The sequence below is a fragment of the Amphiura filiformis genome, chromosome 13, assembly GCF_039555335.1.
Source record: "Amphiura filiformis chromosome 13, Afil_fr2py, whole genome shotgun sequence".
Lineage (NCBI taxonomy): Eukaryota > Metazoa > Echinodermata > Ophiuroidea > Amphilepidida > Amphiuridae > Amphiura > Amphiura filiformis.
The window spans coordinates 39,766,426-39,910,604 of record NC_092640.1 but is presented as its reverse complement, the minus strand read 5'-3'; the positions used below and the strand labels follow the sequence as shown (position 1 = coordinate 39,910,604).

At 37.2% G+C, this 144,179-nt stretch overlaps 7 protein-coding genes across 10 annotated transcripts in view; 5 read left to right on the top strand and 2 right to left on the bottom strand.

Annotated features, from left to right (window-relative positions):
* The window catches only part of LOC140168336 (uncharacterized), a 48,457-nt gene extending 37,349 nt beyond the window's left edge, over positions 1–11,108 (top strand). Inside the window, exons 10-14 of one of the 2 annotated variants that reach the window (XM_072191706.1) lie at positions 432–581; positions 2,355–2,427; positions 4,910–5,148; positions 6,103–6,216; positions 7,652–11,108. In XM_072191706.1, the coding sequence (XP_072047807.1) occupies positions 432–581; positions 2,355–2,427; positions 4,910–5,148; positions 6,103–6,216; positions 7,652–8,476 (1,401 nt within the window). In that variant the 3' untranslated portion in view covers positions 8,477–11,108. The remainder of the gene's footprint in view (positions 1–431; positions 582–2,354; positions 2,428–4,909; positions 5,149–6,102; positions 6,217–7,651) is intronic. The other variant, XM_072191707.1, reaches the window with a different exon arrangement.
* A 13,793-nt stretch (positions 11,109–24,901) lies between these two features.
* Positions 24,902–28,343, top strand: LOC140168335 (toll-like receptor 1). Its single transcript, XM_072191705.1, has one exon. The coding sequence runs from the start codon at positions 25,012–25,014 to the stop codon at positions 27,235–27,237; it is 2,226 nt and encodes a 741-aa protein (XP_072047806.1). The 5' UTR covers positions 24,902–25,011; the 3' UTR covers positions 27,238–28,343.
* Positions 28,344–30,004: 1,661 nt separating this feature from the next.
* On the top strand, positions 30,005–30,982 carry LOC140167653 (toll-like receptor 2). The gene has a single exon (XM_072190950.1). The coding sequence runs from the start codon at positions 30,005–30,007 to the stop codon at positions 30,980–30,982; it is 978 nt and encodes a 325-aa protein (XP_072047051.1).
* Positions 30,983–39,415: 8,433 nt separating this feature from the next.
* LOC140167652 (toll-like receptor 2 type-2) lies at positions 39,416–39,889 on the top strand. The gene has a single exon (XM_072190949.1). It carries the CDS (start codon positions 39,416–39,418, stop codon positions 39,887–39,889), a length of 474 nt encoding a protein of 157 aa, XP_072047050.1.
* A 4,178-nt stretch (positions 39,890–44,067) lies between these two features.
* On the bottom strand, positions 44,068–65,309 carry LOC140168334 (arginine-binding periplasmic protein-like). Of its 2 annotated transcripts, none has more exons than XM_072191704.1 (8): positions 62,673–62,763; positions 60,573–60,678; positions 59,912–59,964; positions 56,593–56,721; positions 53,101–53,303; positions 48,344–48,424; positions 44,934–45,144; positions 44,068–44,744 (listed from the first exon to the last, which is right to left on the bottom strand). In XM_072191704.1, exons 1-8 carry the CDS (start codon positions 62,692–62,694, stop codon positions 44,695–44,697), a joined length of 855 nt encoding a protein of 284 aa, XP_072047805.1. In that variant the 5' UTR covers positions 62,695–62,763; the 3' UTR covers positions 44,068–44,694. The 2 variants fall into 2 exon arrangements, with proteins under 2 accessions (XP_072047805.1, XP_072047804.1); XM_072191703.1 differs by lacking the exon at positions 62,673–62,763 and adding an exon at positions 65,001–65,309 and having other exon boundaries at positions 44,069–44,744.
* Positions 65,310–68,520: 3,211 nt separating this feature from the next.
* LOC140168333 (uncharacterized) lies at positions 68,521–109,648 on the top strand. The gene is made up of 12 exons (XM_072191702.1): positions 68,521–68,675; positions 69,408–69,558; positions 70,909–71,045; positions 72,733–72,868; positions 75,671–75,754; positions 94,228–94,370; positions 95,902–96,008; positions 97,788–97,944; positions 98,872–98,973; positions 101,200–101,361; positions 108,620–108,715; positions 109,356–109,648. The coding sequence occupies exons 1-12, from the start codon at positions 68,532–68,534 to the stop codon at positions 109,536–109,538; spliced, it is 1,602 nt and encodes a 533-aa protein (XP_072047803.1). The 5' UTR covers positions 68,521–68,531; the 3' UTR covers positions 109,539–109,648.
* A 756-nt stretch (positions 109,649–110,404) lies between these two features.
* Positions 110,405–130,464, bottom strand: LOC140168332 (serine/arginine-rich splicing factor 7-like). Of its 2 annotated transcripts, none has more exons than XM_072191700.1 (5): positions 130,371–130,464; positions 119,508–119,752; positions 118,260–118,471; positions 115,168–115,236; positions 110,405–114,562 (listed from the first exon to the last, which is right to left on the bottom strand). In XM_072191700.1, exons 2-5 carry the CDS (start codon positions 119,726–119,728, stop codon positions 114,483–114,485), a joined length of 582 nt encoding a protein of 193 aa, XP_072047801.1. In that variant the 5' UTR covers positions 119,729–119,752; positions 130,371–130,464; the 3' UTR covers positions 110,405–114,482. The 2 variants fall into 2 exon arrangements, with proteins under 2 accessions (XP_072047801.1, XP_072047802.1); XM_072191701.1 differs by having other exon boundaries at positions 130,361–130,404.
* Positions 130,465–144,179: the final 13,715 nt, after the last annotated feature.

Here is a 144,179-nt window from a genome sequence, read left to right as displayed (position 1 = left end):
CTGGATGGTCACCTATGCTAACTATCAAGTTTTTACAGTATGTACAGTCACATGCACACACCCCTACATCTTGCACACACACACACTGCATATTTTAAATGTTTATTATGTTTTGATGAAATTTCTTTTCATTACATGCTTTCATTTCAATTTGTTGTATAATTTCATTGCATAATAATTATATTATCACAAATGACTGCAATTACATTATAATATCATTTCCATTATATAGCAGATTTCATTTTACAACATAATTTCATTCATAAGTTTGCATTTTATTTCATAACTTTTCATTTCATTTCAATAACTTCATTTCATTTCATATTCAATTCTGTTTCAAATCATTTGAAGTCTGAGGAGGTAGTGACTTATTTTCTTTTCTTTGTATTTTGATGCACATTTTAAGTTTTGTTCATAATTTATACGCACAGAAGACCCAATTTGAAACTTCTTCACGCCCGTTATCTGCACCCTCACGCACTCCGACCCCCAGGTCAAGGCCTGGATCAAGATCCAATTCACGGACCAGGTCACGACCTAGGTCACAAACAAGGTCAATCACCAGCACAAACAGTGGAGAGGTAATAATCAATTGAAGTATTGTTTGTTTTCAGTAGCAGAACTAGGTGTGTTAGATTTTAATATAGGAAAGAGTAATGTTTTAATTAAATGAAGTATTTTGGTAGCATAATTATGTAGACGTGTTATACACCACAGAATTAATAAGGAGAACCGGGACTCCCTATACCGCCATGTGCAATAGCACGGCCAGTTATGGGGATAAGATTCGGGTCCTTGTCGATGGTAACACTATAATGCATTGCGTCGCTCCTTAGACCAGTTAGTTTGTCACACCATTATGTGTGTTTAGTATCGCACTAGTAGTTAGTGATGCATTTCGAGCAAAACACTTAATATCCCCAATGCCCATGCGTGTATCAAGATCAAGATGGTTGTTGAGTGCAGGTTCTCTGGTTTTAATTCAGCGGTTAACATAGATAATTAACATAAAAAAGAACTAATGTTTGACAGGCTATTCTAATATTAATTTTAATTTTTTTCTCCAAACGTGATCTAACATGAGTATAAGGCATTTGTTGGGGGTGTATTTGTATTGTCTCAATAACTGATATTGATTTTCCAGGCTGTACCAGCCATGCCTAAAGAATATTCTTTTTACACAGAGTACATGCTTCAGCATTTGCGAATTGGGAGGGGCTTAATACTGTTTGCAGACTATCGGCAGATCTTGTGAGCTGGCAATCAACAGCCCACTGCGTAATTAAGCGCAAGGCATGTGAAAAGGAATCTTATTTCCTTGTTTAAATCTAGCATTTTATATTGGGTTATTCAAATTGAAATACACCCTTATGACAGACATGACCTTAATCTCCCACACAGGGGGTATAAATCTTAAATTAAGTCACCCATTCTGGTAACCCTATTTGAAATTCACACTCCTTATGTGGAAGATTAAGGTCATGTCTTCCATTGGGGGTATATGGAATTCAACTGGAATAGTCCAATGTTCAATTTCCCTTTTACATGAAGTTTTGCTAGCATGTTTTGATTGTTGTGAATCTAACAGGTTTTTTAGCAAGCCTTTTAGTTGGTAGGTAAAGATAAATGCTAACATAGATTTACTAATCATGAAAACTAACAGAATCATGAACCTTATTACCAGTTTTTCAAATAATCCAAAAAGTACTGATACCTTGGAATTAGCTGCACTGGCATAGTGGCGTAGATTTATTTTTGACATGGGGGGGATGAAGTTTGGAAAAAAAATTGAAATATATAGTAAATGCATCACCTTTTTGTGACAGAATAATTTTATGGTACAAATGCACACAAAGCACACACAATTTTTTGGCATATTGAAGCTAAACTGGTAAAATATGGTGCAAAAGTGGAATACATGCGCACAAAGCATGCAAAAATTGACACTTTTTAGGTTAAAATGGCCAAATTTGAGGTTAATTTGGCCAGAAACCCACATTCAAAAGAAACTCAAGAGCGAAACACTCAGATATTTTGTTGTCATGGACACCACTGAAATCAAACATACTGACACTAAGATATTACATACAGTATGCTTGTAATCAAAATGTCATGACTCATCTTTGGCATAGATAAATGGAATATAATATCAGGTCGGATCAGATCCTGCTCCAATTTGGGATTGTCAACCTCGGCCAGGTCCTGTACAGTCCACAAAAAACTCAGGTCAGACAGCCAGACGGGCTGGGTTCCAAAAAAATTTCAAATTTCTTGGTAGGGATCGGGTCTAGTTGGATGTCATTCTTAACTTCAGGAATAAATGTAAGTGTTTTATGTTTATCATGTTGTTACAGGATGCGTTATCTTCAATACCGTTCATGGAAGATCCAAGAATCAAACTACTGCAAGCTATTCATGACAGAAAAGGTAGGGTGATTTTGAATTTTTTATTTTTTTTATTTATAACACTTTATCACTAGTATGTACAATAATTATAATATAACATCAAAATATATTGCACATGAATATTCAAAAGTACATACAAAAAAAAGAGTAAAAATAAGTAGATAAAATTTTGCACCAGTGAAATGCAAGGACTAACAGGTGCAAAGCACCTCTAGGACAGTCCCACCAAAGATCAAAACAATGAGGACACCTCCCGAAAAATTGAGAAGAACAAAAGAAAACCTACACAAGCCTACAATCAGAACACTGGCAACATGTAACCCAAGAGCATGTGTTGTAAGGATCAAAATTCTCCTCTAGTTTGTTCTTATACTACTCAGAGAGCTGGCTCTTAAAAGAGGACATGTTGACAGTGGATCTAATTGTGAGAGGAAGTTGATTCCACAGGGGAATGATACGCTTGAAAAACGACGCCCTGTGAGATTCGGAAATAGCTACATTGGACATACGTAATGTAAAGAGATAAAAAAATTATATACCATTTGCTTGTCAAAACTGCTTGAAGATTTAATTTTAAGATATCAAGAAAATTGTATACACCAACATTAATTTCCACACAAAGCAGGGGTTGTGCGTGAGCATCTGCAGCTCATTGAATCTCTTTTTGTTGATGTGACTATTTTAATGTTGAGAAAGGAGAGTGGGCCCTCCAATATGTGTAAACAGTGTAAATGTAATGGTGATACATGCGGGGAGGCAAAAACACTATGTGAAGCTTCTGTAACTGAATGAGCATCAGACATTGAAAAGACTTATTCATCAGAGAGAACCTGGACTTACTATACTGCCACATATTATAGTGCTGTCAGCTATGGGGAGAAAATTGAGTGTATAAGGGTCCTTGACGGTGTGCAGAGATGAACGAAAACAATTTTGCGTCTCATCTGAAGCGTCTTGGTATCCCATGCAGGTTGCATCAAGTGCATCTCTCAAATGTACATGTACCCATCATCCATGTCGTGATTACATGACAACGATTGCCACAAGCGCAATCTGAGAGAAAATAAATGCCCCAAATTTTTGATCCATGCCTGTATCAAGATGGTGGTCGAGTGCTGGTTCTCCTTCTCTAATTCTATGGATATAATATAATATGTGCCAGTGGTGGGCAAGTGCAACAGATTGTTTGGTCATAGTGAAAAAGAAGAATCTGGTACTATTCCCATTTCAATGGATATGAGATATGGACATTGTCCACATACATGTACATGTATGGATAATCATGTTGAGGATTCTGATGACTCTTGAGCATAGCTTTGAATGATTCAAGAGCAGCAGCATATTGATATGATCCGGTAAGGTGCTCCACAAACGTGGAGCTGCCACTGACAAGGCTATATCTTCTTCTAGGAAAGAGGCACGAAGAAGGAAATGCCATTCGCCTAGTGGGTCTTCATTGCCCCCTATGATGGTCGTTTCACAGTGATGCAGTTATTTATGTCCTGGGGAGAGAGCTCATTCAGAAACTGAAACACATAAAGCAATATACAAATACAACATGTTTTGAGGGGAAGTAGTCAAAACTACTGGTCCCGAGGTGATGGATGATTTGACTACTTCCCGGCGCCAGCGGAGGGAAGTAGTCAAATCATCAACACCGAGGACCAGTAGTTTTGACTACTTCCAAATGAAACATGTTGTATTTGTTTTACTATACCTCATAAATATTTTCACTATCACGGTAAAATCGTAAACAAAAGTCAAAACACACCAGTCAACGTGCCGGCCGGCATGGTAAATAAGTTTAATATTTTGCTTACCTAATTTTATTGGAGGATTTCTGTTCAATTAATATTTAGATTTTGACCTACATTATTTTAATTTTCTTTTTAACTTTCCATAAATAACATTTTGTTTCATAAAAGCGTCTAATTAGCGTGTTATTATCCCTCGGTAATCTCGGCAAAATAACTGCAGCAGACGCCATTTTCACGATAAACGCATCTGCAGAATCGCCGTTGTGTAGCATAACGCTACGTCTGAAGGAACGGTGACGCTGGGTCGAGATACCGTGTGGTAGTAGGGGTGCGGAGTTTTTACTACTTTCCTGTGTGCGCGTAAATGCACAGGCACGAGGAAGTAGTCAAAATACCGTACTCGGACGCTGGCGTTATTAACCAATAAGATGTCTGGATTACCTAATAAATATTTATGAGGTATAGTAACATCTCATACACAATCCTCTCACTGACAGGTAGCCATTAATGAAGTTGGCTCAAGAGAGGAGTAACATGTTCTAATTTTGATTTGAGACATGTCAAACGTGCATATTTATTTTGCAATTTCTGCAAACAATGTAGATCTTTATTTCGTAGAGTACAACTTTTATTTTCTGAGACAATGAAAAGTTTGTTTTAATCTACTGTATTTCCTACTGTTTTATGCTTCAAAAAAGTATCATCATACAATTTTGTTAACCTGATGAATTTGTGTTTCATTTCAGTTCTACAGTCAGCACCATGTGGAGCATTGTCATCCCCATCCCCATCTCCGAGGGTTACCTTTGCCGATCCAGGCAGAAACATTCGTACAGCTCCAGAGAATAGCAGTCGTATGGGTAGGCCTTGGCAGCTACAGGCACCTGACGCTTCACGACCACAAACCAGAGCTGTTGTGTCTGAGAAAGATGTCCTGGAGAGACAGAATATATTGGATAGTTTACAATATGAAATAGAAACACTGGTAAGCTATACTCATATCATACTATAGTATTTTTATATTAGCCTCACACCTCTTGCATATTGAGATAGGTAGGATATATGTGACCCATCACATCGAAACACGGCAGTTGTCGTCAAAAATGAACTTGTTGGTTTCTTTACCAGCCTAAAGGACTGTTTTTAAGCTTTAAAATTACACCTCTTCCATTGATGTTGCATGTAGAATGGTGATTTTATGTGACAAATAGAATTCAAATTCCTTATTATTTTCTTTATTTTTCGGGGCACATTTTCTTCATTATCTTTAAATGTGGGTTTCCGACAACTGCCGTGTTTCGATGTGATGGGTCACATATTTGTGTACATCCATATCAAAACAATGCACTTGTCGGCTGCTACATGTGTCTCATTTCACATAATAGCTAAGAATATTAAATATCAGACTCATCTCGAGTGGAGGTCACTTCAAATCATCCCAAGTGATATGATTTAGGAATACATTCTTTACCAATGTGACCTGGGGATGATTGGAAGTGATCTCCACTTGAGATGAGCTTAGTATTTATTCCTAGCTATTATGTGAAATGAGACACATTGCAGTGGATCTGAAGAGTAAACGTACAAAACTTTAACAAAATTTTTGATCATCAAAACTGAGATTTTGGTATAAAGAAAGCTCAAATTTTTCTCAATACCGCAGTGAAATTTAACGCTCGAGATATTTTTTGTTTAAATGGTGTGAACAAAAACATAGCGATTTGTGGTAACCACACCGGAAGTGTATGTATTATCCTATGGTGCATTGTAATACACATTTTTGCTTCTCAGTCATATCAAAACCATTGGAGCATTCAGCAATAAAACTCAAAATTTGGAAACATTGTTTTAATAGTAGGCCTCAATCTAAGATAGAAAACAGAACATGAAAAATCAGACCATGTCTCTTAATATAAAAACCTGATTTCTTGATTCACAGGAGGAGCGAAGGATGCAAAAACTAAAAGAACAGATTCGCCAACACTTGCCACGATTCAACCTTGATAGCATCAATGCTAATAACAACACTAAAGCTCCTGGTGTTACAACAAAGGTATGTTATTAGTTTTGTATCACTGTCTTATCTTTCATTCCATTGCATGCAATACTTGCGGCATTCTTTCTCAAAACATTACTGAGATCTTGAAGTTGGCATGTTTGTAGTGGATAGCAGAATCCCAGAAAAGATATCTTAACCTTCCCAGAATCCTTTGCAACATGATACTAGACTGGGAGATAAGTGGGGGCCAGGGGCCATTTAGTCCCTGGTTCAATGAAAATAGCCCCTGGGTCCCTGTAAAAACCCGTGAACCAGGGGCAAGTAGACCCTGGTCCGGCGCTAATTATTTCCCAGCCTGATTGAGTGAGGTATCAAAATATACACAACAGATTTTCCCATCCATTGAATAGCTCCTGGTACATTGAAAATAGCCCCTGGTTCCCTGTAAAACCCTGTGAACCAGGGGATATTTTTTTTACAAAGTAGCCCCTGGTCTGGCGCTTCTTATTTCCCAGCCTGCATGACACATCACCTCATTTCATCAAATGGCACTTCTAATTATGTACCTTGTACAGGTACCATTTGTTTTCAAGTTGAGAATAGACGGGCTAAACATGGATCGATAGTCAAGAAATAAACATAGTTTGCAAGATCTGGATGTGCTTTATTCATTGAGTTACTGTTGCACTGGATAGCAAATCAGTCCCGAGAATTGAAATGGAAGCAATGCATTTTGGGAAAATATATGTAAAATATCTTCTCTGTCAAAATCCTAAGTTCATTGTTTTCATGAGTGCATGCATCCTTGATGAACATTGCATCTGTACTTAGGTTGCTTAGGGATGAAATCAAAACTCGACCGGCGGTTGAGTTTTGATTTCATCATTATAAGCAGTACTAGAATGGATTCATACGAGAAATATAATCAACATTTTTACCCACCACCCCCTCCTAGCAAAAGTTAATTAATTAATTGTGTGCTATCGGTTCCCAGTTGTCAACTATTTGTCCCATTTTCAGTCATATTAATGACACTTTACTCTTTGCCTTCCCCATTTTATTCCTGAAAATATCTGTGGGAGGGGGGCGCTATGCCCTGTAGGTTGCCCACCCTTTGTCTTAGATATTACAAGGGTCTTTGATAGCTCAGAAAGAAAATTTATTTTTACTATGGATCAGCTTGCAATAGGCGGGACTAGTGTAACATTGTGGATTGCTTACAGCATACTATACACATGGCTGGGTGAAACACGTACACGAACTGCCCTTTGCGTATTGCGAGACTGATGAACGCTTTTGTGAATTAGATGGGCGTAAGTTGGGACTTTCAATTCTTGCCTATTATGAGCTGATTATAGTGTAGGACACCCAGAGGTACGGATTCAAAATTGTGGTCAAGGAAATGGATGTTTCATTCCTGGACGAACAACTTGTGGAAAATAATAATGTGCCCTCAAAATCTAAAATACTTTTTATCATTTTCTTACAGAAACCAAAGCAAAAACGTGAGCGACAACCGTCACCCGAAGCCATACGCCGTCTATCTAGCTCGAAGTCCAAAGTTGGTCAAGGATCACACAGTAAGAACTGTGATGCACTTGCTCAAGCGGGGACTAAACGTGATGGGGCTGAACGTAAATCAAAGGCCAAGAAGAAATCTGACAAAGGTACAAGCCTAAAGCCACTGTTGCTATTAGAAGGGAGAAGATGCAGTGATGCAACCGATAGTGTCATCCAGGAGGAACCGGCTACCAATTCAGTGGGAACCAAAGATGATTTGAAAGACGAGAAGGGGAATGCAGTAGAAACAGCGAGTACTTTGAGCAGTAGGACTGTTGCGTCAAGTGTCGCTAAATCTTACGATCTTTTACCGCCTACTTATCATGGGCGCCTACGCCATCATCAAATACAACCAACAAAAGATCCGGAGAAGTATAAAAGTGCAAGAGTAGGTGCTGCGGCTGTGTTGTATAATCATTTTAATGTAGGGGATAGAAGTGCCTCCAATCAAAAACAAAATGTGAAACATGAAAACAGAAGAGGTGAAGGTCAAAGCTCGAATCACATTGTCGGTGCCTTTATTGTACCTTCGATCAGGAATAGTGAAGATAATCAGTCGATGTTGAATAAGTCAAATGATATAGCTAAAGTGCATTCCACCAAAGCATCAGAACAGGCACTTAAGGTTAGGGAGGTTCCCAATAGTGCGTCATCCGTAGACGATGAGTTGAGGATTAACGGGATGACTTTAAGTGAGATGGTAAAGAGTACCTCTAACAAAGAGGATGATAGGGATGGTGATCTGTGGAGATAGCGCCACCAGTGTCAAATGTTTTCCATGTTGAAGGTATATCAGGATTCTTGAATTGTAGTATCTTTCAAGATAAAGGCTTTTAGTTATGATATAGTCAGCAACGATGTTGACTAGGGGCAGTTTATGCGTTTACAGCCCACTTTGTTGTAGGGTCGCTATGTCAAAAATAAGGTTTGTTATGTTGACTCTAACCCTTAACCCTTAACCAAGCCCTAACCCTAGCTAACGTTATGTCATGTTCGACATAGCAAATCTTTTTTCCTATGCGACATAGTGAACTATATTTTTGACATAGCGAGCCTTTTGGACATAGTGGACGGACACCTTTAATTCTGGAATTCTGGTCTGGAATTTTCAATGCTTCACACTTTCGTTACAGTTTTGTTCATAGGACATCATCAGTCTTTTGGTTTGTTCCCTAACCAAAATGCAATTGTTTATAGATAAGGGTTCTCTACTGTGACCAGGGGACCAATGTGACATGTGACCATTTGTGATAGGCAATGAGAATCAGTCTCTCAACAAGAGGATGTAGCCATGTTTGGCCCTGAGCAAAATTAGTTTAGACATCTGTAAATATATATAGATGCACATGATTTTTGTAATTTTAAGATATTTTTTATAATCAAATATTTCCGTCCATATATCATAAAAGCATTCCTGTATGATTTTATTTATTATTTATAAATGTTTCATTTTTAAACAAGTGAATGTTATGTAAAATATGATTCATGTATGTAAATATAGTCTATTTATCATAGAGTTTGTACAGATTTTTTTTGGGCTAAGCTTATAAGACATTGTTGCAAAAGTATGAGATGCAACCACATGAGGATTAACTATTTTGTTATTTATACTGTAAAAGTAGAAATTTTCGCGAGGTTTTTATTTTCGCCAATTTCGAGAGTGGACATAAAATCGCGAAAATAAAAACTCGCGAAAATAACCTTTTGCATTAAGTTTCTATTGTATCAATATCAAAACCGCGAAATTTAATTCTCGCGCAATTGACAAAATGTTCAAAATCGCGAAAATATCTTCTCGCGAAAATATTGACTTTTACAGTATGCAGGATGAATTTAAAAAACTAACACGGCCTATGCAGGGAAACATGTGATTTACTAAAATACCAGATTACTCTGCTCTTTTCACATGCATTTTGAAATTGACATTTGCATTAATGATTTAATAATAAGAAGACTAGTCAAATTTCAATCCATTATATATGGACTCAGTTTCTGTATCATAAATCAGCAGTATGCAGTGTCAATTTATAAAACCACAATGTCCACAATTTATTTTTTGATGTTTTTAGGTCGTCCGAAGGAGCAGACCTATGTCATCACGAAGTTGTGCGTGCGTCAGTCAGTCAGTGTGTCCGTCAACAATTATGATTATGAAGGCTTTTTGGTCTCATATGAACAGTTCAAATCCTTTTGTAACCATTATTATGCTTTGAGAATCTTCCGTCCTATACTTTATACACATTTAAAAAAAAAAAAAAAATATCTGGCACCCGCTGGAGTCTTTTAAAAACGCTGGCAAACTGAAATTGGCGACCAATTTTACCCGTTATTATGTTTTAATGAATCCAAATGTGTGAAAATATTGGATCATTAACATAATAATGATAAAATTGGATCATCAGTGTTTTACACCCAATATTTATTGATCATGCTATGAGATTTTAAAACTCATAGCTCGACCCAAAAATATGGACTCAATCGATCCAATTTTCTTATCAAACTTGGGCCAAATCTTTATTATGGGTGCTTTCATGTAATAAAGTTACTATCTCCGTTTCATAACCCTAGGCCACATGTCTGCAAACAGAAAAGCTGCAGCAGGGGGTTAGTCCACTGGTAGCCATGTGTTTAACTTTCCTTACTCCATTCTTTCAATGCCGAATGCCTGGCAAGAAGGCAGTAGGTACCATTTTTAAAGCCTTTGGTATGGCCCGGCCAGGATTCGAACCCTCGACCTCCCGATCGTGAGGCGGACACTCTAACCACTAGGCCACCACGTCGGTCATGTAATGGTGGTGTTCAAGGTCACATAATGTCATTTGAGATCAACTTGTAAATAGGCTGGAAAAACAAAAATCTGGTCTCACATGAATAGTTCACATCCAATTGCATTCATTATTATGTTTTGATGAATCTCATCAAAACTTGAACTCATCAAAACATAATAATGGTTGCAGTAGGATTTATAAACTGTTCATATGAGGCCAATTTTAACCAAAAGTCTTTAATGGTATTTTACAAGTTGGCCTCACATGACCTTTGACCTGAATATATAACCTTAAACACCATCCAAAAAAGTAGCCAGAGTTTCTGACCATGGCCCACATATCCTCAAAAAGTTCAGTATATCAACATCCTATTTTACACTCTTTGGAGAAAAATTAAAAGAAAATGCTGTTCAGATAATGTCAATGTAATCAACAGTGTTTGAAAGAATTTGAAAAAGAGAACACTTTTCATTCATTATTTGTCCCATTAATTCTTACATTAGTAAGAAAAATTCAGAATTACAATAAAACTACTACATGCTTATAATGTATTTCAAATACTTCTGTTTGTTTGCTTGTCCTTTTTCATATTTCATGTATACATATAAAGTAACTTTGAATTCCTTAGTATTACTCAACAATACAAACCTGTTATACTTTCCACTAGGGTTGCACGACTTATAAAGTTGGCTATTATCAACGCTCTGCAGGGTCTATTGTTTCCGATTAGAGCGCTGACATATTGGAAAATGTTGCCAATCAATATTCATGAGAGTGTACATTCAACGTCCAGTTTTGAAATTGGGTGACTTGTGTTTGGCAGGTGTGAAATACATCTGACCGGGCGTTTTAATTACGTGAATCTAATAAAGGCATTGACATCATCGAATGGCTGCCCAGTGCTGTTATGTGTTTAGTTATTATATAGGCCTAATAATTATTATTAAATGTATTCATCATTCCTTTCTTTTCCCTTCTCTGTACTTATTCTTTCCAAGGCTTACACTTTATCACTCCCTCGCTCTCCTTGTCCCCTCTCACCCTCCCTCTCTCATTCCCATCATTTTCCGTATTTCTATTTATCTACTTGTCTTTATTATATCTTTTCATTTCTCCCTTCTTCCAGCCCTCTCTCATTCTCCATATCCCCTCCTCCCCTCTTCCTCTCTCCTCCCCTCCAAAGACTTCTCACAGTGGTGAATCTGCCCCTTCCCAACCCCCTCCCCTCTTTGGGAACACCACTATTTCTATACCAATCTCCTTCTTAAAATAAAATTAAATGGAAATTTCTTAAAAACAACCTTTATAGGCCTATACTTATACTTACATGTATACGTATAGCGATTACCATTATAGTGTAATATAGGTATGTGGAAATGGCAGCCTTCATACATTCTAATGTGTAATCGATCAGCAAGAGCATTCAATTTATTTAAATGAAGCGCCTAAAGCCAGGTGGGTGGTAAAGATGATTGCATCGACAGATAAAGCCTCCTTATAGACTTCAGACCCACACAAGCACACATTTGGGATACGTGGAAACAATGGTACCACTTTACACATGACTGTATTGTGGTCACTTATTGATACTCGCCTGTTGTGTAGAGCGTTAATATGATGCGGATCAGTGACCAATTTAATGGCGGAACCCTTTGTTGAAACAATGGTACCACTTTTATGAATAGCCTGTCGCAACTTCTAATCGGCATCAAACGAACAAAGCATTGTATAATCTATTGCGACTCTATTTCTATTCAAAGCTCTTTGGCTATTATAGTCATAGTCACTATTATATCACTCATACATAAATTCTAGACAGTTCATTGGTTGATTACCATTTGCCATTTTTACTATCACCCTCTCCGTGTGATAGTCTTTACCATCATGTGCTCTGGTGTAGTGCGCCTGCGCCAAGCCGTGCGCTGACTCTTGGGCTCGCCGATTTAGTTATGGGGTGGACCCCAAAATGTGAAATATATCACGGCAAAGCATGGTGTTATGTTGATGAAAAAATGTATTTCCTACCTTAAATAGTATTTTAGTAATATAATTTATGCATGAGTGATATAAAACAAATATTAACTGTCTTAAATTTGTGTAATGGTCGAAATATAATCACTCGGTGAAAGATGTATTGTTCCATTCCACCGCCGTTCCGGCTCGTGGAATGGAACAATCCATCTTTCACCTCGTGATTATATTTCGACCATCACACTCATAGACAGTTAATATTTGTATACTATTAGGTGTGATAATGACTTTCTGCTATGACCGATTTTCGCAATGATTCTTCTAAACTTAGTTTGCATCAATCAACATTCTGTTAAATTTATCCCTATTCCAAAAGCAGTTAAGTTGATTCTCTTTATTCTTGCAAGAGTTTGTGACAATCAATTTTCATGATTTAGATTCACACAAAGTTCCACGACAAAATTGCACCACATGCACCCAGATGACACATCCTCCACATCCCAAAGGCTTAAGTGTGGACAAACTTTTACAATTTGACTTAAAACTGGCACCACATTTTTAATTCAAATTCTTTTTCATTCATATTTTCACCAAATATTTGTTGAAAGATGGTCTTTCAGAATATGCAATTTAATGACTTGAAACAAAATTTTTGGACTACCCTGTACTGGTTATAGCACTGCAGTTATATTATGTTGCATGATATCAACTACTAACTAGCATTGTAGTTATATATATGCTGATAGTGTTGCAAGTATGCCATCTATTGCTGATAGCATTGTAGTTATATATATGCTGATAGTGTTGCAAGTATGCCATCTATTGCTGATAACATTGTAGCTATCTGCTATGTATAGCATTGTAAGGCCAAAAAAAAAAAGAGTATGTCTCGGACACATTTGGCAAAAAAGCTAAGTGCTATGCGATTTTTTATTTTTTTAAGAAAATGGACTATGCGATATTTTTTTTAAATATTTTTTTTAAGTTAAGGCACAATATTTATGTACTTTTTGATATTCAAATACAGAAACATAGTAATATTATACATACACAATGAATAGTTTTGTTTGTCTCTTTTACAATCATGGGGAAATGTGTACAAAAACAACATCCAAACTGCAAAAAAAGACAAATATGAATCGCTGTACGATACTGCAGAATATCAAAAAAATGAACATACGGGCAAAAAAAATAAAAATACGGCCAACGCGAAATTGGATTTCACATAGCAATGCGCGCTGGGTGTCTGAGACATACATTCTTTTTTTCTTGGCCTAATGAGTGTTATACTGCTGATAGCTTTGTAGTTCACATGATAGCATTGCAGTTAGTAATGTGTACTGCTGGAGTGCTGGTGCTGGTAGCATTGTTTACGTGCTATTTATTAGCAGCATTGCAATTAATACTAATAGTGATATGCTTTTGACTGCTGATAGCATTATAGTTAAGTTAGTGCTAACCGATAACACTATACATGTAGTTACACATGCTATCAACAAATAGTATTGAAGTTAGTGCTATCGACTGGTGATAGCATTGTAGTTAGTGTGCTACTGTGCTATCTATTTTGATAGCGTTGAAGTATGACCTATCTACTGATAGCATTGTAGTTTGTATACTATCTAATGCTGATAGCATTGTAGTTTGTATACTATCTAATGCTGATAGCATTGTAATTTGTGTGCTATCTACTGCTAATAGCATTGCAGTAAGTGCTACATACTGCTGATATCATTGTAGTTTGTGTACTATGTCCTGCTGATATCATTGTATATAGTTTACGTGCTATCTACTAAAAGCATTTAAGTTAGTGCTATCTACTGCTGATAGCATATATTGTAATTTACGAGCTATCTACTAATAGTATTGCAGTTAGTATTGCAGTGCTATATAATAATAGCATTACATTGCAGTTAGTGGTATCTACTGCTGATAGCACTATAGTTTACATGCTATTAATTAATAGCATTTAAGTTAGTGCTATCTACTGCTGATAGCATTGTAGTTTGTGTATCTAATGCTTATAGCATTGTAGTTTGTGTGCTATCTTCTGATATCATTGTAGTTTATGTGCTACCTACTAAAGGCATTGAAGTTAGTGATATCTACTGCTAATAGCATTGTATTTTACGTGCTATCTACTAATAGCATTACAGATGGTGCTATCTACAGCTAAAAGCACTGCAGTTTGTGAGCTATCTACTGCAGATAGCATTGTAGTCTACTAATAACATTGCAGTCAGTGATCTCTACTGCTGATAGCATTGCAGTTAGTGCTATCTACTGCTGATAGCACTAGTTTACATGCGATTTACTACTAATACAGGGTGAGTAAAAAAAAGTGCAATTGAGCAAAGAATCAATTTTTATGCAAGAACCAACTCAAACTTTCCCGTTATTGAAAAATTCTATAAATGCCACACTCAATAGTCACCTGTGAAAATATGAAGGGAATAGCGACTACCGTTTAATTTTTATGAGTCCTTTTGCTGGGATATCCAATTTCGTTATTTTTCCACGAGGTACCATGTATTTTGAATGAGAGCACACAATGCACGGTAAAGGCGCCAGCTCTGAAACTGACTTTAACTTAAATAAGGTTGATTTTTGCATTATTTTAATTTTTTTTCTATTCAAACAAACTTTCTAACATTACTTTAAGTCCTTCATACCTCACTCGACTCCAACTCCAGTTTTTTTAAATTCCCAATATGTCCAACTTACTAGATATTTTGTAATTCACTTCACTTCAATTTATGCAAGCATTTCATTTTGACATTTGAAAAACCTGCGCCTACAAATTTGTATGTTTTTGATAGAGAATAAATATCTTTAAAGTTAAAGATTACAACAAATAATGTTTCTTCTCCTTAAGGTGGCTGTGTACTCTCAGACATGCATGTAGTAAAAGTGCAATAACTTTGTAATTATTCGCGCAAAACATATAAAAGTATACATGTTTATGAAGGCAAGACATCAATAAATCTTAATACAAATACAGATTTGGGGTAAAAACAACAATTTTGAAGAAAATCACAAAAAGTGAGTTTTTGGCAATATTTGTTAGGTACATCATAACAAAAAAACACTCTTTCCAAAATATTTTATTTTGTTTTAGCTCAATCTTGAGGCTCCATTCCAAAAACGGTTTTTAATTTTTTTGATATTGGCCTTATTTTTGAGATATTGACCATATAAGGCATCAAAATGAACTTTTAAAATTCAAAAACGCCTATTTGCACAAAATGATGTCCAAAATCGGAAATAGACCAAAATATAAAAAATGAGAAAACCGTTTCTTGAGTCGATCATGCTTTTTACGATGATCATATTTGCTTACCTATAGATGCTGTATTTATTGAGTTATCGTAGTACCTAAATCGTCATTTTACCGAGAAAATGAACATTGAAATAATGGCCGTTGAAGTTTAAAGTGGTCACATTTTGCACTTTCATCGAATCTCACAGGAGAATGCGACAGTTTTCGCTTTTTGAAACTTATATTACGTAAACATCGGGTAAATCCACAGCCCCTTGAGAAGTTTGAGCGAAATCCATTCATAACTTGATATTTAAATCGGGGAAAGAACTTGAAAAACCCACATTTTATCAGCTAAAACGGAGCCATTTGACCACTAGGTTTTTGTGAAATCAGTGCTTCCGTGGTGTTTCCATCAGATGCGCGCGCATGTAGATAAGCGTCGGCAGTATGCGCCGCATATTTATTTGTGCGTTAACAAATTGCGCGACACGCAACGCGATGAGTTGTTGCGCGCTGCGTGTACCTTGCTGGTACAACAAAGATTTTCTTTCCTTTTCAATTTCAAACACGAGTGGAATAGTGAAATAAAATCCTTAAAATATTACAGTTGGAGTTTACAAATCTGGATTTTCATTCCTTGTATTTATAAAAACATAACAAGGTACAAACATATCATAAAAACTCAATTTTGAGAAAGAAACAATGGCTAGAGTACACAGCCGCGTTAAACAAGACCAAGGGCAATAACACTTTGGGTGCTGCATTTTATTTCAATGCCAATGAGATTAAGAAAATGGCAGTTGTTCCAAATCTACCTTACACAGAGTGGGCTGACATTCATATTTTAGATGTCTCTTGGATAAACATTAAAATTGGGTATCGCTTATCAAATGTGTCATAAAAACAAAACGGTAAATGCCAATTCCTTGATTTTTTCACACAAGGTAGTGGATATATATCATATATAAAATGTTTTAAAACCTGAAAAGTTCAACTCGGTTCTTAAAGGAAGTCTCCGGCAATCACAACATTATGCCTTATATGAAAGAAAAATAATTATCACATAGTTTTAATTAAAACAAACTAATAGTGACCATAAAAACGAATAAAAACATCCGACTCTCAACACGCGATATTCAAAATTCCCGGGCACCGAAATTGTCGAGTGCAATGACGTCCCAATAATACAATAAAGGCTGACGACAGTTGAGCACAAACAATTATTACGTCATTGCACTTAAACTATTTCAGTGCGGGAATTTTGAATATCGCGTGTTGAGAGCCAACTGTTTTTATTCGTTTTTATGGTTAATATGAGTTTATTTTAAATAAAACCATATGATTCGTGTGTGATAATTATTTTTCTAACATATAAGGTATAATGTTATGATTGCCAGAGACCCCCTTTAAATAAAAATGGATTGCACTTTTTTGACTCACCCTGTATCATTACAGTTAGTGCTATCTACTATTCACTATTGGATAATTCCATGTGAATATGTCGAACACTAATTATTGAAGAGATTCATAAGGTTTTAAAGTTTCATAATTCCAGGAAAAACTCGTTTTCCACACTTTTGCAGTTTTGAATGGTGAATGCCAATTGACCCTTTGTTGAGTGGTCTAGATCTTCACATGTAGCGAGGATGAACCAAACAACTTCTTGTTTAGTTGTACAGGAGACCGACTATGCCAAAAATGTAATGCGAGTAGCAGGGAATGTCCCTACTGATGGCTTTGTTATAGTTAACATGCTACTAATAACACTGCCGTTTAGTGCTATCTACTGCTGATAACATTGTAGTTAGGCCTACATGCTATTTATACTAATAGTATTGCAGTTTGGGGTATCTACCGTTGATAACATATTTTATAATATATCTGCTGCTGATATCATTGGAAGTTTATATGCTATCTACTGCTGATAGCATTTTAATTTATGTAAAGTATAATGGCAAAGAATTAGAACAGTTCCTACTGTCTGTAAGAGATGATATTCCAGCAGGGCATAATATTCTCAATGCTATTTGTCACGGTAGTAATTTACTAAACAAAGCCGCAAAACTATCGTAGTTTTATCAGAGAATTTCCCGGAGAATTTTATGGATGATGGATGGTGTCATTATCAGCTATACTTTTGTACGAATGAGACTGGTATAATAGGCAATTCACTCGTGTACAGATTGGAAAAATTTCTGATCGTAAAAGATGTTGTTGCTTCGGCAGTTATTATGGGCGTGCTGAAGTGGCCTGAAGATTTCACACCACCAAATAGTATATATGGTTGTGCGCCCTTGAATTTCACTTCTCAGAAAAACCCATTGATTCTGAATTTAAGCATTAAAATGAGCAGAAATTTGCATAATTTTAGCCAAATTTGGATTGGTCATGATTAGTAATATTAATTCCTGCAAGTGTACCACAGATGGGAGAGATCGAATAACTTTTAATGATTTTAAGCAGCCTTTTCTTTACAGAAACACCGGCATGGTTTTGCCTGAAAAATAGGAAATTCCCAGACATCGTAGACTTTGAGAGCCAGTCGTAAAAAATAATGACGGTCAACCTATATTTTTCCCAGCCAGAGGGATCAGACAAGGGCTGATTTCAACCATCAGAGCTGTCGCTTAAAACTGAGTCGCTCCTGTGAAGAAAAAATGATGTTTTCTTAAGACAAATTTAGCACATATCTCTATGGGACTCTGATTTGGTGGTGTGAGATCTGAATGGAGCTGTGTGTGTGAGTCTCAACTTTTGATTGAGCAAGTTAGCCCTGTGCCTAATTCGTGTTTGGATTCACCGAAGAAGTGCATTGACCGAATTTATGTAATTAAAGGCTAAAATTGAAGAGAACTGCAACATTTGCTACTAATATACCAGTGCTAAGGTGAGTTTATGATCCAAAATGTGTGTTTGAGTGAAAGATTCCATTTCGTAGAGTGACTTAGGCCCATGTAATGTAATCATAATATTTTGTAAGCTTACATCATCAATGGCATGCAATGACTCAGTGCCAGATAGAGAATACATTGCAGTATGGTGCTAGGGTACTGGTCGGAACTCATGAAATAGGCGCCTGGATCAGGTAAGCTTACGGTTTGTGTGTTGGTGGGGGGGGGGGTAGGCTAAGCTTATGATTCCACTACTGGTAACCCAGGTAATGTTTACAATCATGATGGTATGCAATGACTCAGTGCCAGATGTAGAAGACATCAGTATATGGTGGCACTTGGGCCAGGGCACTGGTTGGAGCTCATAAAATGTGTCCATGGATCAGGTAAGCTTATGGGGGGGTAGACTTAAGATTTCACTAATAGGCCATATAATTCAACACTTATAATTCAGACAATGTGGTCATGTTCTTCTTTGTTTTTGTGTGTCTATCTGGTTACTTGTCCCTCTTGACTGTAAATTGCTGAAAGCCTAAGTCTTGGTGAATTTTTAACATGGTAATCACAATGCTATCTTCAGTAGATAGCAGATGTCACAGACACAATGATTCTGCTTGAAAAAAATTTTTAACCAGCTTCTTGCTCAAATTATGCTAAAAATAAGTTAATTAGATTAAAATAGTCTGAAATTAAGGATAATCAGAAACTTGTTGCATCATTCAGATTTCACACCACCAAATAGTATATATGGTTGTGCGCCTTGAATTTCACTTCTCAGAAAAACCCATTGATTCTGAATTTAAGCATTAAAATGAGCAGAAATTTGCATAATTTTAGCCAAATTTGGATTGGTCATGATTAGTAATATTAATTCCTGCAAGTGTACCACAGATGGGAGAGATCGAATAACTTTTAATGATTTTAAGCAGCCTTTTCTTTACAGAAACACCGGCATGGTTTTGCCTGAAAATAGGAAATTCCCAGACATCGTAGACTTTGAGGGCCAGTCGAAGAAATAATGACGGTCAACCTATATTTTTCCCAGCCAGAGGGATCAGGCAAGGGCTGATTTCAACCATCATAGCTGTCGCTTAAAACTGAGTCGCTCCTGTGAAGAAAAAATGACGTTTTCTTAAGACAAATTTAGCACATATCTCTATGGGACTCTGATTTGGTGGTGTGAGATCTGAAGATTCCATTGGACAAGAGTTCTGGAAAAAATCTGTTAAAAATGAAAAGCCGACGATCATTGGAAAACTTTGACTTTTTGTATTAAAGATAGAAATTTTTTCTTTCGGGGAAGAAATGTGTGTCAATATACGAAAGGTCAAAATTTTCAAATGATCTTCGGCTTTTCCTCCGAGGTACATACACTTTAGGTACATAGCAGTAGATTTATAAATTTTATTTCGAGGACTGTTTAATATGAAAAATAAAAAATAATATCAATTTTTAACAATTTGCCATAAAATGAATTTTATATTGCCAATTAAAAAAAAAATCAAAATTACTTGATATCAGAAAGACATTCCTCGTACTCATGTCCCACAAAAATATTATGCAAACGTTGCTATCTTATCCCTTAACAACAGAGCAGGAAAATAGTTGCATTATACAGGGCACAATATCTTAGTTATGTATACGATCACTCTAAAGATGGCCATCGCCCAAGATGGTCGAAACTATCTCAGGTCAGTGGATAATTTTAATTTTTAACAAGATGAAATGTATATTATGATATACTCGTAGCTTTAATATTTTCCTTTGATAACATCATGCAGCTAGTATTACCAAAAAGGAAGGAAGTGAAACTTACTGCGCAAGGATAGTCTGGAATATTCCCATACTCTCACGCCATTGCTGTTAAGGCTAGCATTTATACAGAATAACTTGAACAGTTTCTGCACATTGTCGATAAAGCTTTCATAATAATTTGTTTGCTGATCCGCGGGTCACTTAATTTAAAAGGAATGTTACAGAGAATATTCGTGGCTTACTAGAACAGCCAGCCAAGGAAAGAAGAAAGTGGTACAATCGTCGTTACATATTGACTGAGGAAGGTTTCTTCCACTGTTTGACTTTATATTAATACTCATCATTTGTTCACCATGACATATGCACTGATCTGTCTGTTTGTTGTCATTAAGGCTGGTTCAAAGTGAATATTCGAAGGCGAATATTCGGCTTCGAATACGTTTTGGGCGTCAAAATAAGCTAAAATATATGCCGCTTCGAATATAAAACTATGAACCGGAGAAAGATATATTTCTACAATTCATAGCGTTGCCCGACTGTCAACAAGTATTGCCCGTTGACCATGGTAAGCAAAATTTAGAGAATTTCTTTAACGAAGTTAATAAAATCATAATAGGTAAACTCCATTGAACTATTGTAATGATTTAATGTCTGTATAAATGGGTCTAAATAGGAGCAGTGGCGTAACCAGTGGGGGCCGGGGTGCAAGCTGCCCCCCGGACACAAAAGACCTGGAAAAGAGTCAGAAATTGGGAAGGGAAAAGGGGAAAGAGAGAAAAGAGGGAAGAAAAAGAGTGAAGAGAAAGGGGAAAGAAGAGAAAAAGGGAAGGAGAAGAGAAAAAGGAAAGAAAGAGGGAAGAGAAAGGGAAAGAAGAAAAGAAAAAAAGGGAAGAAAAGGGGAAGTGAGAAGAGAAAAGGGAAAGAAAGAGAGAAGAAGATTTATAGGCCTACTACTTTCATTGTGAAATTTGTACTCTGAAACACTAATATTTTCTAATATGCCAAAAACCAGGGGCTTCATGGCGTTCAGCCCCCTTGACCTCCGCCTGGGCTTTGCCCCTGGACCCCACCGACTCCACCCGTTTAACGCTTCGTGGCGAGCGAGCTTTCTCTCGAATATAAATACTAAAACGTTTGATCAGAAATTGGGAAATTGTTCAATCTTGCCACCCCCCGAAGGTCAAGTCTGCTTACGCCCCTGACCTGAATAGGAGTAAAAAAGATTTGCTTTTCGGGGCATTTACGACCTGTCTGTAACAGGCGCGGAGGTTGACCCATACCTTCTTGTAGGTTTCAACTGCAAAGCAAATCAAGAAATGAATGAGTAAATAGATAAATAAATAAATAAATAAATATATAAATAAATAAATAAATAAAAGATAAATAAATGAGTCAATAAATACATAAATAAATAAATAAATAAATAAATAAATATATATATATAAACATATAGGCCTATAAATAAATAAATAAATAAATAAATAAATAAATAAATAAATAAATAAATATATAAATATCATAAGATATGATTGAAACGACGACAAATATGACAGCCCTCACAAGTGTTATATATGAGACCACCCACGGTGACCCACCAAATATATATCTGTCGAGTTCAACAAAATTCAACTCCCACAAATATATTTCCGGTGAATACTTTTTTCATTGGCTGATATCCACTTGAGATCGGTATCATCAAAGTAGTATTGCTCTCATTTCATGATTCATTGAGCAATCAATTTTGGCATTTAATCGAAATACGCGTCAAAAGATAGAAAGTCTCGTTCCGAACTTGTGTAGGCCTACATTACATCTGATTCACAAATTATAGAAATAAACAAGAATTTATTTTAAAAGAACACGCAATGATAGGGTTTGGGTTGTTCTGCATAGTTTATGAAGAGATTCATTGCAAAGCGCTATATATCAATTCCTACATTATTACTTATTTTGCCCTCTTAATTATTAATTATAATTATGAATTTGACTGATAACAACGCATTACATCTTTATTCCGCCCAAAATAACAAAAATGGGTGAACCTCCATGGCAAACGCATTTTTATATCAATAACCAATGATTTACCACCCCGCACCCTCACACATCCTCTGCCAGGGGCAGATGCATATGGGGACCTTGAACTGGGGCCAAACATTATTTATGTAAAACCGGGTGGAGGCATAAATCTGAATTTGGAGTTAGACTTTTTTTCTGCATCAGTCGATTTAAATAGAGCTACGTTAATATGGAAACATTCACTTGTACATTTAAGTTATGTTTGTAAGCCTAAAATATCATATTATTTGCATAAAATATTACTTATCATATAAAAATGGGTACGCTTGTAGTGCACTAATAAGGGGGCACACCACTAAATCAATGCGCCATTTGTGTAACCCCAATGAGTTCCGGTAAAATACAGAAACTAATTGAGGTATTTTGGGCTGGTCTTTAGACTTATTAATTAGAGTGACGAATTATAGCTTAAATAAAAGTGGAAAGCCTATACATAAATTTGAGTCGCCAAAAAAGTCGCATCTTTATAATTATTGATATTGAGAAAATAGGTCCGCTTGAGGGTCTTGAGAGCATGTCAAAAACAGTGAGGGCGCTGTTCGCGGCCTCGTGGCGGAAAACGAGGCGGAAGCACCCCTATACATTGAAACATATGTTAAACTTTCATCGATTTACAATCGACTGGTCATCATAAAAAATTTAAAAAAACCAGCCTAAAAGGCCTCAAAATGAGCAAAGAAAACCGGTGTTTTTACATGTATTTCAATGGGAAGATTATTTAGTGGTGTGCGCCCAAAGCATTTTCTTTCAGTTCGTTATCAGCCATTTTGGAACTATCTAGGCGTATTTGACAACTGGGCAGGTTAAGGGATGGGGTATGAACGTTTGGACAGTAGGTCTATTTATTGTGGGAAATTAGAGCACATCAGACATATCGAATAGGATTCTGAATACGAAGAATGTCCTTCTGATATGAAATAATTTTGAATTTTTGAAATTCGCAATGAAATACACATTTTATGGGAAATGATTAAAAATTGAAATTTTTGATATTTAGCAGTACTCAAATGAAACTTAATAAATCTGATGATTGATACTTATAAGCCTAGTGTATGTAGGTGGGATGCAAAGCCGACAATCAATTGACAATTTTAACCTTTCGTATTGAAGATATGGATTTTTTCCCCAAAACACCAAAAAAAGTTAGGTCTTTTGGGAAAAAATCCATATCTTCAATATGAAAGGGCAAAATTTTCAATTGATCGTCGGCTTTTCCTCCCAGCTACATACACTTTAAGAAAATATCATTAGATTTATAATATTTACTTCGAGGACTGTTAGGCCCCTATATATCAATATGTGAAAAATATCAAATTTTAATAATTTGTCATAAAAATTGTATTATATCGTGAATTTCAAAAAATGAAAATTATTTGATATCAGAAAGACATTCTTCGTATTCATAATGTAATTCGATATGTCTGATGTGCTCTCATGTCCCCCAAAAATACTGTCGAAACGCTCAAAACGCTCAAAACGCTCATTCCAGATCCTTAAATTTTCATTGTGGATTTTTGAAATCATCGTTCGTCGAACGATATTCAGGTGACCTCGAGCTTTTCATATAAATCAATAGTATCTCGCTATCAGTTGCGCGATATTTAATCCGGTTCAACTCGGCGTGTCATCATATTTTATCCGATGCCGTATATATTTTGACGTCACAAAAAGTATTCGAAGCCGAATATTCGCCTTCGAATATGCACTATGAACCGACCCTTACTCTCACGTTGGAATCATCCGGTAAACTCATAATCCCAAAGGGATTATCATGTAAGAGATATGACAGCACCATGCTTGACTGCAAAAACAGAAACCTTACCAGTGTTCCACCGCTAAAAGACCACCGCATCAAGAGTTTAGATTTGAGTTATAATCAACTTGCAAATGTAAATGGGATGACTTTCAATCGTCTCACTTCACTTCATAATTTAGATTTGAGTCACAACAAGATACCCAATATCAGCAATGTTACATTTGCAGGACTGAACAACCTGCAAATTCTATATCTTGGATTTCAACACAATCTCACATTGCATGGAAGCCCATTTCGCGCAACGATATCATTGAAAAAGTTAGATATTGCAAAGAGTGGGTTGTCCATGTTACCGCCATCGGTATTAAGTGGATTACATGAGTTGGAAGAGCTTGATATATCCCGGAATCCAATAAATACTTTACCCGACTCTGTTTTTCAAGGTTTGACTAATTTGACTCGCTTGAATGCAAGCAATGGTGATATAAAATCGCTATCGGTTACTCCGTTTAAAGACCTTATCAGTCTGGAATATTTAGATCTATATGCCAGTCTTCTGGTATCAAGTTTACCAGAGACATTATTTGCGAATCTCATCAGTCTAGAATATTTAAATTTATTTCACAATGGTATAGCAAACTTATTACCACCGAAATGGTTTGAGAATCTCACCAGCCTAGTCATTTAACTCAGGTATCAAGTTTACCAGAGACATTATTTGTGAATCTCACCAGTCTAGAAGTTTTAGATCTATCATGGAATTTCATATCAAGCTTACCAGAGAAATTGTTTGAGAATCTGACACATCTAATGTATTTAGATATTTCCTATAATTCGCTATCATCTACTCCATGTAAAGCACTAAAGGGCCTCCGAATGGTATCAATACTATATATAACATACAATAAATTTGAATATGTCACTTGTTCTATCGCAAATTTGACTAGTCTTAAGGAGTTGCAAGCATCATTTGAGATAAGATACGGTGATTATACTGAATATTGGAATGGGACCAAATGGTCAGAACTAATCACAAAGCTACCAGCTTCAATATCTACTCTGAACCTGCACATAAGTGGCATGAATGTATTTCAACCTGTGATGGTTGGATCATTGAAATCATCTGTGACATTTTTGACAATTTCATACGTGTATTGCATTTCTGATTTTTATATAGCAGTTGAGAATGATGCATTGAGTATTTTTACATACTTGCAAAATTTGAGTATAATTAACAAATGCAGTGGTAAGAAAAAGTCCACACAATTATCCCAATATACCTTTCGAGGCTTATCGCACCTGAAGTCATTGGATCTCAGTGGTATTGGTCTAAATGAATGGCCTTCTTATGCTCTCGGAGAGATTGTAGACTCACTGGAATACTTGAATATAAGCAATAATAACATATCGAAAATTTCACATGATAGGCGGTATAGTGGTTCAGGATTGAAGTCACTGGATGCTTCAGGCAACCCAATTACACTTTTGGACCTTGGAATATTTCCAAATCTGATTAATGTGCATTTGAATAATATTAACATAGATGCGTTTTATATATACATAAACGCCTACAATTTGGCCCTCAAATCTATCCATATTTCAGCTGTAGATATTGCTAACGTTTACTATTGGCTATCGTTGCCATTATGTGCTTCATTCCTTACACTTGAGAAAATTACTTTCAGTAAACTTAAATTCAGTGAATCGGTGCCATTTGTATTCAGTAACTGTTCACTGGCACATCTCAAGTCAATTTCCATATCTAACTCAGAAGGAGTTAAGTTTATTTTTAGGGAAGATATGGACAAGTTTCCTCACCTAGAACAGCTAACATTAACAAACTGTAAATTGTCATCAATTGACCAATTTCTTCTGGAGAGCCATAGTCTACAATATTTCAATCTCAGCGGTGATGATATTAAAACCATTAATGGAAACAACTTTTCTTTGTTAGTAAATCTAAAATATTTGGATCTCAGTCACAATGCAATAGAATTCTTACCTGAAAATCAATTTCATCACTTGTCAAACCTCACCTACCTGAATTTGGCTGGAAACAAAATGGGCAGTTTGAGTGCATTGAAAGGTCTTAATGGGCTACAAACGCTCATTGTATATAGCAATGTATTGGCTACTCTACCTGCCTTCTTGTTGAAAAGGCCACACAACTTGGAGCATCTTGAATTGGGAGACAATTTGTTTTCTTGCACATGTGATATAAAACCGCTACAAGATTGGATACAGACAGATACAACCACATACATAGATCCACAACCTCCATACGTGTGCATGTTTCCTGCAAGCAGAAAGAAATTTTGCATCACAGACTTCAGTTTAGACTGCAGTTTGCATCTTGAATTCTATATTCCCACTAGCTTGTCAGGTCTGCTTGTAATTTGTTTAATAGTTGCTATCATTTATAAATATCGATGGCGTATACATTACAAATTCTGGGTTTTGTATTATCAAAGAAGATACCAGGGATATGTAGACAATGATGATGATGACGATATCATGAATAGTGATGAGGAGGATAATGTTGATATTCGGGAAGCACCAATCATGAGACGCCGATATCACGCTTATGTTGCCTACCACAAAGACAATGAAGCATGGATAAATGATCAACTCATTCCTAACATTGAAGATGGACCTGAACAATTCCGATTGTGCCTTAAAGAAAGAGGTGACATTCCAGCAGGGCATTATATTCTCAATGCAATATGTCACGGCATTAAGCAAAGCCGCAAAACGATTGCAGTTTTATCCGAAAATTTCATGGATGATGGATGGTGTCATTATCAGCTACATTTTGCACGAATGAGAATGGTAATGGACAATGCTGATGTACTTATTCTTGTACAGATTGGAGAAATTCCTGATCGTAAAAAGACGCTGTTGCTTCGTCAGTTGTTATGTTACAAGGAGGTTTTGAATTGGCCTGAAGATCCCATTGGACAAGAATTGTTCTGGAACCAGTTGAAGATGAAACTACGTAAACCAGTAGTAGTTGATCATAGATTTGAAATTTTGTGAACATTTTGTGAGAATACTAGTTTATTCCTATTGCACGCAGAGAATTATATTATTGTTTTCTCTGTATCTATTGTTTTCGAGATAAAGCGAGAATATTTATCTGTCGTTGCAGTCCAAAATCTACGAAAGCAACATATAATCTACCTTTTTTACGCGACAAGTATCTATTAACTGCAGTATACATAATAAAAACATATGTTGTGCGACCTTTTCTAAAAGTAGCTTATTCTTGGCAAAAGAAAGTCACCAGTCACATTCACTACAAACTTAATCATGACTGTATGAGAGCACTACAGAAGGAACCTTTACTTGGATTCCAGAATAGTACCACACACACCGACATCGCCCGGTTAATAATTACATTATACAACCAGAGACACTGAAATGAATACACGGGATCGATACACGTAAATGTGCTATGCACGATTGATATTCAGACGATAAATCTTTGGATACCGGTGTAGAAAATGATGAATATCTCCCGTAAATGATTTCGTTTAAAGAAACCAGATCTGGTTCCTTACACTTGAACATATATGTTCAACAGATATTATCGTCGTTAGTTAGCGTTTTGAGAAACTAGCGTGCGTCTTGAGCTGAAAAAGTGACCAAAATTCAGATTTTAAATAGCGCAGCGTAGACCCTCGTGGAGGTAGTCTCGGGCCAGACTGTATGTGGCTATCACGAACATACAGGATCGACGAGTGTCAGACCGACTGACACAAACTGGCTGTGTAGGAGACTATCGTAGAGGCAGTCTAAAGCAGATAACAATGGCGTATGTATGCTCGCTGACCGTACAGAGGTCAGTCACAGACTAATGTCATTAGCCTTAGTCGGATGTCCTTCAGCCCACTGTGCATTTAAAAACTATTAAACAGGTGGGAACACAATGGCCATGCGTGGCTGTGGATTCAACCTTCCATGGCATTTTCTGCCATGAAAATATCGGGGCGATGACACTGCCACACCTACCCCCTTCCAGTTCCCACTTTACGCCCTTTATATAGTAATAGAAACTGACTCCAACTGTGTGCCACAAATCAGTTTGCCCTACAAAGATATATCCACTGTCTCACCCTATTGCGTTTTTTCTCATATGATGATAGGTGGCGGAAGCACTGTCTCACCCTATTGCGTTTTTTCTCATATGATGATAGGTGGCGGAAGCACTGTCTCACCCTATTGCGTTTTTTCTCATATGATGATAGGTGGCGGAAGCACTGTCTCACCCTATTGCGTTTTTTCTCATATGATGATAGGTGGCGGAAGCACTGTCTCACCCTATTGCGTTTTTTTTTCTCATATGATGATAGGTGGCGGAAGCACTGTCTCACCCTATTGCGTTTTTTCTCATATGATGATAGGTGGCGGAAGCACTGTCTCACCCTATTGCGTTTTTTTCTCATATGATGATAGGTGGCGGAAGCACTGTCTCACCCTATTGCGTTTTTTCTCATATGATGATAGGTGGCGGAAGCACTGTCTCACCCTATTGCGTTTTTTCTCATATGATGATAGGTGGCGGAAGCACTGTCTCACCCTATTGCGTTTTTTCTCATATGATGATAGGTGGCGGAAGCACTGTCTCACCCTATTGCGCTTTTTCTCATATGATGATAGGTGGCAGATGCACTGTCTCACCCTATTGCGTTTTTTCTCATATGATGATAGGTGGCGGAAGCACTGTCTCACCCTATTGCGTTTTTTCTCATATGATGATAGGTGGCGGAAGCACTGTCTCACCCTATTGCGTTTTTTCTCATAAGATGATAGGTGGCGGAAGCAGGTGACGGGGGACACGTGCCTCTCTTAATTTTTCCTTGGGGACGCCCCTGTTTAAAATCCTAGGCCCTAATAGAAGAAAAATTAAGCAATACATTGCCCTGTGCATCTTCCCCGCATCCTCCTTTTAGCCTGAAAAAAGAAACCCGTGTTTTGGGCCAAAAAGGTGAGAATCAGACGTGCAATACATGTTTGGAAAAATATTTGATCGTAAAAAGACGCGGTTGCTTCGTCAGTTGTTATGTTACAAGGAAGTGTTGACGTATATATGTACATGATGTAGGACTGAACAAGATGATTGACAGTGACAGTGAACTTTGTACAGTATTGAGAACGAATTTCCTGGGGAAAAGTGTAACCAAACATATAGTTCTTTCTGTATCAGATTTGTTTCCATTTCACATACGTTCTGTATTACTTTTCGTTCATTCCATTTTTAAAGCAGCGCTGATCATTTTATATTTACTTTAACATTGTTATTTTTTTTTTTTAAATAAATAGAGGAAAGTTATGTTATTCTACTCAAACAATGGATTAAGTGAAAGTAACTAGGCATATTAGCCCTATTGTTTTGTGGGGTTTGTGTGTGTGGGGGGTGGTGGAGTGGGGGAAGCTGGTTCTTGATGCCGGAGGTTTTGGATTTTAATAAGTGTCCCATGTTTTTATATCAAAGTACGTGACTAGCTGCAGAAATGTGTCAGATGTATTACCATTACAATGTATTTACCATAGTCCAAGGGAGAGTATGAAGCTGCTGTTTTTTAGAGAATAAACATCAATTGACCAATTTCTTCTGGAGAGCCATAGTCTACAATATTTAAATCTCAGCGGTAATGATATTAAAACCATTAGTGGAAACAACTTTTCTTTGTTAGTAAATCTAAAATATTTGGATCTCAGTCACAATGCAATAGAATTCTTACCTGAAAATCAATTTCATCACTTGTCAAACCTCACCTACCTGAATTTGGCTGGAAACAAAATGGGCAGTTTGAGTGCATTGAAAGGTCTTAATGGGCTACAAACGCTCATTGTATATAGCAATGTATTGGCTACTCTACCTGCCTTCTTGTTGAAAAGGCCACACAACTTGGAGCATCTTGAATTGGGAGACAATTTGTTTTCTTGCACATGTGATATAAAACCGCTGCAAGATTGGATACAGACAGATACAACCACATACATAGATCCACAACCTCCATACGTGTGCATGTTTCCTGCAAGCAGAAAGAAATTTTGCATCACAGACTTCAGTTTAGACTGCAGTTTGCATCTTGAATTCTATATTCCCACTAGCTTGTCAGGTCTGCTTGTAATTTGTTTAATAGTTGCTATCATTTATAAATATCGATGGCGTATACATTACAAATTCTGGGTTTTGTATTATCAAAGAAGATACCAGGGATATGTAGACAATGATGATGATGACGATATCATGAATAGTGATGAGGAGGATAATGTTGATATTCGGGAAGCACCAATCATGAGACGCCGATATCACGCTTATGTTGCCTACCACAAAGACAATGAAGCATGGATAAATGATCAACTCATTCCTAACATTGAAGATGGACCTGAACAATTCCGATTGTGCCTTAAAGAAAGAGGTGACATTCCAGCAGGGCATTATATTCTCAATGCAATATGTCACGGCATTAAGCAAAGCCGCAAAACGATTGCAGTTTTATCCGAAAATTTCATGGATGATGGATGGTGTCATTATCAGCTACATTTTGCACGAATGAGAATGGTAATGGACAATGCTGATGTACTTATTCTTGTACAGATTGGAGAAATTCCTGATCGTAAAAAGACGCTGTTGCTTCGTCAGTTGTTATGTTACAAGGAGGTTTTGAATTGGCCTGAAGATCCCATTGGACAAGAATTGTTCTGGAACCAGTTGAAGATGAAACTACGTAAACCAGTAGTAGTTGATCATCATAGATTTGAAATTTTGTGAACATTTTGTGAGAATACTAGTTTATTCCTATTGCACGCAGAGAATTATATTATTGTTTTCTCTGTATCTATTGTTTTCGAGATAAAGCGAGAATATTTATCTGTCGTTGCAGTCCAAAATCTACGAAAGCAACATATAATCTACCTTTTTTACGCGACAAGTATCTATTAACTGCAGTATACATAATAAAAACATATGTTGTGCGACCTTTTCTAAAAGTAGCTTATTCTTGGCAAAAGAAAGTCACCAGTCACATTCACTACAAACTTAATCATGACTGTATGAGAGCACTACAGAAGGAACCTTTACTTGGATTCCAGAATAGTACCACACACACCGACATCGCCCGGTTAATAATTACATTATACAACCAGAGACACTGAAATGAATACACGGGATCGATACACGTAAATGTGCTATGCACGATTGATATTCAGACGATAAATCTTTGGATACCGGTGTAGAAAATGATGAATATCTCCCGTAAATGATTTCGTTTAAAGAAACCAGACCTGGTTCCTTACACTTGAACATATATGTTCAACAGATATTATCGTCGTTAGTTAGCGTTTTGAGAAACTAGCGTGCGTCTTGAGCTGAAAAAGTGACCAAAATTCAGATTTTAAATAGCGCAGCGTAGACCCTCGTGGAGGTAGTCTCGGGCCAGACTGTATGTGGCTATCACGAACATACAGGATCGACGAGTGTCAGACCGACTGACACAAACTGGCTGTGTAGGAGACTATCGTAGAGGCAGTCTAAAGCAGATAACAATGGCGTATGTATGCTCGCTGACCGTACAGAGGTCAGTCACAGACTAATGTCATTAGCCTTAGTCGGATGTCCTTCAGCCCACTGTGCATTTAAAAACTATTAAACAGGTGGGAACACAATGGCCATGCGTGGCTGTGGATTCAACCTTCCATGGCATTTTCTGCCATGAAAATATCAGGGCGATGACACTGCCACACCTACCCCTTCCAGTTCCCACTTTACGCCCTTTATATAGTAATAGAAACTGACTCAACTGTGTGCCACAAATCAGTTTGCCCTACAAAGATATATCCACTGTCTCACCCTATTGCGTTTTTTTTCTCATATGATGATAGGTGGCGGAAGCACTGTCTCACCCTATTGCGTTTTTTCTCATATGATGATAGGTGGCGGAAGCACTGTCTCACCCTATTGCGTTTTTTCTCATATGATGATAGGTGGCGGAAGCACTGTCTCACCCTATTGCGTTTTTTCTCATATGATGATAGGTGGCGGAAGCACTGTCTCACCCTATTGCGTTTTTTTTTTCTCATATGATGATAGGTGGCGGAAGCACTGTCTCACCCTATTGCGTTTTTTTCTCATATGATGATAGGTGGCGGAAGCACTGTCTCACCCTATTGCGTTTTTTCTCATATGATGATAGGTGGCGGAAGCACTGTCTCACCCTATTGCGTTTTTTCTCATATGATGATAGGTGGCGGAAGCACTGTCTCACCCTATTGCGTTTTTTTCTCATATGATGATAGGTGGCGGAAGCACTGTCTCACCCTATTGCGTTTTTTTTTCTCATATGATGATAGGTGGCGGAAGCACTGTCTCACCCTATTGCGTTTTTTCTCATATGATGATAGGTGGCGGAAGCACTGTCTCACCCTATTGCGTTTTTTCTCATATGATGATAGGTGGCGGAAGCACTGTCTCACCCTATTGCGTTTTTTCTCATAAGATGATAGGTGGCGGAAGCAGGTGACGGGGGACACGTGCCTCTCTTAATTTTTCCTTGGGGACGCCCCTGTTTAAAATCCTAGGCCCTAATAGAAGAAAAATTAAGCAATACATTGCCCTGTGCATCTTCCCCGCATCCTCCTTTTAGCCTGAAAAAAGAAACCCGTGTTTTGGGCCAAAAAGGTGAGAATCAGACGTGCAATACATGTTTGGAAAAATATTTGATCGTAAAAAGACGCGGTTGCTTCGTCAGTTGTTATGTTACAAGGAAGTGTTGACGTATATATGTACATGATGTAGGACTGAACAAGATGATTGACAGTGACAGTGAACTTTGTACAGTATTGAGAACGAATTTCCTGGGGAAAAAGTGTAACCAAACATATAGTACTTTCTGTATCAGATTTGTTTCATTTTCAAATACATTCTGTATCACTTTTCGTTCATTCCATTTTTAAAGCAGCGCTGATCATTTTATATTTACTTTAACATTGTTTTTTTTTTTTTTAAATAAATAGAGGAAAGTTATGTTATTCTACTCAAACAATGGATTAAGTGAAAGTAACTAGGCATATTAGCCCTATTGTTTTGGGGGTTGTGTGTGTGTGGGGGGTGGTGGAGTGGGGAAGCTGGTTCTTGATGCCGGAGGTTTTGGATTTTAATAAGTGTCCCATGTTTTTATATCAAAGTACGTGACTAGCTGCAGAAATGTGTCAGATGTATTACCATTACAATGTATTTACCATAGTCCAAGGGAGAGTATGAAGCTGCTGTTTTTTAGAGAATAAACGATATGAATTTTAAGTTTTACTATCCCCTATCGGGTAATAGGATAAGCAGGTTATCTACCAGTATCTACTACGAAGAGGGTGGGCGATGAGATGAGTATGTTTGGCGGGCAAATGCAATCCGAACATTTTTCGAGTGGTTACCTCTTTCGAAATCCTGAGTCCGCCTCTGAGTTCTCAACAACCAGCAAATCACAGTTGCGAGTACAGTGTGAATATAATGTGATTTTATTATTTTGTAAATTAAATCTAATACTGGCACTAAAATTTGCGTCCGAAACCATCGGTCTTCATCAGGCATCTGATTGATGATGCTGTGACGTCAGACGGCGAAGAGTGTCTCATGCGTGTGACAGCTGGACCGCATTTCTTGGTAATAGCGGGCTCCTCCGCTTATCCTATATTACCCGATAAAAACCTAAAATTCATATCGTGTATTCTCTAAAAAAAACCAGCAGCTTCATACTCACCCTTGGTCTATGGTAAGAGAGCGGGAGCACGGTGGCCGAGCGGAACGGACTCCGACTCATAATCTGAAGGTTGCGGGTTCGAGTATCGGCGACGCCATCATGTTGTGCCCTTGAGTAAGGCACTTTATCTCGATTACTCCACTCCACCCAGGTGTATAAATGGGTACCGGCATTCTTAAATGCTGGGAAGGTATTAGTCTCGCTGTGGAGGGGAGGAGGTGAAGCGATCCCCATATAGCAATATTACATGGAGGAGTCTGGCCCAATCGCCAATGAAAGAGAGATGGGCAATCCGATCACTGTTTATACAGGATCGTCTCCTTTACCGCTCTCTTTCATGTGGATTCCATGACTCCTGCTGGCCTTTTTTTTAATTGAAGGGGAACGACAGGCAGTGGCGTAACTAGGGTTGGTAGCGCCCGGAGCAAGAAACAAAATTGGCGCCCCTACCCCCACCCCACCCAAGAATATCTTAGACGCGGGCAGTGGCGTAGCTCAGGGGCTAAGGATACATAATGCCCCCCCATTTTTGAAACAATTGCGCGAGGAGCGAGCGAAAATTTTGACTTTCATCTCTTGGAGGGGCGCAGAATCGATGCTGAATACGCGGAGTGCATAAATATTGTATAATTGCACACTCGCGCAGTTTCGTGTACTATGCGGGATGCGCTGTGCATAGGCCTACTCGTCTGCATGATTGATTCATTTTTCTTGAAGGTGGTGCATTTATATTGGTCAAGTTTCCTGACATTTTTAGTATTTTGTTTGTTATTTGCAGAAATTCTTTTTCGTGTATGAAATAGGTTAATGTTGATGCTCGAGTGATTTGACACATCAATCTGCTTGCACTGAATGTTGACAATTGCCCCGCAGGGAAGGGCATTGCGCCAAAATCTCATTGCGTGTGAATGATTGAATCCACCGTCTGTCTCAACCCATTAACTATTTTTTTTAAATCAGCTCATCAGCATGAAAGACATCAGTGGTAAGATTACGTAATAAGTGATGTAGTTATAGTCATTAGAATAAAGTCAGACAAGTAATTTCGGCAGTTAATTTGTTTCATTTTTCTCAAAAGCAGTAATTGACCGATTTTGGCCTAAAACAGCTCTTCGTTATGAGAGACACCTGTGGTTAAATTGCCTATTTATCACAATGCTCACTCTAAGTGGTGTAGCTAGTAAAGATGACCTAGGCAATTATTTTATGATAATGACGAAATGTAGCACCTTGGTCTGGGGCGCGACATTTTAAAAATGAATTTAGAAGAGCAGCAACGACACAACTTGCATTACATTGCCGATGTTAAATCTACATCATATGCAAAATTTGAGGAAAATTAAACGAGTCAATTATATTTTAGGGCCATTTTTCTATAACTGGTCTTTACATGTAGCCCTATGGAGAGAGTGCCCGTTGAGGGCGCTATAACCCCCATTTTAGGAACAAAAATGTGATTAAAAAAAACTGACCCGTGCTAATTTTCTAAAATTTTCAGAGTATGTAGTATGAACATGTAGAAAGTTAGTTTTCCTACCTGCTCTTCTCCGAACAAATAAAAAGCCCTATACCTCAATGATAATGAAACCTAGGTGTTTCTACCTTAAAGTTCCTTAATATACATTATGTACGATATGCCATAACACAATGATTGACGGTGAACTTATACAGATATTAACTTTCTTGCCAATCTCACCAAACGCATTACTTTCGACTTAAATTTTGTTTCATTCAAAGTTGCTTTCCATTCCTACACAGTTTGAACACTTTCTATTTATTGTGCATTTGTTGGTTTATAGTGTCCACCGATCATCACTAATAGCTACTAATAATATCGTGGTAAATTCATTTGAACAAAGCTATGTAAAGAGACAAGTCATACTTTTTACTTTTTACTTTTGATTTTTTATTTGCTGAGAGCAAACATGGTAAATGAGTCAACTATGACGTCCTTCTTGAACTTGACGGTATTACTTGTTTTCGTTGTGGCAACATCATCCAGTAACTTCGCCTACTCAAAGGGCTTACCATGTAAGGTATACAACAGCACTGAGTTAGACTGTAGCAATAGGAATCTTACAGACATTCCGCAACTAAAATATCTCAATGTCAATAGTTTAAATTTGAGTTATAATCAACTTGAAACTGATAATGGGAAGAGTTTCATCCATTTAAATTCGCTTCAGAGTTTAGATTTGAGTTATAATAAACTTGAAACTGTCAATGGTAAGAGTTTCATCCATCTAACTTCACTTCGGACTTTAGATTTGAGTTCTAATCAACTTAATGAGGTGAGTTTCAGTCATCTCACCTCACTCAAGGAATTGGATTTGAGTCACAACGATATACGCAATATCAGCAATGATACATTTAAAAGACTTCGCAGTCTTGAAACTCTAGATCTAAGCAATCAAAATCAACTAACATTGCATGGAAGTCCATTTCTCACTACATCATTGCAAAAACTAGACATTGCTGACAGCGGTTTGTCGATTCTACGATCATCAGTATTTAGTGGATTACATGACTTGAAAGACCTTAATATATCTGGAAATCCAATAAAAATATTCAATGGTTCTTCATTCCAAGGTTTGACTAATCTGACTCACTTGAATGTATCGTGGTGTGCAACTACTGGAAGTATATCACTACCAGCTGATCTGTTCAAAGACCTCATCAGTCTGGAATATTTAGATTTATCCGCCAATAACATAGATTTACCAGAGACATTGTTTGCCAATCTCATCCGTCTGGAATATTTAGACCTTTCCTTCAATTGGGACATAACTTACTTACCAGAGAATTTGTTTGCAAACCTTACCAGTCTGAAATATTTATATCTATTCTACACTTGGAGCGTAACAAGTTTACCAGAGAAATTGTTTGTAAATCTTCAAAGTCTAGAATGTTTAGATTTATCATTTAATTTCATGATATCAAGCTTTCCTGGCATGTTGTTTGTTAATCTTACCCATCTAACATATTTAGACATATCTATTAACGCTCTATCCTCTACTCCATGCAAAGCAATAGACGGCCTCCGAATGGTATCAACACTAAATATGATTGGCAATGGATTTGATTATGTTACTTGTTCTCTAGAGAATATGACTAGTCTTAAGGTGTTAGAAGCATCATTTCATATAGGACATGATGATTATACTGAATATTGGAATGCAACAAAATGGTCAGAACTGATCACAAAGCTACCAGCTTCGCTATCTACTCTGAACCTGCACATACGAAGTAAAAGCGGCTTTCAACCTGTAATGGCTGAATCATTGAACTCATCTGTTTCTTTGTTGACAACTTTAAACATGTATTGCACTGTCTGATTCTCATCTAGTCATTACGGATGATGCATTTAGAATTTTCCCATATCTGACCAATCTGAGTATAGTCAACAGATGTGATTCTTGTACAAAGTCCGCATATCTATCCCGAGATGCTTTTCAAGGTTTATCACACCTTAAGTCACTGAGTCTTGTTGAAATTGGTCTCAGAGAATATCCTTCTCTAGCACTGGCATATTGCTTGACGACTCGCTGGAGCACTTAGATTTCAGCAATAATAACACACTGGATATATTATTGTTTAATGATTGCTATACTGATACAACACCCATAGTGGGTAGGAGAACATGAAAACTAATATGAGATACTGTATTATGATCACATATTAAGTATCATGTGAGAGTATACTCTTGTACTCCAGAAGACAGGATCACATATTAAATGTGCGACACTATGGAATATAAAAAGCAGGATATGGGTATGTTAAAAATTGAAATGAGGTATGGGGCTGGCTGGGGTGGCTACGGGCGTTATCTCAAGGACAATATTGTTCAAGGTTGCGCCGCAGGCTTACAAAGAGACAATATTGTTCAAGGTTGCGCCGCAGGCTTACAAAGAAACAATAGCAATCAAGCTTAAACTTTAAATTAGCACCCGATAGAGGGCAGGGCCTGAAGAATGAGGGAAATTATGGGGTTATCTCAAGGACAATATTGTTCAAGGTTGCGCCGCAGGCTTTACAAAAGACAATATTGTTCAAGGTTGCGCCGCAGGCTTACAAAGAAACAATAGCAATCAAGCTTAAACTTTAAATTAGCACCCGATAGAGGGCAGGGCCTGAAGAATGAGGGAAATTATGGGGTAAATATTTAACGGAATAAACTGCATGATCATATTATTTAGATTTATTCCGTTAAAAATCTTATTTTAACTTATCAAATTACTAGTTTTTATATTCTATGGTGTCAAATATTTAATATGTGATCCTGTCTTCTGGAGTACAAGAGTATACTCTCACATGATACTTAATATATGATCCTAATACAGTATCTCATATTAGTTTTCATGTTCTCCTACCCACTATGGGTGGATACAACTTGTTATGCATTGAAATCCATAGAGTCCTCGTGTAACCCCATCGACCGATTGCTTTTTGGAAATGCTGATTATCTGACGAACGTGCATTTGTCTGATATCACCTCAAATAGTATTGAGATAGACTTTCGGAGCACCAGAATTATTTTGCCCCTGAAGACATCTATTTACATTTCAGCCGATCACGTTATTGGTATTGTAATTGATTCTTCTTTATTACCTTTTACATTCTGTTCCTTTTCCCCTGTAGTTCAGAAAATAACCTTCAGCAAACTGAAATTCACTGGATATATGTCATTTTGGGGTAACTGGTCACATCTCAAATCACTATCCATATCTGACTCTGAAGGAGTCAATGATATTTTTAGAGAAGATATGGACAATTTTTCTCGCCTAGAAAAGCTATCATTAACAAACTGCAAATTAACTTCAATTAAAAACATTCTTCTTGAGAGCCATAGTCTACAATATCTAAATTTGGGAAGGAATAACATTGAGACTATCAAAAGAAATGACTTTTCTTCACTAGTTAACCTCAAGTACCTGGATCTCAGTCATAATAAAATAGACAATTTGAATTCCTTGAAAGGTCTCTATGGGCTGCAAATACTCATTGTATCTAGCAATGTACTAACTACCTTACCTGCCTTTCTGATGCAACACCCATACAATTTACAGCGTGTTGAGTTCGAAGGTAACTTGTTTTCTTGCACATGTGATATAAAACCCTTACAAGATTGGATAGTGACCGATACGAAAACGTATATAGACCCACAGCATCCTTATAGGTGCAAGTCTCCGGCAATCAGAGAGAATCTTGGTATCACAGAATTTAGTTTAGACTGCAGTCTGCATCTTGAAGTCTACATTGTTCCGAGCATTTCAAGTCTGCTTCTTATTTGTTTAATAGTATTTATCATTTATAAATATAGATGGAGCATACACTACAAATTATGGATTTTATTTTATCAGAGAAGATATCAGAGATATGCAGACAATGATAATGATGATGATATCATAAATGATGAGGAGGAGCATAATGTTGATGCCCGGGAAGCACCAATCATGAGACGTCGATATCATGCATATGTTGCCTACCACAGAGACAATGAAGCATGGATAAATGATCAACTCATTCCAAACATTGAAGATGGACCGGAAGATTTCAGATTGTGCCTTAAAGAAAGAGGTGACATTCCAGCAGGGCATTATATTCTCAATGCCATATGTCACGGTATTAAACAAAGCCGCAAAACTATTGCAGTTTTATCAGAAAACTTCATGGATGATGGATGGTGTCATTATCAGCTACATTTTGCACGAATGAGAATGGTAATGGACAATGTTGATGTAATCATTCTTGTACAGATTGGAGAAATTCCTGATCGTAAAAAGACGCTGTTGCTTCGCCAGTTGTTATGTCATAAAGAAGTGTTGAAGTGGCCTGAAGATCCCATTGGGCAACAGTTGTTCTGGAATCAGTTGAAGATGAAACTACGTAAACCAGCAGGAGTTGACCGTAGATTTGAAATATTTTGAAAAATTCGTAATTATAAGGAGCATTCTAATTCATTTCTACGCACCAGCATAACCACTGATAACTAGGAATGAGAATTCTTTCAAAGCGATGAGAATTGGACTATGAGAATTAAACGTCTTCATTTTTGCAGGGTATGTTAGTTTACTAAAGTACATAACAATCGAGTAAAAAAAGAATTTTGAAAAATAATGAGGGCGTCCTCATCAGCAAATATTATAATATAGCTTTAAATGCATGATTATTGCTTCTCCCCCCTCACTATGATACTCATAGGCGACGGAAGCAGGGGACGGGGGACACGTTCCTCTAAATGTTTCCTTGGGGGAAACCCCTTCCCAAAAATCCTAATGGAAGAAACATTGAGCAATAATTGTTATGTGCATCCTCCTTTTTAGCCTGTGTTTTGGGCCAAAGTAGGTCAACAAAATTATCAAATACCAAACTTCACCTTCATTTGTGGCTAAATTCTTAAAATTTACACATTTTCTTTTCCAAATATCCAAGTCAAACTAGCACAAAATACGCTCGGTTCCCCTTTTTAATGCTTCCGCCGCCACTGCCTCCCGATCCCCTGTAGCGATTACATACATGTATGACTGAACAAGATGATTGACAGTGACAGTGAACTTTGTACAGTATTGGGAATGAGTTTCCATGAAAAAAGTGTAACCACGCATATAATACTGTATCAATTTTGTTTCATTCTTTTTTTAAAGCAGCAGTAAACAAAACCGTGTTTGCATTATTAGATTGTTGTTTCAATTGTTAAATTGTTTCAGTAAAAAGATAATAAAATAAAAAAGGAAAGTTTTGTTTTTCTATTCAAACAAAGGAGGTGAAAGTGACTTGACATAATAGCCACCATTGTTCTGTGTCGGGTGTGTGGGGCGTGTTTGTGTTTCGTTCGGTGGCGAGTCGGGGAGGGCGTTTTTGGTTGCCGGAGGTTTTGGATTTTAATAAGATTCCAATACTTTTATATCTGCAGAGAATTGGATTATCACATGTATCATAATTATGCGAAATTAACAGGGACCATTGATCACATCACATTGATCAATGAAAAGTAACATTTTGTCGAAAACAAATAAGAATATACCGTAAAACCCCGTCTACAAGGATATACCCAAGAAACGCCCTCAATAAAATTGGTTGCTTGTTGTATTTGGAGTTTGAGCAAATATATACTGGCACTGGGTGGCTATGCATTCCATCTAAGTATGTTGTAACACCAATCAATTGTATTGACATAATAACGACTGTTTCGTATATCAGGATCGTATAGCTCAATTGATAGAGCGTCAGACTTTGGAACTGAAGACATGCTGAAGAGAGCATGGTCCGGGCACCGGTTCCGTTTTTTCATTCTCGTTTAATTTTAACTTTTGACATGTTCTTTTTATCTTTCTTCAAATCTACCTTTCTACTTTTAATTTTAGGTGCGTTTTTTTTTTTAGTTTTTTTAGTTTTTTTATAGTTTTTTTTAGTAATTTTGTGGTTTTATAGAAACTAGTAAAAGCATTTATTCTAAATAATAGCGAAACCCACGGTTAGACAGATGTGTTGTAACTACTTGTCTGTCCTCGTCTTTGCAATAAAAACCTATGTTGCACCTTTGTGCCATCCCAATTCTTGAGGTAGGGTGCGTTTTTGGCTTAAGCACGATTTTGTTTCTACTTGAAATGAAATCAAAATAAATATTGTTCTGTTGCCACAATTGCAGTTTTTAAATAAAAAAAAATAGATGAGGAATAATAATTATTCCATATTTGAATCTATTGTCCCATCAAGAATAGAGTGTCTTCAAAAACTTCAATCAATTCATCTGACAAAGGAAACTATTCTGGTCATTCAATTTTGTTTCGCTTGCACCTGTTATATCACAGGCGTTGGTAGAGAAGGCACACTTCTCTTGTCTTCACCGAAGTAGTGATGTAAACACTAACATGATTAATTACCATAGCTAGCAATGGACATACACTATTTTTTGTTCCACTTGAACCCATACTATACGCCGTAGAAGTGACGTAATAATCGGATTAACTACCATAGCAATAGATGAATACAATTTTTGAATATACCGCGCTGCACTGCAGCAGGTTGCACTCATCGCCTGTCTTCAATCATATAATAGATTGAATACAATAACACTCTTTTCAAAGAGATTAATCTTACAGGTGCAAGTGATTAGCATTTCTTTGACATCTATGGTTCAATGCATCGGTACCGTATGAACGTTGTAGTGCGGGGCGATATAGCCAAAATTGTATTCATCTATTGCTATGGTAATTAATCCGATTAACTACGTCACTTCTACGGCGTATAGGCTATTCGCTGTCGATGTGACGTAATTAATCGGATTAACTACCATAGCAATTGATGAATACAATTTCGAATATATAGCCCTGCACTTCATCGTTCACGTGGCACCTATGCATTAAACCATAGTTGTCAAAGAAATGCTAATCACTCGCCATGTAAGATTAGTATTTATGAAAAGAGTGGTATTCAATCTATGTTTGGTGACATACGCGGGTGATTAGTGCAATCTGCTTGATGGTAGTTATTGCGATTATTACGTCACTTCGACAGCGAATTGTAGTATAGACGAATCCAACAAGCCAAGTGATGGTCAGAATTTATTCGGCCATTATACGCTGGTGAAGTTGCGTAATTAATCGGATTAATTACCATAGCAATAGGTGAAAACAATTTTGAACATATCGCGCTGCGCTACAAGCAGGTTACACTCATCACCTGTACTGTGTATGTCTGCAATCATAGATTGAATACAATACTGGTCTTTTCAAAGATCTTACAGGTGCAGCATGATATGGTTCAATGAAGAGGTACCGCCTGAACGTATCAGTGTATAACGCGGTATATTCAAAAATTGTTTTCACCTATTGCTATGGTAGTTAATCCGATTATTACGTAACTTCGCCAGCGTATTGAAATAAAACAGGAGGATGTGAGTTCATAAGGGCAATGTCGGGGATAGGTCACAATCGATGTGGAGAGATGAGAGGTCCGACCAACAGCCATAGCGATTCAACTAATTCCAGCGGACGGTCTGTGGCTAGTAAGGAATCGTCTTTGACCACATGCGCAGATCTGTCTCGTCAGGAAGATATTTAATATCCCGAATTTATAATAGGCCTATGCCTACCAGTTCCATCGTATAACCGATCTGCTAGAGAATATTTGTTACCATGTTTAATAAATTCGTATTTATCGTATAATAAAATGTAGCCAAATGTATATTATGTGTCACACGGTTTTCTGCTGAACCACTAGCAGGCTATGTTACCACATCTATGACAATGACAAAGGTGAATTTTGATGATTTTTACGATCGTCCGGATGAGCAAATCACTGAATGGGTCTTTAGTTCCTCCTCTCCTTATCCTGCCAATATTATATGAATCAAAGAAAAATAAAGAAAAAATAAAATTAAACAAGAAAAAAAGACAAAGAAAAGAAACAATAAAAGAAAAACAATAGAATAAATTAAACTAAATATGAAAAAAAAAATGATCACGAAAGGAGCCTTTAGAAAATGCAAGAAAATATAAATGAAAAGTTTGAACAATATTTTGTTTATAAAAGTTTGTGTGACCGTGATGAGGCTCGAACTCACCATCTTCCGATCTAAAGAACCAAAGTCTTATGCCTTGCCAAGTGAGCTATGCTCGTGAGATGCGAAATAAAGATAAAATAATACATTGTATACCTGCTTGTGTCGGTAAATGATTTGCTCAAATTCCATAATGATATAATATTGTGGAGGGCGCTAGCGTGAAATATGCTATCATCACAGTGGCTTCTATTCCTTATAGACGGGTTTCTACGGTATTCTTTATTGAAACCGCACATTGTTGCTTTAAGGGGGTACTACACCCCTGCCCAATTTTGGGCCTATTTTTGCATTTTTCTCAAAAAATTAAGCGCGTTGGTGACAAGTAAGATATGTATATTATAGGGGCAAGGACTACAACTACTGCACTGGAAATTTTATTTCAGCATAGACAACAGTTGTGGAGTTACAGACAAAAATGAGGGAAATCCAATATTTGATCAATAAATCAATAACTACTTGCCTTGAGTTGCTGAATTTTCAACTATTTTGCTTCCTTAGTTTTTTCTTAAATTCAAAACCACCTTCAATAGCATGAATAGCACTATAATATTCTATGAAATTGGTATGAATATCATAGGTTTGCAAAAAAGAATCAAATCTTTTAAGCCACCATTGTCATCAAGAAGATCTATTATCACTAGAATTCCTTTTGAACTCCAATGTTTGAGAAATTGGTATGTTAATTTATAATGTTCTACTCTATATATTCACCAAAATACATGCATCAAAGTGTCTTAATAAGATATTAATTTAATTATGTCGTATTTACGACGTATTTGCTGATCACCTATCCTGCTCAAGCCCAGTATGTCGTATCTGCAATAAAGAATTCGCCGTTTCACATCGTGACTTTGTTATTGCAGGGTAAAATTGCTGCTTTGTCCTTTTTACTGTTTCACATAGTGACGTATTTGCACTACGTATTTTATTTAATATTAATTTCTTGCAGAATAAGTTATGCTCTGATAGTGACATTGTTAAATTTGCATTACTTTTAACCAGGTTTTAATCGACATAAATGTTTTAATTATGATTATGCAGCAAATGAAAATCGATAATTTTTCAAATTCGATTTTCTCGAAATGCGTATTTTGCAAATACGTCAGTATGTGATGCGGCCGACGATATAGTTATTTAATGTCATAAAACTCCTGTTTTCCAATAGGTTCAATTATAATTAAAGCAGTGATCTTCTGGTCTTGGTCCAGGGAAATGTCCTGCAGAAAAAAATGGAATGTAATAATTATTAGCGTTTTTTGAACATTAGATATTGCCCAGGTGTGTGTTTTTTCATGCATTTTGGTATACACAGTTTAGGTGGGGGACGTTGGTCTGTTTTAATGATAGTGGGGACAAAATATCTTGATCGTGTAGTAAAATATAGCCCTCTCCGGTCTGAAACCTACCGTGTTGCTCCAGTAAATCTCTGCAAATAACTTTGTACTCGGTAGAGGCTCGTAGCTTAGCAAAAGCTGGGTTCCACCACTCCCACAAAGTATTATCTTTACGCATCATCATAGACTGACCAGCGATAGAGCATTGAGCTCTGAAGCCCGGAATGACTTCCACCATATCGGCATTCATTAAGATTACAACTGCATCAAATCCGGCATCTACCTGTAATGAAATATAAATTAATATTTAAAACAATCTTCTTACGGTGCACCCTAATCGGTAAATCAATGTTTCAAAGGTAAGATTCTCTGAGATTCAAAGTCACATTTAGACCAACATGTCCTGACATTACGTTTCACTACCTGGAGAGAATTGATCAAAAATTGAATTCCCTCCTGAGGTTCAGATCACAAGGATGTCATTATAGCAAGAGGAAGTTTATAACACAAATGGGTCAATGAGTTACATAAAAATGACCTTGTGTGGTATTTGGTTCCCAGGAAGTGAGTTTTGCCTGAGGCAATATGTGGTTAAATGTTGATCCCTTACTACAAGAGTTATTACCGTCGATTTGGTTGAAAATGAGGCGAGACATGATCACATCTCTCCAGGTAACAAAACGTAATGAACAGTATACATGTGGTCATGGTGGTTTATATTGTTATTATACCTTGGATTGATTGCGACTTTAGCTACAGACCACAAAAGAATTAAGGTATCAGTTATGTTTACCCTGTATTATCCTAAATAAAAGACAAACAAGTCAAAATTAAAAGCCTGTACCTGAACACTTTAGCTCTGATTTAAGAGCTCATTTGCTGAAAGTGGTTGAAAATTAAAGAAACGATGATCTAACGCCCAAGGATCGAAGTTGCACCTTTATGCACGGCGCTTATATACTTGTTCGAGAAAGCTTTGTGTACAAATCAATCGGGCATGCAATGGAGCAAACGGCAACTTTTGAATTTGCATCTTCTTTGGGGTTTTGGATCATAGTTTCTTTATTTATAGAACGATTATAACAAATAAGGTCTTAAATTCGAGATATAGCTATTGGCCGATTGATCTAATTATCAGTGTTGTAGGTCTCGAGACCGGCCAGCTAAGCCTGGTCTTGGTCTCGGTCTCGGTCTCGGTCTCGGACCTGCTGGTCTCGGTCTTGGTCTCGGTCTCGGCCCTCCTGGTCTCGAGGTCTCGGTCCGAGACTGGGTTCGAGGGCGGCAAAATAGCACTATTCTGGTTACATGGCAGCAATTCTGCTCAGACAGTTTTCATCAATTGAATCATTAATTAATATTAACTGAATACCCAATTAACATTCTCAATCATACATCAGGACCTCATTTATTTTCAGTTAGGTCCAATAAGTAGTTGTTCAAAACATTGTATGTATCATTGTAAAAAAATCTTTCCTAAAGTCCACATTAAAGGCAAGTTATTGAAGCGTTATACAACTTTTGGGAAACGTTTCAAACACGTTGTGTTTGCTGAGAAATTATTCCGAAATATTACATACTGTATGAACAACAGCATTTATTGCTTCTTTAAAAAGGGACATTTTGGGGAAGGAGGATTTTTCTTCAAATTCCACACTTAGACATATATGGCAGGGATAGCAAATAACGCTACATGCAACTTTTAAGTTGCACCATGATAAAAGTTCCATTGCATCATGAAGAGCCTTATGAGTGCATTATTTAATAGCTTTTGGGCCCAAATATTATAATTTCAATGTAACCAATGGGTCATTTGAACCGTTATTTCTCTTGTTTTGGATCCAAATGTTTTGAAAAATAATTGAAATTTGGTGTCCTTGCTTAAAAAACTAGCACTAAGGGAGTGTTCAGAAATACTTTGGTGGGGGGGGCTGGTAAAAGGGAGGGGGCCAAAAAGTTTTGAACCTTAAAAGAGGGGGAACCAAAAAGTTTTAGGTGGTAGGAAAGGGGGGGGGGGTCAAAAAAGTTTTCCGCTTTAAAACTCAAAATTTTCGCGCGCTTCGCGCTCATTGACGCCCTCTCTGCCACATGGGCAAGTTTGGGTTTTCAGTGCTTTTGTTTGAAAAAATTATGGCACTTAGTGTACACATATCTATTAATTAATCAGCAACATCTGGGTTGGTCTAAGAAATACTGGCACTTTTTATCATAGAATTTTATATCCTTTCAAAGTAGGCTACAAACATGATTATGTACCAATCTGATCAAAATACAAAACAACTAATTCAAGAAAATATTGCAAATAAATTGGATTTCTTTGCACGTAAACTGCACACTTCAGTTTACTATTTCTCATTGCAAAATTATTTTGTACACATAGGCCCATGGGTAGATTTACCATAGGACAGAGTGGGCACAGGCCCAGGTGCCATGGTCTTTGGGGGCCAAAACTGATACCTGTGTACATTTTGCGTGACCAAATTAATTTCACATTTGACCATTTTAGCTTTTTGCATAAATTAGTTCCAATTTTAAAATTATTTGACCATTCAAGCTCCATGGCCAATTTTTTTGCGTACATTTGTACTATCATAATAGCCACAGATCCCAATTATGATGATGTGTCTATATGAACCTCCAAATAAATCCTCTATTTCATTTATCCCTGTAAAATCAGATACTCACCCTGATTTGGGACAATTCTAAATTAAGTAGGCCTATATATTTCATGCGCAATTGTCCCACCGGGAATGTTTCAAACATTTGCCTCCCTCAATGACATGTGACCCAGATACCACACCACTGGAAACAACACTTAAGTATAATGTTTGTTCTACGATAATGGGGGGGTCAAAAAGTTTTGTCTGTCAAAAGAGGGGGGTCAAAAAGTTTAGCGGTCCATCGAGGGGGGGTCAAAAAAGTTTTCGGGTGAAAAATTTGAGGAAGACCAGCCCCCCCTACCAAAGTATTAATGAACACTCCCTAAATTTTGGATTGTGTGGCCCATCATATAGCAGTCACTGAGTTATCATTCATTAATGATATTATTTCAAACCCGGTCTCGGTCTCGGTCTTGGTCTCGGACCTGCCGGTCTCGGTCTTGGTCTCGGTCTCGGACCATCCGGTCTCGGTCTTGGTCTCGGTCTCGGACTGCCTGGTCTCGGTCTCGGTCTTGGTCTCGGATAGGCCGGTCTCGACTACAACACTGCTAATTATGGCATTAATGTTTTCATTTTTGTTTCGCAGTCTGTATAGACAGAATAAGTTTGCAACAACATAGCATTCAAATAAAGTAGTCCAAACCCTATCCCTATATATCTACATATTTGAGTTGTGATTATAAGAACTGATAACAAATATCACATCCTATAATTTCACCAAACGTGTTGTTTTGTTAATACACATGTTATTGCCACTTGCAGTTGTTACTTCCTTACTTCTGTTTAGTTCAAGTGGACAGGGTACATGCAACATGTTAAACTTACTTCTTCATTTTGTATAGCGGCAAGAAGTTGTTCATGACTCGTATAGTGCCTCACGTTCTCTGTTGGTATTGGTACACCACCCTAAAAATACAGAAAACAATATGTGTCTGTTGTGTAAATTCGTTCTCACATATTTTCCGATGAAGTGTACATTTATGAACTTCTTATATACAGTAAGCCAAATAATTAAGGTACCAGTTACGTTCACCCCCTGTATATCCTGAATAAAGGCAGATCTGTCTTAATTGGAACCAGCAGCCAATAGTTGCATCTTTTAGCTCGAATTTAAGACCTCATTTGTTGAAATTGTTCAAGAAATAAAGACACGACGATTCATAAACCCAAGGAAGATGCAAATGAAAAAGTTGCAGTTTGTCACATTGCATGCCCTATTGATTTGTACACAAAGCGTTCGCAAACTAGAGAAGTAGCGCCGTGCTTTCATTGATTAGCACGAAAAACTAGCGTCGTGCTTTCATTGATTAAAACACAAAAGTGCAACTTTTTATTTTGTATCTTCATTAGGTTTTGGGTCACCGTTTCTTTAATTCTCAACCAATGTCAACAAATAAGGTCTTAAATGAGAGCTAAAGAGAACGGGGAACGGTTGCTTGTTTTAATTTTGATACATTTGTCATTATTTAGGATATACAGGAGTGAACACAACTGGTACCTTAATTCTTTTGCTTACTGTAGGGCTAGTGAGTGTGTAGTTCTGATTTATTAAATCCTATATTACACAGTGTCATCGCCCCGATATCTTCATGGCAGAAATCGCCATGGTAGATTGAATCCACCGCCACACATGGCCATTATACATATCGACCTGTTAAATATAATAGGCCGAAGGACATCTGACTAAGGCTACTGGCAATAGCCCCGATTAGCTCGGTGACTCACCTCGCTGTGTGTCAGTCAAGCATGGTATGCCATAGGTCATATTGTTTTAGACAACCTTCACGATTGGTCTATACACTGCGCTATATAATTCGGCACATATAAATCAGAATTATTGTGGAATTATTGTCAGTTTTTGACTCAAGACGCAAGCTACTGTCTCAAAGCGCAAGCTAACGACTATCATATCTGTTCAAAATATATATTCATGTGCAAGGAAACAAATCTGGTTTCTTTATACGAAATCATTTACGGGAGATATTCATCATTTTCTAACCCGGTATCCGAAGATTTTCGTCTGATATCAAAATCGTGCATAGAAATTCACGTGTATCGATCCCGTGTATTCATTTTAGTGTCTCTGCTGCACCAAATAATTATTAGCCAGGCGATGTCGGTGTGTATTATAGACAGTATACGGAGAGACACACTCGTCCACACACAAATTTTAGATTTCTTGATACCTGAGTAAACATAATATCAAGAAAATTTTATGCTCTGCTCTTGGACTTTATTTGTTTGATTATTCTATTTCTTCTTGGCATGCTTGGCATGAAAACAAAGTTATCAGATTCATTTTAGATAAGAATTGCATGTATCATATTACAGAAGATGATTTTAAAGATCTTAATTTCCTTAAGGGGTGGGGTATGAACGTTTGGACAGTATTTATTGTGGGACATTAAAGCACATCAGACATATCGAATTGCATTCTGAATACGAAGAATGTCCTTCTGATATCAAATAATTTTGATTTTTTAAAATTCGCAATGTAATACACATTTTATGGCAAATGATTAAAAATTGATATTTTTAGTATATAACAGTACTCGAAGTAAACTTTATAAATCTGATGATTTATACTTAAAGTGTATGTAGGTGGGATGAAAATCCGACGATCAATTAAAATTTTGACCTTTCGTATTGAAGATATGGGTTTTTTCCCAAAACACCAAAAAAAATTAGGTCTTTTTGGGAAAAAATCCATATCTTCAATATGAAAGGTCAAAATTTTCAATTGATCGTCGGCTTTTCCTCCCAGCTACATACACTTTAAGAATATGTCTTTAGATTAAAAAAATTTACTTCGAGGACTGTTATATATCAAAAATGTGAAAAATATCAAATTTTAATAATTTGTCATAAAATTTGTATTATATCGTGAATTTCAAAAATGAAAAATATTTGATATCAGAAAGACATTCTTCGTATTCAGAATGCAATTCGATATGTCTGATGTGCTTTCATGTCCAACAAAAAATACTGTCGAAACGCTCAAAACGCTCATTCCAGATCCCTTAACATACAAAATAGGGCAAAACAACTCAGGTTGAACCATGTTTTTGATATTTTTAATGAAGTTGGCCCAGACTATCTTAGTTCAAATTTTACCAGCGTTTCAAACGTGCACCAATACAGTACCAGAAACAGTGCTCAAAATTTTCGTGTTCCAAAATCCACTACCATCACTTCTGGCTCTTTTTATTATAATGCCATTCAGGATTGGGCCAACTTACCAAGTGCAATCAAATCAGTTTCTGATAAACCAAGGTTCAAAAAGTCTGTAAAAACTCATCTTTTTAACCAAATTTAGTTTCTAATGATTTTAATCATGTTTAAATACTTTTTTACTTTTAATATTCACTTGTATATATATATTTATTTGTATGTTTTTGTTTTTATTTATGCCTTTTGCCCTTCTATGTATAAAGGACCCCTTCGGAAATAAGCCTTTGGGCTTAAAGGGTTATCCTGTGATATCTCCTTGCTTTTTTTTATGTGTATTATATGTTATTTATCTTAATACCTTGTATTGTTGTATGTGCAATATGGAGATACCGAATCAAATCAAATCAAATCAACAAACAAAAAGAAAATTGCAGTAGAAGCCATTCAGATTTTAAAATAATTGTCCTTCTTGGTGCCCTAAAAGTACACAGTTTCGATTCATTAGTGAATGCAAATTAATACCATGCCATGCACAAGATACAGCTTTCGCTATCATTTTAAAATATAAGGAGGTTTTGTGCATAATTTTGAATTTTTTACCAAAGCGATTATTTTCCCAAGCTCACCTTTGACAACATTACAAGATAACTCGAAAAATATGCAAGCAAAAAGGACACTTTTTGCACTATCGTTTAGAGCATCAAAGTTTAGGAAAAGTTTTCTAATTTTGTCAAAATATTTTTTTTATCATTTTTCTGTAATATATTTTAATACAAAAATAAACACATGTGCAATATTATGCTGTATGGTGACAAAATTTATATTTCAAAAAGTGAAACGAATAAAAAACACATTTCTCTAATTTCATGTCTTTGCTTCATAACTGAAAAAATAAATCTTTGGTGTTGTCACAAAATAAATAGATTGAAAAGAGCGACGTCACCTTCCTAGACCCATTTCGTTTCCAAAAATATACTTTGGACACAAACTTTATATCTAATGATGTCGTAAAGGTTCCTATACGAAGATATCAACTGCTCGAGCCAGAAGTGGGTAAGTGCAATAGCTGCCATTTGTAGATGAGTGTAAGGCCCTGTATCCATAGGCTGTTCCCTTGTGGCGTGTGCCCTTGTGGCGTTGTGGCCTTGTGACCTGGTCTTGTACCGCCCTGTATCCATTGAATGTTCACTGTGGCGTGTGCATGCATGTGTGCACCGAGAATTTTAGTCATCCTTCACCCTCATGGGAGACATAACACACAAAAAACAGTATTTGCATTGCATTTGGTATGGTGAAAAAAAAACGGAAACAAAAGGTAGGGATTAATTCTGCATACCTAATACTATCATATTAGAAAAGAAACGTTAATGAGTATGCTAATAAAGCAAAAAATGAAAATTTGTAAGTGCAACATTTTTATTCAAAGCTAAATGATGAACCCAACTACTGAAGATGAGCAGGATGCCGCCATGGCATTTATTTTGCTCGCTGGTGCTCTTCTCATGGTAATCTTTATTTTTGGGGTCCCACAGCAGCGGATAACCCCTCGCCTCCTCAATCAAATCAGATTCAGTCATATCTATCAGCACCAACATGCCGTGTGTTCTCTTGTGGCGTCGGCAAAAGAATGAACATGCTCATTCTCTGTGCTGCAGGTCACATGGAATATGTGCCGTACACAAGAGCACATGTGCAGTGGGTACAACCTATGGATACGGTCACTAAGCAAATCAAAGGTTCATTGTCTGTGTTGGCGCGTCACAAGGGAACACGGAACAAGGGCACACGCCACAAGGGAACAGCCTATGGATACAGGGCATATACTGTGTGTAAATTGCCAAATGGTCACTAGCAGCTATTACACCTACCCACTTCTGGCACTGAACAGTCGATGTTTCTGTTTCGACAAACCGAATTCGATCGTTTCCAGTGCCTAATTAAGTGACTGAGTGCGTCGTGTATAACAATAGCGATCGACTGACTAGCGTTCCTAGTGTATTTATTTTGGTGAATGAAGAATTAGGGCGATAATATAGAATTATAGTTCAACGTTTTGCGCGTGTGTTTCGCAGTTGCTATATTTTTTTTCGCACCGACAAATTTGAGAATAATGCATACAATATGTGACGTGTCATGTCAAAAGGAGACACGTTTGGGCAGGATCGTAAATGGAGAAATAGTCAAAATCTCTAGATTGAAGATATGTAAAAACCTACATACAGCAGCCCTTCAGAGTGTGCATGACATACTGCAGGAGTCATTATGTTCAGGCACTAACGAAAAACATTAAAAGATAATGGTCCTAACAAAGCATGGAAGTACATGTAAAACTAACTATTTCACAGGAGAACCGGCTCTGGGCTCTAGCAGTGCCGCCATTAAAAGGCGTATTACTTATGTCTTTTTCTTACTTGTATATTATCTTGGCGGGCAACGCAATCTTCATCAGCGCTAAATCCATCAATGAATCCTATCGTCTTGTCGCTTATATCTCGATAAGAAAAATTCCGATGGTTGCCAGATTTGATTCCAAATCCAAATTCATCCGCTTTGACAGTGGAGAATGGATCACTGAATTGAAATGTACGATCCCGAACATAGGTATGAAACCAACCTGAAGTAAAGAGAAAAATGTGAGATTTATTTTCCGACGGGTTGTTTTGATGCTCAATGAAGAAGATCGTTATAACGGCATTTTATTCTCAATCAAATTGGTTGTTTTACCTTTAAAATAGTAACGATTCTTAAGGGCATAAGAAACGTATTTTATGAAACACATTGCACACTTTTCCAGTTCAGTCAGTGGTTTAGAGAAAGTAGTCAAATGACCATTCACACACAGAGTCCGCACCAGGTAAATAATTATTTTGTACAGGCTGTAAACGAATCAATAGAAATACGCCCTGCAGCAAATCACGTGGATATCAAGATGCATCAGCAACAAATTCATGTGTTTTAAATGACGTTCAGTCAGCAAATAATCTTTTAAATGTTTTAGATCTTTTCTCTAAGGTCTCTGGATTGAAATTAAATGTAAGTAAATCTCAAGCATTATGGCTTGGTTCTAAGAGAAATTGCAAAGAAAAACCATTGAATGTTGAGTGGCCAAATAATCCTGTTAAGGCATTGGGTGTGTATTTTTCTTATGATAATGATGCTGCTGGGAATCTGAACTTTGTTCCAAAAATCAAGCATATAAAGACTCTGTTAAATATTTGGAAAACTAGAAACTTAACCCTTTCTGGTAAAATCCTCTTGATCAAAACATTTGCATTATCAAAATTTATTTATTTGGCATCAGTCATTCATATCCCTGACCATGTGATTCAGCAAATTGACACTATTATTTATAATTTTCTTTGGAATGGAGGTAAAGGTTTTGTTAAGAGAAACACAATTATTGGTGAAATTGACCAAGGAGGGCTGAAAATGGTTGATGTAAAATCTATTTTTGCTGCTCAGAAAATTAAGTGGGTTAGTAAATACAATACCACTTCAGCACCTTGGAAAATTATTTTGAATGAATTTATCATCCCATATGGTAATGATTTAATCTTTTATTGCAATATCTCCCCAAAGCAAATAATGAAATGGCATATTCCATCCTTTTATAAAGATATGTTGATTTCGTATATTAATTTAACAAATCCTGATAATGTCGACCCACACCAGCAATGTATTTGGAACAATCGTCGCATCCTTGTGAATCGCCAGTCCATCTATTTTCAGCATTTTTTGATCCACGGTATGAAGTTAGTAAGCGACTTATTTTACACTGATGGTACGATTGTTCCATTCAAGGTCTGGAGTGATAGGGGATTTTAAGAAGTATTTTTTGCAATGGAGGAGCATTATTGATGCAATTCCTTCCTCATGGAAACAAGTTTTGAAACAGGGTTTTGACAGGGATCTTTGTACTCCTAAAGGTTTCGTGTTGTATCATGAAGATAAAGAAATCAATATTAGTAAAATGACATCTCAATGTATTAATCGTATTTTTGTACAGAGAATACAAGAGCCTCCAACATCACAGAAAAAGTATAAGAATGAGTTTAATATTAATGACGATGAATGGAGTGTTCTTTATCTTATGCCTTTCAAGTCAACTTATGATATAAGAACCAGGATTTTTCAATATAAGATTAATCTTAATTGTCTAATGACAAATAGTAGACTGTATAAGATGAACCTTGTGAACAGTGAAATGTGTACCTTTTGTAATAACTCTCCTGAATCTTTGAGCCATTTGTTTTGGGATTGTAAATATGCGAAGAAAATGTGGGATGATTTTAGATCATGGTATAAAGACAATATTGATGGAAACATTGATTTAAACTATAAGCATATTATTTTTGGTTTTGGTTCTGAGACTTTACTGAATATATGTGTCATTTTAATCAAAAAGGTTATTTACGTCAGTAGATTTAAAAACCAAAAGCCATCTTTTTGTGTCTTTTCTGCAATTGATTAAATTTCATTACAAGCTTGAGAAACGAATTGCTATTACTAATAATACAATGCACAAATTTATTGATAAATGGCATGTTTTAGAACAGATGTGTTGTTAACTTTCACCATTCTTTTTAAAAAGCTGTAATGGATTGCGCTCTTTTCAAACATCATGTAATGTTTTTTATCAATGTTCTCCTGCATTATGTAATTCTGTGTAGTTTTTCATTTTCTGTATACATGTTTTTCTCCCATTGAGCACAGGGAAATAAAAGCCGTTTTGGCTATGTGAAAAAAAAAAAAAGATGCATCAGCAGGCGCTGCTGTTACAAAATAAGCTGAATTTATCATCCGTCTTGGTTTTTGAACAATAAGGTTGCTCGCTTTTCACAACGCAACAAAAGGAGTTCTATCTCATTGGCCGACCAATCGCTATCGCTCAGCGATGTAGTATAAATTCAGCTAACATAGATATCCATTTGATATGAGGTGCTATATAAATGTCTATTTTATTTGCTGCTTTGGACACTGATTGGTCAAAATCAGTCGCTTTTCGCTTAGTTACAGAATGTAAATCCAGCTATAACATATCGTTTGAAGGAATGAAGGGTCTTCATAACTTATTTCGTTGAATTAATCTGTCGATGTCCCGCTTCAGACATTAACGTGAAAACAATAATTGCATAGGCCGGACGCAATTTTAAGCTTCCTGGAATGAAGTAAAATAATAATAAAATAAATTTCGGATTTATATAGCGATTTTTTCCAGCTAGATCTTGAAGGATTCAAAGCGCTGTAATTTCGCTGCCATGGTAAATCATCAAAATCAGATCGCATCATCTAGGCCAGTTGCAGCCGAACCTCAGGCGCAGACCTATCAGCACTTAGATTGTAACATCCACCAATTATCTATGCAGCTCCCCAAATTCCATTGGGTGAAGGAAGTTTTTGATAACCAAACAACTAATCACCGATTGTTTTTGTTGAAGGCAGGATGAAACCGGAGATCCCGGAGAAAACCTGTGAGAGCGAGCATGGAATCGGGATAAACCAAGTGCACGTGAGTCCTTGGGCCGCGCCGGGGCTTGAACCCGGGACCTCAGTGGTGCAAAGCGAGGGAACTACCGTTGCGCTAACTCGCCCTCCCAGTACTTACAATGCCAGTGCCAGTGGCGTAGCGTGGGTCATCCAATTTGGGGTGGTGGCCGGGGGTACCGGGTCTGATTGGGGGGCACAAGCCATTTTCATATGGGATTTAAAAAATTTCAGATCGATGGGGGGCATGGTCCCCCCGTGCCCCTATGACGCTACGCCACTGGCCCAGTGCATGCGTCTGAAAATCTTCCAAAGAACCGCTGAAACTCTTCCAGCCCATACAATAGGCCCCATCTGTCTCCAAACACTGTGTCAGACTCAGAGTCAGAGTCAGATTTAAGTTCCTGTGATATACTCACCAGTGCATGCATCATAAAATCCCGCATAAAGCCCCATGCCTCCTCGTTGTGCTTCACCAACCTGGGAATCCCAGCACCGGGTGTAAACATCGGCAGAAAAGCGGCAGTTCTTGCCTGCTATCTTGCAAACTGTATTGAAAATGATAAAAAATACAAATAAAAAGGCCTAGTTTTCACCATAATACTCTGTATTATTTTGGATTTGCTTTAATACCCCTGGTATGTAAGCCCTATTGGCGAACAGAGCTATCGTAATCGAAGGCCGAAGAGGAGGAGTGTGCCGTGTACCATGTGTACTGACACACACTGACCTACATTTAGGGACCGTTCACAAACACTTGTTGTGGGGGGATGTAAAAACTTTTAATCGCGAAAAGTTTTCAGGCCCCCCTTTTCAGGTCTCAAAAATTCAGGGCCCCCTTTCGGGCCCCCTTTTGACATGAAAATTAAGGGTCAATCCCATAGAAAAGCATATAAACTCAATATTCCCAGAAAAATTAAGGGTCATTTCTTTTCAGAGCCCACCTTAGGAGGGTCAAACCTTTTAAGGGCCCCTTTTTGCATCAGGCCCCCTAACATGTGTTTGTGAACGGTCCCTTATTGTAATATACAGACCGCAAAGCAATAAAGGTACATGTTACTTTTTACCCCTATATATCCTAAACATAATGTCATAATTGAAGACCTGAACGCAAGAAGACCGTAAGTCCGCTTGGCCCCTCAACATTTATACACTAAATTTGCGTTTAGTTTCGTATAGTTTGATGTTTTATGCATGTTCAGGGGCCAAAAGAAATCTTTCACGACCTTTAATGATGTTTTCACCCTGGAATATGTATTAAACATTATAAAACCCTAAGGGCGAGTTTCCCGACAGGAGTCTTATTAAGCCGTAGTCTTAAGGTGGCCTTGAGGCTACTAAGCCTAGCCTGCTCTCGAAGCCCGAGTCTTAACTCTAGCCGGATTTCTTCAACGCAAATTCAACCTAGTCTTAGTGGCCTTGTAGGCTTAACGCTTGACAACCTCGTCCCTTTCAACCAGCGACTTAATTGTATAGGCTGTTGGAGGTAGATGTACATAAGCTGTAGTCCTCACGGTTTACCGTACTAACAAGGTTGCCGTCTCATTATCGTAATGTTCCCGGCGCATAGACTAGCCTGGACCAGCGGTCTTGTGCTTGGGCTTATACCGTACACAACTTGATGCAAGAATATTGTGTCTGTTTTTGTGTCTTTTATGTAGGCCTATTATTTTATTTCCACTTGACTTTTTATGAGTCCAACTTGTATGAATGATACGTCTATGCTTTATACTCGTGATTCTTTCTTTGCATCCCAAAAAGGGTAAAACTGTAAGCCTAATGGAAAGGAATCTGTGATTCCCCTAGGAAAGCAACCAACGTGCGATCTACTGCTGATATCAGTAGTCTTCTCAGATCTCACATGAAGTTATCTGTTGGTACAATATTTATAATTATTTAAGTAGAAGATATAGCAATATTATATGCATCTTATCCGTAAATTCAATTTTAATACTGCATGCATTATTGTTTCGTGTCAAATATTTACTATATCTTTACCAATTTTGTCCTTCTTCTATTGTATTAAATTGATGTCCAACCTGGTATAATATAGGCACTCCAAAATAATATATTAATAGGCCTACTTATGAAAAGTACGAGTATCAATTTATTAAGGCTTGGATAGGGACAGGTGGTATCATATAGGTCTTCATGATGATGATGATGATGATGATGATGATGATGATGATGATGATGATGATGATGATGATGATGATGATGATGATGATGATGGATGATGATGATGATGATGATGATGATGATGATGATGATGATGATGATGATGTAGGTCTTATGATAGCAACAGCTACTTAAAAAAATTCAACTAACTCAAATGAACACTAAAATAAAATGCTGAAATGTTCAACTACATCGAACAATTACTTACCCACAGTGGCGTAACTAGACATTATCATTTGGGGGTGGGGTGGGGGAAAGCGGGGGCAAACATAATAAATGAGGGGCAGGCATCGTTCATGCTGTTTGGGTTTGTAAGGGGTGGAGTGGGTCTGAGGAGTTATGGGATCTGCTTGGAATGTGTCCCCGGAACATTGGCGTAGATTTCTTTTTGACATGGGGGGAGGTGGGATTGAAAAAAAAATTATGGTACAAATGCCATATTTAAGGTATTAAAGCTGGTGACATATAGGCCAATGGTACAAAGGTGGGATAATGCAATTTATTTAACCTTAAAATTGAGTTTTTAAGGTTAAAATGACCAAATAATGAGGTTAATTAATAAGTAGGCCTAATTTACCTTTTTCATGGGGGGGGGGGGCAAGAGCTCCCCCCCCCCTAGTTACGCGACTGCTTACTTATTTTAATTGAAAGACCGTAAATTGAAATAGACCAAGGCTTACGACCTAAGACCTGCTCTGAGGCAGGGCCAAGAAAAGCCGCTGTAAGCCTGGTCTAACAGGCATGCGTAGACTACGGCTACAGAAGACTGATTTCGAGAAATGCAAATTTTAGTGAAGCCTGGGGCTAATCCTACAAGCCTGGCCCACGGGCTAACGAAGCCTCGAGGCTATGGTAGCCGTGCTTCGGGAAATACGTTTTCAGTTAAGCCTGGTCTTACGACCTCTTAAGCCTTGAGGCTAGACAAGCCAATTGCTAAGCCACCCGTCGAGAAATTCGCCCTAAGAAACTATACGTAACTTTAGTGTACACATGTTGAGGGGCCAAGTGGACTTACGGTCTTCTTGCGCTCAGGTCTTCAATTAGAAGGAGCACCCAATAGCTGAACATTTTAGCTCGGATTTAAGACCTCATTCGTTGAAATCGTTCACGAAATAAAGACACGATGATCCAAAAACCTTAAGGAAGATGCAAATTCAAAAGTTGCACTTTGCTCCATTGCATGTCCTATAGGCTATTAATTTGTACACCGTGCTTTCCATGCTTTGATTAGCACATTAAAACTAGCGCCGTGCTTTCTACTGATGAGAACATAAAAGTGCAACTTTTGATTTCGTTCCTTTTTAAGTTTTAGATCGCCGTTTCTTTAATTATCAACCAATTTCAACAAATGAGGCCGTAAATCTAGAGCTAAAGGATAGAGGTACTGGTCGCTTGTGCTAATTTTGACATATTTGTCTTTGTTTAGGATATGCAGGGATGAATATAACTGGTACCTTCATTAGAACTCTGCGGTCTGTATGTACCTGCCTTTGACTTCTAATTATTGAAACCTTCTGTGGACCGGTTAGCCAACAGTATTAATCCCGTCGACAGGCTTACCTGCATTCACTATGTCCACATCGAATCCCTTAATCTGACCGCTAAGTTCATCACTAGAAATAAAGAAGTGAAAATGGATGATTACATGAGCAGAGGAAGGCATAATGTGGCTCAACAATCAATGACGCATAAGGTTAAATACCACTAATTATGTATTACACGGGTTTCAATGGGAAAATGGCTAATTTCGGGGGGAATTTTCTCATAATATTCAGAACTCTCCCAGTTAAATGCCACTAATATCAGGTGAAACTATATGATTTAGATGCCAAATGATCAAAAACTCAACATAGGCTGACCTGAGACTTTTCTTGTTTTAACGCACTGAACCGTAAACACCTTAAAACGGCAGTGCGCCCTCGAATCTGAAAGTTACAATATGGTAGGGCGAATATTTACTAAAAACCGAAGCCGTGCGTATTAATTTTGGTACTATTACAACAAAAATGTCATATAATGAGAGAAAATATACCATTTTGAAGCATCAAACCCTAAAAAGTACTTTTTTGGCTATATAACTTGATCAATTTCAGCGATTTTAATGCAGTCTTTTCAGATGCATACAAACAAATAGTTACTCGTCGTATTTCCATGTATCGCCCAGGCCTATTGGTAGTATATAACCATAATGGAGTGTTCATCAATTAACAATATCACTCACATATATTCAAAGCTGTCCGCTGAATGTCCAACCGCCATAACCCAAATTCTGTCATCGTCATCATTTATCCCATCATGTTGAGCACCAGTATTCCCTGCGCTTGAACCTATTTATTTAGCAAAGAAAAAAAAAAAAATGTTAATGAAAGTATGCACCGAGGAGGCCCGGCGTTTGGCAAACATGGAAGAAAACTGCCGTCAGTGGCGTAGCCAGGGAGGGGGAGGGGGACCGATGACGCGTCGGTTGATGTAAGGCCGTCGGTAAACGGAAGGCGTTGGTGAAAAAGAAATTGGGTTAACAATAGACTATTTTTCACCCAGGGTGACAGAAAATAGGGGAGAATTGTAAACAAATTGTGAATGAAATTGAATTTGACATAAAAAATTTGTGTTTTCATGTTGGTACCGCCTATAATCCTTTTTTTTTTTTTTTTTGCTCTTCACTTTAATGATGACTTGCCAAACATATTTAAGGAATACTTTTGTAAAAGACATGAAATTCATAGCCACAAAACTAGGAAAAACGATGATTATGATATTCAGAAAAGAAAAACAAACTTTGCGAGCAAAGGTGTCAGGACATCAGGGCCTTCCCTTTGGAATGACCTTCCTCTCAAATTAAAAAAATGCTATGAATGTTAAAACTTTCAGAAATCAATTAAAAAAATATTTATTAAATCAAACTTGGTTGTAATTTCATGTACATGCTTCTTTAGAGCGATTAATGTCTTAATTTATCTACAAATTGTGTATGCTAATTCTATATTTATACATTAATCATGCTGATGCTTATGTCATTTCAATGATGTTATATTCACTGTGGTGACATAAACATTATTTAAATCATGTTTGTTTATATTATGTCTTAGGGGATGATCACTTCTGGCCTTCATGGCCTTTTGATCATCTCCTCCATGTCATTTTACTCGTCTTTTTTGTCTTTTCGTGTTTTTTATATATTCTTGCTTGTTGTTTAACGTTGTTGTCAATGTAGATGATGTGGAAAATAAATACTTACTTACTTACTTACTTACTTACTTTTTCAAACCATGCAAAAAATTGTTTGGGTCAACAAATCACAACTTCCGTCGGCAAAAAATATTTCCGTCGGTACATTTACAAGTTGTGCCCCCTCAGTTCCGAAATCCTGGCTGCGCCACACTGCGTCATCATCCCTATATCTTCGTGTCAAAAATTGCCGTGATAGTACGGCGAATCCTCTCGTTTTTCAAAAGCTACGCATGGCGATTTTGTTCGAGATAGGCCGAGCGACTCAGGCTAAGCATACCATTTACATGATATGAGATACCATAGCCCTGCCATAGAGCCTGCCGCTTAGTTTCTATTCTACGATTTGCGCATGATCAGTAACACATAAGGTGTTTCTATTATAGAAAATTCGATTTGTTTTCAGGTAAAACGCAGGTTTTGTTTCCAGTACACTAACTCGAAAAGCAATACACTAATTAGCGGTGCCTTGCTGTTTGCTGTGGATATCTTTAACTGCATTTTATAAGTAAAGATTTTGAAATCCAAAGTAAAAATTGTGATATATTTAACTATTTGAAAAATGAATTATACAAAGGAACCCGTGTAAAATCCAGCTGCTGTATCTATAATACAACGTACATTATCCACTTTCTTTATCTGCGTGAATAATAGAACATCGATTTCAATCGAATTGAATACATGTCTCCATTTTGAATTTGTACTACACCTCTGAACGACAAAGCGATCGATTTCTAGCCAATCAGATACGGTAGGCCTCCTTTTCTTGCGTTCGGTGAAATACCAATCGCCCGTCGCTCACCAACGGAGTATGAAGTTTATATTTATAACACTGGCTGTTGACACTGTGCGCCACTGACTGCCGTCGCTTGCACACGCGCGGAAGCGGCTGATGGGCACGTATCGAACATACACTCTAATTTCGTACTATTCATATGCGTACAATGGTGTTGTGCGGGGTATTATAATTGAATGGGATTATTTTGAAATTCTAAAACGCTGAAATATCACAAACAAATAGGCCTATGTTGATAAATAATATAAATACAAGCTAAAACCGTTGGGGTTCGATAATGAACCCCACAAAACTAACCGACTATATTGGAAAATGCCATACGGCCGGGCGATTTCACGAGTTGCCGGCTCGATCATGTCATCCGCCGCCTGGTATTATCTGTGGAGTTAGTTCCGAGCTTTTGCGTCGTACATGTATTACATGTACTATCGCATGTACAATTAGATAACAAAACCTTTAATCGGGTCATACGGGTCTACTTGATTCAAACATAATATTGAAAGTCACAGGTCACTTATTCCTTTGCATTACATGAAACAAGCAAATTCCATTCAGGGTAAAATATAGTTTATGCCTGGTTAATTTAGATTTGTGAATAATACACTTCGAACTTGTCCATGTTTACTTACTACCACTTAGACATTAACGCTCAGAGTTTGGTCTCAGACATTTAAAACCAAACCAACACCCCACCCCCAATAAAAATAAGCCAGATGGTATCAAAGGCTGATCTTAAAAATTCAACAAAATTCCAGTTTCTGGATACATATTCCGGTTTATTATCAGCACTGGGACTCAGTCAGATAATATTATGGTGTCATGTATTCCCTTTAAAGGTCGTCCTGCAGAACTCTTGCCTGCCTGAGATGGAGAGCAATGTGATGGCTCCGTAATTGGTGGAGTCTAGCTTATCATCCTTCATGAACATAGAATGTGATGCCTCATTATTTTGAATACCACCAGGTTTGAGATATCCAAACCACATGCTTTGTTGTTTTTTAACTTTCTGGTCGTGGGGTACAATTTCACAGTCTAGCGGATGAGGCTCACAGCGACAACGCCTGGTAAATAATTATATTGTACAGGCAGGGAAACTAAATCAATACACGTGTAACTGCTGTGCATGCCGATACACGTGCATTAAAATTTCAGACGATAGAACTTCGGATACAGGGGGTAGAAAATGATGAATATCTCCCGTGATTTTTGGTTTTCGAAAGAAACCAATTGTAAGGCTTTCACATGAATATATGTGTTGAAAGAACATGATAGTTGAAATCAAAAACTGACAAAAATTCGGACGACAAAAATGACTGCTGTCCTCATTCGTCAACACTGCGGGGTTACCCATAACACGGTACACTAGCGCAGTGTAGACCACTGGTAGAGGTAGTCTAAAGCATATGACGTACCGGGCTCAGTGACATCTACAGCGGTCAGCGACCAGGCTATTGTCAATAGCCTTAGTCTAGTCCCTCGGTCCATGGTCTCAAAACTGTTAAACAGGTCGGAACAAAATGGCCATGCGTAGCTGTTGAAGAACTAGTGGATTTTGCCTACCATCATGGCGATTTCTGCCATGAAGATATTGGGGCGATGGCACTGTGGGACATTGAATCTAGACAGACGAATCTCTTCGGAACGAAGCGTTCACAAGTTTGTTAAAGTAGTCGTGCCAACATTTCATGTCATCAACTGGACTGTTTTGAGAGTGCCAATTGAATTTGGCAGCAGGTGGTATTTTATCATTCTCATTACTTATTTTTTTAAACTCTTTTGTAGATGAATCCATGGCTGTCATTCATTGCATGTTGGAGCCAGTTTGTGAAGTGTGCAGAATTCAAGTAGTCTCTCCCCTCTGCTATTTGCCATCAATACAAGGTCAACCTCCCCGTGGTAGTATTCCAAAGATTGCGGTCTTTTCAACCTTAGCATTAAAGTCTGACACCATTTTTGAGGATTTTTTCAAAATGCAGCTGAAGACATTATAGGTTTAATCACTTTCAACTTGAATTACGATAGGAATGCCATCTTTCAATTTGCATTTAGCCTTTATCATCCTATACTAGATAAAACTGACTATCCATTAATTTACCGGTACACAAGCCTTGCCGTCTAGTTTTGAAGGCGAGTGGTCACTCACTCGCTAGCAAGATGCTAGGCGAGTGGTCGAATCACTCTCTATATCTCTAGGTCTGAAAATCATTTGTACAAATATGAAACCCTACCGCACTGTCGACACCATCTCTTTCGTTTTCAGGGATTAAGGCTAATTAATTACGATAAAGTGAATACATTGAAAGTGCTGAAACTTTAAATTGGATTCAATTTTAGGTGATCCGCAGCGAGCGATTTTTAGTGTCTATGGTGAGTGGGAAATGGAAAATCGCTCGCTAGAAATTGAGTTTAGCGGTGGTGAGCGAGAGCAATCGCTCGCATCAAACGGCAAGGCCTGGGTACACTTAAATCGACGAATCACGAGGCCAGAAATCACAAACTGCAGATCAATTCTCAACCAATGAAATCTTAGGCGCCTGAGATTTTAGACGCCTAAGATTTTCTTTGACGTCCACAATTTAACATTAATTACCATGATTTAGTAATATAAACCGAAACGAAACTCACCAATGACAAAAGTATTGTTTGCATTCTGAGTTAAGCTAGCAGCAGCAAGAATAAGTCCAATAACAGCTATTACAAGAGCTACAATGCTCACAACCAGCGGAAGTGAAATACTCGTATTGTGATCTCCGCCAACGATTCCTATCTTACTGTTAACACTTTCGGTATCCGCCATTTTCACAAGGACTCTGCTCAACTCACACTCATTCAGTTGCTACAAAATACTGGATATTTTCATTTAAACATAATTGTGTTTAATTTCATGGCGCTTTGAGCACATAGTATCATACAATTCACCTTGAACATAAACTTTGCCATACTAGTAATGGATACGGTTCAATTACCTTATTATACAGACTTGACTTAAAGTATGGAATATTTCTTCAAGCAGTGCACTCATAGAAATGACTTGTTCGCCTTGGTGGCGCAATTCAAAAGGAGTAAGTTTGGACAACTCAAAAATAGTGTAAAAGTTGCCAAAACAAAATTCATTTTAGTTATCCGAACTTAAAAAATGCTGAAAAAGCTCAAAAAGTTCCGTCAACTAATCAACTTTGTTGGCATTACTTAAAAAGTTGATGTAAGTCGTTGCGTTTTTAAGTATAATGCCAACTTCTGAATTCAAGTTCAGGGAACTTAGAAAAATAAACAAGGTTCAAAGAACCAATTAGTTGAGTTATTGTAACTCAACATGTAAGTTGATGTAACTCGTTCATATTAAGTTACTGGTACTTATTGTTTTGAGTTTGGTACTTTGGTACTTAATTCACGTAATTGGATAATTTTCTGCACAATTAGCAGTATTCAAATATTTATTTTTGTAATCAGTGCAACATTTTGTATACTATAGCACACCTCTAGAAACTTATGCTAACCTAGGCTAGTTTCATTTTCTGAGTTGTAACAACTCAATAAAGTAAGTGCAAATGAGTGCGACCAACATAATGATATCGAGTCAGCGTTACTCAAAATTGTACGCGTTGGCTTTACTCGGAAAGTTGACGCAACGACTTACATCAACTTACTGAGTAATGCCAACGAACAATTTCTATGAGTGTGCCAAGACTAGTCTGGAAGGGGTCTGCATAAACCGCACGGGCTAAATATTACATGTAATTGAGGTGTGTCCGAATATGGTGTAAAATAATGGCTTTCCATGTGTTTACATTATGGTGCTCATAATGTAGTGCATTTGTCTATATAAAATGGCGGAGTTAAGGAGGCTGAATTTGAACTTCTGAGGGATACAATTTTGGACTTGATGCAACATTGTTCTGTTATTATCAAATTTATTGGGGTTTGAGGTGATATTTGCTAAGCTTCGTCAGTAATTGGCATTCGTCAGAGATGAAATGCACTTGAAATGTAGCAATTTTTGTAGCAATGGGAGGAGCTTAAAATATGGCTCTTAAAAGTGGTACGTACTCAGAAAGTTTGAATGTCCCCACCCACTGGGGTCCAATGATATAAACTTACGGTACAAAAACAACTGCGTGGATTCCTGGTTGTCCAATAAACTCACGCTGTTTATTTGTGTACAGTAAGTTTATAACACTTGGCCCCAGGGTGCCATTCAAACCTTCTGAGTACGAACCATTTTAAGTGCCATTTTTTTTTTTCAAAACCTCCTCCCACATTCAAAACTTTAAGGGGGTAATACACCCCTGCCCAATTTTGCGCCTATTTTTGCATTTTTCTCAAAAACTAAAGCGCATTGGGGACAAGTAAGATATGTATATTATAGGGGCAAGGACTACAACTACTGCACTGGAAATTTTATTTCAGCACAGACAACAGTTGTGGAGTTACAGTCAAAAATGAGGGAAACCTGATATTTGATCAATAAATCAATAACTACTTGCTTTGAGTTCCTGAATTTCAGTACAGTAGTTGCAGTCCTTGCCCCTATAATATACATATCTTACTTGTCACCAATGTGCTATAATTTTGAGAAAAATACCAAAAATAGGTACAAACTTGGCCATGGGTGTAGTACCCCCTTAAAAGTCCATTTCAGTTCTGATCAACACATATTGGTATTTAGGTTAAGTAAATGTCACCTCAAACTTCAATAAATTTGATAATATCAGAACAATGTTCAGAAATTCAGAAATGTTACCCCCACAAAACTCAAATTCAGTCTCCTTAAATCCGCCATTTTAGGCTCATCACTACATTATGAGCAACCATGGAGCAACATAATGTAAACATATTTTCTATTAAAAATTATATGACACGACCTCCCGACACACCCCAACAAATATTTAACCCGAGCGGTTTATGCAGACCCCCTTTCAGATAAGTCTTGGCACTTCGTGAAGAAATATTTCATATTAATGTCAAGTCTGTACTTACTAAATGTAAGTTTGGTGGCGCTCACCACCAATCTGAAATATTAAAATCAAAGCATTCCTATTTATGCAAATATTTACTGGTTTTTGTAGTCAGTTTCTATTACCTGTTGTCCATTGATTAGGCTACAGTGCTTCTTTTATAAAATATGTCTAAAAATCACTATTTTGGAGCAAAATGACCCAAAAAGTACTCAAAATAACATCCCATTCCATATAGAGTAATGTATGGAGAAAAAGTTTTGAGGGGTTGCCAAGCCAAGCTCTAACTAAAAATGCCGACGAAATCATATTTAATGCAATTGGCCATCCATCTATCATATAAATTGGCCTGGCATATTGAACCATAATATACTGGGCCCAAGGAGCTCCAAGGATGCTATGGATGGCAATGATGGACGCATTCGCTTACATTTAATATTGTATTATATCATCAAAGATGTAAACGATTATGCGCGCTATGCACGAATGTGAGAAGTTGCTCCCTGCTCAAAATCAATAATATAGTTTGTCACTTTTAAAACGGGACCTTCGTCTAATCAAATGCTTGTAACTTTGCTTCTTGAAGTCACATTGGATTCAATGTGGTGTCATAATGTGCAGGATTAGATAGTGCATCTATTAAAAAAACAATTTTACCCCAATATTGTTCAGTCTGAAAATTGTGATTATTTTTCCAAGTGTAAAAAGTAAGGATACTTTATTGGCGCAGTAGGCCTATATATACATTAATTGATGTGATATATATTGTAAGATGTGACATAATGTTGCATTTTATTACATTATACAAGACGAAATATCCCCTTGGGGTACAAATGGCGTTACAGAGCAATACATATCTATGTATCTGAGCTTTCTGCACGAAATTTCGTGTCCTCTTACACGAAGGATACACCGTTATACATCGCAATTTAATTGATTAGATGCATCGCGCACAGTATCAAATACGTTGGTAAATATATTATATTATAAATGTAAATTAAAATTCGCGTAATAAGAATTATATCCGTGGATTTAAATGCTATATACAGCACCTGATGAGCACCTGTTGTGTGTAACCTCATGGTGAATTGACGTTATGTGTAACTTTTCGCAATTTAAGGGTTTCATAAACTGATAAACACAACGCGAAAATACACCTGTACGCAATTTCCCATTGAACGACAAGTGATTTGTTTTCATTATGGGCAATTCAAAGTCTGTAGGTAAGACTCCAATTCTTAGTGACAATGAGAAGACAGAGTTCATTGGATATGATTGGCCATTTGAAAACTTGGTTTTTGAAGGTGGAGGCGCCAAATGCATCAGTTCGCTGGGGACTGTGCGGGTGAGTATGAGACATTGATTTCTCCTAGAAAGAGTGAAAAGCGCAACTGACATACCGTAAGTTTTATTGGAATAACAAAACTGCCAGCCTCTATCATATCTATGCTCTTGCGCGTACGAGGTTATGGAAATTTTAATTCGATACAATGTTTTTGATATATCTTTGATATACTTTGTTTTTAAGAAATTTTCGCGAAGCGTGAACAAATAGTGGCCCAATGGTCTAACTTTGGTCTTTGTGAATCTAATGTTCTCTCGGCCACAGGTAACCAATGTCACCACGGTCCAATGGCGTTGGGGCTGAGTGTGACACCCGGGGGTAGGGATACAGAATACTACCGCTCCCCCTCATTTCTGGAACAATTGTGCGCGGAGTGCGAAAAAATTAATAGCCTGCTACTAATTTGGTTATAATCAAGTTGAATGTTGGTCTTTAAAAAAACGGTCTTTCAAATGAGTTATGTTGAAATGCACGAGAATCACGCGAAAAATTTGACCATTTCGCTTTCACAGCTTGGAGGGAGCGATTCCACGCCCCAAAGACGGTAATTCGGCAGGTGCCCCCTGCCCCTCCCGAGCTAATCCGAGCTATGCCACTGTCATCACCCCTTCCCAACGTTGATTTCCCTTCTTGTAATAATTGTATAGTGGTTATTTTTTGAAGTTTCTTAATTAATAGTTTTTAAAGATTTTGCAACGAATTAACGTTTTACTCAAATTATCATTATTCCAGGTCCTCGAAGAAATTGGTGCAACATCTAAGATTCGCCGTTTTGCCGGGACAAGTGGAGGCGCCATTGTGTCAGCACTGTTAGCAATAGGTTACAATACGCAAGAAATGGAAGATACACTCGGCAATGTCAACTTGCTACAAATAAATGAAGGTATGCTGTAAAATAGTGAAAAGAAAAGAAAATACAGGACAAAGATATTTGACTGTGTGAAATTCGTTGATGAGGTTGTTTCAAGTTATATAAAGACATCCAAAAAGAAAGTCCCTACTATTTTGAGTAACCTTTGAGTGCAATTAACTGAAATAGTTTGGAGCATTTTGTTAGCTGCAATTTGACATCACAGCACGGCTTATGAGAGTGGTCCTGCCTGGGGATGTCAACTTGTGCAATTACGTGTCGCTGGAGTTCATCAACATGCTCAAGATCTGCAGGAGGACTTGTAAAAACTTTTGACTTCAGATGGCCCCACAAGAAGACATCTAGAGGTGTAATATCAAGAGATCTTATGTTCCATTCCACTTGGTGCTTCAAAGCAATCACACGATTGCTAAACAGTTCTGATCCTGTGTCATATACTGGGGTACCCAAAAAGGTGGTTTTGTTACATTTTGATGTGCAGCTTGGATTTCAAAATACTGTATCTTAAATATTCCTTCACTTAGAAGATTCAATTAGGTCTTAAACTGAGGCTAATTTATTCTATATTACTCATGTTTTTAACCTGTTTTAAAATAGGTTGGCATGAAATGTGCTAAGGGTGGTTGAGGATTAGGGGGAGGAGGATTACGGGGAGGGATTCGTATCGTAAATTTGATCTATAACCCCCATTAAAAAGTTGAATCTAGTAAAAAAAAATGTCTAAATGAACTCCCAGACATCTAAACCAAGTAAATAAATACAGAAGGTTATTTAAAAGACTAATACTTGCTCAGAATGATTGTAAATGTGGATAAAAGAGGTGGGGTTAAATCCCACCTACTTTGTGATTGTTTTTGCCCGCACTCTCTCATCTTTTAACCTCAGGAGGATGAACCACTTCAAATGAGACGTGTAGGTAAAATGTTTGAAACATTTCATTTTTCTACTATGTAACACAAAGGTACCCCAGGTTGTGACACAGGACCTCCTGCAATTCAATTCAGTCAATTACTGTAAAGAAAGAGGTGAAACTGTGCTTTTCATGTTATTTTAATTGACTTCGCGCAACTGCATTTTTACACAGCTCACAAAAATAGCCACTTAGTCTTTATAAATGGCCACACGCCAGTGATTTTACAGTTGTGGGAGGACAAGATTCAGCTATCAACTAAATTATTTTGACCAAATACCTCACACTTTTAAATATAGTGACATTTTTCAAACTGTATACTTTATTTTGATACACCCTGTATATTTAGTCACAGCAATGACAAAACCTTCAATGTTTTATGTATTTCTAGCTTTGGTCACAGATTATTGTAAAATGCAAATTTTTTAAACTTTAAATATTTATGTTTTCAGATGCAATGTTCGGTGTATTTTCTTATATACCAAATCTTGTTTTCAAATATGGATTACATTCCGGTGTTAATTTGTACAAATGGTTTGGTCAACTCATCGAAGCTAAAACAGGTGATCCCGATTATACGTTTCTTCAGGTATGTTACTATACTACACACAAAAATCCGTATACTTAAAAACGTTTACTGGAGTTAAACCTACGTTATGTGACACAAAACACTGACAAATAAAAGTTTAGCTTTGTGAAGAAACTTTTATGTCTTATCCTTAACACAGCTAGGTAAGAGAAACTACAACTGACGGGTAATGACGGAGATAATAACATGAATAATACAAACTTTTCGCTGAACAAGGAATACCCTTTGACCTGACCTACGGTCAGGTCAACACTAATTGAATTAGTCTTAGACTTCCAGTCGTTTTGTTAACCTAACTACAGAAAGTAATAATTATCTTAACTCTTTCCACGCGGATGTCAACTGCAGACGACAAGTTTAATTTTTATTTTTAAAATTAACAACATTTCAGAATTGTAAATTTTCATGAACATATTTGGAATCAGCATGAAAAATGCATTAAAATGAGTACAAACTAGCCCAGTATTCATTGGTTCAGTGTTCTTAAGATAGCTCTTGATATCTTAAAACTTTTTATGTTGAATTAAGCCTATGGCTAACACGCAGAGTATTAAAGACACAAAACCTAAGGTGGTGACTTTTTTTCGGCGGATTTGGATACCTTATTCGGCACGATGCGTCTTTATTCCCCTACGTTATACCAATTTGAAAACAGACAACTTTTTCATAATTAGCAAATTTGGGTAGTTTCTCCTTCAGGGCGATTCCCGCCGGCCTTTATAATGGGGCTCATTACACCGTGACAGATCAACACGTAAATTTTGTCACTTTGCAATACTCTCGTTTTCATTCAAATTGATATTATAAGTTGGGAAAAATAAAGTCACATTGTACCGATTTAGGTGTCACAATACGCGGAACGTAAATATACTCGGTTTTGAGCACATCATAACGAAAGTTCTTAAATATAATACCGCAAATGGTGCTGTGTATAGACCTTTTTCCCTCTATTCCACAATGCACTATTCCAGGGGGGTATGACGTAGTTCATCAACCTCATAGATCGTGTGCATCCGATGGTCTTTGCCAGGACTTTGCAATTATTTTGTCTTAATATGGGCATACTGATTCCATATATGCGGATTATCGTAAAGGCCATCGATGTTACTAATTATGCAATTATTGAATACACGAGTGATGCAGTTACGGAGCGATGCAGAACATCTGTGTAAGAGATTTTGTTTTCGTTTTATTTTCAACTCCGAAAAAAAAGTGAAACGGACGCCGGTAAAATATCACTGAGTGTCCCGTCATCAGTTTTTCACCATTAGGTCTATAAAATGTATAAAAAGTTAGGTTTCAATAACAGGAAACTTTTTTTGGCGACGACACCATGTCCATAAGGCATAGAAATGTTGTGTTTTGCCCCCGAAAGGTATTAGTGATCGTGGCGCCATTATCATCATTATCGGGGATTCCTTTTTTGTGATGAAGGCACCAGTCGAAATGTCCGTATTCCAGAATGTAATGAACATAACTCTGTACTCCCCCGGGAGATGATGTATTTTGCGACACTCATACCCCCCTGGAATAGTGCATGATGGGAAAGAGGGAAAAAGGTCTATAGTGAATCAAATTTACCGCATATATAATATCACCTCAAATGCTGAATGACCTCAGTTATAACTGAAACATACTGTCGGTATTCTTGTTAGTTCTCAACACTGGGTTCTATGTTGTTTTCCAGTTATATCAGAAGACTGGAAGAGAATTGGTTATTACTACAACAGATATTATGCAGATGGATTGCATTTATTGTCACGTGAAAACCACGCCCTCAATGCCTATCAGCAGAGCACTGAGAATGTCTGTAAGCATTCCAGGTAAACATAGTAAACAAGATGAAATTTTTTTTTAAATTCCCTGATATATATGAGAAACAAGTAATATTAATTTCCAAAATGTATTCATTTCAGATAGTTCCAGATGGAATACTTAATAATGCATTCCGTGGGCAGCATATGCTTGTTTACTGATCAATATTTTTGCATTACAATTTAAATTTTAAAGCCATATTGTAACATTTGCTGAGGAAAACGCCCTCAATTTTTTTTAAATTCTGGTTTTTACACGATTGTAATGTACTTTAGTAAACAAAAATCAAGGCTTTAGGCGCTGAGATTTTGAATAAAACCAGGAACCGTCGTTTTATTATTACGATGGAAATATTAGTCGAACACGTATCTGCGATGTTCATAACACATAAACACACCCCGTACACGGCGTGCGGGACACACATACACACACTCCAGAGGGTCGCACCGTATTACAACCGGTGGAGTAACATGCATTGGCGCTAGTAGTAAATTCCAATTTTCTTTGCTTTACCTCACTTGTTCGGCTCAAAATTAAAAGGGGACATATCTGACAGGAAAAGCTAACATTTTATGGAAAACAAATGCTAATCTATTTTTACAGAAATGTTATAATATGGCTTTAATCGTCTGTTCAAAATAGGAAACCTACGATTCTGGCTAAAAAGGTTGCGACACCAAAGTGTTAATTGGCCAACATCCTTCCCCGCTCCCCTATTGCAATGTTGATTTAGGCAACATCGTCATCATTTCTACATTATAATCTCTCAACATGTGAATTGGGGGTGGCAAGGGGAGACTATAAGCTGAATGTGCATTATCAACCGTTGTACAAATAATATAAAGAAATATTACATACTTAACTCTCGCGAGTATATGGTTTTAACCAAAGAGCTTTTAATAGAGTCGCAATAGATTATATAATGCTTTGTTCCTTTGATGCCGATTAGAAGTTGCGACAGGCTATTCATAAAAGTGGTACCATTGTTTCGAACAAAGGGGTCCCGCCATTAAATTGGTCACTGATCCGGCATCATATTAACGCTCTACACAACAGGCGAGTATCAATAAGTGACCACGATACAGTCATGTGTAAGGGCAGTCATGTGTAAAGTGGTACCATTGTTCCCATGTATCCCAATGTGTGCTTGTGTGGGTCTGAAGTCTATACTGCCCTACCATGGCAACAGGGCCTAACTAACAGTTTTTGAGAAATGGAGTTTTCACCACAGGAAGGTCAATGGATACTATATCTACCTATTAAAAACATAAAACACTTTTATTCTAACCTGCAAACACTAATAATTACCCCAATTAGGATGGGTTACTATGTACAAGTCAATACAGGCTGAGCATGGTTTTAATCAATTATCTCTAAAAAATCAATTTGTTAGTTAGGCCCTTTTGCCATGGTAGGGCAGTATAAAGGAGGCTTTAGCTGTCGATGCAATCATCTTTACCACCCACCTGGCTTTAGGCGCTTCATTTAAATAAATTGAATGCTCTTGCTGATCGATTACACATTAGAATGTATGAAGGCTGCCATTTCCACTTATATTACACTATAATGGTACTCGCTATACGTATACATGTAAGTATAAGTGTAGGCCTATAATTTTCATTTAATTTTATTTTAAGAAAGAGATTGGTATAGAAATAGTGGCGTACCCAAAGAGGGGAGGGGTTGGGAAGGGGCAGATTCACCCCTGTGAGAAGTCTTGGGAGGGGAGGAGGAAGGAAGAGGGGAGGAGGGGATATGGAGAATGAGAGAGGGCTGGCGGAAGGGAGAAATGAAAAGATATAATAAAGACAAGTAGATAAATAGAAATATAAGGAAATGATGGGAATGAGAGAGGGAGGGTGAGAGGGGACAAGGAGAGCGAGGAAGTGATAAAGTGTAGGCCTAGGAAAGAAGTACAGAGAAGGGAAAAGAAAGGAATGATGAATACATTTAATAATAATTATTATAGGCCTATATAATAATTAAACACATAACAGCACTGGGCAGCCATTCGATGATGTCAATGCCTTTATTCGTTACGTAATTAAAACGCCCAGTCAGATGTATTTCACACCTGCCAAACACAAGTCACCCAATTTCGAAAACTGGACGTTGAATGTACACTCTCATGAATATTGATTGGCAACATTTTCCAATATGTCAGCGCTCTAATCGGAAACAATAGAACAATAGACCCTGCAGAGCGATGCTGGTGTGGCAACGAATTTCCGCAAGAATTGTCTGAGTTAGATGTAAAACAATCCATCTGAAATTACATTTTCGTCAATATGTTTAGTACGAAATGTCGGATTCACATGAAATATTCACATATTGTCACCCTGTTTATGTACTCTATACTGAATATAACTTCTTTCATATCATTTTCAGCCAGATCGGTCTATGTGTACTATTAAATATTAGAATGCCAAAATTGTGCAAATTATGTAAAAAGACTTAATCGCCATCGTCTACTGAAGATAGTACACGAAACGGCACAACATAATTTGAATGATTTATACAAAATAGCGTGAAGTTTAACTAGTAGACCTACAATAATACGAAGGACCAGGAGAGGAAAAACAATCATAACAAAGCCAACAGCAGGATTCGAACCCGTGACTCCAATAGTCCGACCACTGTTGACTATATCGTTATAATATCATTTGCGTACAAAATCCTTGCAAAGATGATAATTTCCAAAACGGCGCTGATTTCAACATTCGCTCACTTTGCTCAGGCTTTTTGTGTACAGTTTAAAGCTTTTTATTTCTTTTTTTTTTTTTAAATGTGCATTATTTGTTGTTGCTCAGGTCAAACTCAGCCAGTCATGACTGAACTTGAAGTTTGCATCGATGGGGGCGTGCTTTGTAATTATCCAATCAAGAGCTTTGATGGTGAGTGGGGAAATAAACATCAGCATTTATATTAAAGTGCACTAATATATTATAATATCTTCTTTACATCCTTGATCCTCGCTGCAACACTATAAAACATTATAATACCGCCTTCACATCATTGATTCTATTACAGCACTAAGAGATTATAATACCGCCTTCACATCCTTGATCCTTGCTACAACACAAAGAAGTTATAATACCTCCATTACACTCTTGATCCTTAGCTACAAAAGTGAGTGATTATAATACCGCCTTCACGTCCTTGATTCTTGGCTACTACACTAGGAGATTATAATGCCTCCTTCACATCATTGATCCTTGCTACAACACTTAGTGATTATAATACCTCCTTCACATCCTTGATCCCTGCCACAACACTAAGTGATTATAATACCTCCTTCACATCCTTGATCCTTGCTACAACACTAAGTGATTATAATACCTCCTTCAAATCCTTGATCCTTGTTACAACACTAAGATATTATAATATCTTCTTCACATCCTTGATCCTTGCTACAACACTTAGTGATTATAATACCTCCTTCACATCCTTGATCCTTGCTACAACACTAAGTGATTATAATATCTCCTTCACATCCTTGATCCTTGCTACAACACCAAGTGATTTTAATTCCTCCTTCACATCCTTGATCCTTGCTACAACACTAAGAGATTATAATACCTCCTTCACATCATTGATCCTTGCTACAACACTAGGTGATTATAATACCTCCTTCACATCCTTGATCCTTGGCTACAACATTTAGTGATTATAATACCGCCTTCACATCCTTGATCTTTGCTACAACACTAAGAGATTATAATACCTCCTTCACATCCTTGATCCTTGCTACAACACTAGGTGATTATAATACCTCCTTCACATCCTTGATCCTTGGCTACAACATTTAGTGATTATAATACCGCCTTCACATCCTTGATCCTTGCTACAACACTAAGAGATTATAATACCTCCTTCACATCCTTGATCCTTGCTACAACACTAAGTGATTATAATACCTAGTTCACATCCTTGATCCTTGCTACAACACTAAGTGATTATAATATCTCCTTCACATCCTTGATCCTCTGCTACAACACTAAGAGATTATAATACCTCCTTCACATCCTTGATCCTTGCTACAACACTAAGTGATTATAATACCTCCTTCACATCCTTGATCCTTGCTACAACACTAAGAGATTATAATACCTCCTTCACATCCTTGATCCTTGCTACAACACTAAGTGATTATAATACCTCATTCACATCCTTGATCCTTGGCTACAACCCTTAGTGATTATAATACCGCCTTCACATCCTTGATCCTTGCTACAACACTAAGAGATTATAATACCTCCTTCACATCCTTGATCCTTGCTACAACACTAAGAGATTATAATACCTCCTTCACATCATTGATCCTTGCTACAACACTAGGTGATTATAATACCTCCTTCACATCCTTGATCCTTGGCTACAACATTTAGTGATTATAATACCGCCTTCACATCCTTGATCCTTGCTAAGAGATTATAATACCTCCTTCACATCATTGATCGTTGCTACAACACTAAGTGATTATAATACCTCCTTCACATTCTTGATCCTTGTTACAACACTAAGAGATTATAATACCTCCTTCACATTCTTGATCCTTGCTACAACACTAAGTGATTATAATATCTCCTTCACATCCTTGATCCTTGCTACAACACTAAGAGATTATAATATCTCCTTCCCATCCTTGATCCTTGACTACAACACTAAGAGATTAAAATATCTCCTTCACATCCTTGATCCTTGCTACAACACTAAGAGATTATAATATCTCCTTCACATCCTTGATCCTTGACTACAACACTAAGAGATTATAATATCTCCTTCACATCCTTGATCCTTGCTACAACACTAAGAGATTATAATATCTCCTTCACATCCTTGATCCTTGACTACAACACTAAGAGATTATAATATCTCCTTCACATCCTTGATCCTTGCTACAACACTAAGAGATTATAATACCTCCTTCACATCCTTGATCCTTGCTACAACACTAAGTGATTATAATACCTCCTTCACATCCTTGATCCTTGCTACAACACTAAGTAATTATAATCCCTCCTTCACATTCTTGATCCTTGTTACAACACTAAGAGATTATAATACCTCCTTCACATTCTTGATCCTTGCTACAACACTAAGTGATTATAATATCTCCTTCACATCCTTGATCCTTGCTACAACACTAAGAGATTATAATATCTCCTTCACATCCTTGATCCTTGACTACAACACTAAGAGATTATAATATCTCCTTCACATCCTTGATCCTTGCTACAACACTAAGAGATTATAATATCTCCTTCACATCCTTGATCCTTGACTACAACACTAAGAGATTATAATATCTCCTTCACATCCTTGCTACAACACTAAGTGATTTTAATTCCTCCTTCACATCCTTGATCCTTGCTACAACACTAAGTGATTATAATACCTCCTTCATATCCTTGATCCTTGCTACAACACTAAGAGATTATAATATCTCCTTCACATCCTTGATCCTTGCTACAACACTAAGTGATTATAATATCTCCTTCACATCCTTGATCCTTGCTACAACACTAAGAGATTATAATACCTCCTTCATATCCTTGATCCTTGCTACAACACTAAGAGATTATAATGTCTCCTTCACATCCTTGATCCTTGCTACAACACTAAGTGATTATAATATCTCCTTCACATCCTTGATCCTTGCTACAACACTAAGAGATTATAATACCTCCTTCATATCCTTGATCCTTGCTACAACACTAAGTGATTTTAATTCCTCCTTCACATCCTTGATTCTTGCTACAACACTAAGTGATTATAATACCTCCTTAATATCCTTGATCCTTGCTACAACACTAAGTGATTTTAATTCCTCCTTCACATCCTTGATTCTTGCTACAACACTAAGTGATTATAATACCTCCTTCATATCCTTGATCCTTGCTACAACACTAAGAGATTATAATACCTCTTCACATCCTTGATCCTTGGCTACGACACTTAGTGATTATAATACCTCCTTCACATCCTTGATCCTTGGCTACAACACTAAGAGATTATAATACCTCTTCACATCTTTGATCCTTGGCTACAACACTAAATGATTATAATATCTCCTTCACATCCTTGATCCTTGGCTACAACACTAAGAGATTATAATATCTCCTTCACATCCTTGATCCTTGCTACAACACTAAGTGATTTTAATTCCTCCTTCACATCCTTGATCCTTGCTACAACACTAAGTGATTATAATACCTCCTTTACATCCTTTATCCTTGGCTACAACACTAAGAGATTATAATACCTCTTCACATCTTTGATCCTTGGCTACAACACTAAGTGATTATAATATCTCCTTCACATCCTTGATCCTTGCTACAACACTAAGTGATTTTAATTCCTCCTTCACATCCTTGATCCTTGCTACAACACTAAGTGATTATAATACCTCCTTCACATCCTTGATCCTTGCTGCAACACTAAGTGATTATAATATCTCCTTCACATCCTTGATCCTTGCTACAACACTAAGAGATTATAATACCTCCTTCACATCCTTGATCCTTGCTACAACACTAAGTGATTATAATACCTCCTTCACATCCTTGATCCTTGGCTACAACCCTTAGTGATTATAATACCTCCTTCACATCTTTGATCCTTGCTACAACACTAAGAGATTATAATATCTCCTTCACATCCTTGATCCTTGCTACAACACTAAGTGATTTTAATTCCTCCTTCACATCCTTGATCCTTGCTACAACACTAAGTGGTTATAATACCTCCTTCACATCCTTGATCCTTGCTACCACACTAAGTGATTTTAATTCCTCCTTCACATCCTTGATCCTTGCTACAACACTAAGTGATTATAATACCTCCTTCACATCCTTGATCCTTGCTGCAACACTAAGTGATTATAATATCTCCTTCACATCCTTGATCCTTGCTACAACACTAAGAGATTATAATACCTCCTTCACATCCTTGATCCTTGCTACAACACTAAGTGATTATAATACCTCCTTCACATCCTTGATCCTTGGCTACAACCCTTAGTGATTATAATACCTCCTTCACATCTTTGATCCTTGCTACAACACTAAGAGATTATAATATCTCCTTCACATCCTTGATCCTTGCTACAACACTAAGTGATTTTAATTCCTCCTTCACATCCTTGATCCTTGCTACAACACTAAGTGATTATAATACCTCCTTCACATCCTTGATCCTTGCTGCAACACTAAGTGATTATAATATCTCCTTCACATCCTTGATCCTTGCTACAACACTAAGTGATTATAATACCTCCTTCACATCCTTGATCCTTGGCTACAACCCTTAGTGATTATAATACCTCCTTCACATCCTTGATCCTTGCTACAACACTAAGTGATTATAATACCTCCTTCACATCCTTGATCCTTGCTACAACACTAAGAGATTATAATACCTCCTTCACATCCTTGATCCTTGCTACAACACTAAGAGATTATAATACCTCCTTCACATCCTTGATCCTTGCTACAACACTAAGTGATTATAATATCTCCTTCACATCCTTGATCCTTGGCTACGACACTTAGTGATTATAATACAGCCTTCACATCTTTGATCCTTGCTACAACACTAAGAGATTATAATATCTCCTTCACATCCTTGATCCTTGCTACAACACTAAGAGATTATAATACCTCCTTCACATCCTTGATCCTTGCTACAACACTAAGTGATTATAATATCTCCTTCACATCCTTGATCTTTGCTACAGCAGTCAAGTTAGCTCAATCGATAAGGCGTTCGACTATGGTGCGAGAGGTTGCGGGTTCGAACCCTGGTGGTGCCTAGTATGCTCTCGTGGAAAAATTGAGTTAGCTTGAAATTCCCTTGGACAAGGAACTCACTGCTAATTTGTCTCGTTGTAACCCGTACGAAACTCGGGGAGCTGATCCTGGTTGCGATGGTTATTTGTGGAATGTCTAGGGTGTGCGCTCTTGAAGCTGCAAAGTCCCTGATTTGTTGTTTAATGTTTTATGGAATGATGTGGGGCCATAGTGGTCAGCGACAACCTGTAAAGTGTGCTGAGGCTTGTGGATCAACGTCTAGGGGTTGTGCCTGTGCGTAGCGCACTATAAATCACTGCGCTTTCTTTTTTTAACACTAAGAGATTATAATACCTCTTCACATCCTTGATCCTTGGCTACGACACTTAGTGATTATAATACCTCCTTCACATCCTTCATCCTTGCTACAACACTAAGAGATTATAATACCTCCTTCACATCCTTGATCCTTGCTACAACACTAAGAGATTATAATACCTCTTCACATCCTTGATCCTTGCTACATCACTAAGTGATTATAATACCTCCTTCACATCCTTGATCCTTGCTACATCACTAAGTGATTATAATACCTCCTTCACATCCTTGATCCTTGCTACAACACTAAGAGATTATAATACCTCCTTCACATCCTTGATCCTTGCTACAACACTAAGAGATTATAATACCTCTTCACATCTTTGATCCTTGGCTCCAACACAAAGAGATTATAATACCTCCTTCACATCCTTGATCCTTGCTACAACACTAAGTGATTATAATATCTCCTTCACATCCTTGACCTTTGCTACAACACTAAGTGATTATAATATCTCCTTCACATCCTTGATACTTGCTACGACATTTAGTGATTATAATACAGCCTTCACATCCTTGATCCTTGCTACAACACTAAGTAATTATAATATCTCCTTCACATCCTTGATCCTTGCTACAACACTAAGTGATTATAATATCGCCTTCACATCCTTGATCCTTGCTACATCACTAAGTGATTATAATACCTCCTTCACAGCCTTGATCCTTGCTACAACACTAAGTGATTATAATACCTCCTTCACATCCTTGATCCTTGCTACAACACTAAGAGATTATAATACCTCCTTCACATCCTTGATCCTTGCTACATCACTAAGTGATTATAATACCTCCTTCACATACTTGATACTTGCTACAACACTAAGTGATTATAATTTCTCCTTTACATCCTCGATCCTTGCTACAACACTAAGTGATTATAATACCTCCTTCACATCCTTGATCCTTGCTACAACACTAAGAGATTATAATACCTCCTTCACATCCTTGATCCTTGCTACATCACTAAGTGATTATAATACCTCCTTCACATACTTGATACTTGCTACAACACTAAGTGATTATAATTTCTCCTTTACATCCTCGATCCTTGCTACAACACTAAGTGATTATAATACCTCCTTCACATCCTTGATCCTTGGCTACAACCCTTAGTGATTATAATACCTCCTTCACATCCTTGATCCTTGCTACAACACTAAGTGATTATAATACCTCCTTCACATCCTTGATCCTTGCTACAACACTAAGAGATTATAATACCTCCTTCACATCCTTTATCCTTGCTACAACACTAAGTGATTATAATACCGCCTTCACATCCTTGATCCTTGCTACAACACTAAGAGATTATAATACCTCCTTCACATCCTTGATCCTTGCTACAACACTAAGTGATTATAATATCTCCTTCACATCCTTGATCCTTGGCTACGACACTTAGTGATTATAATACAGCCTTCACATCTTTGATCCTTGCTACAACACTAAGAGATTATAATATCTCCTTCACATCCTTGATCCTTGCTACAACACTAAGAGATTATAATACCTCCTTCACATCCTTGATCCTTGCTACAACACTAAGTGATTATAATATCTCCTTCACATCCTTGATCTTTGCTACAGCAGTCAAGTTAGCTCAATCGATAAGGCGTTCGACTATGGTGCGAGAGGTTGCGGGTTCGAACCCTGGTGGTGCCTAGTATGCTCTCGTGGAAAAATTGAGTTAGCTTGAAATTCCCTTGGACAAGGAACTCACTGCTAATTTGTCTCGTTGTAACCCGTACGAAACTCGGGGAGCTGATCCTGGTTGCGATGGTTATTTGTGGAATGTCTAGGGTGTGCGCTCTTGAAGCTGAAAAGTCCCTGATTTGTTGTTTAATGTTTTATGGAATGATGTGGGGCCATAGTGGTCAGCGACAACCTGTAAAGTGTGCTGAGGCTTGTGGATCAACGTCTAGGGGTTGTGCCTGTGCGTAGCGCACTATAAATCACTGCGCTTTCTTTTTTTAACACTAAGAGATTATAATACCTCTTCACATCCTTGATCCTTGGCTACGACACTTAGTGATTATAATACCTCCTTCACATCCTTGATCCTTGCTACAACACTAAGAGATTATAATACCTCCTTCACATCCTTGATCCTTGCTACAACACTAAGAGATTATAATACCTCTTCACATCCTTGATCCTTGCTACATCACTAAGTGATTATAATACCTCCTTCACATCCTTGATCCTTGCTACATCACTAAGTGATTATAATACCTCCTTCACATCCTTGATCCTTGCTACAACACTAAGAGATTATAATACCTCCTTCACATCCTTGATCCTTGCTACAACACTAAGAGATTATAATACCTCTTCACATCTTTGATCCTTGGCTCCAACACAAAGAGATTATAATACCTCCTTCACATCCTTGATCCTTGCTACAACACTAAGTGATTATAATATCTCCTTCACATCCTTGACCCTTTGCTACAACACTAAGTGATTATAATATCTCCTTCACATCCTTGATACTTGCTACGACATTTAGTGATTATAATACAGCCTTCACATCCTTGATCCTTGCTACAACACTAAGTAATTATAATATCTCCTTCACATCCTTGATCCTTGCTACAACACTAAGTGATTATAATATCGCCTTCACATCCTTGATCCTTGCTACATCACTAAGTGATTATAATACCTCCTTCACAGCCTTGATCCTTGCTACAACACTAAGTGATTATAATACCTCCTTCACATCCTTGATCCTTGCTACAACACTAAGAGATTATAATACCTCCTTCACATCCTTGATCCTTGCTACATCACTAAGTGATTATAATACCTCCTTCACATACTTGATACTTGCTACAACACTAAGTGATTATAATTTCTCCTTTACATCCTCGATCCTTGCTACAACACTAAGTGATTATAATACCTCCTTCACATCCTTGATCCTTGCTCCAACACTAAGAGATTATAATACCTCCTTCACATCCTTGATCCTTGCTACAACACTTAGTGATTATAATATCGCCTTCACATCCTTGATCCTTGCTACAACACTAAGTGATTATAATTCCTCCTTCACATCCTTGATCCTTGCTACAACACTAAGAGATTATAATACCTCCTTCACATCCTTGATCCTTGCTACAACACTAAGTGATTATAATACCTCCTTCACATCCTTGATCCTTGCTACAACACTAAGTGATTATAATTCCTCCTTCACATCCTTGATCCTTGCTACAACACTAAGAGATTATAATACCTCCTTCACATCCTTGATCTTTGCTACAACACTAAGTGATTATAATATCTCCTTCACATCCTTGATCCTTGCTACGACACTTAGTGATTATAATACAGCCTTCACATCCTTGATCCTTGCTACAACACTAAGTAATTATAATATCTCCTTCACATCCTTGATCCTTGCTACAACACTAAGAGATTATAATATCTCCTTCACATCCTTGATCCTTGCTACAACACTAAGTGATTATAATATCTCCTTCACATCCTTGATCCTTGCTACAACACTAAGAGATTATAATATCTCCTTCACATCCTTGATCCTTGACTACAACACTAAGAGATTATAATATCTCCTTCACATCCTTGATCCTTGCTACAACACTAAGAGATTATAATATCTCCTTCACATCCTTGATCCTTGACTACAACACTAAGAGATTATAATATCTCCTTCACATCCTTGATCCTTGCTACAACACTAAGTGATTTTAATTCCTCCTTCACATCCTTGATCCTTGCTACAACACTAAGTGATTATAATACCTCCTTCATATCCTTGATCCTTGCTACAACACTAAGAGATTATAATGTCTCCTTCACATCCTTGATCCTTGCTACAACACTAAGAGATTATAATATCTCCTTCACATCCTTGATCCTTGCTACAACACTAAGTGATTATAATACCTCCTTCACATCCTTGATCCTTGGCTACGACACTTAGTGATTATAATACCTCTTCACATCCTTGATCCTTGCTACAACACTAAGTGATTATAATACCTCCTTCACATCCTTGATTCTTGCTACAACATTAAGAGATTATAATACCTCCTTCACATCCTTGATCCTTGCTACAACACTAAGTGATTATAATATCTCCTTCACATCCCTGATCCTTGCTACAACACTAAGTGATTATAATACCTCCTTCACATCCTTGATCCTTGCTACAACACTAAGAGATTATAATATCTCCTTCACATCCCTGATCATTGCTACAACACTAAGTGATTATAATACCTCCTTCACATCCTTGATCCTTGCTACAACACTAAGAGATTATAATATCTCCTTCACATCCTTGATCTTTGCTACAGCACTAAGAGATTATAATATCTCCTTCACATCCTTGATCCTTGCTACAACACTAAGTGATTATAATACCTCCTTCACATCCTTGATCCTTGCTACAACACTAAGAGATTATAATATCTCCTTCACATCCCTGATCCTTGCTACAACACTAAGTGATTATAATACCTCCTTCACATCCTTGATCCTTGCTACAACACTAAGAGATTATAATATCTCCTTCACATCCCTGATCATTGCTACAACACTAAGTGATTATAATATCTCCTTCACATCCTTGATCCTTGCTACAACACTAAGTGATTATAATTCCTCCTTCACATCCTTGATCCTTGCTACAACACTAAGAGATTATAATATCTCCTTCACATCCTTGATCCTTGCTACAACACTAAGTGATTATAATTCCTCCTTCACATCCTTGATCCTTGACTACAACACTAAGAGATTATAATACCTCCTTCACATCCTTGATCCTTGCTACAACACTAAGTGATTATAATATCTCCTTCACATCCTTGATCCTTGCTTCAACACTAAGAGATTATAATATCTCCTTCACATCCCTGATCCTTGCTACAACACTAAGTGATTATAATTCCTCCTTCACATCCTTGATCCTTGCTACAACAGTAAGAGATTATAATACCTCCTTCACATCCTTGATCCTTTCTACAACACTAAGAGATTATAATACCTCCTTCACATCCTTGATCCTTGCTACAACACTAAGTGATTATAATACCTTCTTCACATCCTTGATCCTTGCTACAACACTAAGAGATTATAATACCTCCTTCACATCCTTGATCCTTGCTACAACACTAAGAGATTATAATACCTCTTCACATCCTTGATCCTTGGCTACGACACTTAGTGATTATAATACCTCTTCACATCCTTGATCCTTGGCTACAACACTAAGAGATTATAATACCTCCTTCATATCCTTGATCCTTGCTACAACACTAAGAGATTATAATACCTCTTCACATCCTTGATCCTTGGCTACAACACCAAGTGATTATAATACCTCTTCACATCCTTGATCCTTGGCTACAACACTAAGAGATTATAATACCTCCTTCATATCCTTGATCCTTGGCTACAAGGATTAATGTTTTAATGTTGTTCATGTTTGTAATTTATGGCAATTGAAATAAATATTATCATTACAACACTAAGAGATTATAATATCTCCTTCACATCCTTGATCCTTGCTACAACACTAAGAGATTATAATACCTCCTTTACATTCTTGATCCTTGCTACAACACTAAGTGATTATAATACCTCCTTCACATCCTTGATCCTTGGCTACGACACTAAGAGAAATACAATATCTCCTTCACATCCTTGATCCTTGCTACAACACTAAGTGATTATAATATCTCCTTCACATCCTTGATCCTTGCTACAACACTAAGTGATTATAATATCTCCTTCACATCCTTGATCCTTGCTACAAAACTAAGTGATTATAATATCTCCTTCACATCCTTGATCCTTGCTACAACACTAAGAGATTATAATTCCTCCTTCACATCCTTGATCCTTGCTACAACACTAAGAGATTATAATACCTCCTTCACATCCTTGATCCTTGCTGCAACACTAAGTGATTATAATATCTCCTTCACATCCTTGATCCTTGCTACAACACTAAGAGATTATAATACCTCCTTCACATCCTTGATCCTTGCTACAACACTAAGAGATTATAATATCTCCTTCACATCCTTGATCCTTGCTACAACACTAAGAGATTATAATACCTCCTTCACATCCTTGATCCTTGCTACAACACTAAGTGATTATAATATCTCCTTCACATCCTTGATCCTTGACTACAACACTAAGAGATTATAATATCTCCTTCACATCCTTGATCCTTGCTACAACACTAAGTGATTATAATTCCTCCTTCACATCCTTGATCCTTGCTACAACACTAAGTGATTATAATATCTCCTTCACATCCTTGATCCTTGCTACAACACTAAGTGATTATAATGTCTCCTTCACATCCTTGATCCTTGCTACAACACTAAGTGATTATAATTCCTCCTTCACATCCTTGATCCTTGCTACAACACTAAGAGATTATAATATCTCCTTCACATCCTTGATCCTTGCTACAACACTAAGTGATTTTAATTCCTCCTTCACATCCTTGATCCTTGCTACAACACTAAGTGATTATAATATCTCCTTCACATCCTTGATCCTTGCTACAACACTAAGAGATTATAATACCTCCTTCACATCCTTGATCCTTGCTACAACACTAAGTGATTATAATATCTCCTTCACATCCTTGATCCTTGCTACAACACTAAGTGATTATAATACCTCCTTCACATCCTTGATCCTTGCTACAACACTAAGTGATTATAATATCTCCTTCACATCCCTGATCCTTGCTACAACACTAAGAGATTATAATTCCTCCTTCACATCCTTGATCCTTGCTACAACACTAAGAGATTATAATATCTCCTTCACATCCTTGATCCTTGCTACAACACTAAGTGATTATAATTCCTCCTTCACATCCTTGATCCTTGGCTACGACACTAAGAGATTATAATATCTCCTTCACATCCTTGATCCTTGCTACAACACTAAGTGATTATAATTCCTCCTTCACATCCTTGATCCTCGCTACAACACTAAGTGATTATAATACCTCCTTCACATCCTTGATCCTTGCTACAACACTAAGAGATTATAATATCTCCTTCACATCCTTGATCTTTGCTACAGCACTAAGAGATTATAATATCTCCTTCACATCCTTGATCCTTGCTACAACACTAAGTGATTATAATACCTCCTTCACATCCTTGATCCTTGCTACAACACTAAGAGATTATAATATCTCCTTCACATCCCTGATCCTTGCTACAACACTAAGTGATTATAATACCTCCTTCACATCCTTGATCCTTGCTACAACACTAAGAGATTATAATATCTCCTTCACATCCCTGATCCTTGCTACAACACTAAGTGATTATAATATCTCCTTCACATCCTTGATCCTTGCTACAACACTAAGTGATTATAATTCCTCCTTCACATCCTTGATCCTTGCTACAACACTAAGAGATTATAATATCTCCTTCACATCCTTGATCCTTGCTACAACACTAAGTGATTATAATTCCTCCTTCACATCCTTGATCCTTGACTACAACACTAAGAGATTATAATACCTCCTTCACATCCTTGATCCTTGCTACAACACTAAGTGATTATAATATCTCCTTCACATCCTTGATCCTTGCTTCAACACTAAGAGATTATAATATCTCCTTCACATCCCTGATCCTTGCTACAACACTAAGTGATTATAATTCCTCCTTCACATCCTTGATCCTTGCTACAACAGTAAGAGATTATAATACCTCCTTCACATCCTTGATCCTTTCTACAACACTAAGAGATTATAATACCTCCTTCACATCCTTGATCCTTGCTACAACACTAAGTGATTATAATACCTTCTTCACATCCTTGATCCTTGCTACAACACTAAGAGATTATAATACCTCCTTCACATCCTTGATCCTTGCTACAACACTAAGAGATTATAATACCTCTTCACATCCTTGATCCTTGGCTACGACACTTAGTGATTATAATACCTCTTCACATCCTTGATCCTTGGCTACAACACTAAGAGATTATAATACCTCCTTCATATCCTTGATCCTTGCTACAACACTAAGAGATTATAATACCTCTTCACATCCTTGATCCTTGGCTACAACACCAAGTGATTATAATACCTCTTCACATCCTTGATCCTTGGCTACAACACTAAGAGATTATAATACCTCCTTCATATCCTTGATCCTTGGCTACAAGGATTAATGTTTTAATGTTGTTCATGTTTGTAATTTATGGCAATTGAAATAAATATTATCATTACAACACTAAGAGATTATAATATCTCCTTCACATCCTTGATCCTTGCTACAACACTAAGAGATTATAATACCTCCTTTACATTCTTGATCCTTGCTACAACACTAAGTGATTATAATACCTCCTTCACATCCTTGATCCTTGGCTACGACACTAAGAGAAATACAATATCTCCTTCACATCCTTGATCCTTGCTACAACACTAAGTGATTATAATATCTCCTTCACATCCTTGATCCTTGCTACAACACTAAGTGATTATAATATCTCCTTCACATCCCTGATCCTTGCTACAACACTAAGTGATTATAATACCTCCTTCACATCCTTGATCCTTGCTACAACACTAAGAGATTATAATATCTCCTTCACATCCTTGATCTTTGCTACAGCACTAAGAGATTATAATATCTCCTTCACATCCTTGATCCTTGCTACAACACTAAGTGATTATAATACCTCCTTCACATCCTTGATCCTTGCTACAACACTAAGAGATTATAATATCTCCTTCACATCCCTGATCCTTGCTACAACACTAAGTGATTATAATACCTCCTTCACATCCTTGATCCTTGCTACAACACTAAGAGATTATAATATCTCCTTCACATCCCTGATCATTGCTACAACACTAAGTGATTATAATATCTCCTTCACATCCTTGATCCTTGCTACAACACTAAGTGATTATAATTCCTCCTTCACATCCTTGATCCTTGCTACAACACTAAGAGATTATAATATCTCCTTCACATCCTTGATCCTTGCTACAACACTAAGTGATTATAATTCCTCCTTCACATCCTTGATCCTTGACTACAACACTAAGAGATTATAATACCTCCTTCACATCCTTGATCCTTGCTACAACACTAAGTGATTATAATATCTCCTTCACATCCTTGATCCTTGCTTCAACACTAAGAGATTATAATATCTCCTTCACATCCCTGATCCTTGCTACAACACTAAGTGATTATAATTCGTCCTTCACATCCTTGATCCTTGCTACAACAGTAAGAGATTATAATACCTCCTTCACATCCTTGATCCTTTCTACAACACTAAGAGATTATAATACCTCCTTCACATCCTTGATCCTTGCTACAACACTAAGTGATTATAATACCTTCTTCACATCCTTGATCCTTGCTACAACACTAAGAGATTATAATACCTCCTTCACATCCTTGATCCTTGCTACAACACTAAGAGATTATAATACCTCTTCACATCCTTGATCCTTGGCTACGACACTTAGTGATTATAATACCTCTTCACATCCTTGATCCTTGGCTACAACACTAAGAGATTATAATACCTCCTTCATATCCTTGATCCTTGCTACAACACTAAGAGATTATAATACCTCTTCACATCCTTGATCCTTGGCTACAACACCAAGTGATTATAATACCTCTTCACATCCTTGATCCTTGGCTACAACACTAAGAGATTATAATACCTCCTTCATATCCTTGATCCTTGGCTACAAGGATTAATGTTTTTAATGTTGTTCATGTTTGTAATTTATGGCAATTGAAATAAATATTATCATTACAACACTAAGAGATTATAATATCTCCTTCACATCCTTGATCCTTGCTACAACACTAAGAGATTATAATACCTCCTTTACATTCTTGATCCTTGCTACAACACTAAGTGATTATAATACCTCCTTCACATCCTTGATCCTTGGCTACGACACTAAGAGAAATACAATATCTCCTTCACATCCTTGATCCTTGCTACAACACTAAGTGATTATAATATCTCCTTCACATCCTTGATCCTTGCTACAACACTAAGTGATTATAATATCTCCTTCACATCCCTGATCCTTGCTACAACACTAAGTGATTATAATATCTCCTTCACATCCTTGATCCTTGCTACAACACTAAGAGATTATAATTCCTCCTTCACATCCTTGATCCTTGCTACAACACTAAGAGATTATAATACCTCCTTCACATCCTTGATCCTTGCTGCAACACTAAGTGATTATAATATCTCCTTCACATCCTTGATCCTTGCTACAACACTAAGAGATTATAATACCTCCTTCACATCCTTGATCCTTGCTACAACACTAAGAGATTATAATATCTCCTTCACATCCTTGATCCTTGCTACAACACTAAGAGATTATAATACCTCCTTCACATCCTTGATCCTTGCTACAACACTAAGTGATTATAATATCTCCTTCACATCCTTGATCCTTGACTACAACACTAAGAGATTATAATATCTCCTTCACATCCTTGATCCTTGCTACAACACTAAGTGATTATAATTCCTCCTTCACATCCTTGATCCTTGCTACAACACTAAGTGATTATAATATCTCCTTCACATCCTTGATCCTTGCTACAACACTAAGTGATTATAATGTCTCCTTCACATCCTTGATCCTTGCTACAACACTAAGTGATTATAATTCCTCCTTCACATCCTTGATCCTTGCTACAACACTAAGAGATTATAATATCTCCTTCACATCCTTGATCCTTGCTACAACACTAAGTGATTTTAATTCCTCCTTCACATCCTTGATCCTTGCTACAACACTAAGTGATTATAATATCTCCTTCACATCCTTGATCCTTGCTACAACACTAAGAGATTATAATACCTCCTTCACATCCTTGATCCTTGCTACAACACTAAGTGATTATAATATCTCCTTCACATCCTTGATCCTTGCTACAACACTAAGTGATTATAATACCTCCTTCACATCCTTGATCCTTGCTACAACACTAAGTGATTATAATATCTCCTTCACATCCCTGATCCTTGCTACAACACATATCTCCTTCATCCTTGATCCTTGCTACAACACTAAGAGATTATAATATCTCCTTCACATCCTTGATCCTTGCTACAACACTAAGTGATTATAATTCCTCCTTCACATCCTTGATCCTTGGCTACGACACTAAGAGATTATAATATCTCCTTCACATCCTTGATCCTTGCTACAACACTAAGTGATTATAATTCCTCCTTCACATCCTTGATCCTTGCTACAACACTAAGTGATTATAATTCCTCCTTCACATCCTTGATCCTTGCTACAACACTAAGAGATTATAATACCTCCTTCACATCCTTGATCCTTGGCTATGACACTAAGTGATTATAATACCTCCTTCACATCCTTGATCCTTGCTACAACACTAAGAGATTATAATACCTCCTTCACATCCTTGATCCTTGCTACAGCACTAAGAGATTATAATACCTCCTTCACATCCTTGATCTTTGCTACAACACTAAGAGATTATAATACCTCCTTCACATCCTTGATCCTTGGCTATGACACTAAGTGATTATAATACCTCCTTCACATCCTTGATCCTTGCTGCAACACTAAGTGATTATAATATCTCCTTCACATCCTTGATCCTTGCTACAACACTAAGAGATTATAATACCTCCTTCACATCCTTGATCCTTGCTACAACACTAAGAGATTATAATATCTCCTTCACATCCTTGATCCTTGCTACAACACTAAGAGATTATAATATCTCCTTCACATCCTTGATCCTTGCTACAACACTAAGAGATTATAATACCTCCTTCACATCCTTGATCCTTGCTACAACACTAAGTGATTATAATACCTCCTTCACATCCTTGATCCTTGCTACAACACTAAGAGATTATAATACCTCCTTCACATCCTTGATCCTGGCTACGACACTAAGAGATTATAATATCTCCTTCACATCCTTGATCCTTGCTACAACACTAAGTGATTATAATTCCTCCTTCACATCCTTGATCCTTGCTACAACACTAAGAGATTATAATACCTCCTTCACATCCTTGATCTTTGCTACAACACTAAGAGATTATAATTCCTCCTTCACATCCTTGATCCTTGCTACAACACTAAGTAATTATAATATCTCCTTCACATCCTTGATCCTTGCTACAACACTAAGTGATTATAATATCTCCTTCACATCCCTGATCCTTGCTACAACACTAAGTGATTATAATACCTCTTCACATCCTTGATCCTTGCTACAACACTAAGTGATTATAATACCTCTTCAAATCCTTGATCCTTGCTACAACACTAAGAGATTATAATATCTCCTTCACATCCTTGCTACAACACTAAGAGATTATAATACCTCTTCACACCCTTGATCCTTGCTACAACACTAAGAGATTATAATATCTCCTTCACATCCTTGCTACAACACTAAGAGATTATAATACCTCTTCACACCCTTGATCCTTGCTACAACACTAAGAGATTATCATATCTCCTTCACATCCTTGCTACAACACTAAGAGTTTATAATACCTCTTCACACCCTTGATCTACAGCTCTACACAAGTGGAAATTTAAAATGAGAATTCTTGCAAACCAATGCGAATTGGACAAAACTATGAGAATTGAATATTTTCTCATTTCTATGAAACTTTGTCATCCAAATGAATGGGAAAATACTAATAAAGTGTCAACAACCTATCACATTATAATTATTATCGTCTTATTCCCATTCATTTGGATGAGAAAGGTTTATAGAAAATAAGAAATTTGTCATTCTCATGCTTTTGTGCAATTCTCTTCGGTTTGAAAGAATTCTCATTTTAAATTTCCACTATTGAAATGGAAACCATAACACTGAAAGTGGTTTTGGCTATCTTCAAAAAAACAATCACTAACCGCGAAATGTGGATATTCAACTACTTTGCCCCACAGGGCTACAAAAATCCACTAACCGGGAAATATGGATATTCAACAAGCTTAAAGCGACTCCCATACGACGACTAAACACTCCAACTGGGACCCCAATAATAACCATATTTACATTTTAACATCCTTTTAATGATTAAAGCATATGTTAATAATAAGAATGAGTATGGGATGTATTACTATTATTATTATTATTATTTGATTATAGGCTGGTTCCTTTCCATGGCCCCAGAGGATGCTTTTCTTCGAAAGTTCAGAGAAGGACATGACGACGATGGCGTCCTATCATCGATGTGGAATCCGAAAAATCGATTTGGGACGTACAACAATAAAACCATTGGGGTCAATGTGGTTTGTTTTGATATTTGTTTCTTTCGTTATTTTGTTGTTTATTGTTTATTTCGATCAATTACGATGTTAATGTGAATTGAGACGCAGTCTAAAATACGAAGCTCATAGAGAGATGCAAACGGACAAACAGAGGCGTGCAGAAAAAAACCAACAAGAGGTACAGGCTGAGTCAAAAAGAAGTAAACTCATGTTTGAGGGGCTGTAACTCGAGATCTGTAAAGAATCTGCTAAAAATGAAAATCCCACTGGGAAGAGCAAATTCTACACGTTTAAATAAAAAAACAAATTGTTGCAATTGCTCACAGCAAACTGAAGTTATACTCATTTGAATACAAACACCCATTTTGTAGCTGCACACGGTTTCACTTCCCAAGTAGGGGCCTACCTATTATATTGATTGGTAAGGCGCGATATTCAAATGCAAATAAAGTTCTGTGGCAGCTGGTGTGGTTTCGATAAATAATTCCTACATGTTAAAGGGCTCTTTTCAATATGAATTTTACCTCATTGCACTACATTATAATAAAACGGGCCAAATGACAACATGGCACCACAATTTACCACACGGGAGTGCACGTTTCTGTCGACGAAGTACCATGACACTAAGAGTCCCACTGAAGTTCAGCGTCTTTTTCGTCTCCAATTTCCTACAGCTAACCGGGTTTCATGTAAGGGAGCAGTATATAAGAATGAGAAACAAGCTCAATGTGCATGAGACACTAAGGAACAGACAGCCGGAAGCTTCAGGCCCCTGGCTTCAGGCAGACCACGAACTGCTAGATCACATGTGAACATTGCTAGAGTTAGACATGCGTTACAGCAAGTCCAAAGATCAGCTCAATCTTTTACCCAACATTCCCCAATCAAGCTTCTGCCGGATCGTTCGTAAAGACTTGAATTGGTATCCCAGGTAGAGAATATCAATTGAAAGCAAAAGTTGTCTTTTCAACAATAGATCCTGTTAGCACTTTGCTGATTCGTCGAAATTGAAATGGATGAAAATCAATCAGCCGTGTGCAGCTCGGGGTGCAGCTACAAAATGGGTGGTTGTATTCAAATGAGTATAACTTTAGTTTGCTGTGAGAGCAATTGCAACAATTCTTTTTTATTTAGACGTGTAGAATTTGCTCTTTCCAGTGGTATATTTATTTTTAGCGGATTCCTTACAGATCTCGAGTTACAGCCCCTCAAACATGAGTTTACTTCTTTTTTGACTCAGCCTGTAGTAAGACAATGACAACCAGAGAGTGTGTAGGTGGGAAAGGGGGGAATGGGTCATCTTCTCCCCTCCGCCCTTGACCCCCATGTGGAATGCTGGAATTGTTGTCAAATATTGCCCCCACACCTTGAAAGTCGTCTTGATTGCCCCCACGCCTTTGAAAGTCGTCTTGCTCTCCCCTTTTCCCCCACCGGAAAATCCATGAGGAGGAAAGCGGTCGTATATGCCTATATTACGTCCAGTTTCAGAAGATTAACAGTGACTTTATTCCAATTGAAGTTATTTATTTATGATTATGATTCATTTTACTAGTATTCGTCGCAAGATGAGGACATTTTCAAAGAATCCTTGGAGAATCGGAAAAAGGAATACACCCAGGAAGATGATTTACCACCCTATCCAAAAACCAAGCTTGCAAAGTAAGACAATAATAAATTATTATACCTATTAAATCTCCCATTTGCCACATAATGATCTTACTTCCACACATTGCTTCTATTCGGGAAGGACGCACTTACACCTAAACCTACTCATATGGTCACACAACCCCCCCCCCAACAAACAATTCGCACCCAGAATATACCAAACACACACCTTTCTCGAGTCGGTAAATAAGATATTGTTTTCAATGTATTTCGAAATGTAATGATGAGAAGTATTATACATTTTCAGAAAGGACATACTGCAAGGGATCAAAACTATAACAGATTCCTACAAAAATTAAGAGTTTTTGAGAAAATCTCAAAATTTGATGTTACTTTACTGACTCGAGGAAGGTATATGGTCTATAAAGATTAATATCGAGTACACGTCAACTGCCTGAACCACAAAAAGACTAAATTTGGAGAAGGCGATCCTAGCGGAGAGATAGGGGCTGTGTCTTGCGGGACAAGAAACCATGATTAAATCATCTAGTCCATCATCATCGCTTTAGGTATATAAACGGTTCCAAAAAGTAAGTCCCCCCTAAGACATTTTAGTATAATCCAAAACGGCTTGATCAATTCTCTTGTTTTAAAGTTTGGAACATAGTCTGATTAGTTATGCATCAAGTGAGTGGGTTTTGTTGCTACTTTTATCATCTTCATTGCAAAATGCAGCCATTTATGAAATTTTCGGCCAAAAAAAAAGGTTGCATTTTTCTACATAGGCTTTTTATGCTTCAATTTGTGTTTCACAATTTTTTCCATTTAAGTGACTAATTTAATCAAAAAGAAGCATTATTGATTAAATTTAAGCTTTTCCTGATTTAGGTGTCACACATTCAAAAACAGTTTTTATGGTTCAGTGAATAAATTAAAATGAATGCTGCAGCTTATTAATGTCTTTCAATAATGAATAGGCCTTCCTTCATGTGAGATGGCTTCCAAGCATCGTTCTTCTCTGCTGTTGGTCAAGCTGGTTCCCCGCATGCTGCAGGATTTGCTGCAAAGTCCTTTAACATGTTTAAGGTGGTGTTGTCCCTCACTTGTCCGTTTGAAACAAGTTGAATCTTAATAACGGCCACCCATATAAATGTTTTTTGAACCATTCAAGGAATGACAAATGAAACAAATGTATAGGGATCCAGCATAAAATATCTAACCAGGAATATGTTGCTCCATTGATTAAATTAATCAATGAACACAAGATTTATCATGGAAGTTACAGTAGAAAAAGTGCAGCTTTTTTTTGGCCGAAAATTTTATAAATGGCTGTATTTCTCAGTGAAGATGATAACAGATAACAACAAAACCCCGTTCACTTGATGCATAACTAATTAGCCTATGTTCCAAACTTTAAAACAAGAGAATTGATCAAGCCGTTTTCGGATTATACCAAAAATTCTTTGGGGGAGGGGGGACTTATTTTTTGGAACCGTTACCTCAGAATGATATGCCTCATACAAACAAACAAACAAACCATTTTTAGTTCCAGATCCAACACCCAAAGGTCAGTCACGAGGGTACATACGCGAGTGTTTAACACTCGTCTTCCTATAGGGGTGGGTAAGTGCTTTAGAAGCTGATGTCAATCACCGGTAAAAACGTAGACTAAGCCATAGTCGATTATTGGCTTCCTTTACTCATTTACTAAAGATCAATGTATAATGTGAAAGAAGTAGGCTAAACTGCAGATTTTAGTTAAAACTGAAAAAAGTGGGCTCCTATCACCCGATCACTGTTTTTCTCTCTCGTTTTTATTCGCCACTATTGCAGAAGCCGAGCCAAGAAATGTAAGGAGCGTAAAGAAGCTTTGGTAGAACACAAAGCTATGACCAAAGCCATGGAAGGATTCCTTAACTGTCTCTCTGCTAATGACAAGGATATGAGTGGGACAACATCAAAGGAGGAATTCCAAACTGTTATAAAGAAGGTACGAATATTTCGATTTATGGGACATATCCTTTGGATGCAGGAAAATAAACTCATGTTTACAGACAACCTGAAGGTAACGAAGATCCTACTTGTCTTGTACAAAAACTGTTGGAAACTTTGACAACTTTTACTGCCAGATGCTATTACTGCTTTGGCTTCTAAACGTAGTACATGGAGAAACTTTGTAGTAGCCTGCTCCGCAGCCGAACGAAATGAAATTAATGAATGAAGGTTCGCTTGTCCGTCCAAAAATGAAGACCTGAACGCATGAAGACCGTAAGTCCACTTGGCCCCTCAACATGTATACATTAATGTTGCATATAGTTTCGTACAGTTTGGTAATGTTTTATACATGTTCAGGGGCCAAAACAAATCTTTCACAACCTTTGATGATGTTTTCACCCTGGAACAGGTATTAAACATTATAAAATCCTAAGAAACTATACGTAACTTTAGTGTATACATGTTGAGGGGGCAAGTGGACTTACGGTCTTCTTGCGCTCATGTCTTCAAATAGTATGTCTCAAAGCTTGCGACGATTTTAAAATCCAATGCGAAATAAATCACAATTCTACCAACGAATCGATCCGAATTGTTTTGAGCAGTCAAGGGGAGTGGAGACCCGTGCCCAGTGTTCGAAATATGCCTCATTAAACTGGGTGATCACAGACATCAGTGTTCTAAATATGCCTCAAAAAGTTACAGGCCAGCCGGGCTTGACCTTAAAAAGTTACCGGCCAGCCGGGCCGGCAACTAGATGCCAGTCAGAAAAGTTACCGGCCAGGTCAAAAAGTTACAGGCCAATGGCCGGCCGACCGGCCCTATTTCGAACACAGCCCCTCCCTGTATGTTTGGAATACCTGCGCACGCTACTGCTTGGAAACCTTATATTCATGGCTAACTGGCACCTTTGTTTTTGTCACAGGGCGGCTCGGCATTCACCGCAGATGACGCCAACCTTTTGTTTGGACCAGATGAAGACTTGGACGTTCTCTTTGACACCTTAGATCTGGATAAAGACGGTCAGGTAAATTACGATCAATGCATTTGTTATGTTTTATGCTTTAATACGCATTGGCCAGTACATATTGTGATGTGCCATGAGTAATTTAATTTAATTATTTAACTTTGTTTACAAGCTGAAAGTATTTCATGAGATGGGAAACCCCCTTGCACTTGAGTTGGTGTTTTAAGTCATTTTGGGATTCCCCCAAATTATTGTAAACAAAGTCAGATCTATGTTTGGAACTTGGAAATCCCCAAATCAGTGTATTGCACCATAAGAAAACCTCACAGGAAGTGATGTAATGAGAAAGGTTAATGTGTATAATTAATCTTGGGAAATCCCAAGCTTGCATCATATGCAAAGATGTGAATGACGTGATGGTTAATTAATAGATGATGGGTTTTGCATGAGTACTGGTATAAAAGCTGGAGGCTTGAGTTTGGACTTTACAGAATGTCATGGGAGATTGTAAAACTACACATGTGTGTGTTGGTCTTCGTGCTTCAAAAAAGACCTACATTTTAACCAGTTTACATAGCCAATAATTGAGCTATTTTTAATACAGCAACGAAGGAGATTTCGAGTACACAAATGTGCTCTTTCTCATCAAAGGATTACAGTTCTTCTGTCGAATTGCTGGAGTTTGCTGGGTTTATAAAAACAACACATCTGTCAAATACAGCGGAACAGTGTTAAAGAAGCCTGTTCCCTGGAGAGAGAGAGTGATTGGTGAAAGACACACCATATTTGGAGAAAGCAGCGCAAGGAGATAAATGTTTGGAGAAAGCAGCGCAAGGAGATAAGCGTTTGGAGAAAGCAGCGCAAGGAGATAAGCGTTTGGAGTAAGCAGCACCATTTTTGTGTGAGGATTTTATACGCAATGATATTTATAAGTACAAATGTACAAAGGACTTCGCTGATTTTCGCAGGACAAGTGATTAAGGATATTTACATCAGCCGTCCAAAACATTGCAAGAACTCTGTTATCTTCAAGAAGAAGAATGCTGGCTAAGTACTAATAAGTTGAAATATTATTGTGATTGCGTGATTATTTTTGTATGTGCATTTGTTGTCATATATTGTACCAATCATATTTGCTTTCAATTAAAGACTTAGATTTTGTTAGCTTAATCAAACAGTGTATTTGTGTTGTGCATTTGTGTGAGTTCGGCTAAAAGGTGATTTTGGCCTTGAGTCAAGTTCGACTCGTAACAATATACGTTTTGCGTGTTTTTGCAGCTTCTTCCAGCTAATTGGCGGCAAAACCAAACTAGAAAACCGTGGCTTGATTGGGAACTTTCCGTACAACCGCCCTATAAGAGATGGTGCAATAATTATGTGTACCCCAGGCCCGGGGGGGGGGGGGCACTTACATTACATGATGGACACCATGCTCATGTATGGACTCTTGAAACGCACCCTAAACGAGTATTACTCAGCGCGTGTAAAACATACCCTAAACAAGTATTTTGCCATTTTTTTAATACTAAGAAAGTAAAAATTCATGTTCAGGTTCTTGTTAAATATTAGTAGTTTGATGTTTCTTAATGTTTTACCCTAAGATATGTTCTGATAGAAGCCAAACATAGTCTATTTCACCCTTTGTTTATTTTGCCATTAAACTTTGGTACCCTAAGCAAGTATTTTGCTTGAAAAGTATACCCTTTTTCCTGATTTTTGGCGTTTTGGACACCCTAAACAGGTACAGCGCTGTACTTGCCCAGTGCTGAAAAACAACCCTTTTTACTTGTTTTTATACATGAGCATGGTGTCCACCTTGAAATACAAGTGGCCCCCCCGGGACCCCAGGGGGTGGTGAATTATAGGCAGTATAGGGGGGGGGGCAAAGATTTTTGGCAGGCCAAAAGGGGGAAGGGACAAGCATTTTTGGCACACATATTTGCTCTAAGATATATTATGCTCTAAAAAGACAATTTAAGGTTTTAAATTCGGGTTCCCCAAAATCTTGCATGTGTAAGGGGGGAGGCAAACGTATTTTGGCATATCAAAAGGGGAAAAAGGTTTTTTGGCACGTCAAAAGGGGGGGGGGGGCAAAGATTTTCGGCACGGCCAAAGGGGGGGGGGGGTTGACAAGCGATTTTTGCCAGACCATTTTGAGCATTCACCACCCTGAGGGTACACAGCTGGCTTTTATAATGTTATACGTCTAAGGCATTCCACCACACTGAATCTTTGGATTATTCACACAACGAATTCTTTCACACCTTCTCCCCTTTTATTCTTCAGATTTCCTTCTACGAACTCACAAGATTTGCAGAGCAAAGAGGTCAGAGGTTAATGACCATTCATCGTACCTCGAGACGTGAACAAATTACGAGTGTCGGTCAATTTTTTGCCGCATTTATTGAAACAATGGTATTTCACATTGGGAAGGGTAACGTGGAGCTGGTAAATATCGCAACATCTATTCTTCATTTACGTTCCATATAACTATGTACAAAAAGTATCCGAACACTTAAAACAAAAGCGAATATTAAAGACATGACATTCAACCTAAATTACCAAATCAAGTCTATAGATGGATAAATTTGTTCTGTGTATTTGATGCCTCATTTGAAACGATGCCACTTTATTTCTTCAAGTTATACCAGATTGAATGGAAAAGAGAAAATTTCAAGTGACAAATTTGGGCTATAAATAATAGCCGCGCATTAGAGCAAATCCTGCTTGAAATGCGACCAGAATAATTGTCAAAAAGTGGCTGAAAAGAACAAAAATGGGTCACTGCCGAAAGGTGATGGTGGTTGGGGGGTGGGGCGTCCCCTGGGATTGACGTTCATGCTTTACGGGCTCATTATATAGCATGATAGATCAACACTCACTCGCCGTGCTTATAATATAGCGGGTTTCGAGAGAAAAGTCTATTTTAATTGTGTCACTTTTGAAATGCTCTCTTTTTATTCAAATTGGTTTAACTTGGGAAAATAAAGTCACATCGTGTCAAATTAGATATCAAAATACGCAGAACAAAATTCTCCATCATTCGGTAAATTAGGCTTATAAGTGTCTTAACAATATTGCTTTTGTTCGGATACTTTTTGTGCGCAGTATATAAACTTATGTAGGCCTAAGAGACCATCCCCAGAAGGGCACCCGGTACAGAGTTTCCTTAGGGAATTAGGCCCTAATCAATGTTGAAATTTATCCATGTAAATCTGATGTCATCAAAGTAATAGATGAAAATCAGTTCCTCTGTGGCGAACTGGCCAAGTGGGACGATGGCCACTTTAAGGGCCCAGACTTTCTTCCACAATACCCCAGTAATTCAATCTACCACTTCTCGCGATTCCAAATACAGCGCGCCACCTACGATCACGCCTGGCTGATCTACTTCGCGCAGTGCATCATGGGTAAAAGTCGACATCCACGACGCGTCGACGATGAACCATCGACCAAGGAAACGGAAACGACGATTTTTTTTTTCATTTCTGCCTCCTTTTTAAAGTTAATTTCGACAGTCATGGTTTAGGCCTACCTCTGTGAATGTTTAGAGTGTTAGGCCTATTCCCACACAAAAGCTACAAAATAATGGGCATCAATTATTAAACCCTTATTTTCAAACTTTTCCGAACCCGATCCGAGGCGCTTGGGAAAATACTTTAGGCTCTCGTTTACAAGAAAAGAAAACACTGAAAATATGATTGGGGATAGGCCTACTTAGACCGTCATGAATAGGCCTATATCCTTAAAAAACCAATTTTTAAACCTTGTTTGATTTAAGTAAAGTAGGCCTAATTCTCAATATTTAGAATAACGAAATATTCAAGTGATAGGCCCTATTTTAACAGCATGGACAGCGTAAAGCATTTTTTTTTAATACGATTAAAACGTTTTCGAATTTCAAATGTAGGCCTATTCTATTCCTATTCAACCATTTACGGTTAAAACTCGATGTCAAAAATGTTGATGTCTCTGATCGACCATCTATTCTAGGCATATAAACCCGATGTCAAAATGTCAATTTTCGAGTTTGGATAGGCCTATAATAGCAAATGCTTTTGATGCAAGACAATTTCAAACAGGAAATTTTATCTAAAACGCAAATTCGTGCCTTTTTAATTTCTTGTTTGGATAACTTTTCCCATAATTATTACCATGCGTGATACATGATTAAGATAAAAGCTTTTGGTTTTCATAAATGTTTTGAACGCTTGTCGTATTTTTATTTTTATTATTTTTTTCCTAACCTAGGCCTATTGATGTTTTACATTTATAACCTTTTTACAAACTTGAATAGATATTAATTAATCGTTTTAAAGCATTTTTCGTGTGACGTTTTGAAACGCTCTTTATAGCATGATGTATAGGCCTACTGATGATCACGAAAGGTCGTAAATTTAGAAGCCATTTTCTTCTATATAGCCCTATAAACAAAACACTTTGGCCCCAATGTATAATGTCGGGAGAAAATATATACTTGTACTAAACAAATAAACCTGTTAATTTTTAAAATAAACTCTCGTGGTGCAATTCTGTCAACACAATTACATAGCCTAGGCTTATGAATCGGGGGCTGTGGGCTCACCCCCCTCAATAAATTTGGTGCGGGGCTCGAATAAGCCTACCCTTCTGTATGAATAGGCACGTTTTCATTTTCATTTAGGCCTATAAATGGCCTCCAAACTACATTGTTAAGCATGTTAAGTTATCTTGTTTTTGTCAAAAACATCAACTGCAAATTGTCCCTTATTGTGCAGTATATCCTTCACCGTAAATCGGTGTGGGGGGATGTCCCGGTTCGCCCCTTCAGTCTCAAATGAAGCAGACCTAAACAATGCGTTCACCCCTCCAATAAAGTCCATCCCCAGATTTGACCTCTTTACTTTGTAGGTTGAGTCCTTGATCCATGGGCCTGATCCATTATTTAATATGCAAGAAATGTCGACCCTCCGAATTTAAACCTTTCCAATTTGGCCAAAGTCCACAATGCCGTAAAAGTTGGGCTACACTACAGTTCAGTTCTTTTCACAGTGTTGACTTATAATTTCATGAGAAAGAAAAAGAAAATGGGAAAGATTTTAATCTTCCCCATTTTCTTTTTCTTTTTAAAAAACATGTATAGGCCTAGGCTTAGGTGTTTAACATTGTCCAATTGAATATTTAGTCGAATTTTTTTTTGATTTTTCAATGTGGTGCCGACCGATAATATGACTATTAAAAAGAAACTCATTCCAACCAACGTGTGCTATTTGGGAGTAGGCCTAGGCCTACAATAAGAGTAAATTTCCTTGGGTTATCTATACTATTAAAGAGGAACTTGCCGATAATCGATACTTTGAAGAGGAACTGATCGATTCATCGGTATCAAGTCAGAGATTATAAATGACAAATAAATTAATAAATAGATAAATAAATAAGTTCTAGCATTTCCAGATGAATGGTAATTGCATAGATAAATAGATAAATTAATAAATACAAATAATTATTTGGATTTATTTGGTGGATCAACCAATGGTGGCCCGTCATTTCGTTGCCATGCTATAGGCCTACGCACAGTAATACGCACACACGCACCCCAACCCAGCGAGCGAGCACGCGTCAACCTCAAGACGGTACGAAAATTGCGACGGTAAACAATGTAAATGCTATTACCGTTAGAGTTTAAGCAGTTATGTCATCATATTGAGGGGGGTCACCGACCATGGAGGGGGGGGCCTTGATGGCCGCAGTTTTACGGCAATTTTCCTGTGGAATTTTCTAAATTTTCAGATCGATTGGAGGCACATGCCTGTCCATATCACGCTACACGCAACTGATTTAAAGGTATGTAAATTTGTAATTTGAAAATAAATTTTGAGTTTTGATGCCTATAACTTGAGTAGGCCTAGAGAGGAAGAAAGACAGAGTAGGAGAAAGGGAAAGAAAAACCTAACGTAAGAGATATAGATAGAAGGAAAAAGACACAGAGAGGGAAAATGAGAAAGAAGTAAAGAAATGATGTGAGCAAAAGTAAAGAGAGATAGAAGGACTGAGAACGAAGGAAAATAAGAAAGAAAGAAATGAAAGGAAAGAAAGGTTTAATGACAAGGAGCCCTGGCGAGAAATAAATAAATAAATGGTGGGAAAGGGTAGGAAAGAAAGAAAGTGAGGACGGAAGGATGTGTCGAAAAGAGATCAAAGAACGAAATGGTGGGAAAGGGTAGGAAAGAAAGAAAGTGAGGACGGAAGGATGTGTCGAAAAGAGATCCAAGAACGAAAGAAAGAAAGTTAAAAAAAGGTATGGCCTACCAAAAATCCGCAAAATGGATTTGTTTTGGTCAAATTCTAATATGCAAACACGCGTTATTGGGCTGGTAAAAGCGATACCAATTGCCATAATTACCATTTCCCCCACCCCACCACCTGAAGTTACGACTATGTAACTCAACCTTCTTGAAACCCAATGTTGCTATAGTATAGGCCTACTTGATGAAAAAGAAACAAATTTAAAAGAAAGAACGAACGAACGAAAGAAAGAAACGGCCACATACATGCGTGCAAAAGTGGAACAAATTCGCATGAAGAAAGAAAGAAAGACAGACAGACAGAAAGATAGAAAGACAACGAAAGAAAGACAGAAAGAAAGAAAGACAAAGAAAGAAAGACAGAAAGAAAGAAAGACAAAGAAAGAAAGACAGAAAGAAAGAAAGACAAAGAAAGAAAGACAGAAAGAAAGAAAGAAAGAAAGAAAGAAAGAAAGACGGAAAGAAAGACAGACAGAAAGAAAGAAAGACAACGACAGAAAGAAAGACAGAAAGAAAGAAAGAAAGAAAGACAAAGAAAGAAAGAATGAAAGAAAGAATGAAAGAAAGAACGAAAGAAAGCAAGCAAGAAAGAGAAACGAAAATAAAGAATGGGAAAGACTAAAAAAGACAGACAGATAGAAAGAAAGAAAGAAAGAAAGAGCTAGAGAGAGACAGAGAGAAAGAAAGAAAGGGAACAAGCAAGAAAATAAAAAGGAGAGAAATGGAACGAAATAACAGGAAAGCAGTGGTGTGCGCAAAGGGGGGGGCGCAGGCTTTTGTTGGTCATTCGGGAGATTGCGGGAAAAAATTTGCCCCTTCACACTCCTAATCAGACTCCATGCGGGGGAACTGAACAACCTCCCCCCGTTCAATGTGCTGCCCACGCCACTACGGGAAAGCAAGAAATGGAAAGAGATAGAGAGAGAAACTGAAAGAGAAAAATAAGTCAAAAGGGTGTTTGGTACACAAACTACGCAAAAGATTATGCTAAAGGAAATCGTTTGCAAAATGGAGGCAACAAATTGTACCACATCACTGACCGAGTAGGCCCTAATAATTGAGCTGTTAAATCGATACCAATTGTCATGATTACCATTTTCCATCGTTTATGCTAACCGCTCCCGTTTACTAACCGCTCCCGTTTACTCATCTAGCGGGGGCCCGCGCGAAGCGCGGGTACCCGCTAGTGAATTATTAAAGGGGAAAGATGAAATAAAGATGGTATGACATGCAAGAAAGCGGAAGTAAAAATAAAATATGAAAAAGAAACATGAATTAAAATTAAAATCTGGCATGACATTGTGACACGATCTGGTTCATGGGGGCCAAAGGAGGCATTTTTGAAAACTGTGTTACTGTAAATATTATACATTACACGTACAATAGCTATCATTTTAAACTGAAAACACCAACGGTCTAGCATAGGCCTACTTGGTTTTAAAGTTATGAAGTTTTTTCATGCATATTTTCTTGATAGGCCTATGCCTTAAAATAATGATCGTTTATACTCTTTTGCAGTTTGAAACTTTCTTCATCTTTATTATAAGGCTAGAACTCCATGAGGTATTGTTGAACTTATGCATTAAAGTCTCAAATTGAAATACTAACAAAAAAATAAATGTTATTTTTATGCGGTAGGCTATGCCTACAATGTGTTTTTATTGCGATCGTAATTTTTTTAATGTTTGATAGTAATATAATTAAAAATACAAATTTAGGCTAAAAATAAAATAAGGACAAATCAAACAATTACAATAATAAAAAAAACGGCAAACCAATGTGATACATGTTTATAAGTAATGAGACATTAAGAATCTTTTTAAAATTTACTTGAATTTCTTTGCTGTAGGCCCATCCCGCGCGGCGGGCCGATATATAAGCGCCTTCATGCAAAAAAACCCCATTTTTAGAAAATGTAGGCCGATTACAAAAACGCAACACCTATAATATGGATGTTCTTAAGTATGCTGGTGTTATATTATTATCGTATTGAACAAACAATAAATTCAGAAAGAATTAAAACAATTTATTCTAATAACCAAAATAAAACCTATGCATTTTCCATTAAAAAAGGACAGGCCTAGGCCTACTTCGCATTGACTAGGCTCGCGCGTATCGGGCTGAAAAGCATCGTAAAGTTTAAAAACAAAAAAGGGCGGTTTTAGAAAATGTATAACAAAAAGGTAACACCTAGTATCAACATCAAGTTTGCGGGTTTTAGAAAAGGACATCTGTGAATATCAAACTGCAATATTTCACTTCAACACAGAAAATCTCAAAAAAATTCAAAAAGTAGGCCCCTACTATAAAACATCGTGTTTTTAGAGTAATAATCACAAACATGGTCAGCTATGGTTGATGAAAAGGATGTCGACCCCAGACACGGGAAATGCCAATTTTCACTGCCGTCGTTGGTGGCGCGCTGTATTTGGAATCGCGAGAATTGGGAATAAGCAGTAAATGCCCTAGGACCAATAATTGATCCCTGTGGGACATCATAACACAGTCCAAACACATTCGACATCGACCCACTTTACATTAACTTGAAATGTATGATCATATACATATACGACCTAACCCACTGAGCTGTGCCTTTGATACCAAAGTGATGTTCAAACCTATGAAACAGAATGTCATGATCAATGGTATGAAAGGCAGCAGATAAATCTAACAGAATCAAGAAGGCAGCTTGATTATCATCCAGGGCACGTACGATGCCATCTTTTACTTTGAGCAGAGCAGTCTCGGTACTATGTTTGTGCTTGTATGCAGACTGGAAGATTTCATCAAGATCGTTCAGTTCAATGTGCTCATTAAACTGGGTGATCACTGCCTTCTCGATTTTCTTTCCAATAAAACTTATATTGGAAACTGGTATGTAATTTTGAAGGTCGTTCCAATCAAGAGTAGTTTTCTTAATTATGGGAGTTACAATGGCTCTTTTCAGTTCACATGAGAAAATTCCAAGTTCAAGAGACTTATTTACAATATTCTTCATAAATTATATGGTACAACAATGTCAATGTTTTCTTTCACCAGCCAAGTTGGCATACAATCAAGCAGACAGGTATTTGCACAACCCTTGATTATGTCACGGACCTCAGTATCATTTAATCCAAAAAATTATTTAATCAATTCTCTTGTTTTAAAGTTTGGAACATAGACTGATTAGTTATGTTATCTTTTATCACCTTCCCTGAGGAATACAGCCATTTGTGAAATTTTTAGGGGGCATTTACTTTTTTGTAACCGTTTACATGCATATGCTAAATTCAATATCTAAGCTGAAGTCTTTCGCAAAGGTTTATGGAAATTACTGATTACTATATACTGATGAAATTGGTATATAGTAGGGCTATATCCATTGGCGTCAGAAATTGCAATGACTGAAATATTTTTGTGTTCTTGATAAAACCCACCAGGAACAAGATGTGGATCGTACTATTGGCATAGATACATCCTATTTGAGTACACTGGACTTTGATATGACCAAGGAAGATCAACAGTTCCTAATTCAGGTAAGGAAATTCCATAAGGTTATCCATGTCTTTAAATCTTGATTATCTTTTCAAACATCTCAAGAATCTCTTCGCCAATAGAACATAAACTGGCCTCAAAAAGAAACTTATTTTCACAAGGTCATATCTTAAAATCCTGTCCATAAAAATGAACAAAAATTACACACGAGATTACTTCAATACTCTACTCTACACACATGTCAGTAACCAAGCACTAAGTGGAATAATGTGGAAAAGGACTGCTTCTGATTTTCACACACTTTCTTCAAGAAACAGGTCTTGTTCCACACTATTCCATTTACTCATAGATTTCTTGTGTTGGGTGTCAATTATTGGGCTGTGAATGTGGTCCAGTAAGCTGTTCCATGTCAGTGTTTAGAGTAGCGTATTGAAGTAATCCTGTGCTCAATTTTTGTTCATTTTTATGGACAGGAATTTAAGATATGACCTTGCGAAAAATTATAATTTTTTTTTTTAGGCCAGTTTATATATCATGCCGAGTTCACATTGAAATGATTGTCCCATAATTTGGGCACGGACTCTACCTGTGAGATAACTGAGTTAAGTCTAAAAGTTTCCATTTTTAAGCTTGTGCCTTCGTAGCATGCAGTATTTTTTTCATTCCCGTTTAATTTTTCAGCAAGGTAAGGTCGGCTGCATCGCCTTCTTACGTCACTACATCAAATCTAACAAGCTAACGAAATCAGAAACTCCACCAGCTACTAAGCACGAAACCACTACCACTGCGAATGACACACCTACTGCAGAGGAAACAATGCCTTCTAAACATGAGGCTACCGAAAACGACACATCTGCAGACTAATAATATCATTTAGTACCATAGTTTGTGGCACAAAATATGCCAATGGTGATCTGCTGCATGTATCAGATTCAATTGAACGCCAGCATTGAAGTTTTTATTACTTAGATTATTATAATAAGCCCAATCGGCATTGGAAGTTTGCAATGCATTGTGGGACAGTTTTTGCAGTTTTAGGACACTTTGTCCTTTGACCTATCGGGAAAATTGCTGTAATTATTGATAATTTATTTATTATTGTCATAATGTTATCATTAAAAATATTTAAATAATTAATTCATTTAATAATAATGTTTTTTAAGTTTGTTTTTATCTTTAAACACGTTTTAAATTATATTTTGTACGCACAAAACCCGAATTTTTCTGAATTTTCCAGATAGGTCAAAGGGCAAAGTGTCCTAAAAAAACCGGAAGTTACAATAGCGATTTGGCTTATTATTAAAAATCATAGGGATCTATAAACAAATTTCTTAGGAAATCTTAAGTGGTACATACCAAAACATGTACACAGGCGGAATTGCTTTAAATGTGGTATGTGGGATCGGTTTAGCAACCAAAACGTATGGGCGTATACAATTTAAATGTGTTATGAGCTAGATGTGGCAATTTACTAACAGAACTTACTAAAGAAAGTACTAGTATTAGATATGAATCATTTTCAAGGGATCTGATGGTAGGAGGCTCTCGTAGATTAATACCGAACCCTTCATTTAGAGGCTGCAGACCAGGTCTTCCCTTCATGCAAGCATCACAACTTTTTACAACCAGTTTGATTCAACAATTACCACCAGTTAAAGAAACTTTCCAATCTGGTAAGGACTAAAATTAATAGACAATTACGGCACAACATTAACCAAAGACAAATGATGTTTATTCTTTAAATGTTCTGGTTTATTTTACCACCATAGTATGGCTCAAAGACTGCAACTTCAATACAAAATGAAAGAATACAGGGTCTAAGGCCCATAGGCTGTTCCCTTGTGGCGTGTGCCCTTGTTCCGTGTTCACTTGTTCCCATGTGACCTGCCACACAGACAACGAACCTTTGTTTTACTTAGTGGCCGCTACGGCCACTAAGCAAAACGGCCACTACGGCTACAGCCACTAAGCAAAACAAAGGTTTGTTGTCTGTGTGGCAGGTCACATGGGAACAAGTGAACACGGAACAAGGGCACACGCCACAAGGGAACAGCCTATGGATACAGGGCCTACTAGAACTTGCAGTAATGTTTTGCCAAAAATGTAATCAAAATTTACTATCACAATTGTGATGTAAGTACTTGCTAATTGTCGATTCTGCAAGCTTCATTTTTGAAGGGGAAAAAATATAATCAAACACGATCCCAGCAAACAAAACGTTATCGACATCATTCGTAAAAGGTTATGAAGGTTGTCAGAACACGTTTGAATGTCGGGTTATATAAAAGGGTATATAAAGGGTATAAAACGTTTTCATAACATACATGTACTAGCAATATTTTAACATAATGTCATGTAAGTGTTGTCAACATATTTGGTAAAAAATGTTTGCAAAAAACAGTTTACAAATAATATTTTGAAAACATTTTAAAGTATTGTTGTCGTGTGTTTTCATATAAAATGTTTTAAAATGTTTTCATGACCTTTATATAACCCGACATTTAATGTTATTAAAACGTTTTTACCTAAACGTTTTTGTGTTTGCTGGGATAGCTTGTTTTTCTGGTTATAGAGAACCTTAAAACTTGGATGATATAGTCTAATAAATAAAAACAATTTGGTCAATTCTCTCTACCGCAAGGTGCTCACTGTATAAACCTTGTCGTGACCATTTGGAATACATTAATCGCTATGATAAACCAGATATGAAACATAACTACTGGAAATTTTATGTAAATCAGATACTCATTGTGTTTTCTTAATGATGAGTCTTTTTTTCATTGTATTACATGTAGCAAAGACATAACTTGTTACTTTTGATGCCAGATTGTAAACATACAACCACTGATATACCACAAAACAAATTTTGACATTTTTCTTAATAATCAATATAGATTTATGTACATAGACAATATTTGTCACATAAAATAAAAGTTAAAAAACCAAAACTATTGTACAAATTGTACGGATTTGATATCCTTTTAAAGCAAATTGTTTAATTTGTCTCTTAGTTTGGATACGGTAATTAAAAAGCTGACAAAGAGAAAAGAGAAAAGTGTACAAACAAAAAGTAACAATAATCAAAATTACGCTGATGTTTGGTATTGCTGTACACTATCTTAACAGATCGTGAATTTTTCATCTTCTCAGGTTATTTTTTACTTATTTCTATCCTACCTCTCAGTTTATTTATTTTAACAAGAGGAGATTAATGATATCAAAAGGGCACATAATATACTTTGGTGCCTGAAGTTTAAGAATGGCTTGAATTAAAAAGAGTAAGTAAATCCTTAAATGTCTCAGATAAAAAATAAGTATATAAGTTTGAAATGAGGGAATGTCTAAAAGATAAATTCAGGTAATACACAAAACCCAAATATGTTTACCTTTTTAGAGTACAGTTTACAAATTTGACCTTGTTCCTTGATCAGTAGTACTATAACTACTGTACAACATCCACATTGATGATGGAAGGGAAATGTTAGAACATTTAGTTGTTGCTAAAATCTTTGTAAACTACACAATACAACTAAAATACCACAACCACATAGTAATATTTATGTTTTGAATGAAATTAAAATTCTGTATGGCTTATTTATTCCAATGTGATTCAACATGATTGTCTTGCCTTTTATTTGTGTGATAACTGTGATATTGTAAAATCACTCTTCAACTTCCTTGGGCTAATACTTAATAGCAACACCCTTTAACGCAACACCTTTTTTATACTAGGGTGGCCACAATGTAGGCTATTGTGTGTACCCCTGCCTACATACACAAATGTATGGTGGAAATGTAACAGAATCTGGGATCAGTTGGAAAACTAGAGAGCATTTTGAATTCCATATATTTTGTCTCCCGGTAACTTCTGTGCAAACCCAACTACCGAATTAGATAGAAAATATTCTGCTCGTAATGAAGGTGAATATAGCATTTTTGTACGGTCACATATGAAAAAGTTACGCACAAAATAATTTTTTGTCATCAAATAAACCTATTTTCTCAAAGATGTACAATTATGCTATAATCAGTTTTACAATCTAGACCCTCAGAGCAAAATCCTGTGCAAAAATCAGACAATTTGGTTGTGTGGTTTAGGAAATACAGGCCTTTGAAGGTCATAAGTGGCACATAACAGCGCCCTCAACGGTGAAAATCACACATTTATCTTAAAAGTCCTGGCAAAAGAGTTATTTTTGTGATTTCAGCCATTTAAAAAATGTTGTAAAGAAGAAAATTTAGCAATTATGACCCTGGATTTTTAATATTTGCACAAAAGAACATTAAATAAACTAAAAACAATACATCTCATGCCTTCTTTAGCTTTATTCCCACAATTATCGCTCTGTGAATATGCAAATTTATGACAAAATCAGGATTTTCCTAAAAATGGGGTAAAAATGGCTAATTTCATGAATCTTTAGAAGGCTGTATCTTCGCAATGGATTGTCCGATTGAGTTGATTCAAATAGTTTTTAAATCATTTTGCGTAAGGAACAATCCTGACAGAAAAATTCCAGGGGTGGGTTTGAAATTTTCATGTGACCACCCTATTTATACTATACTTTGTGTCACCTCAACTTTGGTAGTCACGGCAGTGTCTTAACTCAATACGTGTGTCCTGGGTTTTTATACCATAAGTCAGTTTGACCGAAATTCCTTACCACAATTAATACAATATGCGCTTTGCATAACAAAGGAGATGGATTATCTTCCGAGCTGCATCTATTGTTATGCAATACGCCTATTACCTTGAATTTTGGTCACACTGACTTCCTGTCAGAGAAACCCAAAATCCGCATATTGCACTGCAAGCGTGCTGACAAAGCGCCTTTGTATGCATGTGTATACACTCTGTGGAATAGGATAACGAGTTAACAAATTAGGATACAGACCAGCAATATGCAGTCTACATCACTATGAAACTCAAGGTGAAACAAGGCATAGGTATTTTCTTTTACAAATACATTTAAACCAAACCGCCGGCACCGTTGCAGAACTGCAATTGGGCCCAGTTTATATTGTTCAAAACTATAATTATATATGGTTCAACTACCAGTTCTGCCACATTACCAGCTATGTCTATTTAAACTTAAAGAATGTCTACTATAGTTACATGTATGTGTGCTACATCTCACCTTAAAACTGAGGAGGCTAGAAGGGGATTAAGTCGCATTGTGTGCATTTCGAGATAAATGGTAAAAAAGGTTGTTATGCTCATGTAGTTTTTAATCAGTGGAAGGTGGTTATGTCCATGCAAAAAGGATTTGCACAGAGGGTGTAGAAAACCCCTCCTTATAGCATAACTGACACTATCTCCATTTCCATGATTTTGTGACTTGATCCTCTTAATTTTGAAACTAGCATCCTCATTTGTTGGTGGGAGAGAGAATGTCTCCAAATGAGATTCCCTAAAAAATGATCTCTATGAACTTAAATCACTGGCACAATTCTTTATAAATAGCCATTTTTTTGTTGATATCATGCATGCACTGCATAAATGTCGAAGGAAGATATTACCAATATAGAGGAATTACAAGGATACTGGAAAATTTCGTACGAGGGCATGCAGTGCTATATTAAATGCATGATGGAACAAACGGCACATGTAAGGCTTTATGTTACTTATATGAATATATATACGAAGAAAGCATATTCTAATTGGTTTTACGTTTGGGTGTCGGAAATTAAATGACTGTATTATCCCTTTTAGCATACAACTTGCATTTTATGAACTTGAATTGCTAGGGACAATGGCAAAAGGAAAAACTGGTGTATATACAGAGTTTGTACAAATTCACACGGGTCTTACAAAACAAACCAATCGCTTGTGGTCCATATATACACAGCTGGCTTATCACGTCTAGTCTCTTGATGATCTTGAACGGCTGTAGAGGGAAAGGAAGACGACAAAGTGTGTAATTAGTAAGAAGCTTCCAGTACTTATCCCCATACTCTCAATATATTTTTAAAAAACCCTATTTTTTTAATGTGAGGCTTTGACAACACAAATTAACATCAGTGCTTAAAATAAGACAGGCTATTTCGCTAAAACCCTGCGAAAATAACTGTGGGCCTGCCAAAACGCTACCATGCGAGCCTGTGATATTTTATCACCAAAGTCAGTAAGATGGACTTCAACATCAATCCATGCTATTACAAATTATTGATTTGCCGTCACATTAAAATTTTATCATTTGAGATCAGGCCACCTGACAATTTCGGCTGAATTATGCAAGCACTGAACACCATGAAATTTTCACACATTTTGGAGAATGTGTGAAGGGTGAAGTGATCCTGCCCATGAACTGAAACCAGACCCTCATTTTGTAGGACCTCTGATGAAAGAACACAAAACCCGAGGAGAACAAAAAGCAGTACAGTATGTTTATCGCATCGCATGCATCCCGGAAGAGCAAATGTGAATATGCTGTTTACATCTGGATCCAATATCGCTTCTAAAAGTGATGTTAGATACACTTCAACCACTTACCTGCGAGACCTGCTGCGACTGTATCGTCTCCTTGGTGAATACGAACGAGAGCGGCTCCTGGAACGTGATCTATAGAAATAGAATATGGTATTAGTAAACATGGCACACATCATACACATATGTAAAAGTGTACTTAGCATTTAAGCACCTTGCTGCATAAAGCTTTGCATGCTCTCTTTACCACTAGTGCCTGGGAAATTTTTACTGTCCAATTGTACTGTTAAGTATTATTAGACAATTGCAATTGTGCCAGTTTTGTAAATCTGATCTATTTGAATAGCCAAACTCACCATATACACTGTCAAATTTAAACCTGCAAAGTTGTATTCAATATCAAACCTGCTTTCATCTCTAAGACACTTTTGAGTCTCAATGTTTTGAAGTTCATTCATTTCTGTTTATACTACATTGCGTACATTTCTGTCTGTACTACCAGCAACCCTAGTTTAAAACATTTGTTTCCAATTTTACACTGTTCCCGAACTTTGATCAGGGTTAAAATATTTTAATAATAACAAGTATTTGGTTTCTACAAACTGTAATAAATGGTTGAGCCTGCAAAACATGTGTGATCTAGGCAAGGTGTTCTCATGTACACATCAAGACTTTACAAAATCAGCCTCCTACATGTAGCTATTTTGGTAGCATTTTCCAGGACAGGGTGAAAACCAATAAGCATTAAAGGTTCGTAATTCGATCTCTGGTCAACATTGACGAGCTGATATTGAATCTAACTGATCAAAGTGGAACAATGTAAAAGATGGAAACTTTACTGACTTTTACAACACCACTATCCTCATTTTGATCTCCTCTCATCGTGTTCACATCGTAATAATATATTGCTGCCATGCAAAACATTACAAACTATTATGCTGTGAAATTACAATTAAGATGTAAGGATAACTTAAGTTTACCCAAGCTAGAGGAGGTGTAGGCTAGTGGTCTAGAGGGTCTGGCTGGCTGGCTGTCAGCAGGTGCTTCCCCGCCCCCGACGACGCAACTTGTGCCGCCGAGGTGAGGCTGGTGGTTGGGGTCCCCTAGTTGGCAGCCGATGCCTACGAGGAGGTTTTTGAGCTAGACAGTTGAGTTGAAAACATGTGACAAGTTGAGGTGTTGCCAGTTGCCTAGTGGAATTGACTAGTTGCCTAGTGGTACTGACTAGTTGCCTAGAGGTTTCAGGTGTTGCCAGTTGCCTAGTTGATTAGAGGATTATGTTGCCAGACTGATCATGTCTAGCGAATTATTTGCGAAGAACTGTCTACATTGTGTTGAAGCCAATGTCAGCATTGTGTTCACCCGGATAATTTCTGTAATTCTTTTTGGTTTCTTTTAAACGCTGACTAAAATCGCAAATCACACCGAGCAACAACGTTCGTTCATCACAGCTGCTTGGTAAAATCGCTGACAATTTGAGGTTGGACGTAGTCACACGTGGCAGCTACCAAAACAGTTCTCGGTCTGGATGAGATAGTATGGTGTGTGTTACGTGTGTATGTCAGCCCGCTGAGCATTATGGGAAATGTGATGCCTGATGGGAAGGTTTGCCGTCGCGCATGTCACCATGACAGTGCATCATCAACCATGAGGATTACATGATCGTCATGGCTGCAATGTAATTGTCATGTATTATGTTTCATGCAGAGCTAGGTTGTGCCCAGTGGCCATAGGGTGAAACAAACATGACGAAAGAGGCTGGCCCTGAAAAAATTGGGAGTAAAAAAATGATAAAAAATTTGAACCAATTCATGACCCTCGTGGTACGTATACACATACTATACTACTAGTGGACTACAGGACTATATAGTTGTTTTTAGTAAGTAGTCCTAGTTACAAGTAAATCATGCAGTAAAGTAAGGCAAAAAAATGTATTGCCCTTTTCCGACTTGCCCAAAATCAGAAAAATAGTCACATTTCTTTATTCAATTTGAATTCCATTTTTGGTATAAAATTTGACAATTATATTTTTCCTGTTTGTAATGAGGGCTTCACAGTGCACTTGTATTTCAGAAACGCGTTTCATTAGTACAATTTGCATTTTTTAATATTGTCTAGCAAATAATATCAAAAACAAAAAGTTAAAACTTGAACGAACCTAATTTTGGAGCTAGATTTGTATACGGGCAATACAATTTTTTTTTCTCCCTCAAATGTAAGTAGTTGTTAGGGCTGCAAATAAATTAGCTGACAATAAATTGATGTTTAAACACAATGCATCGACATTGTTTGTTTGTTTTTTCAATTTCAATCACCTAATGGTTACGGTACTGGATGGATGTCTTAGAGCTCTATCCTTTTAAAAATGAACAAAATGCAGAAAATGATTTCCATAGACAGGTATTTGTAAAATCTGGTACATGAAATCGACTCTGTCCTATAATCTTCTTAATTGGCTCTCTTCCCTCGTTAACGTTAGTCCATTTAGTGCCCAAAATCAAAATTAAAGCCATATTATTATTATAACATTTCTGTAAAAATAGATTGGTATTTATTTTCCATAAAATATTAGCTTTTAATGTCAGATATGTCCCCATTTAATTTTGAGCCGAACAAATGAGGCAAAGCAAAGAAAATTGGAATTTACTACTAGCGCCAATGCATGTTACTCCAGCGGTTGTAATGCGTTACGACCCTCTGGTGTGTGTGTGTGTGTGTCCCGCACGCCGTGTATGTACTCTGTTATCGCATACGTGTTCGACTAATATTTCCATCGTAATAATAAAACGACGGTTCCATCGTTTTATTCGAAATCGCGGATTTTGACAAAACTACAGCACCTAAAGTCTTGTTTTTGCAGAGTATCTTTGTTTACTAAAGTACATTACAATTGTGTAAAAAACAGAATTTAAAATGTTTTTGAGGGCGTTCTCCTCAGCAAATGTTATAATATGGCTTTAATGTAGGGCTAAAAGTTAATTCCTTCTAAGTTTCCTGTCGCATTTTTTTTTTTCATTTGGTCAAAAAAATGTATTGCTTTGATCTTTAACATGTATGGCACTAGTCGAAACTTTTTTAAATAAATGGGAAATATCCTTTCAGGTACAAACAAATCTGGCCTTATATAATCATTTAAATCAACAAATCTGCATTCTTACCTTCGTCTATAACCACCACCTCGACGGTCATGAGATGATGACCCCTGGAGTTATGGCAGTCCCGGGCATAATGGCCACTCTCTCCACACTCGTAACAACGTTCATCCGTTCTGCGAGGTGGAGGACCCCGGCCATAGCCGCCACCTCTACCTCCACCACGGCGCGTTTCTCCTGAGGACATTTCTACTTTAATTCGTCTGCCACAGAGACGTCTGAAATGCAAGTGAAAAAAAAATGCACAATCATCTCAGTTAAATACATGTATGTAATGTGCAGCTCAAATGAAATTGTTGATGCCCTGTGACTGAATTGCGTAATAAACGATAGGAATTTTTGGTTTTACTATCCTCTACCGTGTGATAGACGACAGGCAGGTCCAATATTTTGAGTAGTGGTTGCCGGCGCAACTACAATAAAAATATTGGACCTTATATAAAACTCATAGCGAGACCAATATATCAGGGGTGTCAGTGACCTCTATTGAAAAATGAGGAACTTTGTTCAAAAAAGAGGAAAAGCACTGAAATATGCTCAAAATGGGCTGCAAATGAAAGAAAAAGCTAAAATTTTGCCTCAAAGAAATTTCCAAAAAAGAGGAATTCAGTTTAAAGGGTTAACAGCACATCTGGATATTTTCATAAAGTGTAACACAAGCTCAGCATTTTACGGCATAACATGATAATAAAAGTGCCCAACTCGCCCAGGTCTTGACCATCTAAGGGCTCATATTGAAATTCCCTTACACAGGAAGGTGTGCGCCATCCTGCAGCTTTCCTGTGCTAGGCCTTCTTTTGTTAAAATCCTGGGCAGGGTGTATCACTGATGCATATAATCCATCCGTTTTATGACTGAGCTTTCCTGAGGCGCGCTTAGCGAGGGGAATCCTGCCTTCTTTCTGTGTGAAAACATGGTAGGGTATTTCAATATGAGCCCTAAAAGAACATTGTGATATATGTAAGGGCAAGGTTACCTGCCCAACTCCTAGTATAAACATTTAGTAATTGTTGGTATTTAGTTCCTGCACAAACCTGCCAGTTGACCAGGCCAACGACTTTGGACCTTTAAAAGAGGAGATTTCACACCCCTGAATATATATTGGGAGTAAAGCAAGCATCCAATTTTACAATCATTATATTTTGGATCACATGTCTTTAATTTGTCCACCAGAATCATTTGGTGCCCATTAAAGTTTCTAGATACGGTATCTACATGTATAACTTTTAACACCAGAAGTTTAAATACATGTACCTTCCATCCATAGCATCACACGCCTCCTTCGCATCTCTTGCATCCTCAAATTCAACAAATGCAAAACCTGGTGGGTTTCTGGCCACCCACACGTTTTTCAGTTCTCCATATTCACGGAAGGCATCCTCGATGTCGTTACGACTGGCTCCCGAACCCAGATCACCTACGTAGACTTTGCATTCCAGGGGACCGGAATCCTTGTAGTATCCACGGGACGACATTGCCGAAGTTTGATTTCTGTTTTCCTGCAAATAATAAAAATAAACAAATTTAAAGTTAATAGCAACTATTTTAAAGGCCGCCCCAAATATCTGGAAAACACATCAAGTTGGGAGCTGTGTAAAGTTTGGTAGTATAGAGGTGAACATTGACTTGATAATATTTTAAGCCTACATAATTGGGTTGCCCTTGTAAGTTTGCCTGGTCAACTGGATGGGTCTTTAAACTATTGCGAACTTTCACAGCAACTCATTAACAAAAATAAATCAAGCAAGTTTTCAAAGTACATGATTTGTAGACTGAACTTGTGCAAAACATCAAAGTGTTATTTTTCAATAATATATAATATTGATTTAGACTGCTTCGACCAACATGGTTGGTGTCATGATATCATTTTAATATATACCGTACGGCATAGGCCTTACAACTTTATGACATCATTAGTATTTTTATTAGTTCAGTAGGCCCCGGGTTTGAATTCGGCTGTATCGCATAGCAGTTTGCTCCATATTTTGAAGTAACTGCTACCCAATTTTGCATTTGTATAGCACTTTTTATAGTGCTTTAGTATAATGGAAGTATCTTGATTATGAGGAATTAGCCAAAAACTGCTACGCAAAATTTTTAAACGAATTCAAACCCCGAGTAAGCCTATATTAGGCCTGCTAAGAATACGCGATTTTGGAGGAAAAAAAGCGCACCCCGATTTTCCAAAAACGCAAAAATCCGCGATTTCCCGCCATTTTTTTTTTTTTTTTTTTTTGCGATTTTTAATTTTTTTTTCGCGGGTTTGGAGAGTCCCTGGGCCTAACATCAAGTGCTACCATCATTAAAAAAAAAATTTGAAAAAAAAAAAAAAAAAAAAAAAAAACTAAAAACTAAAAAAAAAATAAAAAATTGCGTTTAAAAAAAAATATTTTGCGGATTTAGAGAGTCCCTTGACCTAGAGTGAAGTACTGCAATCATTTGTGGTTGATTTTAAAAAATTGGAAAAAGATACAAAAAAATTACAAGTTTGTATCCAAATGGGACCGATTTGTAACTTGTGTTCACTGCATAGTCTATTGAAGATACAAAAATGCATTGGTTTTGTACAAAAGTCTATATCTTAGATAGATTTTGAAGTGAACACAAGTTACAAATTGGTCTCTTTTGGATTTAAACTTGAATTTTTTTGTATTTTTTTCCAATTTTTTTTTTTTTTTTAAATTTTTTTTAATGATGGTAGCACTTGATGTTAGGTCCAGGGACTCTCCAAATCCGCAAAAAAAAATTTAAAAATCGCAAGTTTGCTCCATATTTTGAAGTAACTGCTACCCAATTTTGCATTTGTATAGCACTTTTTATAGTGCTTTAGTATAATGGAAGTATCTTGATTATGAGGAATTAGCCAAAAACTGCTACGCAAAATTTTTAAACGAATTCAAACCCTGAGTAAGCCTATATGATACTTCGACCATGGGTCCTAAGAAGAGCATGAATAGAATTTGGTCATAAACGGGTGTAAGAAAGAAACCCATTCAAGGTTTTGTCAATATTATTTGGGCCAAAGAGTTAACAAGTTACACAAAGTGAGGAATTTACAGCTATCACAATTGATGACGAGAATTCATCTCGATTTGTAACCGAGATCTGCATAAAAAGGGTATTTTTTAACATGTTTAATAAATCCCCTTTTTGGTCAGTCGTTAAAGCAAAGTTGTAATCTTTGTGAAACGGGCCATGGGTTGCCTATGGAAACTGAATAGTTTTGATGGTATTGTCTAATGTCTATATCATAGTCATTGCGAATTCAGTGCACGTAGGTCTACCCAGTAATCATAAAATGCTTTACACAAAACGTCGGAAAAAACGTTTTAATAAAAAACATAGAAGAACACTTGCTGCCAAACATTCTAAGTTGCAACAATGTTGTCAAAATAATATACAGTAATATTTTGATGTTTTTAAAATTTTTTGTTGTAGTGCGTTTCATATGAAACGATTTAGAAACGTTTTCCTAACCTTTAGGCCTACTATTGGTAACCCGACATTTGTGGGCCTAAATGTTATTATAACAATAATCAATTTAACCAACACTCGTTTGAGGTTAAAAAAAAACATTTTGTGTTTGCTGGGTAGGCCTATAACTTCAGACCATCTACTGGACTCGACTGTCGTATCCTTTAGGGTGTCCCGGTCCGTTATCACTAGTGAAAAGCACGATGGCATCCCGAAGCGTGCAAAAATTGGCAGTCTTTGGGGGCTAAAATGGCCAAATATGAGGTTAATTTGGTCAGAAACCCATGTACAAGTGGAATGATTGTATTCACTCGGTCGGACATCCGGGAACATTGTCCCCTTCGTCATAGCAACCAGCTCGAGAAAGGGGAACTGCACATGCGCACACTGGTTTTACAAGGCTATTTCCCTTTGCGACGTCAGCCCGACCAAGAGAATGGACCACCCCCCCTGGCAAAATACTGGGGGATTTATCCCCCCTCCGATCCCCCCAGGATATACGCTACGCCTATGATGCCGATGGCATGGCAAGATTTGGTTTGTATTAGGCCCATTTCACGATTAGGCGCCACTTTTTGATTTTCAACATATCTGGCCTGGTGTGTAAAAAATAATGGGGTTACAGAATTGACTGTTGGTGATTTTTCATTGTCTCTGTATGGCCTACCTCCACTAGCTTAATCGGCCTTTCTGCTTTTATCTGTCAGGGCGCACAGGGGTAAGAAGTGGTCAAAAACCACATTTTACTAGCAACCTGGAAACAGACATTTATTTTCCAATGCTGCCACTTTTAACTATATTGAGCCTACCAGCTGCTTTTGTTGTTTTTATGTAGTGAACAAGTTGCACTATACAGCCATACATGAACAAAGTAGTAGTTGTCAGTTAAACTAGCATGAGAACCATTTAAATTTCTGAATTCGGATGTGACATTTTCCGTTCACATCTATGTACCTTATTCAATGTGGAATAGATCAACTAATAATTTACATGAATGGCAAACTAGTGTGTTTTAGTAAAGTTCAGAGTCTTGTTACTATTTGTTGAACAAATTACACTTGTTGCTCTTAAAGGTCCGTAACCCGATCGACAGCATCAACCCCTGATTTTTTTTTTCATTGTTGATGAGGTTTTGGTATCACATAATAGATACTATTTTTCTCATTACTATCCTGAAATTTGACGCTCCAAGTCGATGTATTTCGGAGAAATCATGAATCACAGCGGTTTTACAGGTATACCAGTTTGTAAACAATGGTAAATACTTTGGAATTCTGGGAGGAATTATGAAGCGAAATATCAGTCACCGCAAGGCGGTGCGCCGTATATAGTTATGAAAACGGCAACGGTAAGCGTGGTGTGCTAAATAGCTCAATTGACTAGCGTTTGTTTTTTACCGAGAGGTACCGGTTCAAAACCCGGTCTCGGAAGGGTTTTTCCTCTCCATTTTACCCAAACTTTTTTATATTCATTTGAAATGTACATATTGCAAGGGAAATATATTTTGTTTCCTTTTTTTTTTATATTTTACCAAAAAGTGTTAAAAACAAAAAATTTCCGTTCAATACGGGCGGGCATTGTACAGCATGTCAGCATTCGTCATTGCCTACCCAGAATGCAATTCACGTATACCAAGGTATTGGATTGCAAATTTGGCTATTTATTCACATTTACGCTGAAAATGCTCTCGTTTTTTTTCACAAAGCAGCATAAAGGAGGCGATATTTGATATTATTATGTAATTTTAAAGACAATCCATATCCAAAACCAATAGGGTTACCCCCTTTAATATGTAGATACAGAGATATTTTGAATTTTTGCCAACAAATTCCGTTCACAGTTTTGTCACATCCGATTAATTTTCCAAACAGTATAATTTATTAACAAATAAGTGGCAGAATTTTTTCTCCTTGATTTTTAAAAATCTCCTGCTACAAGCTATCTAATGACACCATTTAATGAAAACTCCTTCATCAACTTAGCTTACAGATGTCATTTCAAAGTTTCCGTTCACATGTGTCACATCCATGGTACCTGTCACATCCAAAATAGTTTCTTCAAAGAACTAAGACAGGAATGGGACTAGGATGCCAGTTTCAAGTTATTTCATTACAGGTTTGTGGGGGATCAAAAGGCACAACAAATCTTTAATTCAGTATGCCTTCTTTAATTGTGACAGGGGACTCAAAAAGCTTCAATTTCCGTTCACATGTCACATCCTCAAAATTAGTAGTTTTTAGGTCAAAATACTTAAACAACATGATATTTGACTTTCTAAAATAGGTTTATTATTTCATACATGTCACATATGATTATTTCATGGCTTTGTTGATTGTCTTTAGGGGACAGTTTTGTATACAATTTACAGAAGCGGATGTGACATTTTCAATTGTGAACGGAATATTTCAGTATTATAAACATTTTGCTTGTCAAAAATATAAAGGGTCAGGAAAAACATTTAAGCATTGCTCAATTCAATAGAATCTCACAAAATATATGTGTTAGAAGTGCTTAAAGCTTATATTTTTGACAAGCAAACTGTTTGTAATAATGAAATATTCTGTTCACAATTGAAAATGTCACATCCGCTTCTATAAATTGTAAACAATGTTTTAAAATGAACACTAACACAGGTTGATATGTTTCAGTATATCCCATTTAATTTACTGGGGTGTGAAAACTCGTTGAAGCATTATTTTCTGAAATATACTCTGCTTTACAGTGTGTGGTTTCCGTTCACATTGACATCAGTCACATCCAAAATTGAACAAACATCAGAATCTTGAATTTGACCTGTGTTTTCAAACTGGCTGATATTATTTGTGAACATTACCCATATTATGACCTTCAAAGCTGTGGAATATCAGAGTCATTCCTTGATTATTAAAATTGTTGAGTACACCTTTTCATGTCAATTTACCTTTTTTACCACAAAAATTACATTTAAGTGGCCATAAATTTGTCATTACACAACAAAAGTTGCCCAAATTTGGTCAGAAGAGAGCCTATGACACACTTGTTTATTTTAAATATATATTATATATGTATTGGACAGTCAAAGTATAAATATTCACTTCTCAATATTTATCCAATTTGTTAAAAAATTACATAACATGAGATAATAAATCATAATTTTCTTCAAGAAGTAGAGAGATTTAAGCTGGGAAATGATATTTTTATGAAAATCTGGTCTAATTTGGAAAAGAAAACCCCATTAAATGAAATTTAATCCATTTTGAAAATTTCGAGTTTTTTTCACCAAAAGTGGCGCCTAACCGGGTACGAAGCGGCCACCTTTTTCATTGTTTTTTGCGCTCAGCAAACATTGTTTTCTTTATTTTGTGGCCCTAGTTATCGCCAGTGCGCAAAAATTGACACGCACAACACGTGTCGCATCGTTCTCTGCGATGTCTGCAACGCAACGCCGAGCACGACGCGGAGTATGCACGCATTGAAAACAGGCGCAATAGTCAAGTCGAATCGGGTGACGACGGAAAAACCTTAACATGGTACCGCGTTCATGGCCCTATGGTGAGGAAGGATCAACTGCTAGGCGCAGGTCCATGATGCAGGTATGCCAGGCAAACCTTAGTTAACACAATTGCTAGTCAGCGAAATTCGCCTAGACACAATACATATTACATAGAAATTTCAATTTTTTTCAAGTACAGGTCGGTCAAGGAAACCTACATAAATATGTTTTCTATACTTCACTTGACCCAAATATATGATTTTTTATGGTGATGAGACACTCACACATGGAATATTTTGATAGCAGTTCCATTAAAAAAAGCTGCTATCATCATGAGACTAAGATCTAGAAACACCCCCGTAATGCTGTTTTGGGGAATTTTGCTAGCAGAATCTTTTTGATGAAAGTCGATCTTTGAAAAGATCTAACTTTGCCACGGAAAGTGCCATGACAAAAGGTTTTCAGTTTTGGCTTTCTTTACTCAAGGGCTTTAATTTGATATATAAAATGATGCAGTTTGATGGCAAATTTAAATTCACCTGGCATACCTACATGATGGTTCGGGCCAAGTGGTACCGGCATGACCGGGTAATCGCATTCACTCGGTCGGACATCCTGGAACATTGTCCCCTTCGTCCCCTTTGCACAAGCGCGTGCATAGCAGCCAGCTCGAGAAAGGGGAACTGCACATGTGCGTACAGTGGTTCAAGGCTATTTCCCCTTTGTGACGTCAGCCCGACCAAGATAGGAACAGGCACATCTGAGCGAGGGCGCTATTTATTTACTTGATAATAAAAAGGCCCTAAATCTGTGCCACTGAAAACTCATTTTTGGAGAAAATGATGAATAAAACTAAAATTAATCTTCTTCAGATGCTCTAGTTTCAGGATTCGAATTCGTTAAAAAAATTTGCGTAGCAGTTTTTGGCTAATTCATCATAATCAGGATACTTCCATATACTAAAGCACTATAAAAAGTGCTATACAAATGCAAAATTGGGTAGCAGTTGCTTCAAAATAAGGAGCAAACTGCTATGCGATACAGCCGAATTCGAACCCTGTCTAGTTTGCATTGACAACAGATTCAATGCTTTAGGAACCAGAATGAAACATTGGCTTCACTTTTTAATATTTTTTCCGTAAGATATGCCTTTGGCAAAAATCATCATTTTGGTCAAAAAAGGGGTCAAAAAGGGGCATTTTTGGGAAAAGTCAATTTTCACCCAAAATTCATCTTCTGACAAAAGGGAAACATAGTTTGACAAAAACTTGTATCCTTTTCACATAACAATTCCAAGTTTATTTAATTACTGGATGAAAGCACTTTTTTGTAATCGCTTGGCAAAAATCATCATTTTGGCCAAAATTAAATGGGCTCGCCGAAAAATGGCAATTATTTGACCAAATATTTGACCACATTTTTACCACCTAAAAATTTGAATTTTCATATGAAATTTCACAGATGTTGAGATGTGTTGAAAATGACAATATATACAAAGTATTAAAGTAAAACAAAAATTAGATTAAATTACAATGAAAACAAAAAATTGACAGGGGGGGGCACAAACATTATCAAGTCCCCCATGCACTCCTGGCTATGGAAGTCAATATCAGAAAATATCACTAATGTTCCGACAGTAGTCTGAGACTGAGTAGAAGATTGATTTTTGGTATCAAATTGTTTCTGAGAAGTTCTCTCTCCCAATAAACAACAATTCAGGTTAATAGAATCAATTTGAAATTTTTATGCCTGTCCCTAGCTCGTTGTCCCACTGGCCTACTAGTAGTACTACACCATAAACGTAGATCATGAGATTGCATGGCGATCAGAGTGTTTATCGTCAGAGCACCTTGGACTACATTGTCAATTTGTCATGATGTAGCCCAGACAGGGTCTAATTCTGCATAAAACCGGGCAACGTTATTTCTATAGATCTGCTGCGCATTCAAATTGCATTGTAAATTTGTATTGCATCGTAATTTCATTTGTGTCTATGCTAATTATGTTTACACAACATGAACTCACATGTTTTCAAGCAAATTCACCGATAATAGGTGATGAAAAGCGATCGGAATGTTACAGAAGTACAGATCGCATTCAGCTTACTTCATTATATGAGATGATCTTGGGAAAAATACGGCATAATTTGTCTTGGTGTTTGCGGAATGCCATGCAGTAAAATATTAATACGTTGCGGCAATTCATGATTGACAAAGTAGGCCTACAATCGGCGTGTCCTTCGTACAGCAAGATAATGTAAGATAGTAAATGTAAACCTGTATTTTAGCTAGAGTATCTCGAGCTAATGTAGGTATGCTAGGTGAATTCAAATTTGCCATCAAACTGCATCATTTTATCTATCAAATTAAAGCCCTTGAGTAAACAAACCCAAAACTGAAAACCTTTTTTTCATAGCACTTTCCATAGCAAAGTTACATCTTGTCAAAGACTGACTTTCATCAAAAAGATTCAGCTAGCAAAATTCCCCAAAACGGCATTTCGGGGTGTTTCTAGATCTTAGTCTCATGGCGATAGCAGCTTTTTTAATGGAACTGCTATCAAAATCCTTCTATAATTCCATGTGCGACTTGATTATCACCATAAAAAATCATATATTTGGGTCACTCAAGTGAAGTATAGAAAACATATTTATGTAGGTTTCCTTCACCGACCTATTCTCGAAAAAAATTCAAATTTCTATGTAAATATGCATTGTGTTTGGGCCCCGGTCTCGGCGAATTTCGCTGACTAGCAAATGTGTTAACTAAGGTTTGCCTGGGATACCTAGCTAATCAGGCGCGTCGCAAGCGGGGCGCCTGGGGCGCCCATGGGCGCCCCACTTTTTTGCAAAGAAAAGAAGAGATGAGAAAAAGAAAGGGAAAAAAGGAGAAGAAGAGAAGAGAAAAGGAGGAGAGAAAAAAAGTTTAATTGCGCGTATAGTCATGATAGTAGGCACCACACATAAAACCGTGCAGTCGGGTTGATCGGTAGTAGGTCTTATGATATACCGGTATAGCCCTGCAATTATTTTAGGCATTGCTTGTGGGTCCCGGTTCCAGCATTCCGTGTATACCGCGGGTCACTCATGCTCGTTGGCGAACTTTGAAAACACCCCTTTTTGAATCTCATTTCAGGATAAAAACACCCCTATTTTTAGCAATTTCGCGAATATTTTGCCCTTCTAAGTACAATGCCACTTTTTTCGCTAAAACGCGAATAATATTTCTAATATACCCATTTTTGATGGAAACGCATTAATTAATGTACGGCACCAGCGGTTGTATAGGCCTATGCATCGTATAATAATATTTACCTAATGTAATGTGCACCAAACGGAATAATGAAACTGAAATTCGTAAATGAATTGAATAATGAAACTACGATGATTTATACATGTGATTGGTGAATAAAGAGCACCCTTTTTCAATTTCGCGAACAAGTGTATGAAAAATGACACATTTTTTTATTGTATTTCGCGAACATCCCCCCTCAAACACCTCCCTGCATAGTGGGTAAACAAGTGCCCATTTTCGCTTCTTCTTTCAAAATTTGCCAGTTTAGGCCCTATGTTTAACAGAATTTATAGGCCAAAATAAAAGGGAAAACTACTTGTCCACGGCTTATGTACCGTCATTTCACAAATTTTCGGCTTTTTCAAACTAAACTTTTCTCACTAATAGTGCTAAAATGGTTCACCAAATCGCTTCAATTAGGTCTTCATTTTGCAAAAGTTTCTTACTTCTTTCGACATTTGCCAATTTATGTTTCAACTCAATTTGTAGGCCTACAATAATAGGGAAACTTGTCCACGTGATTCGTGCGATATCATTCATGGAACGCTCAAGTTTTACACACTAATAGTGCTAAAATGGTCTAACAAATCGCTTCAATTGGGTCTTCATTTTGCAAAAGTTTCTAATTAATTCTCAGGGGCACATCCCCCTCAGACACCCCTGCATCGCACAAGCATGCATGGCGCGATGATGCCCGCTTCATGGCCATTTTTTTTCTTCTTTTTTTCAGTGTCATATTGGGTTCGTCTATTGGGCGCCCCACCTTTATACGCCTTGCTACGCGCCTGTAGCTAATGTCATACTCATACAATGTAGCCTGTCCTAACCAAGCATGCAAGAGAATGCAGGCATGTATAGACTCGCTGAGTCTCATGGACGCCGTTCCTATGTCCATCAGACTCGTATTTCCCATTTTGGATGTCGATGGGAAATACAGATTACAGACTTAACGATTTGCGCCGGTTAGAAACTTGAAAAAAAATCTTTAAAATTTTATCAATGTATATAAAAGTGGTACCAACCTTATTGTGCTTGCTAATTTAAGACTCGGTTGTATAAGGATCGAATGCATTTTAGTGTCCAAAAAGGCAAAATTATCGTCAAAGTTCTGCGAAATCGGCACCCTTGCGAAGGTTCAGAATTGAATCGAAGCGAAAATATTCGATCTTTGCGATCAAAAACACAAAATTACAACTTTAAACATACTATTGACAAAAGACGTTATTACCAAACAATATAGAATAGAAAATTTGACATCATTTTCTCAAAATATTGAAGAAATTTGCTCACTAGACATCGAAAAAGCACGCAATCCAATTCCCGTTCAAGCGCGTGAGAAACTGAAAGTGCATAATCCCGACTAGGCATGTTAGACTCGGAACTCAGTCCTCAATGATAGTCAGTCATTTATCTTTTGGTCGTTATATGACTATCATTTGAGGACTGAGTTGTTATAATATATCTTCCGAGGTGCAATTTCAGACAATAGCTGGGGATTAGTGGGGCAGAGGTTATCTATTGAATCCTTTCATGACCACTGAAGCATAGTCAAGTCTGCCAAGGACACTCGGCACAAATTGAAAGACCATCACAAAAGAATGCATGCATGTCAGGTCATCAACACCAATTTGGTGTTTGTTATGACACAAATTTTGTGTCTGTTATGCACCTCGAAGTATGTACCTTAAAAAAAGTCTGTATCTATAGGCATGTATGGACTATGGGTGTCTTTAGGCTTTATTTTATCAATTATTTCATTCAATTAATAAAATGATTGTTTTAGAGTGAAAGAATAAAACAATTTCCTGCTACCTTTTCCGTATCAAATGATTGTTTTAGAGTGAAATAATACAATAATTTACCGCTACCTTTCCTTACCACGCAAGTTCGCTTTCTTTTCTTCTGAATCTTCTCGCTTCAGCACGAACACTTGTTTAGGGCTGACATTTTTCCCGTTACTTCTAACGTAAAATTTTAAAAATGTCAGCCAGATGGCAAATGAAAATTTTATATAACCTCGTTGTAGCATTTATAGTTGTACGATAGGGAGTATTCTCAAAACTATGTAACGTCAATCTGATATTAATTAATTGCAAAAACGCAGAAATGTACTATTGTGTTAACCGATTGGAAAAATCACTAATTTTATGGATTTCCAACCTGGATAACTGGGAGGAAGATTCCCGGAAAGATTGGGGGGGGGGGGTGCAAGGGTACCCGTATGTCCTAAAATAAGGGGTCCAATGACTCAAAATTTCAAAATGGCAAAAAAAAATAATTTGAAGGGTGTTTTTAGATAAAGCATTGCCTAAAATATGCAAAAAAAATAAATGGTTATGGCCATGTGTTTTGAACTCGCCACCCTTAGCGTTACATCAAAAAAATTCTGAATTTTTACACCAATCAAGTTTCAAATTAGAATATCTCCACAACTATCAACCCCAGAGGATGTTTAAAGACATTCCCACAACCCAATGGGGTTTCTGACATTGTATGTCTGGCTTTTGTACACATGTGGTACAGTTGTTCATACCTTGCATTGGGCTTGTGCGCAAATATCTGGTGTTTTTATCCTATTATTTAACATTCAAAACATCGAGACTTAGGAATAAAATTAATGCAGTGGGACAATATGAATGTTTCCTGTAAGAAAATCAAATATCAGTCATAAGTCTCAACTATTACCTCGTTGGCTGCAGTTTTAAAATTACCATTTTGTGTGTGTGGCAATGGGGACTTTGCCTTTAAAATTAGGTTATATTGATCAAATTTCCCAATCATAGTGCATTGTAGGAATGCCTTTAAGCCTCCTCTGTATCAACCCTAAACTAGCAAAAGTATACATTTTTGGAAACCTGAAGGCAAAAGCAATTTAAATATACACATTTCAACTCATTGTACGGGTGACCTTGAAGTTATACAGGGTGGAATAAAAAAAATCCAAATAAAAAATGGGTCACATTGCTTATTACTAACTTGCAGTTATAAACTGAAAGTAAACAACATTGATTTGGTTACGGAGGTTAGGGGAGCTACTGACTTTGGAAACCTCGGAATACAGGGTGTCCCAAAATATGTTCAAATTTTTTTTACAATTAAGGGGGAATAATACCCTGATTTTCATCAGTACCCCTCTTCTTTTTTTTCTTGCAAATTTATAAAGTACATAAATATGTTCATCACCTCATGTCATGAACTTATAAAATATATCTACATTATACAAAGTGTTTTTAAACCATTTTAGTAAGTCATTTTAGCCCTATATATTTTTTGTTTACTGTATCCTGGTAACTGAGGGTGTGTGTTTCATAACAAACCATAATTTATTCTATTGAACATGTCCAAGTAGAATACATGAATAGAATACATTAAATCCTTTGTTATACTATCTATAGAAATGTACTCACTGATTATAACACTGAATAAATTAAATACGCCTAATCTCTTCCACATATACAATTTAATACTACCCATGTATGTATCTTTTATAATGTGTTGTTAGGAAAAGAGATTACAAAAGGGTATAAGGTCATCAAAGGTCAGGTTATAGGTCAATTGGTTCAGGTCAAATTCAGGCATCAATTTTGAATACATGTGATAGGCCTAGTCTGTGATATCATACATGTCACAATGAGGCATCAATTTTGATATTTTGTCTGTTACTGGATATATAATGGAAATGTGTGAGGTGGATATACTAAAATACCTTGGGATGTAAATGGTGAGTACAATTTGGATTGCCTAGTTGAGATGGATTGGGCAAATAAATATAAAATAGTTACCAAAATCACAAAAATGAAGCTTACGGAAAACTACCTAATATGGTGGTATAGGTGACAAAAAATACAATCTTTTTCAACATTGCTGTAGTGTGGTTGTGGTAACCTGTTACCTATGGCTTAATTAAGTTTCAGTGAAATAGTGTCGCAAGTTCAAAATACAAAATATAGCTCAACATTGAAAATAGAAGCATTTTAACCGGTTCGTTTTTTGATAGTTGTGGAGCACCAAGTTCATGAAGTCATAAAAGAAATCAGGGACCACTTATTCCCATTTTACATATCAACATTATTTCCCTAATGTGTTAGCAACACATATCCAAAATTTTAACGAAATCCGGTGATAGTATTATAAGCTTTCCAAAATGAAGTGAATTTAAAACATCAGTGATGTACCACTTTTTGGCTTATATATACCATTTTAGAAGTAGGCTATGTACGCGTCATTGATACTGATGCCACCAATTGAACGAGAAGATTTGCCCCTTCATTTTGCATACCACTTTGTCCAATTTCTTTTTCTCATTTCTTCACAAAATGCAAAAAAATGCAAAAAAATGCAATGGGTGTAGTACCCCCTTAACATATTTTGAACTGAAACATTTTACCCTAAACACATACAAAATAAAAATTCCTTTAAAAATGGAATGGGGGCGCCCAATGTGAGCTTGGACGTGATATGGTGAATTCCATGGCATGGTGTTTATTTGGTATTATAATGATTTTTTCTAGGGAAGAGTAGAAGATGATCAAATGCAAGAGAAATGTGTTTGATTGGGGAAGGTGTATCACAGGACCGTTCTGGATGAAATAAATTGAATTGGAATGAAGCTGTCGTGTCAATTTGCGATTATGTGGGGTGGGGGAGTTATGTTTTTGGGGCATATTGTAGTGATGATATTGCTTTGGATATTGAATATTGTTGAATTTCGTTATGAAGGGGGGTATATGATGGATAGTATATAGAAGACACAAATAAGTAAGCCCCCTGGCAAAATATTGGGGGGTTATCCCCCACCCGGGATCTACCCCTATGTTGACCAAAAGAAAAGTTTTTATGAAAGTATAACGTCTGTGATACATATACATCATCTACTTGCTAATACAATGAAAATCTAATAGAGATGAAGGATAAAAACAATTACAGAACATTCATTCTTCATAAAAGTATAGCTATGGGTATACAATGTTTACAAGATAAGAACGTTAATGAACGTAACGTCTTTGATACATAGTTGTTAACACACTGAAAATCTGACTAGAGATTTACAATTTGATGATATCCAAAAGAATACTTAGCATTGAAGAATTAAAAAAATTACAGAACTTTCATTTGTTAACATACACGTAGCAATGATTAACAATGTTGAAAATACAAACGTAACGTTTTGTTCATAAACGTTACATCCTCGACACATCTAGGATCCGCATAATTTGTTGATTAATGTCATAAACAGTCACAAAAGATTTATGGTCTGATCATTTTATCATTTTAAGGGGACCCGATATTGCATTTGGAAGAACCAGGCTTTTCAATTACTATCAAAACTGCTGGGTACCAAACTTTTTGATACAGCTTGTATAGTAATTTGTTCTAATTTCCATGCAAAAGGAGCCAGTTGTTTCATACACAATTCAATTACACCATGCAGATAGATAAGACCTTGGTATATAAGATAAGCATGTTAATTGTTATGTCACTATCACTATCTTGATGCAAAGATATGATCAGCTGATTCAACGCGCCCACACAAAATCTTTATTTCCCATAGACTTTGCACATATACCGCCACCGCCTCATCCGCCACCGCCTCATCAACCACCTCGGTCATTCTGAACTCAAACAACTCTAACTCCACTATCTTAGCTGATAAACAATTCTCCTTTGGAGGTCTGTTAGGACACTCATTTAGCTACAAAATGACACAAAACACACTTCAATACCTTTTGTTTAAGCAGAGCAGGGATGCAAATTGTGCGGGAGCGGGGAGCACCGCTCCTAGGAAATGAGAGTCAAACTTGAGGAAATAATGCCTTGAGCAGAAAAAAGAGAGGAAAAAAGAGGAAGGGAGAAGAAAAAGAAAGGAAGGGGAGAGGGAAAGAGGAAAAAAGGAAAAAAGGGGGGACTTAGGAAAGAGGAAGAAAAGGAGGGGAGTGAGGTAGAAGATAACGTAGAGGGAAACAGATCTCAGCTAAAGAACAAGTTAATAATCAACAAGTTGACGGCAGTGAGGCAGTGAAGCTACTAAATGGAAGAGAGTAAATCTCAAGACACTGGTTGTGCAAATTTGTGAGGAATTCACATGATTGTTCAAAATATAAGAGCCTTAAAAGAGGAAGGTGTTGTGTTAGAATATGGAAATGGTTGGCAATGGTTGAGGAAATTTACAATTCATCACGAGACTAGGTATTCAATGCAATTCAAGAGGAAAAAAAGAAGATGCGTGAATGTAGGTGGAAATGGGGCACCTATCTGAGGAAATTTATACAAAGCAGCAATTACGAATTTATTGAAAAATTGTAGTCATTAAGGAAATTCAGTGTATCAATACTAAAAAATCACAAGTGCCAGTGAGGTGAAAACAACATGGAAAATCTAGAGGAAATAAATTCAAAATGAAGAAACGTAAAGCACTGAACAAGTTGTAAAAGTAAGGAAATGTGCCCAAATGAACATTAAGAGGGTAAAATTTAAAAAGGCAGAAATGGAGATACAAACGTCAGCAAATGGATGCGTGGCTCCTTCTGACCAGCAACATTTAAAGCTAAAGGAGACAAATTATGGAACAATCAATATAAATTAATTGTGGTAGAGGAATTGACAAAGAAAAGTTATCTAGTTGCAGGACTTTGATGGACAGTATTTTCATAACAGTGTTCAGAAATAACTCTCTGATTCACTCAATCTAGTCTACACCATATATATAGGCGTAGATCCTGGGGGGATGGGGGGTAAATCCCCACCCCAATATTTTGCCAGGGGAATGGTCTATACAATCATCCCCCCCCCCCCCCAATGTTGACACCTGTATGTGGGTTTCTGACCAAATTAACCTCATATTTGGCCATTTTTTTAAGCCCCAAAGGTGCAACTTTTTCCACGCTTCGCACGAATTTATTCCACTTTTGCACCATATTTCATCAATTTAGCGTCAATATGGCAAAAATTTTCGCGCGCATTTGTGCCATTAACTATACTTCAAGAAATTTTTCCAACCCCCATCCCCCCAATGTAAAAAAAATCTACGCCACTTTACACATGACTTTGCTCACCGAATGCAACTAGCTGAGAAAGATTTTCGAGATGCTGGACAGAATAGTACAAAACACAATGCTCCCAAGATTTTGTCATCAAGTCTATCAAACTAAGATCAGATGTATACTCTGACATCAAATTTGGGAAGAAGTTGGAAAGGGTGGTTTGAGGCAATGGAGCAATGCCCTGCAGGGCAGAACCCCCTGACAAATATGAAAGAGAAATGTGCTCACTCTGACAAAAAATCAAAGAGAAAATCGGGGAGGGGGAAGGAAAAGTACAAGGGAAAGGAGACCGTGTCCCACCAAAATTATGTGCCAAACTAGTGTGAAATATCCCAAAAAACCCTAGTTTGAAAGCTCAAAGACTTAACATGTAGAGCCTCTCTGAAAAAATGCTATGTTACCAGTGTCGTCTTTCAAAGTGTAGAATAAAGATATATTATGTCTGGTTATGATTGAGGAAATCTTGAGCCTAAAAACCTTGCTCCTGAGGAAGAAATCACAATTTGCACCCCTGAAGCAGAGATATAACAATTTGAACGAGTCTCGATTTGGAAAAGCGTAACAAAACCACCATTTTCGGGTGGCGAGTTCAAAACGCGTGGCCTTATAAATTTGCTTTGCATACATAGGAGGAAACACACATAGGCCTAGGTCCCAATTCAGACCCAACATGAAAAATGACCAACAAATGAGCTTCATAAATAAAGAAATTTAAGGGGGGGGGGGTACTTTACACCCATACTGTGGACTGCCGCCAAAGAAAGAAGGTCACTCAAGTCAAGCGTACATGTAGCAAATCCTTTATTCCATGCACTAGATTGCTTCATAACATCATAAATAAACGATAGATATTGTAACAGGAAAACCGGGAGGGGATTATGAGAATATTAAGAGGGCAGTATACCATGATTACGGACGGGCCGGATCCGTGCTGGGGTCGACAACATGAAAATGAACGGCCTAAATAGTAAGCAGACGAAACACAAGATGTAGAATGTTCACAGTTCTCATATTATTATTTCTTTCCATCAATGGATTCCATCAACAGCAATAGCTGTCTACACAAAGTCGTAGTCAATGCCGTAAGTTAATACAATATTTTCGGTGCGGATTTACGTGCTGTACTAGCTTGTACTGAGGGATAGAAATGACAAGGCATTTATACATAAGCTTACAAAGAGCAAATGCCTACCTGTTATTTAGGCCTAAAGTTTAACGCAACCTAGCAAGATACAGAAAGGGAGTCTTTAAAAGAGAAAGTGTTATTTTTAACACCAAATTACGAGCACCAGGCCAGCCGACCTCAAGCATTAAATACCTATTCGAAAACACGCATTAAATATCACGCTGCTTATGCCTAGGCTTCTTCATGCCTTAGACATGCGTGCATACAGTATTGAAATAATGATAATTTGGCAAGACTCCATTTGCGTTCATGCGGGTTGTTTATTATTTTAGATGTTCAAATGTTGACACAGGAAGATTTTGATTTATAATAATGAGGGGATGTTATTTAGCTTAAAAGTACATGGCTCGGTTCTATGACAGAGATATGGTTCACTACAATGGCTGAGGTTAAAGCTTAACCGATGCACGCACACTGCATAGGCCAAACAGTCTATGCTAAGCTTAAACCAAATATTAAAAACCCTGGTTAACCTTTGCTTCATCCGGCAGTATCAGTCATCTTAAATGTGCATTGACACCTTGGAGCAAAGAAGCTCTCATAAATGGGTCGCACGGCTGAAGATACCAGATATTATACAGCAAAGACTCAACCTTTTGCACAGCCATTGTAGTAACCACATCTCCATCAGGAACCTGCAGGAGGCCTATCAGCCTCCATATCATCAGCGAGCCGGCTTACAATACATAAAAAGTTACATGTCCAGATTTGATTTAGTCATTAATTAGGCCTAAAATTTAGTACCAAATACCGGATTTGGCAGGGCCACTGCCGACATGGTAGTGGCTTTTCTAACCCTTTTTACATCTCACCTGCAGATCTTCTGTCTGTTGAAATAGAAATCAACTGTAAATCTAAATAATTGAGCTAAATAAAACTATGTCTCTCACGAATCAAGTCTGCTGTCGGAATGACGCTACTTGTTTTAAAAAGCGACGCCTAAAAGTCTGTCTCATTGCTCATGCGCAACTCCTCAGAATTAGCTGATTGGTTTAGCGCGGCAACTTCTAGCCAGGTTGACTCCGCCCACAATAATATAGAGGGCGTATGATCGCGCCAGGGCAGTGCGGACATCATTGTAGTTGATTATGCTGAAATTTAAGGCCTACTTGTATCAATTATCTGATCATGCTGAATTTTAAGGTCTACATTTATATTAAAGAATTATTCAGTTAACCAGCACATTTATACCACACATTATATAGTAATATAATACGCCTACGATAATTTAAATACATTAACATATTATGGCCAAAAGTAGCTTCATTACATTCCTCCCAATTGGCGGAAGATTATTTCCAGGGGAAATAATCTGACATACTACAAACAATAAAAATAATGAAGCGACTTTCTGAACCAGTAAGACTCACATGAAATCTTTATAAACAAGTACATCATCTGCACACCACGGTAATCTATGAGGTTACTTCTACTACACACAGGTTAACTCACGCAGAGCTTATTTCCCACTGTCAGTACGTTTTAGTACCAGAAGCTTAACCTTCGTGCATCCTATTTTCTTCAAAACAACACAGTAGAAAGACCTCACAGATCCACCATAAATGTCAACTGACGTACCCATACATTATGATTACTCTGACCATATCCCAACTTACCAAAATGTTTCTGAATTTGTATCTTGTGATCGACCTTTTACACGGTTTCACATTCATACCTGTTTGTACCTTTCTTTACATCCTGCAGCTGGAAATACGGTCAGAGGTCATCCGAAATTTGCAGGATTTGACAAAAAGAAACATTCTATATTTAAGCGAACATTCTAATTTTTTATTATTTCTTCTGAAACCAACAATTGAACAATACTCTTGAATTATTTCAAGGGTTCTTAGAAGAATTCAAACATATAACAATGTCACAAATTATGGCTGAGGAATCACGATCAAACAATTTTAGAGAAACAATCTGCACTGAGATTTCACGAGTGTCAAAGAAAACATTTGATGACAATACGCGTGCGCAGAAACTTTTATTAAAAAGTTTTGGTTGATACCCGCGTGTTTTGAAAACAACTACCATACTGGGAATTCATACAGGACCTACACCTTTGAAAAAACATTCCTAAACCATGCTAAAGCATGTAAAATTCTTGCTTGAAAATTCGCGCAACTCTGACATCAGATTTAAAGCTAAAACAATGCAGTAATTGAAACAATTTGGAATCATCATGCCTCTCAGCCATAATTTTTGTTTTGAACAAGAACTGGTCAACTTCAAGTGCACCTGCCCAAGTAGCAAGTATTCGAAAGTCACCTGGTGTTAAAACACCAGGACCTTTCTCAGCACAAAAAATGATTAAAAGCTATTAAACCAGTATTTAAATGCCCCAAACAGTGGTGGTCGAACATGCCAGAACAGCACGTATTCGGATTACCATAGGCTTTCCTCACAACCTTTACTGTTAGCATTTAATAATAAAATTTATTTCCCTTGTCCGGTTGTCCTAAACAACCATCAAATATATATATTTGTTAAAAAAAGAACGCATCAGGAAATACACATTCCTGAATATTATTATTTTTTTTTTTTGGTCTTTTTGGTATCTCCGAATTCGAAATCCAATAAACTCTGCCATTTAGCTTCCTTTTTGGTTGAGACAACGTGTCGTGGTCGCCACAGCTCCGTTTGCTCATTTAAAATCTATGGTTTGCTTGACAACTAAGATTAGTCACGTTTCCGATTGGCCGTATCTGTACGTACGCGTTTTACCGTCCGCTATAGGTAAGTTGGAGGTGAATTCTTGTTCCGGCAACACTGCTGGCGTCATGAGGATAACCCTCATAGATGAGGATAAAACCTCATATTTCTATTTAGATGAGGATAAACCCTCATATTTCTATTTTTATAAATTTTCTTTTATTATTTATTTACCAAGGGACTTATTTTGAAATCTGATAAAACAAAGCAAACGTATTTCTAGAACGTTTTTAATCACAAAAGTTTTAAGTTTTTGCCACTTACTGTTCAGACTGATAGACGTGTCATGAACAGTTCATACGATGTATTATTATTTAGTAGGCCTTGTTATCTGCTATTTATCTACTGATCCCATACCACTTGGGTTTCTTTAGTATTCGTCCCCTTTTTGACCGGGTTTCTGGGATATCAGCAGTCATAGGCCTAACGTCTTATGACTCATAAAAATCATCGTTTTCTTCGCTTATATAGATTCAGATATGTCCAGCTCTAATTTTCTTACGTTACCACCATACGGGCTAAAATAGGCCTACGATTTATTTGTTCAACGCTGGTGTAGGCCTATGGACCGTCCCAGAAAGATTTAAATTTTTGGGCACACTCCCTTTTCTTAGCAGGTCTAAAATACCAGACTATACGGGTTTTCTCTAGTAATGAGGGTATTTTGACCATAGATTGATCAAGTCTACGGGCAACTTTACATTTCTTACCTAGAAATACCTCATAGGGTGTAAACCCAGTGCTACTCTGCACCGACTATCTGTAGGCCATATTTTTACATACGGGAGATAAAGTCCCAGTCTTTCTGATTTTGCTGAGTATTTAATTTGAGCACCTGTTGTAAGGTCCTGTTTTGTTTTTCTACAAACCCCTTATTTGAAGGGTGAAAACTAGTGGTTCTACTCTTACACGTGTACTCCTAACACGTCTACGATGAGTACCATCATTGACTAAAAAGTTTACTTTCAACATTTGCCTATAGATTCTGAATGTATACCTTTTTTGGAACTCCAAAAATACTTATACTATGGTAAATCAGAACTTAAACAATGGTTTACCACTGGCAAGGGTATAGAAGTCACCCACGGAGAAGTAATCTCCAATACGCAATCATTTACCATGAAACTCATCAGTTACATCCATGATTCGCTCGGGGCATCACCATTGTGGCGTCTCTGGAGGGTTTTATGCATTTCGTAGGTTTCAGCTTTTGTACATGCATTTTGGACAATTTTAGACCCACTCAACGACCTCCCGATGCTGCCCCACCCATAGTGTTCCTTAACACGCTCGAAAAGTTTGTCTTGACCCAAATGCCTAGAACATTTCGCATCGCTCGTGCAATTGTCGTAATGTGCACTTTTACGCAATTTTTCAGGAAACACTAAATGGCTTTCTTTTCCAGGGATCCCTATTTACTCGGACTAGACACAGCAGACCTTCCGCCGCTAATATAAAGTCCTCCCAACTGCCAACATTCCCAATATTTACGGAATGTTGGCTTACGAGTACTTACTTCTTCCCATTTTGGTTTCTGAGCACTCTCGGTAAAACATCTATACGCTTCCCCAATTTCGGGGTCTTCCAATTTACATTGTTTAAGATCCTTTTAACCAAAGCTCTGAATAACTGAAATTACTGAATCACTATTTCTGACTTTATTATACTTGTTTACTTTCCTCACTTTTCATGAATTGAATCATTTCTGACTCTGAAATAGGTTCACAAATAGCAGAAACGGTATCTTTATAAATTCTCTGAATTTCATCACTTGGATTAACGTCACCATGTTTCCGAATCCCGAATTTATACAACTCCTTTAATCATACCTGAACATACCTTTCAATAACTCAAAGTTATATAGGCTTAACAACTCCGCATTTAGTAAAAGCATATTTATGAAGAATGCAGGAATAAGCATTGATTCACTCTCAGGCGGCAATATCACATCTTGATTGCTAGCTGTATAATATACAACATTGCGTTTCAATGAACTCGTCAATAGCATGGTGACTTGGGTAACTCCCCAAATGGTAACTCACCACTGTCTATAGATCTAAACAACCATAATGATGCGCACAGAAATCGTAGTCCAAGATCATCTATTTCGGCTACCCATGCTCATTATCTATATCTAATTTGAAAATGCCTTTTCCTTTTAACTTCAACTTCCACTGCTAGCGGTCATCATGAACATGATGAAATGTCAAAGAAACGGAGGTTTAAAGGTGACAGGAGTTTATTCATAAATATTGGAATTTATAACAGTGACCAATGATCCAGAATCAATATCAAGATAAATCTATACATCTTGAACCTTTTTTGAAATATACGCACCATCCCCTATCGATTGATTGTTTTTTGTTTGTTTTTTAATTTTCATTCGCTGCAAAGGGTCTTTTCCGGTGTTTAACTCCGACCCTCTAGACCGGCTTGATCTAGTTTTTCTTATAATTTGCTCTCTGATTTCTACGTGGGCAGTCTCTTTGGACATGACCCTTTTTTTTTCATTATTAGCAAGTGAGTTTGCCGTAACCTGGGGATGGTCCTCCCACTCTGGCATGACGGGGTGGCTCAGAAAATTTAGATGACTGATTTTTGCTCAACATATATACCAGTCTATCAACTTGACTCTGAATGCTGCTCACCCTGCTTGGAACAACTTCTAACCGAGCTAAACTCGTCCCAATTTGTTTAACCATACCAGCAAGATCGTTGCCTTGATCACCACCAGCCCCTTTATGAAGGGCACTCGCAAAAGGAACTTCCTCTTCCTCCTCTAGAACCTGAGGAATGGAATGGCTCACAGTCTCTGTGTTCTTTCTACGTACAGAACCATCAGATAGACCATCTCTATTTTCTTGGTTATTAGAAGGACCAGGGGCCTCTCTGACAGGGACTGGGGTTTGATTTGTCGCTCCTTTTGCAGAGCTAGCGCTCGCACCTTCTTGCACTGAAATTTGCTCATTTGAGGGCTGATTACTCGCTGATCCTATTTGCTTCCCCGATCGTAAAATCACGTTACTTTCTTGGGTTTCCATCTTTCCAAATTTTAACGCTGATTTTCCTGCAGATATAAAATAGACCCTCCTTAATTATATTTGCTTAATTTCAGTTTCAACGTCAATTTAAATTTTCTCCAATTTAAACAAATTTCATCTATGTTCACGCTTCTTAGGGCCAGGAAGTGTTTGTTTATTTATATATTTATAACAAGACATGCACAGCACCACAATATCTTTGTTTTAATACCTCACCAGACTCTGATGTATACTTTCCGTTAAAACCAATTTTGAACATTTACTTAACAGTTGTGATCATGCAGGAAATTTTGTCCTAACGATACCATGTAGGCCTATTAATAGGAGTGTTTGCTACTCACATTTCTTGCTCATAGATAGCCTAGCCTACTGCCTTCATTTAATTTCATAACACATTTGGATCAAAACCTTTTCAATTAATCAATAGGCTCTAATACGACCCGTTTCTACAGTGATTTGCTCAAAAACATGATTAGGCTTACTAATTATGGAGACTGATGCCCCATGTCTATATAAATCCATTTTAACGGAACATCCTGATTTCTTTTATCCAAAATCGGATCTGCACGTAAGCTTTGACAGGGCATTACATTTTTTATGTTCCCATTTTCACCAGATTGGAAAGTTATTATCCTGTTTCGGTACGTTCTCATAAAACTCTCCACTTTCCTGATTTTAAAATAAAATTTGAGGTCAATTTTCCTGATAGAAAAGAAAATTTATCCTGCCGCGCTACGCCAGTGTAACAGGAAAACCGGGAGGGGATTATGAGAATATTAAGAGGGCAGTATACCATGATTACGGACGGGCCGGATCCGTGCTGGGGTCGACAACATGAAAATGAACGGCCTAAATAGTAAGCAGACGAAACACAAGATGTAGAATGTTCACAGTTCTCATATTATTATTTCTTTCCATCAATGGATTCCATCAACAGCAATAGCTGTCTACACAAAGTCGTAGTCAATGCCGTAAGTTAATACAATATTTTCGGTGCGGATTTACGTGCTGTACTAGCTTGTACTGAGGGATAGAAATGACAAGGCATTTATACATAAGCTTACAAAGAGCAAATGCCTACCTGTTATTTAGGCCTAAAGTTTAACGCAACCTAGCAAGATACAGAAAGGGAGTCTTTAAAAGAGAAAGTGTTATTTTTAACACCAAATTACGAGCACCAGGCCAGCCGACCTCAAGCATTAAATACCTATTCGAAAACACGCATTAAATATCACGCTGCTTATGCCTAGGCTTCTTCATGCCTTAGACATGCGTGCATACAGTATTGAAATAATGATAATTTGGCAAGACTCCATTTGCGTTCATGCGGGTTGTTTATTATTTTAGATGTTCAAATGTTGACACAGGAAGATTTTGATTTATAATAATGAGGGGATGTTATTTAGCTTAAAAGTACATGGCTCGGTTCTATGACAGAGATATGGTTCACTACAATGGCTGAGGTTAAAGCTTAACCGATGCACGCACACTGCATAGGCCAAACAGTCTATGCTAAGCTTAAACCAAATATTAAAAACCCTGGTTAACCTTTGCTTCATCCGGCAGTATCAGTCATCTTAAATGTGCATTGACACCTTGGAGCAAAGAAGCTCTCATAAATGGGTCGCACGGCTGAAGATACCAGATATTATACAGCAAAGACTCAACCTTTTGCACAGCCATTGTAGTAACCACATCTCCATCA

What these genes read in the sequence shown, in the direction of transcription:
- LOC140168333 (XM_072191702.1), top strand. Translation starts at nt 68,532, where the DNA reads ATGGGCAATTCAAAGTCTGTAGGTAAGACTCCAATTCTTAGTGACAAT. An exon ending in AATGTCTGTAAGCATTCCAG is followed by an intron (nt 72,869 to 75,670) that starts GTAAACATAGTA and finishes GTTGTTGCTCAG; the next exon opens with GTCAAACTCAGCCAGTCATG. An exon ending in ATCAACAGTTCCTAATTCAG is followed by an intron (nt 108,716 to 109,355) that starts GTAAGGAAATTC and finishes TTAATTTTTCAG; the next exon opens with CAAGGTAAGGTCGGCTGCAT.
- LOC140168335 (XM_072191705.1), top strand. Translation starts at nt 25,012, where the DNA reads ATGTATTTAGATATTTCCTATAATTCGCTATCATCTACTCCATGTAAA.
- LOC140167652 (XM_072190949.1), top strand. Translation starts at nt 39,416, where the DNA reads ATGAGACGTCGATATCATGCATATGTTGCCTACCACAGAGACAATGAA.
- LOC140167653 (XM_072190950.1), top strand. Translation starts at nt 30,005, where the DNA reads ATGGGCAGTTTGAGTGCATTGAAAGGTCTTAATGGGCTACAAACGCTC.
- LOC140168334 (XM_072191703.1), bottom strand. Translation starts at nt 65,172, where the DNA reads ATGGCGGATACCGAAAGTGTTAACAGTAAGATAGGAATCGTTGGCGGA. An exon ending in AAACAATACTTTTGTCATTG is followed by an intron (nt 60,679 to 65,000) that starts GTGAGTTTCGTT and finishes CTAAATAAATAG; the next exon opens with GTTCAAGCGCAGGGAATACT. An exon ending in ATTTTATGATGCATGCACTG is followed by an intron (nt 53,304 to 56,592) that starts GTGAGTATATCA and finishes TCTTTACTTCAG; the next exon opens with GTTGGTTTCATACCTATGTT.
- LOC140168332 (XM_072191700.1), bottom strand. Translation starts at nt 119,728, where the DNA reads ATGTCGTCCCGTGGATACTACAAGGATTCCGGTCCCCTGGAATGCAAA. An exon ending in TGTGATGCTATGGATGGAAG is followed by an intron (nt 118,472 to 119,507) that starts GTACATGTATTT and finishes CTTGCATTTCAG; the next exon opens with ACGTCTCTGTGGCAGACGAA. An exon ending in AGTCGCAGCAGGTCTCGCAG is followed by an intron (nt 114,563 to 115,167) that starts GTAAGTGGTTGA and finishes TTCCCTCTACAG; the next exon opens with CCGTTCAAGATCATCAAGAG.